This window comes from Colletotrichum spaethianum (genome assembly GCF_022836535.1).
Source record: "Colletotrichum spaethianum MAFF 239500 DNA, contig01, whole genome shotgun sequence".
Classification (NCBI taxonomy): Eukaryota; Fungi; Ascomycota; class Sordariomycetes; order Glomerellales; family Glomerellaceae; genus Colletotrichum; species Colletotrichum spaethianum.
Window position 1 is genome coordinate 1,411,684 of NW_026054771.1, and position 119,930 is coordinate 1,531,613.

Here is a 119,930-nt window from a genome sequence, read left to right on the forward strand (position 1 = left end):
ACTACCTAGTAAAGACGAGTAGCTTGCGAACTTTGAACGTCAAACGATGTCCGAGAAAGCAACGCTGAAGATATTGCTTTAGCAAACTCCTTTGTTCGGTTTGTTGTTTACTCGGCACATATCTTTCTGTGAAGACAAAGAAAGAGATTGTCTTTATCTTATTACCACGCCATATGATGACACGCTCCATCCATCTTTGTCCTGCTCTGCTATGAGAAGCTTCAGTAGTCAACGGATGGTCGAATCTCACAAATTTTCTGGCCGAATCTTTGATTCCAAGCAATTTCGAGACACGCTTTCTTCGGCGATAGAATCCGTTTTGTCTCGCCGACTTCCATAATTTGGCCGATGATGTTAGTTCTCGTCGTGGCTCAAGAGTAGGCTTGGGTAGTCCGGTATGTAGTCTCGCTAGACTGCTGCAGTGCATCTGACCGGGTATTGTTGTTCTATAAATTTTACAGATAATCAGCCAAATCAACTCTTTTATTCGCATCGTTCACACATTCCCTCCTCACATTGATTCCTCTTGCCGTCGTCATCTTTGTCTCGAACGCTTCCGAGGATGCACATATTTACCGTCCTAGCCGCCTTGGCGGTATCCGGCGCAGCTCAATTAATGACGTCTTCTGATCTGGCCCAAGTTCCCGCCCCAAACTTGCAGACTATTCCACTCGGTGTTGGTAATCAGACAGTCCCAGCTACAAATTTGAAGCGTGCTCTCAGAAAGCTGGCTGCTCGCGATTGCAACCCTCTGCCTTTAGGGAGTGGTCCGGTGCCTTCAGTCGACACAGACGAAGCTTTTCTGGCCTACTCTGACCTGTCTGACGCTGCATTGAACGCCAAGACTCCATCCGGATGGTACCAGACCTTCCAGAACCTTCAATCTGCCACTTCAGCTTCAGCTTATCAGGGATACAAGACCTATTCAGGCTACGATCCTGCGCGGTGCGCAGCGGATTGTGCCCAGATTTCTGGGTGCTCGTCTTTCAACATCTTCTTCGAGAGAGACCCGACTTTAAGTCCCGGCTCGACCTGCTCCAACCCGCCAAGCACAACTGTCATCAAGTGTAGCTTCTGGGGTGTCGCAATCGGTCCGTCCACTGCTACGAACAATGGCCAATATAGTAATGGCTTTCACGTTGTGATGGCTGGCTCAAACGGGTATCAGCTTTCAGCGCCTACCTACAACATTTCCGGCTATAATTCTACTTTTACCAATGCGGCCACCATCAACGCCCCCAATAGTTGCAATAGTTACATCACATACAAGGCCCATACCAATCAACCATACGATCCTGCCCTATGCGCTGATGATTGCGCTGCCCAGAGGCAAGAAACCAATCCATTCAACGGCCTTAGATGCCGCTTCTTCACCAGCTACTCACTAGTGAAGAACGGTGTCGTTCAGGCTCAAATTTGTGCTCTATACTCGCGCACCTGGGACCAAAGCTGCGCAACCAATACAGGATACTCGTCAGGCTTGGACGTCTACACCATTCAATATGGCTACTCCTATACCTTTTCCTCTGACATTGGCAATTTCGATTGTCCCCAAGGTGGTTCCATAACCAACCCTTCCACAACTGCCTCTGTCGCAACCACTTCTACAGCACCGATCACAACGTCCACCTCACTTCCGGGCACCACAACCACCATGGATGGCAAGCCTACTACATCGTCTACGTCCTCCGTGAAACCTACGGCTAGCAATACAGATGGACCGAGTGGGTCGCCTCTGACAAGCTGCCCAAGCCCAGTGAGCTATATCGTTGGCTCCCAGGGTGGCTTGTATGCTGTCTGTCTAAACACCGACTTTCAAGTTCCTAGCCCACAGATCTATTATGGCTATCAGTCTAACCAGGACTGTGTCTCAAAGTGCGAGGCCACCGTGGGCTGCACTAAGGCTGTGTTCAAACCGTCCACTCGGACTTGTTATCTGAAAGGCAGCCCTAGTGTACCCGCTTCAAATTGGGCTGTTAACAAAGGTTTCCAGACCCTTGTGAAGGTACCTGACGGCACTTCTCTCACCAAGTGCTTGGCAGCCACCTATCCAGTCATATCCGGCAACACTGTCTATCAAGTCTGCCCAAGCAGCGATTTCACGAACAACCCAGCTACAGATATCTGGTATGGCGTAGCTAGCGATGCCGCCTGCATCTCCCTCTGCCAATCGAGGCGAGGATGCACGAAGATAGTGTATAATTTCGTCACCAAGACCTGTTACAACAAGGGAAATCCTTCATTGGCCAGCACAGGATGGCACGTCAACACCCAGTTCCGTGCCATCTATATATCATGAATGAATGAAACCGATGTGTGGACCGACCTGGTCGGTACCGGCAAATATTGTAATTACGTCAAAAAGGAGGATGGCCACAATTCCTGCCAGTCAATTGAAAGTTGATATTATAGACCATTTGCTTTGGCACTTTACTGATGTGACCTCTGTGAATGAAAACAATGTATGATTACGGATTTGCTGTTGCCATTCTTGTACATAGGTGCATTTTAATAGAGTACTATAGCAGCATTCGCCGATCTTTTTCCACCCAAGTATTTAGATCACCCCTTGAACAACTCACTAATTGCATCAGTTCACCCCAACTGATCTACAACCGATAGACAATATGGAGGACCAGTAGGTAGGCCGTTCAGCGACACGGTGTAGACGGAACTCTGATAGTAGTAGGGTGTTTTGTATCCACAAACGGCTTGATTGGCCTGCAGGATGCATTCAATCATGCAGTCGTGGAGCAACCACCTTTCCTCTTGCAGACGTATCGCCGGGATGGCCCTCTTCATCCCATTTATGGGACCGGCGAGCGTGTGGATCCCTATGAGTCCCGCAGCTGCTTGCCTGTCAGAACCTTGTCTAACGAAGTCCCCTTGAGAACCGTTGAAACCTGATGGACCGGGGCTTGGGTTGAATGAACCAACGACAACTCCACACAAGGTTGTTGGGTTCGGATATACACTGCATAGCATCTGCATTTTGGAAGAGAATACCAAATCTTGGATTGTACTCTGGGTCTCTCTTGGATTACCACGTGAGGATAAAGAAGATTTGATCCGCACGAAACGAAATTACAGGTTGTACACTAGATCGAATGCACCCTTGGGATCACCAGGCAATGGCCTTGTTTGGCCATGGATGGCTATCACAAAACTGCCAAAAGCCTCATGTCTTTATCATTTCCCCGTTACCCCTGGACACTCCATACCGATTGCAACGGTTCGATTTGACAGCCGACGTAGACCGCTCTCCTGGATCGTACATGCCGCGTCATGCGGAATTCTGGAATGTCGAACAGGTCCAGCCAACGGGTAATACGAGAGCCGGCGGGTTCGGGTCGGTAGAGGGGCAAACAAAGGCCCAGGTTCTTCAACAGCTGAATCCTTCAAGAACACTCTAAGTAACCATACGATACCCGCATCGCGTTTGTCCTACAAATTGCTTGCATACTTCTTCAGTCCTTCCCGTGCGTCCTCACAACAAGAGCCGCAATACCACCAGAAAGATGCCATCAACAATCGCAGAAGTCGCCATAGTCGGCGATGCTCAAAGCTCTCTTGACAAGGCAGTCTCGACGACTGCCGTCAGAGAGCTTCCCGTCGTCTCACAATCCCAAGCTCTGTCTGCTCCTATCATCGCGCAGTCAGACCTGACCCCTCCTCTCCTTCCCGTCGAGCAGATTGGCCCCAAGGGATGGATTCGCGCTATTTATCACTTTGAGCTGCCCGACAATTATGATGTCGACCACCTTACCAGGCTGCTCAAGACCGCCTACAATGCGATGAAGGCGCGCACCCCCATCGCAGGCTGCGAAGTCGCTCCTTTGGAGGGTAAGCAGGGCGGCCTTCTGCAACTTCGTCAATACGGCGATGAGATTGAGGACTTCCTCGCGAAGGACCTCCGCGCTGACGAGACATTCCCCTCCTTCTCCGAGCTCAAGGCCCGTGGATTCCCAGCCTCTGCCCTTGACCCTGCCGTCGTCTGCCGGCGCGGTCTCGGTGGCGAGTGGCCCAAGGCGGGGGACCGTCTCAATGTCACTTGGATGCAGGCGAACTTCATCAAGGGCGGTCTGCTTCTCAACATGCTATTCCTTCACGCTTATGCCGACGGCACAACGGCGTACAAGTTCACTGAGCTCCTCGCGGAAGAACTTCGCCGCACCCAAGGTCTGCCCATCGAAAACCCCGCTGAGGTTCCGTTTGAGGACAGAGCGAAGATGATGAAGTCCACAGGCTTCAATGCTGGCCGCCCCGAGGACCACCCCGAGTATGTTGAGCTCCCCTTCTCGCCGCCTGGCCCGCCGCCGAAGCTGGCCTCTCCCATTCACCATGGCCACGTCTTCTACTTCTCTCCAGAGAGCCTTGCTGCCCTGAAAGAAGAGGCCTCGCCCGCAAACACAAAGCTTTTCAAGGGAAGGGAGGGTATACCTTCTTTCGTCTCCACCAACGACGCACTTACTGCTCTCATCTGGCGCGCAACCATGTCCGCCCAGCACGGGTCGAAGCTCCGTGCCGCCGAAGGAAACCCGGAACCCTCCCCCTCTGTGATGGGTGTTTCCCTCGACGCTCGCCGTCGGGCCGGCGTTCCCGTTCACAAGCACACAATCGGAAACATTCTTGGTTTCGCCGCTGCGGTGCTGGACATTCGCGAGGTTGTCTCTGAAGGCTCGCTTGCTGATCTGGCTGTTTGCGTGAGACGCGCCATCGCTAAGACGGAGGGCACCTACCTCGATGACTTGACGGCGTTGGTCGAGAGACTTGAGGATGTCTCACGGTTGGCGCCCACCATGTTCCTTGACATGCCGGGCAACCACATGTTGCAGTCTTCATGGCGCGAGTTCCCCTATTACGATATCGAATGGGGTACGGCGCTTGGTGGGCGGATGTTGGCACTCCGGCCCCCGTCTGTGGGTGTGTGCCACACGATGCAGATTGTCCTGCCGGACCCTCAGAGAGGCGGTATTGAAGTGTTTGTTGGTGTTGAGAATGACGCCATGGAGGCTCTTTTGAGTGATCCGTTGTGGAGGAAGTATGCTCAGGCACCCGAAGGCCTTTGACTTGTGCTCGAATGATGATTGTATGAAGCATATCTGGATTCTATGATACCTTGTTTTTAGATTAAGGTTTCATTCCGATTTAAAATAGAAAAGTATATATGTTGGACGCAAGTCTGGAGGTTGCTTAGGCAAACATGACTCACTTAGTAGATATTACGCTTAGACACCTTGTCATACCTTCAAACTACTTTCCTGCCTCGGTGTAATTGTACAAATGGTTGCGCCCTCAAAGAATTTGCTGTGGCTAATATCTTTTTCTGGAATACCACGGCACAAGCCAGCAATCCGAGCAATAGTACTAGTCCCAGAAGTAGTAGGCTGTCGAGACCATACTTTAGACGTAAAACACGTGCTTAACTCGAGCTGAATGGCAAGTCCAGTAGTCAAATACTGTAACCGAAGGGTTCAACAATTGAACAACGACGAGTACACGAATTACCCTTGAACTCGGAACCATAAAGCCCTCGAGACCTTTATGCCTAGGAGTACCATAGAGTCAAGCAGAGCAATCTCAGAATGGAGAGAGTAAGTATTCGCACAAACATGTTCCTCGCACATTCCTTACCCTGCGCAGTCCTCAGACTGGGCTTCAGTTCGAGACCAGGGCTAATCGAATCACAAAAAAGTCTCTAGTGTTAGATTCGATAAGGCTTCAAAAAATGAACGGCTTAAGAACCAAATTTAAATGCCGTACTCACCAGTTATGTCAAACAGCTTCAAGATTTAAGTCTAACACTTGTATTCAGTATGTATATCCATATTCATGTAGAAAACAGCAACCCAGCGAGCTATGTCGTTCGAAAGCCGAACCAGCTGACGCTCAAACCCAACCCCTTTGGAAGCTCTCTGTGTTGGCCCATGACATCAAGTCAGGCAGTCGGTCGGTTGATCTCCATCTGCAAGGGATGCAACCGGAAACCGAAAGGGAAATGCAGGAGTAATCATTTATTATTGAAACAAGCTTTAGGACCCAGCAGAGAGCAGTCGTGTTGCATACTCAAGTTAAACAAGTAAAATGTCCATAACCATCGTCCTAATAGTATTGCCTTTCGTCGATGGGTAGAAGGTGTTCCACATCCTCTTTTGTATCGAGCAGTTTCTTTCCCTGTCCGAGCTGCCGAAATGCAAAGAGGACTATCGGCCTCAAGAGCGGGAGCAACAAAGCGGCCGACGAGCGCACTATTAGCGCAGCAGCAAAACTGTTCTACATGGCTTTTGCTGCCCCGATGCATTTAATTACTCCTGCAAGATTCATCAGTTGATTTGGAAAATGATGTCTTGGGGGTCGTCCCGAGACGAAGGTTTGATTGTTATATGGACGGACTCAATCGATCAGGTACCCATAGTGTCACACACATGAATATGGTAAACATTACCCATAGGTCCAGAGGGCTAAAAAAGCAAGTGTCTTCGTTACCTATAATCTTGTCATTCTGTGTTCTGCCCTGGACAGGGTTTATGGCGTAAAAAAACCACCGAACTGTTCATTTCTCCTTCAGCCTTTTGACTACACTGAGATTTTGCAGCAGTCCAAACATCTCAGACAGCCTACCCAACACACAGTCACCCTAGCTAGTCTAACCCAACTCGAGCCAAATGTGACCAGTTGCTGCTATCATACAATTCGCGGCTGGCGCTGTGGATCAAGTCCATAGAGCTTCATGAATTAACCAGCTGATCCCCAAAACAGCAATACAGTTTCAGGTCGCTTGGTGTAGGCGACCCTTCTACCCTGATTGTGTATCATTCAGAAATACCGTCGATGTCTACGCAACTGCGCCACGAATACGAGTGGCACAAGGGCCAGTCAAGCTGTCCTGGGCTCGCGGCAGTTGTCATCTTGGAAAACTCGCAGCCCATCATAAAACTACCTCCCTTGACATTTTCTTCCATGCGCTCTTGTTGTGTAGACCGGTATCTCCAGGACTGGCGTTAACCAATGAGTGTTGGCGAATCATGGGCGTAGTGTCGATTTGACATGACAAACAAAGGCCAGTATTGGCTGACGTTTAGACAGCAATATCCCCTTTTGTCTCGGCCGAGTGACCGTCAAGGCATTTTCTCAATTACAAATTAGACTTCTGCCTCTTCTGTCTAAGACGTTAACAACAGAGCCAACTTCGAGCTCGCTTAAAGCATGGAACATCAGCAAGAAAAGAGTTCAAGATTTCCTCGCCGTGAAAGTCAATGAGGTAAGAGCAGTCGTTCAGTCAGAGACTAAGGACAAATACTGAGACGCCTGATTGCCAAGTCTACGCCCCGGCTTCTCTGATTCGGCCAAGAATTGACGTCCAATCCGCCAGTCGTTGTTTAACAGAGCCTCATATGCAGCCTTCGTCTGGGCAACCTTCCTCTAACCCGCATGAACAGAATCAGGGCTGCCCAACCTGCCAATCAGGCTACAATCTCATGACAGTCCGATCTAAGTCGCCTTGGAAAAGGACACAATAAGGTTCTGACAGAGCGGCGGGCAGTAGCCCCTCCGTGGTGCCCCCTCATGCTGCACGTCTCGTATGGCACCGATTGCATGTGCGGGGAAGCTCTCAGGGGAAACGAGCCATCCCAGCCAATCAATGTCCTAGTGTCCGAATGCGGATTTGGAGGAGAGCTCTCCACACAAGCAACATGAACCGCTGGCGGCTTCGTGGACCGCGCGCTGGTGTTAGTTTCGGGTCGCACCGGCCGAAAGTCTACGCGCCGAAAGAGCATAATGAATTCTCTTGAATGCTTTCCCTTTCTCCATGCCGTTGTTCTTGTTCGGGATATAAGATTGCGGCAATGGGGACTCTTAATGCCACCACCCTGATGCTTGTCTCACGCGAGTTGGAAACGCTGCTTGCTCAGAATACGAATAAGAGATACCCGGAGAGTTAATGAGGCCCGGTTGGCAATCTGACGTTACATTTTGGATATTTGGGGCTATTGGAACTCTCTCTTCTTTGGAGCCCGGCGGCCGTGTGGGCCTCGGCTACCCGCTTGCCTCACCGCTGGCGAGTTCAGCTTGGAGATTGATGAGCCTGACGCTCTAAATGGCACTCGGCGCAATGACCGGAGAAGTGGGGTTGCTCTAAGACTCCCCCCAAAAATGTGTTCTAGCGCATTGATCAGTCCAAATTCAAAATGCGACCCGCGAGTTGCTCAAGCTCGTCTTGCGCGGCATAAAAACGACCCGGTCGCCCCCTCCCCTCCTTCGCGTTGCGTCATGGAAAACAAGCTTCTTCTCCAATTGTACCCCCCGCTCCGCCTCTGTTGTCAATAGCGCCAGATTCAGCGGATTCCACGAGGGTAGTTGACGCCGGGAGCATCAAACGAGCGAGGCCGTAGTGGACGATATTGACCAACATGGCGCTGGATTCGTGGACCGTCAGGATCGCCCTCGGCTTGCTGACAACTTTGCTGGTGTACCTCTGGAAGATCAACCGCGCAATGTCAACCTCTTACCCCGAGGCTTTGCGGATTTCGCCGGATCGATGGACGCCAGAGCAGGTCAAGCGAACTTTTGAGCGAATAGAGAAACAGCCCATCGACTGGACGCCGTCTCTGCCGCCCAAACTGGACAGGCGTTACATCGTTGTCGGCGGCTCTGGTAGGCATCTCTTTGCTCATGCTGGTGGTAATGCAGCACCCAGTTAACCCTTGATATCGTGTAGGTTTGGTCGGAGGGCAGCTGGTTATTCAGCTCATCGCGCGTGGCCACCCACCAGAAGCCGTTCGTATCATTGACTTCCGTAAGCCTGGACGCGATGACATGAGCGAGGGTCCGGTGTCGAGGGTCGATTTTGCGCAGGCCGACATTTCCTCAGAGTCAGCAACCTCTGCCGCATTCGCAAAGCCGTGGGCCGAGTCTGTCCGCCATCTTCCGTTGACAGTGTTTCATACCGCCGCCGTCATACGCCCGTCTGAGCGCAGCCCGTTGGTCTACGACCGCTGCTCCAGCGTCAACACCACCGGAACAGCTCACGTTGTTGCTGCTGCCAAAACCGCCGGTGCCGATGTTCTCGTCTTCACTTCATCTTGCAGCGTGGCCTTGAAACCCGTGAAATTCTTCAATGCCCTCTGGAAGCAGTGGCCAACAGACTTTTTCCAGGTCCTGGACGAGAGGGACTTCCAGAAGCCGCTGCGAGCCCACGAAGAGTTCTTCGCCAACTATGCGAAATCGAAAGCCGAGGCGGAGCGTCTTGTCTGCAGCGCGAATGTCATACCGCAGGATCCCTTGCAGGCAGGCGGCTTCCGCACCGGAGCCATCAGACCAGGAAACGCCATCTACGGGCACAAGGACGACTACCTCGTCGGCGCAACGGTGCGTATGGCCAGCTTCCCAACCTTCACCGCACCCTTCATGCAGAACTGGGTGCATGGAGGCAACGTGGCTTTGGCACATCTGCAATACGAGGCGGCCCTCCTCGGGCCACACGCTCACAAGGTGGCCGCTCGGCCGTTCTTGGTCACGGATGGGGGCCCGCCTCCAGTCTTCAAGGACTTCTACACGCTCGTACAATCACTCAGCGTGACGCCCTTCCATGTGCAGTATCCGCCGCCGCTGCTTCTGCTGCTGGTAGCACACTGCATAGAAGCTTATTGTCTGTTGCTTTGGCGGGTGCCAGTATTGCAAAAAGTATTTCCGGAACCTCAAATGCCGTTATCCATGCTGCAACCAGCCAGCATAGCTGGCTCCATTAACGCCATAATCAATGACTCTGACGCACGCAGACGGGTAGAAGATGGCGGGTTGGGATACCAGGCCAAGTGTACAACCATGGAAGGGTTGTGTATGCAGTTGGGTGCGTGGAACCGATGGGTGAGGAGCGGAGGCGAGAAAGTGAGGAGCGAAAAGGGCGTGGTGAAAGACGTGCTCGAAGTCGGAGCAGAGCCTGTTGCAAGGAGAGCGTAGAAAGGCCCAAACTTCTGAGAACAGAGTCTAGCAGTCAGGCAGCTGCTGGAGACAATTGGAGTGTCTTGCGTATTGCGGCACTTTCTACAACTGGCGACGACAGCCATTGGGCTGACGTTTCATACTGATCGGGGTCTTGGTTGATAGAAGTAGAAGGCATTGTAGAGCAAATCACAGCCAATCCAACCATGTTGTTCCCATTCACGATAAGTGTGCGAAAGGGGGTCATCAGAGGCATTAAGTTTACTGCTGGCATGCGATGTGCCGTTACCACGATCACAGAGGACGTTTCGGTGCGGGCACGGAGATGCAGAACCTGGATCCTCGTCCGGCCCCCACAACCCGGCGTGCCAAGTTGGCGGCGTTGGGGGCGGGTTTTTTGTGTTCCGAAGATCCTTTCTTGTTCCATGGGCGATGGAAATCTCCAAAATCCCATATCAAGACGAGTTTGTGCATTGGCGGTCGAAAATTGTTGCGCCTCCGAAAGTACCTGCAAAGGTCGCCGCCTCGGTTCATTGACTTGTCCAGGGAAAGAAAAGAGGGATTGGCTGAGAAAGCCCATCGAGCCCGTCGAGCCCGTCGAGCCGAGCCACCCGATAGGATCCGAAGCCACCAAAAGGTGGTGGCAAGGTGCTAAGTGATGAGTTCGTAAGCTCGGTGGTGGGGTTTACCGGCGGTGCAGAAAAGCAGTTCGTATCGGCAGCTAGATGTTGCTCTCGGCTAGTTCTGCGTGCAGCATAAGGCAATAGGTACTGCCTACCTGCAGAGGTATGCACACGCATGGCTCGGGGTGGTTGGTGATGGAGGGTGTGATGGGACGGATGCAGCTGGAAGATGCGGAGAATCTGCGTGGTCCAATAGACGCCGCGGATGGTCCGATGTGATGTCGGCTCAGTAACCTCTAGGGCGACTTGGCCAATTGCTTGGATTGACGTTGGAGGAGCAGGCCAGTGGAAATTGAACAAAGAGATGCTTGATTGCCAACGGTCTCTCAGGCACAGAAACGCCAGTGACGCTTGTCGTGAGAAACCAGGCTGGGGAGTCGGCGATGAGTCCAGTCTCGGACGAATGCAAAGGATCAGCCCCTCCCGGCTGCGGCCCTGAGAGCGAGCAGCTGCTGATGACGATCACCAAAAAGCTGGGCATGCAATTGATCATGTTGATTGGACAGCAGGCTTGTGGCTAGCTCGGCGCCCAAAACCGTAGAAGCTCACTGTTGGGTGCCACCGATCCAGGTGGTACTTGAGGTCGGTACGGATACTACTGCCACAACACGCTTGGACTGGCCGCTTTGCCGATTTGAGAGATACCTGTGGTATTGGTGCCAGCCCCCAGCTTTGCCGAGCAAGGACTCGTCACTCTGCAGGGCGGCCTCTTTGCGCCGCAATTGTTCATTGGCGTCCAACGGTGTTGGAGCTTTGGGCATAAAGATCCGCTCACGCCGGGCTTGCTCCAGATAAGGTGGATATATTTGTAAGGCCAGCGGGACAGGGCTTTGAGTTGGAGCCGGATTCGACCGAAAGCCATTAGATGTCCATCTGGCGGCTTGTTAAGGCAAGCGGCATGTGCCATGCGATGATCGAATGCTGGGTACGTCTCCGCTGGAAAAGGACGTTTTGAACGCAAGGGGGTTCGCCAACAGAAACAGGCCATGGTACCAAGACTGCGGCAGGGAGCCAGTCAGCATGGCCAGTAATTCAGAGACGCCAAGAAGAGGGCGACGCGATGCGATGTGAGAAGGGGCAGGAGAGGTCATGTTCGTTTCGGAAGATGAGACGTCGTCAGAGACATAAATGAGCAATCCACCGAGGTACCAGAGGAGGGGGAGGTGGTGGTGGAGGTTGGCGTTGAGGATGAACACCGCTTGACCGGACTCGTGCAGGACATGAACAGCGCAGCCCTGCGAATAGAGACTGCGGAGAAGATGCCGTGAGATGGTCGCAGCCCGTTGGACACGTTAGGAATCATTGAGAACCCGAGAACCCAAGCCACCTGCAGGATTGATGGGAGAGGAGGACGCAAACGCTGCTGGAGCGAAATCGACTGCGTCCAATTGATTGGCAATAGATATCCATGTCCCCACAGAACCTGCGGGTACCTGGGTATTACCTACGCTAACTGCAAGTCTCCACGGACCACGGCAACAGCCAAGGTGCATATCTGTGGCTGATGTTCCTAAGAGGCTAGTCCCAGATAGGCATGGCGCACTCTCGCTGTAGACCGAGGAGCGGAGGAACTCGAGGAGTCAGAAAGAAAGAATTGCAGAAGGTGGAGCTGTGTTGGGTAGCGTTACCTAGTCCGAGATGAAAGCCCGGGCCTGCAAAACCGAAGGAGACGCCGGGAACGCGAGGTTTTCTCTTCGTTCTTTCTCTCGGGTATGAGACAGGAGCCGCGAGGAATGGAACTGTAATGGCACCTGGAGCTGCGACCATCGCCCGCTCAGGTCAATCGACACATGGCGTGCCGTCACCGTCCCATCTCATTGCGATTGGCAGCAGCTGTTTTCGTTAGTGCTTCTTGGGAACGGATGAAGAGCAGGATAAGAGAAGCAATCCGGTTCGGGAGCCTTGTATAGGCATTGACCGTCATAATGGAAGAAAAATCAACAACAACAAAGGGGAGTGGGGGGGCTGTTCAGTCTGGCATGATTAGACCTGGCGGCGCTGGCATCGGTGTGCGACTGCCGGGCCATGTCTGGAGTAATTTTGGAAGAAGACGGAAGAGATGCGACGACGCGGATGAGGCCATCACGAGGGACTGACGAAAGTTTCAGTCTCCCAGGTCTGAAGCGACCGGGGCCGGGTATAATGACCAGGGCGGCCAATGCCTGCTCATCAGCGGGCATCCACCACAGGGTCCCCCTCAGCAATTGACGGCGTTATGACATTGATTACAGTGTGTGAGTGTGAGAGATTGCTCTGCAAAATTTGCGATCGAAATCTAGCCACATCAAACTCGCGGGATGGCGCCGTCTTAGCTTTTTCTTGGGAAGCTTGGGACGAGAGGACGCCATGTCAAGCCGTGGCTTCACGTTATTTGCCCAAGCAGCGTTCCTATCTCGCGTGAGGCTATCGGGTACGTACCGCCCTAGCCAGCCGAGTCGGTCGACGGCCCCCTGCCGATAGCAGAAAATCGTGGACCGTCTGTGCGGTTTGGGCTGGCGCCTCGGTGTTGGGGTCGTTTTCATAGCGAGGCGAGGGAAGTCAACAACACTGATGGAAATTCTCGACGGAGATAGGCACAACGGCACACTGGAGAAGACGCGCCAATACGACGCTAGGAGGAGACCTTCCTGGTCGTTTTCCTATCCTCTCCTCCGCCATGCCCCGGTACAATGTGGATCCCAGCCACATGCACAGTTTGTGTGGGAAGGAGCCAAGACCGGCAACCTGCAACTGCCTCAGAGAGACACACACGCGCGCGCACACATATTGGACGGCGGGCATCGTGGGAAGGGAAGAAAAGCGAGGGAAGGAGCGAAAACACCGCGGCCGGCCGGACAGATGCCGCAATCAAACCATGCCTTGCCTGTCTTTCTGTTGTTCACAAGAGGCAAGGTGCGGTTTCTGTTGTTCCACCAGCCACCCTTGCAATTGTCCACTGGCACCTGCGCTTTAAACTACACCCTCACACTCCTTCCCCCCCCCCCCTCTCTCTCTCTCCCCATTGCGCTTACCGCATTCAAGGCAAGTGCGGACGGAGACACAGAGACGTGGGAACCACACCTGCCCGTTGCCGTTGCTGCATGCTTGCCTTACAATAAAACCACATCGTTGCCCGCGTCGCCCGTATGTTTTGACTGCCCTTCTTCTCTTTTCCCGCCCACCGTCCGTCGAACATCACCAGGAAGCAGATCAGACACAACATCCTCACGCTGCCGTCTACGATACTTTGGGACTTAATATTACTTGATTGATCGTTAGACACCTCCTTGTCTATCTCCGTCAACACAACAACAACAACCGCACATTCTACTATCTCTGTGCCGCATCACCACTCGCCAACATGCGTACTTCTTTCGCCGTCCTGGCCCTCTCGGCCGTCGCTGCTGTCTCTGCTCAGCGTAAGGTCTTCACTGCTGCCGACATTAACGTCGCAGCTCTCACGGTCAATCAGAAGGGTAAGTCAATCGGAGCTGCACAGCTTCTCCCGGCGCCACCAGCTTCGCCGTACGCCAGAGTCTCGGAGGATCAAGCTGACATTTACTCTCAGCCAACTGGTGTATCGCCGAGCGTAACACTTGCAAGGTCCTGTGCCAGCCTAACCCCACAACCAACGACTGCGACTCGGTAAGTTACCCTCTTTTTTCCTGACACGAGCGCCCCCCAAAACATGGTTTACGCGCTCTACACACCCGGTCTCTCCCCTAAGCCCCCAACTAAATAGAATGAAAGAGATATTGAGAGGAGGGAAAAAACCACACGACTTTTGTAGCTGTGCTAACTCTAGCCGACAGGGCACCCTTCAGTACTCTTGCCTCTGCTCGAACGGCTCTGCGCCTGGTCTCGAGTACTACGAGCAGACCATGCCCACATTCATTTGCAACCAAGCCTTCGAGGATTGCATCGCCGCCAATGTTGGCGACAAGAATGGCCAGGACAACTGCACCACCAGCATCAAGTCCCAGTGCGGTACTATCGACGCCCAGGCTAACGAGGCCTCTGGTACCACCACCTCGGCCGCGGCCGCGACCACCGCCGCTCCCACTGGAACCGGCAGCGCTGCTTCTGCCGCGACCACGGCTCCCAGCAGCTCCAGCTCATCTGCCTGGGCCGCTCCGACTGCGAACCCTGCCCGCTACGGAAACGCTGCTGCCGTTGCTGCCATTGGTCTCTTCGCCTACATGCTCTAGACATCTGCGCCTTTGAGCTGCGGCCACTTCGAGTTGTAATTGCTTTATGCGGCGACATTGATAGCAATGGCCGACTCGAGGCGGCCTTTCACTTCTTTGTATTCACCTTCCCTACTACCCGATCCCGCATGCCTACTGCGCGGCCCTAATTTTTGACGAGGAATACGTGGAATTACGCGATGGAGACGATGGATATTCCCAACCGTATGGCATTTTGAAGTTCGAGGAGGAGTCAGTGCGTTATAGGGGATGGGTGTGGTGTCACCCCATGTTGCTTTTGCTCTGCATTTTGCGCTTTAGGCATGATTGAGGACAGTCAAGACGACGTAAAAGAAATGAATTGATTCCCAACAACCCTTGCCCATCTTTGCTTTGGGTATCGGATCTGTGTCAGCATGGCTTGCCCGACAATAAGCTGAGACAGCCTCTTTGACCTTCATATTGATATGCCACATGCATTCAATCCGGTCGTTCTTTACTGGCAGATGCCTTTAACATTACAAACGGCTAAAGAAAGATAGAAAAATTGTCAAAGAACCATGGCACTAGCGCCATGGTTTCGCGCTTTTACTGTTCTTCGGGACATACAGATCCGTTGGAGACAACGCTCATTGTCTCTCAATGGCATAGAATACCTTCATGGCAATTGCTGACAGACGTTGTAGTACATATATCGCTTCCCATCTCGGACAAGCTGACTGCTCGACTGCTGACACATATTTCGGTAACTTATTCGATCTGCACTGTTCCAAACACTCAAAACTACATCACTCGGATCAACATCACCTCCACATTAACCATCCTCCTAATTCGTCATGAGTGGCCCCAAGAAACCTACCACGCCCCCGCGTGTGTCTTTCGGTGTTGAACTCGAATTCTTTGTCGCCTTCATCCTTGAAGGGGAGCCCGATCCCGATGCAGACATCAAGGATCAGTTGCAGACGCTGATCACGGTTCCAGTTGATTGGGAAAGAACTGCAGCATATGGCCGCAGGAGTGGTGTTCCGGCCAGGATATATAAGCCGAAAATGGGGTACGTGTATGATCAAATTGAACGTGCTCTGGTCGATGCGGGTCTGCCTGTGATGGGCAGCGAAGGAAAGTACGGTGAGCTCGGTTCCGCCCAAGCCGTCCATGGCGAAAACGCCATGTCATCATTCCGGATCGTAGAGGACATTTCTCTCAAAGCAGATCATGTCGACGGGTACCGCTGGCAGCGGGTCGAGCTGATTTCCCCGGCCATGTACGACATGGAACTGTCCTATGACATACTTCGGGTCGCGGTAAGTGTAGTCACAACCAGCTTTCGGTGCCGTGTGAACCCCAGCTGCGGCTTTCACGTCCATGTAGGCGCCGGACCGACGCAGAGGATCGATGCTAGGACGTTGCGGCAGTTTGCTGCGGTGTTGTGGGCGGCTGATCCTGTCATCAGTAGACTTCACCCTCCTTGGCGTTCTGCCACTGCATACAGTCAATCCGCTCGAGTAAACGAGATCACGAATCTCGGCAAGGGCCACGGCCCGGCAGATTCCATGGTTGAAAAGCTCACTGTCCAGAACAGCAACAGCGCTGAACGTGGGGAGTGGTATGAAACGTTGTCATACACGAGGAACACGGCTGAGATGGATCCGACAGAGTTCAAGAAGGCGAAGACACTCGGGAGAGATCGTCGGCTTGGTGAGTCAGTGAATGTAGATGTGACCCCAGAGGCGATGTCGCGCGAGATTGAGCTGGACCAAGAAGACGACCTGGCGCTCCTTCAGGCAGAGCCGTGGCAGCACCAGCAAGACGTACCCAAGGCCAGAGGCACTAGACCCAACGACGGTGACGCCAGCGAACAGTTTGGATTCCCCCCTTTTACCTACAAAGCCCCGGTACCGATGCCGAAAAGTTATCGCAACCTGACATCAGACGTCTACGCCCCTCCCCGGCCCCGCCCTCCACCCATCGCACGCCGTTACCCCCGCGTTCCTGGCAAGATGCGAAGGGACATCCGCGACGATGTGAGCTTCCTCGACGGATATCTTATGAGTTCCGGAGTCAACATCGAAGATCCCGGCCGTAGGGTCCCGCCGGCCCGATGGGACGTGATGTCCGGCGTCCGAGACCTTCTGGGCGCCGACTTGACTGTCGCCCAGGTTGGAGAGCTCATGAGGCACAAGTCGTTCCCCAAGAACATCAACTACAAGTTCGACGCGTACAGTCTCTATAATGTCAATGCCCAGGGCCTGAGGAGGGATGATATATCCAAGGGGACTAACGAACGGCACACGACCAAGATGAACACGGTCGAATTCCGCGAGGCGGCGGGGTCGCTCGACATGGAGTGGATCGCGACGTGGGCGCGGATCTGCTGCCGGCTGCTCGAGTGGAGCAGGGACGCGGCGCCGGCGGAGTTCCTATGTGTGATCCGTCTGTTGGCGTGGGCTCAAGAGGAAGAGGGCGCACAGTACGACGTTGTTGACTTTTTGATTGACCTGGGGCTTTTGAAGGAGGCGCGATTCTGCGAGGAGAGGCTGCAGAAGGGAGAGGCTGCGTGGTGGGAATGTTTGAACCTTGGCCGGCCCGAAGGGGCTGGCGAGAACTGGTCCTCGTGGCCGGAGTCAGAAGACGAGGATGACTTGGCTTGGTCTGAACGCGCTCACAATGGGAGTACGTGTCAGGGTGCTGCGGGAGGCAGATGGACTGGGAATGAGACATTTGGCGTTGATGGTGGATCGAACCAGGGCCTGTACCAGGGGATTGCTGGAGGTGAGTATCAGGGCGGCGAGGGGTGGGATGACAACGAGGAAGAAGAGTTGCAGCCCCCTTACGACATGCACAAGCTGCGGGAGCCTTTTGAGCTGGATGCTCTCGAGACTCAGATCCCCCGACATGACAGCATCACTTCCGGTGGAGCTGTTGCGAACCGCGGTGGTGACGGTCGTGTGGAGCAAGGTGAGTCGGCGGCAACGGCGGCGGGAGCCTCACTTATGACGGGGACGAGGCGGTTCACAATTGAGTGATTGAATGGTGTAACTGATGTGGAAGGTAGGTTTCGTCGAGGGGCGGGACACAGGATTGAAGCTGGAATCGGATTTGGAATCGGAACCAGGGTATTATTGGATTGACCAGGGGCCTCCGGCGAAGCAGGCCGTGACCGACGAGCACGGGTTCGAGATAGTGAATGCTGAGGAATAAGTGCGTCTTGAGCAGTCAACGAGATATGGCTGGTTTGGGTGGCATATTGAATTCAAAGTCATGTCTTGATGCTGTTTCGCAGCAAGGAATGACCGTTTCTGCGACTGTGGTGTCCTTTAAACCAAGGTTGCTAGGTTGAGATTTGTGGTAGGCCGTTGGTCAATCAAAGGCCGCAGGGCCACCTGGGCCGATGATTCCTTCTTACTATTTGAAGCGGCATCGCCAATGGTGCGGAGTACCTTTCGATGCGATGATGGCAAGGAACTAAATGGTCTGTCAAGGTTCAGCCATGTCAACACGGCCTCTTCCGGCCAGGGATGCAGATGAAAATGGTGGAAACTTGATCACTCTCATATCCTACCAGCTTATTGGTGTTCAATGTAGATTCAGAGACGAGGCGGGACAGCCACAGGCCACGGTAGAGTGCTAATTTGGTCTTGACGGTTGAGCGCGAGGGTTTTCCTTGGCAGGCTAATTTGATCCCTCGTTACCAAATAGATCAATATCAAGAATCAATGTGCCTGTGTAGGCTCTGCATCTGAAGTGATAAGAAGATCGGGATATATTGTGTACTTCAGCAACTTTCTTGTTATAAACTATCATGAGGTCGTATTCTGTGGTTTTAGGCCGTTATACCCGTGGTGGGAGGGCTGTGTGGGAGGAAAGTCCTACTATGGCGAATCATCAGAGATCAGTAACATCGTCAGATCCGTGGTGAAGGGGGTGACAGGCACCGGCGACATGTCGCACGAGTGCTTCCGCTTAGGAGGGATCTTCTATGTTTCCTCCAAGTCTTTGGTTCGAAGCGCTTCCACAATGTTTGAGGCTTCTAGGATTAAGAACCGGGTTTCAATGGCATTGTTCGCTGCCCGAGCCTGGACCACATATTGTTTTTGAGGATTGCTGAACAAAGAGATAGACCGGGCTGCGGGCCACCGCCAAAGATTACCGAGGCTCTATTAAAGGTTGGTATCGTACGTTGGAAGAGTCGCTCTCCATCAATCTGTCTCAAGCTTCAACACTCCAGACCGCAACCTATTTGGCAGAGCAGACCCTAACATATCCTAGGCTTCGTGACACCCCACCCCGGCATGGGCTCCTCCGCGGTACTCCCTTCGGACCTAGGCATCCTCGATCGCCTTGCCTCTCTCCCTGTCGAGCTTCAACATCAGGTCTTGTTCGGGTTTCTAACGGTAAGCAGCCCCTGTGCCCTCTCGCTCTTCGTTCCGGACTGGGGCGTCTGCAAACATACCGCGAGCACTATCAACGCTATATACGACCTGCAACGGGTCGACGTTTACATCAGAGGCGCCGGCGCCGTGAGGGGTAAGTTCGAGACCGGGATGAGGCACGATGACGGCCGCCACGTGATTTTCCCTCTGATGAAGCAGATGACGCCGGACGACTCGAGTGAGCTGATGGAGGAGCTTGTACGAAGGTTCCCTGCAGCGATGGAGGGGGCTCTACGAGACATCAAACAGCATGTCCTGCAGCGTTTCGAGCAGCTCTGGCCGAGGGGTCCGGATGACGAGTTAGGTAAGTGCATGGCTGGCGGGTCGTTGGTGTTTCGCGAATGTGGTGAGACCACTCGCGGAGGAAGTGCCGACGGTCTTGACACTGGACCAAACCCGGCAAAGGCGGCGCTACCACGACACTTGATGCTCAACGGCCTGCTAAGAGACTCCTGGCGTGAACTCCGCCTGCGGCGCAACGCACTCACTAGCTTCAGGCTTGAGATGAAGCTCTTTGTCAAACGGGGTCCAGAGTTACTCGCAGTTGAATGGAGCGCCATGACGCAGCTCGAAAGCCTCTATCTCGACCTGCGCGCCTACAGGCGAGGACGGGCGACCGAAGATAGCATCCGTCTTGGCGCTGCGGAGATGGCTTGTCTCCGCCTCGAGTCTCTCGTGATCGCCGGGCTGAAGAGCGGAGACAGGTACGTAAGACCCCCGGCTGGCAGCTGTGTGACTGGGAGACGGACGAGAAAGAGACCGACGGCGGGGTGAATTGGGTCAAGGTGTTTTGCGGGGCCGTCAGAGAGGGCGGGAAGCTGATGTTTATTGACCAGCGGATGTTGGACATCAACTGGGAGGGGTGGAGGATGAGGGCGCAGAAGGAGAGGTTGTTGCCTAACGTCGAAGAGGCGGTGGTCGGGGAGTCGGGGAACGCGACGTATCTGAGGCACGTTGATAATGTATTGAGTGAAGGCAGGTAGATCCAGTTGCCTTCTTAAAGACTCCGCTAGGCTCCGAGGTCGACCTAGGGTTCAAATCTTAATGGCAAGGCGCCGCTCATTTGACGATCATCGGACATCCTCCCGTAGGAGACGAACAACTCATTCTATTCATGTCTGTCGAGAACTAACCCGCTTCCCCTTTCGTTCTTCCTCGCCGACGAAGGGATCATGCCATTGCCAGGAGGATTCGCCTCGCGGCGATGTAGCTGTTGATCTGGCGCTCCTCCCCAAAGCAACAGAATGAGGGCGACATCCAGCTCGTGTGGCGCCTCTTGAATCTGTAAGAGCGGCACACAAAGACGTTCATGGTAAGTTGTCGAGGCCTCCACTGCTATGCACAACTACTGTAGCAATCGGCCTCGCGACACCGTTACATCCTCCAAAACCGCAACGGTTCTGCAATCGACCCAATGGCGATTCTCTCCTCCGCGAATCCTATTAATGGGGAACCGAATCCTTGGCCCACGCTTTCTGTGGCCTGCGATCAGCTCTTTGCCAGGTTTCACCCAAAGATGGCGGGTCTCACAGGCAATTTGTCCTGTTGGGACGTATAAATGGTGTTTGCAAGCCTGCAAACGGGTCGTTTCATTGAACAACTCATCCCAGGCTCGACGTTCTTGAGTTCCTCCGCAGTCGCGCGCGGGGTTCTCGTTCACTCGTCTTCGTTCTCAGCCTCGTCCGCCAAGACGCGCATCCGCGAGGCCTCCTCCTCAGAGTCGCCTGGGGGCGGCTTGTTGGGCTTGATACCCTCCATCTGGAGATACCGCACGAGCGTTTTGGTCGCGCAGGTGACGCCGGCCTCGCGCTTGAGCTCGGCGTAGGACACGGCGGGCTTCTCCTTGAGGACGCGCAGGAGGTTCTTGACGTCCCTGTCGGACAGGATGCGGGGGCGGCCCGGGCGCGGGCGGTCGCGACCGGCCTGCTGGAGGCGGTAGCGCGTGACGATGCCCTTGATGGAGGAGACGGGGACCTCCTCCTTGAGCGAGATCTCCTTCAGGGACATGCCGAGCTCCGAGAGCACCGCGATGCGGGCGCGCTTCTCCGGAGAGTACTGCGGCTTGCGGGGTTTGGGCTCCAGGGCGGCGCGGCGAGGCATGTTGGGCTGTGCTGGCGTGGGAATGAGCGGTGCGAGGGGAGTGTTGGCACAGGGTAGAGGCAGAGCGGTGTCGCTGAAAGAGAGGGATGAGTGACTTGAAGAGGACGCTGGCGAGATGAGTTTGGGAGATGAGAGGATGAGAGCGGAAGTTCAAATTTTCGTTTTTTTTTTCACTCTCACGGTCCCGGTGGCTGACCCGCTTTCTCGGGGTGGATCAGGGGTGTTGGATTCGGGGTAGTGGATACGAGGGCTCTCGGGCGGGTCGCGCTTGTCTGGGGAGGCCACAGAGTGGTGTCGTGTCTGGTGTCGAGCGAATAAGCAAGTTGAGCAATAAACCCGTGGTCAAAAGCAGTTCTCTGTAGGGTTTGGAGCGTCCTTCACAACTCTGACCTCTCCTCACTCGCCTAGCACATGATCCTGCCAGTGTACCCTCGACTTTCGCGGTCAGACGCGGCCTCAGACCGGTTCGGGAATGCTCGGCTAAACTCCGTATCAAATCTCGGTCTTCCCGCGATAACTCTAATCCCCGTCGCGTCAACGCGCCAGCCTTCCCCCCCCCAATGTCTGTCAATAAGGAAGGACCCATAAATCCTGAGCCTCTTCCAGCAAATCAACCATTGCTTGGAGTCCAGACGCGTTGCTTGACTAAGTTAATATCAGACCACCTTCCATTTGTTCGCAAGGCAGCAGGAAGGTTGGAAACAGGGTGTTTTGCCCTTCTTCTTAGTTATACATCCACCAGTTAGAAAGCGCGTTTTTGACTGCATTCAGCTTCTCTAGGCCCGGTGCAGCTGTGTCATCATCTCGTCGACTGTTTCTCCCTGTATGCGTGAGACATTGCACGAGAAAAAAATGCTTTGTTTTCAACACGCGCAGAAATCCTTGGCCAGCGTCGGTAGATAGTCATGACGAACGGTGTCGAATCAGTGACCACCCGCAACTACAAATGAGTTACCTAGTCTCACTGGTGTGGGTCAGATTCACCTTGCTTCTTCACCAGGCTCCATTGCCCGCTCGTCCAGTCCACAATGATTGCTTTTCTGACCTGATCCCCCTGAGATGATACAACGCCTGGTGGTTTATGAACCTCCAGTCAATAAGGAACGACTGCCGGCGGAGGCTGAGGTCTTGATGCCGCGCTGTGCAGTCCGTGATCACATGACATTCCTGGTTCGAACGCGCGCTAGGCGACAATGTGATGACAAGCCATAGTAACTCCAAGAGAGAACGGCAATGAAAATAGAGTAATTTTGTGATTCCTGCAGGCCAACTGTCCCAAGAGATCCCACCCTTGATTGTGCCGGAAGTCTACTTGAATGTTTGAAAGGCAAAAAGTGTCATGTTTCTCTTCTTCATTTTTTCCCTGTTTGCTCTTTTCTTTTATGGCCGCAGCATGACCCCCACTCGGGCCTGGCTTTGCTTACTGCAGGAGTTTCAATCTCATCACTGATTTTCTTTCATGGCAGGTTGGTTTGAGAAGCTTGGCCTCAGTCGAAAGCGATCCAATGGAATTACGCATCCACTTCAGACCACTTTAGTCGAGTGCTTACTGACTTGAAGTGGGGGGCAAAGGCTGTTAAAAATAGCTCATTGACCCTTGAGTAGATCATGTGGTGGAATTCAGAGCGACTCTGAACGAAGGATAGGAGAGACGACGGTCGGCCTGGAGTTGCTACATTTTGAGCAGAAGGGTGTGAAAGATCTCGCAATATGTTACATGGAATTTCCATTCATTTGAACAATGCTTTATCCTTCGACGACAGATACTCGGCTCTGGTATGAGTCCACTATTACGAGTTGTTGCGATTCATAGCATATTACCTGCTATGCGTCGATAGCTTCAAGTCCTCTTATCTTGTGGACTCAAGCCATCATATGGGTCAGAGTGGACGATGAGGGGAACTATAGGCCACTTCCTCCCCTGGGCACCTACATTTTCCGGAAAATGGCGTCTCACAAATCAACAGGTCAATGTTCAAAGTTCCTTCATGGACAAGAGCTGAATTAGAGTATCAAGATATTCGGAATCATCTACAAATGCTCCCGCTTGCTGTTGATTCAATTCCTCGGCGACGTTGCTGATCATCAAGCCAGCCTTCAAGCACCTTCAAGCACCTTCAATATACTTATAAACCTCCACTGTTCTTTATCACCTGTGTTCATTTCTCCATAAAGCCATTAAAACGCGTGCCACTCTCTGGTTATCTGTGATTGCCGTCATCGGCGCTCTGGCTGCTTTACTGAAGAGCTTGTAACTGACAAAACTCTGGGGCGACGCAGTGAACAGGAATCAATCAAAATGTAGTTCGCCGGTTCGATACGGTCACTACCAACGATACCATTGGACGGGCCTTCAAGCTTTCCCCGCCGCTTCTCCTGTCCCCCGACACCAGCCGCTATTCTTACCCTGGTGTCGACCCTAATGGCGACCACAGCGATGGCTTCGCATCTAGCGATTCTCGGACCGGCTAATACTGTGACTGCGCGGGCCAGACCCATGTGCTCGGCCGTTGGTAGAATGACGACTATGCCATCAGGTATACGTAGTACATCCCCAAGGACCAGAACCTCGGTCAGATCAAGAACCACAGACATGACTGGAAACACATAGTTGTCTGGACCAACAACCTCGACGACACGAAAGCCAAACCCGAGCTGCAGCGCACCTTGACCTCGGCTCACGCCGCTACAAAAAGTTCGAACCCGTCCCTGGTTACGACGTCAAAGTCTGGGCCAATCCTCGGTCTAAATACTCTGTGAGCCCCGCGGTCTTTGGCACCCACGCGCTGGAGTTGACCGGCGATGACGGTGGGATGCCGTGACTCATCCAGTGGGAGCTATGGCGTCTGAAGTCCGTGGCAGCTTCAGTAATGTCAACTGAGGAGATGCCGACTTTCCATGGGAAACAGCTTTGAGGTTTATCTCAGACAGGCCTGACCCTCTTAAACTCCGTTTCACTCTTGAGATTGAGGTGTTGACCCATCTCCTTACCGAGGTGGCAGATGATCGAGGAGAATGGAAGGCCCATGGGTACCCAAATGGGCTTATACCCATTAGATCCGTGGGCAGATATGGGTAGCCCACGGGTAGCCCATGGGTAGATGGGTAAGTGATGGGTATGGGTATCTAATATGGGGCCAACCTGTGGGTAGTGTGGATTTGCCCATATTACCCAAGAGCAAGTTTATATTCAGTATGTATCTACCCATAATACCCATAGGGGTTTCGCTACAAAGCAATAAATTGTAGAGAAAGCGTATTAGGATGAAGATTGTTATGTTTACTAAACTGAGCAGCATAAAATACCAATCAAACCCGAGACCAAGTCCTCTTTATCTCTGCCCCTCCTTATCGCTCTTCAGCTTTTCGTCTGGCCTACCCAGAACACCCAGCAAATTTTGAAATCTACCCATGGGTTTGGTTCATTAGGCATGGACTCTTTGGGTAATTGAAGTCTCTATATGGCAGCCCATACCCAGCCCATTTTCATGGGTACCCATGGGTATCCAATTCCCATTCCCGAAATGGGAATGAGGAAAGATGCGTTTCCTCTGCAGCTTTACTCTACGTTGTGTTCATGTCTTTGGGGCCGAACCAAATAGTACAGTATGCTCAGAGGTCTTAGTAGCAAAAGATAAGCAAAGTGCTTGCAGTGGCAGCGTCGGTTCAGAGAGAAAATGTTGACTCTGCGTCTCTTTAACACATTCACCACCGTGTAAGTTGCTGATCGTCCAGGGAGGGAGCATAGCCACACCGGAATGCTTATTTGTGTAGTAATAGCGCCGCTGTGCGCTCGGCGCCTTGGGACATGACGGGAAGATGTATATGCAATGTCGAGATAAAGCGCCCGCATTCTTTGTCTGTTGTGTAGTAGTACGCATGAGTGCTTTTATCAATACCTTTCTCTCTCTCAAGCAATAGGGCCGTGACATAAATATCATGAGTCTGTGAAACACTCGCAGCATGCCATGGTTCATGGGTCGTTATTCTAGCCTGGCCCGTATGGACAGAGTGCTTGTCCCCCACGTTGTACAATTTAGCAACCAGCAATCACTCCAACCAAGCCAAGGGCGAACAAACGGGTTTTGGTGTATATATATATTTTTAGTTTTCTTGAGGTTCAGCAAGGCCTCATGTATGTCGTCAGTCCCAGATGAACTCAGTTGGCCGACTGAATCAACACAGACCCGGCGACGGTTCACATCTCACTAACTTTGAAGTATCTAGCTATGAGCGAGCGAAAGGCTATAACAACTTCATTCAGCAGACGACACAAAAGTTCTTCCTCTGAAGAACTTGTCCCTCTGGCCTGCTCTAGTCACGACCTCACAACGTCCACCAAATACGCGTCTCGTCATGTGCCTGGTCTGGAGAAGGGCCCATGGTATCCCCGTGGAAACCCCGGATCCCTCATTCACATCTTCGCCGCCTTCTTCATCGCCTGCTCGGCCTTGAACTTCTCAAAATCCGCCTGCCTTTCCGGTGACAGCTTGATAAACGGAATGTCATCCTCCATAACCTGGCCGGCAACCTTGACCGGCTCCGCCGGTTGCAGGCAGAACACAACCCGCGCCCACTTATCCGTCGCGTTCTTCCACCCGTGCATCGTGCCCCGCTGGATCATGATCTCGCCCTCGCTCAACTTCCTCACATTGCCATCGTCGAGGTGGCACTCGACCTCGCCCTTGAGCACGATGCCGTAGTCGCACGACTCGGTGCGGTGCATCATGGGCTCCGTGTTCGGGCCAAAGTCTACAACGCGCAGCACGGAACCCGAGGGCAGGTGCAGCGTCGGCATGCGCGGGTGGTGCGGGGCGTAGGCGGCCAGATCCTTGTCGTCCCCCATGCTGACGGGCGACTCAGAGGTCGTGTAGCAGGTGTGGAAGAACATATTGGGCAGAGCATCCGCCGTCACTTCGACGGGGAAGGCGTCCGAGAATACGGCGCGGCCGTTGGCATCATGGGTGGTAATGTGCCGCCGGACGGGGCCCAAGGGGAGGTCCCCGGCGGCGGGTGAAGATCCGGAGGATGGCATAATGTGTGTGGTGTACGGGTGATTGGCAAGGTTTGGTGATGGGACAGACAGGATAGACTGGTCAACGGATCAGGTTGAACGGCGGAGAAATGCGGCAGTGGGAGAAGCTCAGTGATGCGCGTCCGTTTTAAAGGCTAATCTTGGTTCTTTGACACAATCTCGTCGTCGGGGACTCGTCCGAGTGGGGGTGTCTGTACAGGTCAAGGCACTGCTCACTTCCAAGAAGCTCAAGGAGATGCGATTGGGGCGAAAGAGGGGACAAAAGGGTCCCTTTTATGAAGGTGTGCTGTCAACCGGCCGTAGGCTTCGGCGCACAGACTTCGGGATGTCTCGCCAAGAGAGCTTTCTTGGGAGTTTGAGGAGCAGAAAGCCAACCTCTCCAGCCAGCTGGCATTGGATTAAGAACCCGAGCGAGTTGTCAGGTTGCCCCCTCAGCTGACGTGGGAAAGTCTGTGCATGCATCCGTCCGGCAAGGCTTTTGGCAAAGCTTCCCTCGGGTGTTAGACGCGAGTTCGGGCGGATACCACATTAGGCGGGCGCGGCTGCATCGACTGTGCGCATTTCGTGTCCTCGCTTCATCCCCAGTGGTCGGGGAGATATGATGGTGGCTGGGCGATCAGGCCGGAAAGATTCACCTGCCAATGCAAACGCCACATGTCCCGCATATCCTATTACACTTTTGCGTACGTGAGGTGGATCCCCGAGACGTGCAGGAATCATTACGCACACAACTTCCGGTCAGAAAAAGGGCGACAATATACCGGCTTTTTGCAGTAGTGAATCTGTATCTCAACACGAGCATCGGGCAGGGGTGAGCTCGCCAATGATGAGGGGGAGCTCGTAGTGAAACAAGGCTTGGCTTTCAAACGGCATAAGACATCTTGACTGGGCAGCTTGGGGCTTGGTGAAGATCAATCATAAGGCGCAGCGGTAGTTCTCGGGAAAGGGTAACCGCCAGCGCCGGCTTCGCTGGCTCTTCCTGCCCGTAGTATGGGCATTTGTTGAGAATCACTCTGAATTGAGTTTGGATATATTGGCTGCGCTTCGCGGTGGGGACGCAACACAAGTACAACGCCTGCTCTGCCCGACCAATTTCGCATTGTCAATAGCAAAGTTCGATTCATGGCAGCAGCGTGTCAAAAGTCAAATACAGTAGGCCGAAGCTGGGCCCCGCTTGCTGGCGCTACATCTTCAGACCGCTACCGACCCTGGAGCAAGCTGCAGGTCTATCGAAGCGCAATATCCGAGGTTGGTCAGTGTCTCGTTTCCTCTTTCGCGTCGCTGATGCGGGCGTTTCAAGACTTGCGGCCAGCCGCCGGTCTGACGCCGGTCTGAAGAACGGGGAGGAATCTGCTTTATCGCTTCGGGTTCTGGAAGGATTTTGGCAGAGCTATCCGCCGGTCCACCGCAAGCTACGAAGCTCAAACCTGGTGATGTCCCCGAACGGCCACTCAGCAGCGGCTGCTCCTCGTATATCGCATCGTCAGCTTTATCTCTAATTTACAGCGGGTCCGGGGAGGTTCCAGTAGGCTATCTCAATGTTTTGTTCTTCCATCGCGGACAAGACCGCCGGGGGTGGTCTCTTGAAATAGCCAAGGATTGCACAGTTGGAATTTTCGTCGGTTCTCCAAAGGTAGACAACTGGCGGCATGACTAGCATAGTTGCCGGTTAAGACGCCGTCACAACAACGGGAACACGTCCGAATGAACTGTAAAACAACTAACGTCGAAGTCTGGCGGGGAGACGGACCGTCGGGGACTGCTCCTTGTATGATTGACGTTCGTGAAGTCTTCAGCTGACGCAGAACTAGGATTCCTTCCATATACGCAGCAATGAGTGACAGCAGGGGGCGTAATCTGCGACATGCTGATATGCCTGCCCGGTCTAGATGCTTATGGAAAAGCCAACCATTGGTGAAGCTGTACGGAGGTGAGCTGCACGACAGCTGGAACACTCCCGAGGTGTTGGATAAAACCAACCCTGACGCGGAAGAATCCGCCGGGGAGATTTCATAAGACCTATTTGGTAACTTTTCAACAATATATCATAGACGGGGACCTGCCGCCGGGCCAGCTTGCCGATGATGGTGTGTTTGCCGCTAGGCTTGATCGCATTGAATCAAGCTTCTGTCGACGAACAAACTTTAGCCAACGACGGGTCGGGGTCTATCAAATGCGCTGAAAACTGGGGGACAACGGTGCTCGGGCACAATCAAATTACAAGACCAGGTGACATACAAGATCAACGCTACAACGCTCTGAATACCAGACGGATGTGACTTGATGGCAACGTCGACCAGCACTGGACCGCAAGGTACATGCCATGCCGGCTAGCATCCCCGCCAAGTCGTTCGTTCGTTGACAGGAACATGCATAGTTGACAACAGACTTGGCTGACGTTCATGAACATGGTAAGCTCGGGGAGATCCCGTCGGGTTTGAGTCCCCGAGCTGACGACGAGATATCGGTATTGGCATCCCCCCTGCGAGGTGTCTGAGTGAGCGGGAAGACTTCCCGGTGACCAGGTTTGATGTCTTACACCTTGATCTTTTGGAGTCCAATCCTTTGCTCAAGACCACGATCAAGAACGCTGCGGCTTGGACCTTCTTCCCATCACTGGATAACGCGTCGGCGATGTGTACGTTGCTCTCACCCACTGCCGTTGTTTGTAACCTTCCTCGACCACCATTCTTCCCAATCGACAACCTTCTTCCCGGTTCTCGCCTCTTCCGCCGCGAATACCATAGCATGCGAGCGAATGACCTCTTCGAGGGAGCACCCAATGAACTCGTTTTGAGCTCTCTCTGCTGTCCAGCCGTGGTTCTTGACTCGGTCTACCGCCAGTATGAACTGCCGCGCAAGGCCCTTGTCACCACCACCATGGCCGGCATCTTCAATAGTCGGATGATATGAGTGAGTGGCGCCCGTGTTGAAGTCATCGATGGTGATTGTACGAGAGTCGGCGTAGACTTCGCCGTCGACGCCATAAATATGCGTATACCTCTCACATATCTTCTTCGTGTGCGCGACCATGTGCAGTGTGGCTGATTTGGATTGCTTGGGTGCTTCTGCAGTTCCCGTCGTGGCATCTTCCCAAGTGATGGTTACAGTTTGATGGTCGCAGACGTTATTATCCGCATCGAACACACAGCGTCCGAACCAATTGCGCGAAGCTACTACGTCCTTGGGGGTTTTCTCATCGTAGTCTTCGGCAAGCTTGGCCGCCAGGACTTTGTTCCGTTCGGATGTGGTGGGAAAATCCTCGATCTCTGGAAGCACGATGCTGATCGGCCAGTCAGTATTCCCAGAACCAAGACCCTTGAGGTCTGGACCCAGGTAAACATTCCTGGCTGAGTACTTGCACCCTTCCTCGCCCAGCGGACAGGTCAAACAGTTCGTTGCGTTGCCTGCCGCGGCGGGCTTGCGGCCTTTCCTGAACAGTTGCAGAGAACCGGTCGACGAAACAGTGGATGGAAGATGGGGACTACCCTGTCCGGCTCTGACGGGAGCACTGAGAAGCCAGAGAAGCAGATCAATGTCGTGGCAGCTCTTGGTCAGAAGACTTGGTGCTGTCGTCTTTTCGTTTCGCCAGTTGCCGCGCACGTACGAGTGTGTAAAGTGCCACCATCCTACTGGCTCAGTGTGCACAATGTTGATAATGTCGCCAATGACACGATCCTCGAGAAGAAGTTTGCGAAGGAGCATATTGTGTGGACTATAACGGAGAACATGACCAATCGAGAAGACGTTCCTAGGCTCTTGGCCGGCAGGCGGCTTGAGGGCGTCAAACATGTCGAGACAATCGGCGAGGGATGTCGCCAGGGGTTTCTCACACATAACGTGCAGACCCAGAGGTGCAAGGCTAACGACAACATCGCGGTGCATTTCGTCAAGAACACATATGAAGGCGGCATCGACGCCAGGGGGCACATCTTCACCAGCAGCCTCTCTCTCGCGACGGCGAGTCTCGTATGCGAGAAACTCGGTCCAGTCGGCGAACTGCTGTCCTTCCTGCGGAGTGTCCAAGCCCCAGATGTAGGTTCGGCCGAATGTCTGTCGCTTGTAGGCAATGGGTTCAGCTACAGCGACCACGACACCGTTGCTGGAGGTCTCGGTCGCGCGAGCGTAGGCCTGGCCGCGAGAACCAGCTCCAATGATCAGTATGCGAGGTGGTGAGGCGGACATGGCAGGTTTCTCCGGTGGCACTGGAGTTGAATGCTGATCATGAGAGACCGCAACGGGCGAACCCGACTTCTTGACGGACGACATGACGAGGTCGTTGTCGATGAAGCACCCACTGCTGAATCCAGGACCGTTCACCGGTCGTTGTTGGGTGCTCAAAGACGAGAGTTTCCGATTACGGCGAGTAAACAATGTCGTTTGCAACAGCAGGATGTAGTAGAGGCAAGGCACAGATAACACACGATGGGAGCATTGAGGAACGAAGATGAGCAGGAGCTTGGGTGGCTTATCACAACGGCATTGAGGTCGGCCAAGAGGGGTCTCTGGGGTCTCGGCCAATGATAAGGGTGTTATTTGAAGGCCAGTCTGGGGTGGTACGGTAGTCGCAGTTGCGGTAGGTACTACCGGTACCTATGTTATCTTATCAGTGCTGGCAGGTACGTACCGCGCGATTGTTTGTTCTTAGGTACTCGAGGGGGTCGGTTTCCGGCACAGAACCTTTGGCGGTGAGACAACATGGAAAATGAGCGGGAGCAAGCTATTGCTCGGATCGCCAGATGCCTCGTGCGCCACGTACCTGTTAATGTAACAAAAGGAGCAAGCCACAGTCGGGCTTTGCTGCTCACATCAAATCCCCACCTTCACGCCAGGTACCGCCACATCCTTATACTTGTGACGACTCGGCCAAGCCAACGTAGAAACGGGACAGAATCTGCATGTTGCGAATGCCTTCATTCCATTAGTTCGCAAACACGACAACGCCCAAAGCCGGATCAAATTGTCGAGAACTAGGACACACCGGTCACCATGGACTTTCTTACCCCTCTCAAACCCACGACGTCTGCGCCCAAGATGCAGTCTGCGTCGGACGGCCCTCTTGTGTGGATTGACTGTGAGGTATGCCTCTTGTTTCAAGAAATCCCGTCGTCTCAAGGAGTAGCCTCGACTAACGCATTCATAGATGACGGGATTGGATCCGGACAAGGAAGAAATCATAGAGATTTTTTGCATAATCACCACCGGAAACCTGGAAGTCATTGACCCAGAGGGTTGGGGATGCGTAGTGCACCAGACCGAAGAGCGCATGGCACAGATGGACGCCTGGTGCACCCGAACGCACCGGGACAGCGGCCTAACAGCGGCGGTCATCAAGTCGACGACAACGCCGGAGCAGGCGGCGGATGAGCTGCTCGCCTATATTAAGAAGTATGTCCCGGAGCAGAAGACGGCACTGCTGGCAGGCAACAGCGTGCACGCGGACCGGTCGTTCCTCAACAAACCGCCGTACCGCAAGGTGATTGACCATCTCCATCACCGCATTCTCGATGTCAGCTCGCTCAAGGAGGCGGCGAGACGGTGGTGCCCATCACAGGTTGTGGATGGCGCTCCTGTCAAGCAGGGGCTCCACCAGGCCAAGGAGGACATTCTCGAGAGTATCGACGAGGCCAAGTACTACAGAGAGGCCATTTTCGGATTAACATGGAGACGGGGAGATGCCAGCGTGCAGGAGACGCCCGTCAGCGAGCGGGATGAGGAGGAAGCGTGGGCGGACAACTTGCTGTAGACGGAGCCGAACAAGCATCAAAGTCTTTGGCCAAACCCTCCTAGAGCAGTTGACATGGGAAAAATACCCAGTGAGATGATTGGGGATTGATGAAGTGCTGACTACCGAGTCGGGTGTCAGAAGTTGACCATTCACGAGGTACTCTGTACGGTGCGCTGAAAGATGCACACGCTCTAGAAAGACGGTAACAATACGTCGACTCACTGTGCGAATGGCGAAGACTGCTCCCCTGCAACATCCCCCTGGCGAGTGAGGGGTTCTATCGAAGCTGCCCCTCCTTTGCTGTAAGGTGACCCCGCCCACGTCCAGCCTCAGGATGATATCACTGGTCCAGACACCGTCAAGCAACCCCCACCATGGCGAGCTCTGCTCAGTGAAGTGGCCTATCGTATCGCCTCGTTGATTCACTGAGGCGTCCCACGCCGTCGTGTTCTGCCCACAGCTGCTACAGTATTCTAGGATGTGCTCTCACCGCACCAAGCTTTCCCTGGTCCAACTGCCCCTCCTTGTTCTCCCCCCCGCCAGTCCTGTTGCCGCACCTACGCCAGCTCGCATGAGGAGACGGGAGACACTAATAGTCAACAGCTCCCATCGAATATTCTCCTTTTCCCTCTTGCATCCTTAGATCCTCCCTTTTGATACCATCACAACTCCGCATTGCACGGCATCATGGACGTCAAGACTGTTGAATTCAAGCCTTTCCAGGACCAGAAGCCCGGAACGTAAGCTATGCCCCTTTCAAAAATCCCTCTCTCTGATGCTATTCCCAATTCCTGCCAATTCCGTCTCCCCCGACTTTTCGCGACCCCGCCATAGCTCCCTCTCTGTCCTGTACCACAACACACCCGCTCCATCGACCGCGCATCGCTAACAACTCTGCAGTTCTGGTCTTCGCAAGAAGGTCACCGTCTTCCAGCAGCCTCACTACAGCGAGTCCTTCGTCACGAGCATTCTCCTGTCCATCCCCGAGGGCGTTGAGGGTAACAATCCCGGATCCACCATCACACAAAGCCCCAAACTTTGTCATCGGCTCCCAAAACTGACCGCCCGTCTCTGCAGGTTCTTTCCTCGTCATTGGTGGTGATGGTCGCTACTGGAACCCCGAGGTTGTCCAATTGATTGCCAAGATTGGTGCCGCCTACGGCGTCAAGAAGCTGCTCATCGGCCAGAACGGCATCCTGTCCACGCCCGCTGCCAGCCATGTGATCCGCAAGCGCAAGGCCACTGGTGGTATTCTCCTGACTGCCAGCCACAACCCCGGCGGTAAGCACCCTTGTTACCCCCCGCTAAGCCTTGCGCAAGCTAATGATCATTTCCCAACAGGTCCCAAGAACGATTTCGGCATCAAGTACAACCTTGCCAACGGTGGCCCTGCCCCTGAGTCCGTCACCAACAAGATCTACGAGGCCTCCAAGACCCTTACCTCCTACAAGATCGCCGACATCCCCGATGTCGACATCTCCACCATCGGCACCAAGACCTACGGCTCCCTCGAGGTCGAGGTCGTCGACAGCACCACCGACTACGTCGACATGCTCAAGGACATCTTCGACTTCGACCTCATCAAGAAGTTCTTCCAGTCCCACCCCGACTTCAAGGTTCTCTTCGACGGTCTGCACGGCGTCACTGGCCCCTACGGAACCGCCATCTTCGAGAAGGAGCTTGGCCTCAAGGGCGCCACCCAGAACTGCGTGCCCAGCCCCGACTTCAATGGCGGCCACCCCGACCCCAACCTCACCTACGCCCACTCCCTCGTCGAGGTTGTTGACAAGAACAACATCCCCTTTGGTGCCGCCTCTGACGGCGACGGCGACCGTAACATGATTTACGGCGCCAACGCCTTCGTCTCCCCCGGTGACTCCCTTGCCATCATCGCTCACCACGCCAACCTGATCCCCTACTTCAAGAAGCAGGGCGTCTACGGACTGGCCCGCTCCATGCCCACCTCCGGCGCCGTCGACCTGGTCGCCAAGAAGCAGGGCCTGAACTGCTACGAGGTCCCCACCGGCTGGAAGTTCTTCTGCGCCCTCTTCGACGCCGACAAGCTCTCCATTTGTGGTGAAGAGTCTTTCGGCACCGGCAGCAACCACATCCGTGAGAAGGATGGTCTGTGGGCGGTCATCGCCTGGTTGAACATCATCGCCGGTATCGGTGTGCAGAACCCCGACGTCACCCCCTCCATCAAGAAGATCCAGCACGACTTCTGGAACGAGTACGGCCGCACTTTCTTCACTCGCTACGACTACGAGGATGTCGACAGCGAGGGCGCCAACAAGGTAGTCGGTGTTCTCAAGGACCTCGTCGCCGACCCCAACTTCATCGGCAGCAAGGTCGGAGGTAAGCTGTCTCTCAACTCGCAGTCTTCGGACCAAAAACTAACTTGCATAGACCGCACCGTCACCGGCGCCGGCAACTTCTCTTACACCGACCTTGACGGCTCCGTCTCGTCCAACCAGGGCCTGTACGCCACCTTCTCTTCTGGCAGCCGCATCATCGTCCGTCTGTCCGGCACAGGCTCCTCCGGCGCCACGATCCGTCTCTACCTCGAGCAGCACAGCAGCGACCCCAAGACGTACGACCAGGATGCCCAGGACTTCCTCAAGCCCGAGATCCAGATGGCAACCGAGCTGCTCAAGTTCAAGGAGTTCATCGGTCGCGACGAGCCCGACGTCAAGACCTAAGCGCATTCCTGTATGACACGAGAGGAGAGGGGTGTTTAAAACGGTACGCTTCAGTATAGAGAAGCCCGGCATTAGGGTTGCCGTGGACGATGTTACGATGGTACACGATTGCATAAATTGAATCAATTCACCTAATCAACCCAACGGGCAATGTGCAAAACGTCCCATTCCGGCTGTGTGTTAAGCCAATTGTAGTTAGCCACGGCTAAGTCGTGCCATCCGCTGCATTGGTGGTGTTCGTGAAACGGTCGCCATCTCTCATTATCCACCCTGAGACTAAAAACTACTTTTAACACTTCGTAAACGTCATCAAGTCGTAAATCGTTAAAGCAGGAGGGTGCGTGATGTGAGAAAACAAAACAAAGGGCAGCCTCAAGCCAAGGAGACGCTGTGAAGACGCTGTGAAAAAAAGAAAAGAACAGGAAAAAAATTGAAAGGAGAAAGGACACTGCAAACTGACTACAATGCTGCCAGTGCATTCTGCTCGCTACGAAACCCTCCTCAACTACTCTTTTGGACCCCACTCGTGCAAGGACATGATCCTCGGAAGCACCCTCCTGGAGCAAGTTGCCGTCGTAACGCTGGAATAGGAAGAGCGCGGATGGACGTAGAAATACAAAGAAGCTGCCTGTTGCTGGCGTGGATTCGTTACGAGGTCCTGGGTGAGGGAGGGGGGAGCGTGGAGTCGGCGAGTGAAAGAGAAGGGCGGGAACGAGGTGGGTTCATCCCAGCACGTCGATATTCGGACCACAACCGAGACTCTCCACAGGAACGGGCGGTGAAGCCGGGCAAAGGACGGCGAAAGCTGGGACCACAGCCGGAGGTAGAGTGGGGATGGGTAAACCCCAGGTCCTCCGGCGGATCGTCCGTGTGCGAAAGGAGGGGATGCGCACTACTTGGCATCCTCGATGGCCTCCGGCGAACCGGTGGACGGTTCCGAGGGCGTGGAGCAAAACGCCTCGTGGAAGTGCGCCGCGCCGCCCTCCGAGACGAAGTTGATCTCGAAGGCGCCGGCTTCGCCCTTTCGCTGGTTCTGCTGGCGGTACCTCTTGCAGAAAACGTAGAGCTGGATATCCGTGAGCCAGACGCGGTGGCGGCTTTTGCGTCGGAGCCAGGTCGGCGAGGCGGACTGGTGCGTGACTGCGAAGTGCACCTTGTTAGTGGTGATGATGATGATGGTGGACACGGCGGGGAGCGGGCTCGGGATTGGGAAGCAAAGACGTACCGAAGGCAGTCCAGACGGGACATAGACGGAGTTCGCCGTCCCATACCGCGGCGTGGAGGCGGAAGCCTTGCGTCGCGACGTCTTGGTAAACCATGAGAGAGTGCTTGAAACCGTCGTCAATGATTTGTCTATTATCTTACGGGTTAGCGAGCGACGGCCGCCGGTAGGAACCCGTCTGAGGAGGCGCCTACGCTTGAAAGGTCTTCTTTTCCCCAGCGAGTCTAAACTCCTTGGCGTTCATGTTGATAGTCATAATGTTTCGGGCTTTCAAGGAGACGAAGGTGCAGTGGAATAAGGTCAATTCTGCGTGCGTGTCAGTGGCAATGAACGTGGCTATCCAGCTGCCCCGAATGTGGCGTACCCTCCCATGTCTTGAAGTAGAGAGACGCCCAAATCTTCGGCTTCCTCTCGGAAACACTCCAACGTTTGAGCTGCAGGCAGCTGTCTTCGCGTTGGATGACGAGCTCGTGGGTTCCGCGAAGAGAAAACCACGGAGCCCCCAGGTGATATGTTCTGAGCAAGATATAAGGCGTGTGGTTGACCAAGTTGAGATACATCATCAGTGCAAGGCGATCTTCGTCAAAGGGCCTGGTATCAATGTTAGCGGGCGCGTTACCGAGTGGAAAGACCATCACCCATGCCTTCTAAAGAGCATCTTGGTTTCCTTTGGGATGTTGAGTTGGCCCCATGCTTGGAAAGGGCCATAGGCTCTCGATGTTTTGTTGTGCTTGAGGGCCGTTCGAGAGGGCAATGGCAGAGAGAATATCTGCTCTGCCCAGTGGACCGTCTAGACAGTCCATGTTAGTACAACCTCTTCGTCTTGGCTCAAGGCACGTACGGGATCTTGAATCATCGGCATCAACATAGTCTCTGGCCGGAGAACAGGTCCAACTTGGGTGGGCGTGGCTGAGTGGCGTGTCAATAGTAGATTCACTCAGAGGTCTGAGGCACCTTACGCAGTCCTCTTGCTTCTCGCATCTCGAGTATCCTTGCTCGTAATGACTCCAAGCCATTGAGGTCGAACTGGGGCGACCTATATGGTTGCTAGCACCCTACGTCTCTCGGTTCACGGAGTGAAATGCAACCTACATGGTTAGGAGCAGTCTCAAACAGTCCAGAAAGTGGTTGTAGAGCGTGAAACGCTGTGGAAGCGGCAGACCTCCAACCTCCTGCGACATCTTGTGATACATCCTCCGCCATCGGATATCCTTGCTCACGGTACGATCCTCGTAGTAGTCGTTGATGTCGCGGAGTGTCCTGGACAGGCAAGGGAGAATGATCTGAAGGTAGTTGAGCAGAACAGGCACCCGGTTGAAATGCATTTGCGATAGATCGGTCAAATCCCTCAGTAAACTTGCACACCTCCGCATCTCCGTAACCAGGGCGTTGATGGGGCCGCCGTAGGACTCGGCGAGGGTCATTCGAAGCCCTTCCAGGCTCACCGACGCGATTTTTGCCCGCTCGGCCTCGAGACAACAGCCCTGAAGCAGGCGGTAGTCAATCTTTTGAAGACTCTGTTCCATATTGACGTGCAGTTCAGGACAAGGCCTAAATGGCGACGCTCTCCTCTCACGGTTTCATCGTCTCACGAACCAAGCAAGCCAGTGTGACGGTCTTGTGGCTGCAACCCCCGCTGTTTCGTGCGGGACCTCACCGTGGGTTTCGCGTATGATTTCGATATCACCGCCTGATCAGAGCAGTGTCCTTAAAAAAAAGTAGTTGAATAACGCCGTTGGTGGCTCACACAGTTGTGGCGGTATACTGACCGGCTCCAGTGGGAGGAGAAATGCCGGCTGGAGGAAGAAGGGAAAGGAAGAGAGAAAGCCCTCCTTCTGTGCTCGATCTGGTCTTGTATGCAGTAATAACGCAGCGACCCTAGTTGTGGCCGCCTTTGATGGGCGGGAAGCAGCTGCAACTGCGATTCGGAGCTGCAGGTCTCGATTTTGACGGCCAGCTAGGGAGTTCACACCACCACGACGTCAAACCTCAGATATAACTCTCTGTGCTGGCCATACGGACCCAAATTACGGTTGTCCACGTCTGACGTGTACAGCGTCCCGTGGTCTTTGTACAGTGGCTACTGGTATTTGTCTGATGCACCGAGAGTCTGCATTTTGTTGTGCGTTGTTGGGTAACTTCCCCCTTTGCTTCTTCGGGCTGATGTGACTGAGAGTGTAGCCCTGGAAGAAGTCGAAGTTCAATTTCATGGTTCGCTTTCAGCGGAACTCGAGCGCGCTCGCCGGATACTTAGAGGGAACAGTTCGCGCCATCCGTCTGAGTGACCGGCGCATGTGTCGTTAAGATCAGGCCGAATAGCGCAAGCTGTGCATATCCAAAGGCCGCCAACAAGTACTCGCAAGGTTGTCTAGGGAAGTCTGGAAAAGAGGAGCAGCGCATGTAGGCCGGACTACTGGCGAAGCAAGATGTGTGGGCTCAAGACAGATTGATCCGACAACCGACTAGCCAGAGCATGCCACGACTGCTGGGGATGGCCCCATGGGCCTGTACGGTTCCTCATCTGCATGCATTAGGAACGTTTAAGTTGGAACGGTGGACGAATGAGGCCGGGCCGGAGCCGGCGGGGGTAACGTAACGCCTGGGTAGTTAGCACCTGCATAAACAATGCAGTCAAACACCTACTTCTAGCAGCGACCTCCGGGGCAACCCAAGGGAACATCGGTGTCTGGTTACAGGTGGATAAAACTGGCTGGCTATCTCTGCGAGAATAGATAAAGTCGTGTGAGGAGGTAAAGCAGCACTCCTCCTTGACTCAGAAAACGGTCCAGTGCACCGACTAGCTGCACGGATCGAGAATGCAACAGGTGGCTTGGGGTATAGAGTTAGTGTCGAAGCCGATTGAGGGGCAGATCTTGGCGGGCATGGAGTGAGGATGGGTAGATTGTGTACTGAGAATCGAACAGTGGCTGACGCATATCGATATGCGATATGGTGTGATGAAATACGATGTTTTGATGCTGGGTGCTCTCGTATTGGTTGAGCAGATGATGCAACTTGAATAATCGTCTCGTCTTCGCAACGCAAGTGAGATGTCGACCGTCTCCAGATTGTCATGCTCTGTTGGCCAATGATGCACATCGCAGAGCCTCCCAGCAAGATGAAGTATCAAGTCTACAGACATACCTAGCCTAGCCTTCAACAGATCATTCACCTACCCATCCGACAGAGGGAAAGGGTCCACTAGACCGGAATGCGATCAGTCATTGACGTCAATTGTTAGCGGACCGGCCGACTCATCCAGGGATTCTTGGAGGCAACTACGGTTGTTGTACGGCACCCACTCACTGCGTACGTATCGTGCGATGGTCGAAATACACCGTCGCAAGTCGCACTCTCGAGCATAGTCGAGTTTTGAATATAAGGTGGAAGTGATGGGAATGGTCATAAGCTCTGTGACTGCATGTCAGCAGACTGGGCGAGTCGACGGATGGAAATTAATAAGCGAAGAGAGCAACACCAGAGAAATAGCGTTTGGGGAAGGACCGCTGCAACAACGGGCTCTTTATGAACCTGAAGGCCAGAGTCGAGCCATCGGACCGGTTTGAGGCCACAGAGGCAACCTGTTTCAACTAAGGCATCCACATCCCCCCATCTTGCATCGCCTGCATCGCCTGCATGCCATGTCTGCCCATGGGATACCTAGAAGGCAAGGCAGGCAGCCTCATTTCGCTCGATTCCTGCCTCACAAGAACCATGTCATTCAGGAGCATGGATTATATCGGAAGCTACAGCCACCAACCACGCCGCAGCAGGTGCTCCCCCCACCAAACGGCCCGGAGGCGGCCCCAGATGGAGATCAGCCACAAACGTCCCCACCCTCTTCGCCGGCTAGCGAACTGGTGACCGAGGAGGCTCACCTTGGCTGGCTCACATCGCAAATCCAATCGCGGAACGGCGGGAAGGGGAACGCTCAAGATAACCAAACACAGGCCACGCAAACCAGTCCATCCATCTCCGGCCGTCGCTTCGGCACCACCCTCGACTGGCCTGCAGACACTTTTCATTTGTTGAGTAGTTCCGTTTCAAATGAACACCATGTCTCTGAGCCAATCCATCACATGACGAATGAGCCAACCATAGGGACCCTTATATGGCAGATGAAAATAAGGTCCTTGGTACCCAGATCCCTGGACCCGGATCAAGGACCCTTATGACAAGGGCATAGATCACGCATAGCATTGGGATTGACGCGTCACGGTCACTTTGCTCCACGAATGCAGGTACACACTTGGATAGAGCATAAGGGAATAGTCATACAAGTTTGTCAACGTGAGCCGTCAAATGTCATTTAGTCCCAATCGTGGACAGTTCCGTTCCGCGACTGGCGGCATGACCAGCTCTCCTATGGATGCGGGGCGGCTTAGAAGCGTCGCCTACCTCGTATCGCCCATCCTGCCGATCCTGAATAACGAGAAAAGCAACCCATTTCAATCCCATCATACACCGCCGAGCCCAAAGTTACAAGGAAAGTCCGAGAGATGTGCGGGAAAGTAACTCAACGCCACCCATTCGGACAGAGAAGCAACAGAAATACAGCAATCAAGAGGACTCATCCTCCTCTTGTTCGGCCTTCAGATGGACTAATTAGCTTCAGCACTACACAACCATGGTTACAAGGGGGCGAGGGCATCTTACGTTGTAGGCCTGCTTCTCGTCCTCGTAGCGCTTCTTGTCGGTGGCAGCCTTAGCCTCATAGGGGGCACGCTGCTTGTCGTTGAGGGCCTTCCAGCGCTCACCGAGGATCTTGCCGACCTGGCCGAACGAGATGCCGGGGTTCTCCTCACGAACGTTCTCGCGCTGCTCGTTGGCGAAGAACATGTACGCAGACAGACCACGCTTAGGGGCGTTGGGGTCTAGACGAGTGTTAGCCAACTGGGTATGTAAATAGTTTGGCGTCGGAACGCGCGACACGGTGTAGACAGGCCAGCATGCAGCCCAGGGTCAAACGCAGATAGTGACGCATGGATTATGATTAACCCATGCTCAACCTGATTGACATCTGGACAACCGAGCATCCGATATACCGCCCGTGTCGCTCGCTTCTAGACAGGAACGGTGACAACTTACCCTTCTTGGCGCGCTTCTTGTCGACCTTGCCGGCCGCGCCTCGCTTAGTAGCAGCCTTGGGCATTTTGAGTACCTGGAAGACGAAGGGTTAATCACTCTGCTCCATGGTGTAGATGAAGCGAAATGATTGGAGGAAGAGGACGGGAATGGGGTTGGTCTCTTGCGTCTCGACGACTGGACATGGTCGCAGTGTCGTGGCGCGAGGGTACGGGCGATGATGTAAATGGGCCGCTACGGAGCGGGACCCAATGTGTGTGGTGTTGAGGCGCAAACGCAATTGGACTCCGCAACGCGAAGTAATTGCGTTTTGAAGCTCAAAGTCGTCGAAGAGGGATCGTAAAGCATACCTGAAGGTGGTTTTTGTAAGGTAAAGAGGGTGTTGTGGTTGGGGTGTTCTGGACGCGTCAAGCTCTTGTTAGCTGGGAAGCTGTTTGGACGATGCTTGCTGTAGATGATGGGTGCTCGATAAGATGAAGAGCTCAAGAGGTGCACGCCAGGTTAGAAGCTCCTCGCTCGACTGCACTCACGATACCGACTTTGTAAAAAAAAGCAGTTTCCGAGTGTTGAGAGTCGAAGCGACGAGTCCAAAATAGCAGCGGCGTTGAGAAAAAGAAAGTCAAGTGTTGCGCAGGTGTTTGCGGTGTTGATGGGGTTGGGCGATATGGGAGAACGGTACTCACAGGTTGAGTGCGCGTAGGCTGCAATGTGTGGTATTGTGAGAGTGCGGATTGTATGAGAGGAGGATTTGGGTGGGAGATTTGTATGGGAGAAGAAGAGGGAGGGAGAATGTATGGGGGGAGGGCCAAGCAGCCTTTTTACTATGGGGGAGTGATTGTGCGGGAGCAACGCGCCTGGGTGCACTTGTTTTTGCTGGGAAGTCTGGGACTGGCAAAGACTGGCAAGGAGACTGGGGGGGGCGTCTAGGTGGGAGGGGGGTCACCTTGGTCCTTCCTCCTCTTTCGCCTTGGATCACCTCCCACTCTGGCCGGCCTTGTCACTTCTTGTCTGGGTGTCTGTCTGGAGTGCGGGCGTGCTGGCTGGCTGCTGCCCGCTGGTGCTCCAGCTGGCTGCTGAATGGCTGTGGGTGTCTGGGTAGGTATCCGTACCAAAAATTGGTCTGCGCACTGGCACTCGTACTGGCACCGGCAACACTGGGCACACGCACGCGAATCAAAAAAAAAAAAAGAGGAGAGGCAAGGAGAGGGGAAGGCGCAACTGGAAGGGGGAAGAGGAAGGTGGGCGCGCCTCCCCTCCCTGACTGTCGAGGAGTGCCGCCCCCTTCCCTCTGCTCCAGCGTCCCTTCCCTTTCCCCATCCTAATCCTCCCATCACCCTCCAAGTCCAAGTCTACGTCCGCGCCCACCCTCAAAGTAAAGGTACCTCGCTAGGAACACAACCAGGGAAAATACCTTGCCTTTTCCTTCCTTCACCATACCCCCCCTTCTTGCCGTCTGTTCTTTTTCCCAGGGGGAATACTTCGGCCCAAGTACCTCAGTACCTTGGCTAGGGCGAAGTGGTACTTGCCTAGTCCGCAGCGTTTGCTCGTACGCAACCAATCCTTACACCTTACATACTACCAAGCTCCTCCTCCTGCGCCAGACCACGGTCGACCATAACCAGTCCGGGTCAGGCGTGGGCAATGTGCGGACACGAAGCGGAAGTGTGAGGGTAGGAGCAGCAGTAGCGACTCCAACAACAATCGCGGGAGCGGCAAGAGGAAGCAGAGAGAAAGGAGCCCTGCTACCCTCCGTGCCTTCTCCATCCGTCTTCCTTCCTTCCCTCTGTTCGGTGTCTTGCCCATTTCTCTTCCTTCACACTTCCTCCTGCCACTGGGCAGCACCACATCTTCCTCGGTCCTTGCTACCTTGCTTCACTCTATATGGTTTGCCGCTGTCGATATTGTGTGGTACTGTACAGGTACATACCGCGCGCAAAACTCCGCACAGAAGTACTGTACATACCCTTCGTACTTCTGTTTTATATCCGCATTTCGCACTGTGTACTTTGGTGCATCTCTCTTCCACTCCGTTTGCTGCGTACGTGCCGGTCGTTTTCGCCCGTTCGAGATGAGAGGTGTGGTTTGCTCTTGGAAGCATCTTGCGTCTTCCGCCGACCCCACCTTCTTTACTCTGCCTCTTGTCCAAGTTGTCCTCTTGTTTCTGTCACTGCCACTGCTCACACGGACCACCCTTCGCGCCATTTTTTCCAAGTCGTGCCATCCCCGGACCCCAAGTGGTCTACTGCAGCCGCTGCTGAATGTCAATGATTCGGCACTGCCTGGTGTTTTCGCCATTTCCACCTTCGACGTCGAGCGTTGCCGGCCGTCCACTTACACCGACTGAGAGCTGTCTATCTATACATATCTTGTCACTTCATCTATTTCCCACAGCACCACCATTTCAGACTTCACCGTGAGCAATTGTTCGTGTATTGCAGCCACCCTACATTACCCACACCCTCCTCTGCTCATCGTCCTTGATGCAATGCCATCAAACATTGGCAGCATGAATATGGAGTGCGGATACATCCAGGTCACGGAAAGGACGCAAAGTGACAAGCCTGCTGCGACCGGCTGGACTTGGTCTGACCCAGGCAATTCCTTCATCACACTCACCGGCGCTAAGGGATCCCCTACCGTCTGTAGGCCGTCTGGCAAGGCCCCAACCTACCAGTCGACATACCTCAACCTCGGGTAGTGTACCTACTTGCGTACCTCACCCTCGTCCTCAAAGAAAGCTCCGCGGCGCACGGGGTCAACGGAACCCGTCCTGGCCGCCAGCTTCGCCTCAGCCTCTCGCATCTGGATACCGTTCGCTCGGCTACCCTTTATCCAAGGTAGTCATCTCATCTTACTGCGGCAGATACAATGGCTGATCAGAGCTGTGTCCTGAGCTAGCGTCCATTGCCTGCGCGATATCTGCAACTCCTGAATTGAATTCTTGGAACGGCATCATTGCCTACACCACCCAGAGTAAACTTTCTCTGTGGCAGACACCAGCCTGTACTCTGTACACACTAAGACGCTCATCACTTGCGCTTTGCTGGGGCTGTGGGTGTTGGTGACCTCATGTGGAAGATGTCGCCCTCCTAGTGCATCGTACTGACAAGCTTCTCAATATTTTGAGTATGCCCACGAAACAACCAGGCTCGGGGCCGGTTGGACATGAGAGATCAATGGGGCACCAGTGGGCAGCTGAGGAGTCGATGAGGGATGTAATGCACAACATCTCTTACGCCCCAGCACACTGTGCGAGCGAGTGCCCACGCTTCCTGGACGTCGCTACGCAGTTTCGCCCACACTAAAACACTACTCGACACACTTTGCGGCATTCCCCCTCTTCAGAAGTGGCTTGTCCATCATCATTACACCCAAAGGGATTGCCTCCCAAGCACACCAAGCCGACATGTACCATCCGCACAGAGTTCGTTCTCGACAAACGCACCATGTCTGGCTCGCCCTGGGTTGCCAGTCCACGCGGTTAGACGGGATACACACGGCTAAGCCAATGTTGGCTTTCCAATGCGGCCTAGATTGCAACACCATTAGGTAGCTGAGTTCCGGCGCGAAGCCCACCCACCAGCTCCGACACGGCTTGGACAGCTTCTTGAAAGCTTCCGAGAGCAGCCGCAGCAGCAGCATCATCGTGCAACCCCATTTGTGGACTCATGCGTCGAGGGACCAGCTCATCAGGACCACGACGCTTGGTACAGAGTGTACTGCACGACTTCAATTCCATAGGGGAATGGACACATCCGCCGTCTAGTGGCACCCAAGTTCCGTCGGCTGTTTGACGAGCAGTACTCAAGGCAGCAAGCTACCGGGCGAGCGGGCAGCATTCGTTGCTCAGGGAGATGCAACAATGGAACGACAGCCGGCAGTCACGACGACTGATGGGGATTCGGGATAGCATTCAAAGTGGCCGCTGGCCCAAACGGATCCTAGGTACTTGATTCATGCATACGCCCCATGTACCGTCATACGAGATTGCCATGTATCGCTACTTGGCCCGATGTACCGCCAATTTGGTCCACACATACCCGGAATCAGCTTGGGCGTGTGCGCCCAATCACTCCCACGCGCAGCTTACGGTACACTCTGGACTCCCCAACCTCCCTTCACAGATCGACTTCTTCATCCTCTCGTCCCTTCTCGCTCTCATCAGAGAGAAGTAGCACGTGCGGGACTGCTTCGAATCACTTACTCACAATAGATGATACAGATTTTCTGCTTCGACAAAGCCTCTTATTCATTGAGTGGGAGCCGAAGCACTGGCGGTCGAATTTCGGTTGGTAGCTACTGAAGATGCCAGCATCAGCATGATCGCGACTTGCCTAAGTAGAGCTTCTCTGAGGGCCCTGATGGGTGACTGCGTCAGCAACTAACAGCTGATGGCAGGCGCTCTTGAATCGTTCTTCCTACATAATACCGTACGCAGTACAATATCCATCGTCTAGTACGTGCAACGGCATTCAGGCAGTGCAACGCTCTCGGCATCGAGGAAGAGTGGGAATACTTCGTCACGCGCACAAAATGTGCGCGTGTGTCCTGTACCTTGAGACGTCAGACTAGGTGATGCCTGCAAGACAGTCGGAGACGGCCCCCCGCACCAATGCACCCAATGCGCACCCAAGACAACCAATGCAGGTCTCCTTCTCACATTCACGAGCCGTCACAGCTTTTTGCCATGGGCCAGACGACCAGACCACACGGTGTCTGCCAGCTTGTGCCAGCAGGAGGGCGTTTCCGCACCATTCCAGACAGGCCACCGGGCCCAGCCATTTTGCTTTTGCCCGCTTGTTCCCTGTTTGGCTGGGCTTGCGCTGGGAAGGCAGTGGTAACGGACCGGCGAAGAAAGTGCGCAAAGTACCCACGACTTGCGGCGGATACACGGAGCCTGGCAATTTGGCCGGTCAAGTCGCCTTTGTCTTGCTGATACTGTGCTGTACCTGATGCTCCCCCGGCAATTCTGGCCCTCCCTGACCGCAGCCTCTCGCACTCTCACTCACACACACCCCCTCCCAAGCCAAACATTCAAGTCGCTCACACCAGACGACCTGCACGCGAATGTACATGGAGAGTGTAGCTCAGCGCCAGCCAGCCAGCCAGCTCCACTCCCTCCTGGGTCTCCTGGCTGATCCGGTGCAGCAGACACAGAGCTCGACTGTCGGGGAGCTTTGCACTCCCCCAACTTTCAGTCCCATTTTCCCTCCTCCTCTCCTCTTCTTGACAGACCCAGACCGATGCTGATTATCTAATCCAGAAGAGCGTGTTTCTTCCGTCGTTGCGCGAATGGCTTGGACACGCGTATTGCCTGACCACTTTGACGCGTGAGATGGCTCATATTATGGGAACTCACAAAATCGGTAAATGAACCTCGAAAGCTCTTCTCTCTCTGTGAGTGCTCCATGCCCCATATCACCTCTCACCAGGGGATTGAAACGCGTTTCATCAAACAAAATACCCTTTCTGCATTTCAGAGTTTCTACAGATATCACCTAGTGCCGGCAGACGATTACAGAGCTCAAGCATTGCCCGCAGAAGCAGATCTCGGAGCCAAAGTTCCTCCACGTGATTGCTGTTCGGCATCGCGGTGGCCATAGCGCCCGGGTCGCACTAAGCCCTGTCAAGCTTCATGAGAGCTTTTGAGTGGCGAGGATCTTGTGGAGAACGGCAGGGGCCGAAGGCACCGCGAGCTTGGTGACCAGACGTGACCCTTCCAGTGCCGGTGCAGTGCCTGTGTGCTGTGCAAAAGGCGATGATTGATCGATCGTGCGCAGGGCAGAGCAAGCACCGTGATCTAGTGATTCACGCCTGGCCCTGCCGGCCGGCCCGTAACGCGGTCACCGCATGCCGGAGAGGAGCCGTACCTGCATACGTACTGTGCATCGTGGGCTGAGGTGAATGCTGCTCCCTGTTGACAAGTACTGATGGCTCAACCACGGTCCACTCATTCTGACGAACCGTTCAAGCTGTGTGTGTGGTTACCACTGTCGTTTGCCGTTCTGGGCAGCCTAGGTTCTCGATTTGATGCAAGGTGAAGTTGTTCGTCGACAACGTGTCGACGGCAAAACCATGCCCTTTCGACTTGTACTCACCGATCTCATGCCCTCGCCCTAGTAAACTCGATCCGGAATATGTCCGAATGTCATTTCGACTCAAGGTCATCGTCACCATTCATCCTCGGGATCCAATACGATGTCCGACAGCGCCTCATCTTTGGTCCAATCGATGCCGCTGCCGACGATTACGGCGCTGGCTGTGCCTTTCATGACCTTCCACCGCTGCCTGCTGGCTTTAACCTCGGTCTGCAGCCTAGCCATATCCGCCTGGACGGCGGCGTCGTCCGTCTCCCCCGCCCGCCTCGTCTCTGCCTCCTCGGTCAGTCGGAGGATCTGGGCCGTGAGCCCAATGTTCCGCCGGCCCACCCGCAGGTTCTCGGCTTCAATGTCTGTAAGCTCGTTGACAGCGGCACGAATGTCAGAGGAGATTTCCGAGAGCGCGACTGAAGCGGTGTCGCGGGCGCGAACGTGCGGAAGGAGGTCACTAAGTGGTATTAGCCGTCGCCTTGAGTGTGCTTGCAGATCCGCAAGTGAGATGTGGAGGACAGAACCAACGTTTCTATGGGCGTGGATTGCGTGCTGCTATGGATGGCTTTGAGGATTGGGTTGGCCGTGATGACGCTATCCGTGATGTCGTTCCTCAACAGCCATCCAGCACGCGCCTTTGCCGCGTCTTGTTGTGCCTGTCGCACGTTCTTTTCGTTGTTTTGTATTGAAGAATCTATTGAAAATGGTCAGAATATACCGAGAGATGAGGTTTCTCACGTGGTAAACCACCTGGTGTGTGCCTCTGCTGTGCTTTGATGAGTGCAACCTTCACCTCGAGGTCGCGGAGTTCATCGTAGAGCGCCAGGACGCGATGTTCATCCTTCGACAGTAGTAAAATGGGCGCGTTGGTGGCATGCTCGGCCGTGCTGTAGTCTTGCGGTTCATCCATGGCCGAGATCGGGGTTCAGAATCAGATGGCAGAGTTAAATTGACTGAGTCCGGTGCCCGACTCTCAACGCCCCGCCTTCGGAACACGATGCACGACTCAAAGCAGAGTTTCCCGCCCGAGTTGTGGGATCCGGCGGCGCTGGTTTCGGTTCCGGACGTAGAGCCGGAAGGCAAGTTTGAGCTGTGGCTAGTGACCTCATTGTCAGCCTCTTTTCCGATGACATTATCTTATCTGTGGCTTATAACCGACATTCGACCCAATCAGATGACAGCAGGGATCACGAGGAGACATCACGCTATGCCTTCCCAAGGTTTTAGCGGGTTTACAGCCTGCACGAGCTCCCGGAGGCGCCTCAGCGGTCATCTTTGGAAACCGGCGAACGAACCCTCGTTCGCGCCTTGCAACAACAGCCGTTCCTGCATGCGTTTATTCGTCCGGCGCCTGGCGAAGACAACAGCGACGACGAAAAAACGAACGAGGCGGACATTTCTCGCCCACTCTCGCCTCTACCTGCACGACGTGATCAACATTATCGCATAGCTACGACAACCCTCAGTAATCTTGCTGCAAAGGCCGAACGGCGGGCTAGCTATCGCAGCTTCCGCTTGGAGATGTTCCGGTGATGGCAACGCAGGTGTTGATAGCCCATACGGGCCAGCGCCTGCAGGTGGACACGACGCAGTTCTCAGCGTATGCTACTGTTGCCTCCAGTTTCGAGACGGGGTGTCAGGAGAGGCTGACTTTTCGTTGTAGGCTCGATGATTTCAAGACCTGGATCGCAAGGCAGACGTCGATTCCGGCGCATCAGGTTGTCGCTTTGACTGCCCAGGGACGAAGCGTCAAACTGCAGACTCTTCACCAGGAAGTATGTCACGTCTTTTTAAGAGTATGAGGGCCTTGCTGACTGCTGTGCAGACAGAGATTTACATCTATGACATCCGGTTATCGCAACCCAGCTCCCCCGGCGCCGCCTCGTCTCCCAAGTCCGAACTGCCCCTCCCCAAGCGGTACTCCGTCCCGAACGCCCCCAACTACATCGGAAATATCCGCGTGCTGTCAGAATGGCAAGCTCTTTACAAAGAGCGCCAGGTATGGGCCCTCGGCATCGTCGAGGACTCGGCGCGTATGGCGACCGAGATCCAGGAGCGATACGGCGAGATGGACGTCATCATTAAGTGCCTCGATGCGGCGGTGGCCAATCTGGAGATTAGTGTGAAGCAGATTGAGCCCAAGTATGCCGAGCTGAAGAAGTGGGTGCAGCCTGCGCTGGACGAGTACGAGCAGCTCGCCGAGAACTGGGAGCACTACCTCACCGTTGCGCGCAGTGTGCCGATTTCTGCCGCCATGGTGCGCTTCATGACCTCCCGGGACCTCAAAAAGAAGCAGACGACGCTCGAAGACCTGATAGAGCAGGACACGGCAAAGAAATCAGGACGTTTGGCACCGACGTCGTTGAAAAAGTTTAGCACCAAGGCTGCGGATCTAGACAAGGCTGCGGACAAGATGTACGGTGCGCTGGAGCAGTTGATCGGGGACTTTGACAACCTTGTTGGTCGATCTGCTCTATCACATAGTGGCGAGGCGGCCCAGTTACTCCTGGACCTCGAAGCCGTGGCCAAAAAGATTGAGACAGACTACCACATCGTATTGGAGTACACTGACACGCAACCTAATGTCCTCCAGGCATCGCGGACGGCAGAGAACCACACGTCGCGTTTGATACCCAGCTTGAAGAAACGTGCCGCGGAGATGGACGAGATGCTGCACTACGTCACGCAGGCGCGAAATGCGATTGCCTCTGATTGCATCGATTTTATGCGCAACATTACTGAGATTACCACGTTACACAGCAGCGTTAGGAACCAGATCAGCGTCCTGAACCAGGCTGAAGACGACATGACGACGTTTGACTATTTGCGCCTTATTCACCAGCTCCCGTACATGTACGCCTCCTTCGTTTCCGAAGCAGTACGCCGCCGTGAGTGGTCCGACAAGATCAAGACGGATTCGTCAACGCTGGCCAACGAGATGGCGTTGTTCCAAGATGAGGAGTCGAAGAGGCGGAGGAAATGGCACAAGATGGTCGGCAGCATGTATGGCCCCGACAAGGTTGAAGCCAATATTCTGGGTCTCGAGGTCAACTTGCTTGGCGAAGAGGAGGCATGGCCAAGCATGGCCAAGCGTGACTTGGAGGAGTTTTTGGAGCATCTTCAAAGACAACAGGCCGAAGTCGACATCATTGACGACGTGACAAAGCTGGTCAACGAGTTGAGCAGCCCCACGAAACAGCAGTCGAAGAGGTTGAAGGCCTTCAAGAATGGCAGTGTCCATGAGGCAGCCCTTGGCCGAAGTGGCTTGATGATCCGCGGCGATGACGATCTGCTCCGCAGTCTTCAAGACGACAAGTCGAAGCTCGAAAACAAGCTAAAGACCGCAGAGAGCCGGGTGCGGAGGTTGGAAGACTTGCTCCACAGGCAAAGCGCGGCGTCTCGACCCGGCATCGGTGGTCTGTTTGGTCACGAAAGAAACGATTCGACGAACTCGATCAAGTCGACGGCACCCTCGGAGGATACTCGTCGTTCGACAGGCAATTCGGAGGCCTTGCTGCAGAGGATCCAACAGCTGGAAAGTGAATTGAGCAGCCGTCGATCATCCGATAACTCGGAAGCCTTGACCCAGAGAATACAGCAGCTCGAGTCTGAACTCAGTAATCGTCCGACATCTGATAAATCGGAGGCTCAGTTGCAAAGAATACAACAGCTTGAAAGTGAACTCAATGCGGAGAAGGAAAAATGCGCAGCTTTCGAAAGAGACCTTAACGTCCGGGCCACTGCCCACGACGATGTCAAGGGGCGGATGGAGGAGGCCAACTCTACCAAGAAGGAACTCCTCGAGAATATGGAGGCCTTGCAAAGGGAATTTGTCGAAGAACGCAAGTCACTCGAGAACGAAATCAAAGGACTCAAGGCCCGTATCGAGGACACCGAAGATGAGATCGAAAACTTTGGCGAATCGAGAGAGAACGAAAAGGCTACCTACATCGAGAGGATGCATGACCTGGAGGCAGAGATCGATAGGATGCAGAAGGAGCAGAAGGATGAGGCGCTCAAGACCCAAGGCCAAGTTGAATTCTTACGCAACGAGTCACGTCTCCAGAGAGAGCAAAACGAGTCGCTCGATAGACAGCTCCAGACGGCGAATGACGAGGCGAAGAAGCTAGCCAAGACTTTGAGTTCTACTCAGGAGACCGCCGATGCACAATTGAAGGCACTCCGCGACGTTCATGACCAGCTGTCTCCGAACGACGATACAACCGAAGACCTCAACGATCTCATCGATGCACTTGTCTACCGAGCTACAGATGTCGCAGCCAAGTTGAAGACTCTGGAGAGCGACAGATCAATACTCAAGACCAATCTTGAGCAAGCCGAGGAGCACATCAAGACGTTGAAGGCTGAGATCTTTGAAACGAAGGGCAGGCTTGTCTCCGAGGAGGATAGCTCCAGACATTTAAGAGAGAACTTGGATGAAGAGAAGGCCAAGGTTGCTGTCCTTGAGCAAGAAGCCGCCGAAAATCGAGAGCAGCTGGATCAACTCCGCGCCAAGATTGCCGATGGCGAAACGGGCTCGGAAAGCCTTCGAAAGAAGTTAGACGAGGGAGAAGAGCGGATCAGCTCCATCACCGAGCAACTCGCATCCCGACAATCCCAAGTCGGTAGTCTGGAAGAGGAGCTTCGGCTTTACAAGGAGAAGATGGAGAAGTCCCAAGTCAAGCTCACGGCTGTCCTTGGCCACTTTGAATCTAGATCTGAGAAGACGAAGGACTTGACGCAGCGTCTCTACTCTCAGAATGACAGACTTTGCCGACTTTTGGAACGATTGGGCTTCGCGGTTACCCGCCAAGACTCGACGATGATGATACAGAAGGTCCCGAGGTCTGAGAGAGGCACCATGAGCCAGATCCACAATGCTAACGACTCTTCGGACCCTGGCCAGTCCATGATCCGTCGCTCCGGCATGCTCACTAGTCGCACCTTGGCCGACAGCACCGACCTGGAGCTGTTGTACTGGATGAATGGCACTGAAGACACTGACGCGGAGACGGACAAGTACGAAGCCTTCATGACACGTTTGGGCAGCTTCGACATGGACCTGTTTGCCGAGACGGTCTACAGGCGTGTCAAGGATGTAGAGCATCTTGCTCGGAAACTTCAGCGGGATGCGCGCGCTTATAGGGAGAAGGCGCATACGCTGCAGAGGGACTCGCATGAGAAGATTGCCTTCAAGCATTTCAAGGAAGGAGATCTTGCTCTATTCCTCCCCACAAGAAACCAAACAGCCGGTGCCTGGGCTGCGTTCAACGTAGGCTTTCCTCACTACTTTCTGCGAGAGACTGACGCTCACCGTCTTCGCTCTCGTGAATGGCTTGTCGCTCGCATCACTCGGATACAAGAGCGAGTGGTGGACCTCTCGAAGAGCTTGCACAAGCAACTACCCGACAACGACTCTGTCAATGGCGAGGAGGATGATAATCCGTTCCAGCTTTCTGATGGCCTGCGATGGTACCTCATTGATGCACACGAAGATAAGCCGGGCGCCCCCGCCACACCTGGACTGGGCAAGTCAACGATCGCAGCAAACACTGTCGAGGCCATGGCGGATATGCACACCCATGCGCAGGCAAACGGCAAGGACAAGCAGCGGGCGAACCCTCATAGCATCGAAGGTGTCAGCAAAGCTCTGAGCAAGAGTCTCGAGAGCCGCCGGAGCAGCTCCAACTCGAAGAAGGCTCTCCCCTTCGCCGTCGGTGGAGGTGCGGCACTGCTCAAGGGCAACGCGTTGGGCAGCGAAACCAATTCACTTCGCGCAGCTGCGCCGGACACCCCGACGGAAACTAGCCCGCCTGAAGAAGGAGCGCCTGGATCATCGGCCAATGGACACGAGCATTCGGGACAGCCTGGGCAGGCTTCGAGCCCGCTTGCGGAAGAGGGTCATCCCGCGCAGGCGGGTGATGAGAGGTCCAGATCGCCCGAGGTACGAAGCACGATCGATTCCCTAATCGGTCCCTAGACTCTCCTACTTCTGTGTTCTCTCTCCTGAGCTACACTCACTGATTCCGATCAGAAAGCTCGATCGCCCTTAAGACTACAGCGTCAGAAGAGCGGGGCCAGCGTCGAGAGTCCGACAAAGAAGAGCGTCGTGTGGGACTCTCTGTGGAGCGTTGACTTGAGCTTCGAGAGCAGCGGCGGTGGCGGGGCGAAGAGAAAGTGGGAGGGGCATGAGAGGAAGTGAGACCCTGTGAGGTATAGGTGCCCTGCATATTATGCGCATTACACATAACATCCGAAGCCCGTTGAACAAGGATAGCTTGGAGTTTTTATGCTTTCTCTGCTTTAAGCATGCTGGAATCATTACCAGCCCCAAGCCGAAAGCTCCTGGGAGGCTTGAGCTTGCGTAATGTTGTTGTTGTACGACGTTTGTATTGGTATTTTGAGCTATTTTGGGCAAAGCCTGTAGGGGTTAACCGGTTCATCCCTGCGGCTGTAGCATCTCTCGGTACATGAGCTATCTACTTTGACGAGGTCTGGTAACGGCAGCGGCAGCGGGTGGGCTCTATTGGGACACAGAATTACGGAGTATTTGGGGTGATGGGTCTGTTGGAGGAACAGGAAAGCGAGCAGAATGCGATTTTTTCGGTCATTTATTGGAATGTTACGAAAGGAGGAAATGGATGTGCGTGGGGGAGATTACATGGCATGTGCTTAGATAGATGACCTTAGAGGTATCCCTTTGAATTGAATCAGTATGGTGCGTTTGCTCAGTGATTAAGGTAGCAAGGTGTCTCGACGACTTAGTGACATGGGTCGGTAGGCTCAACGTGGATATTCGCTGGTTTGGTGAATCCGATGGAGTGACACGGGTTTTCCTGTGAGTTTTGTGAAGTAGGAGCGTTGCATTGCGTTTGTTGCAAAAGTTGTTGTGAAAGGCTCCTTGTTCAAGCCAAATAATGCCTACCACTTCGGCATTCTTCTCTTTCCCTTTGTCCTTGAACGGCTGTTTTAACGTGTGAACTGTAGATATTTCGTTCAGCTCTATCAGCTGGGCTGGCCCTTCGACACAGGCTCATTTCTATTGAGCTTAATCGAGAACCCGAAAATCGTTGGTGTCACTTCAATCTTTGCAACAACGTAGTAACCAGCTGACGGCCCAAGAGAGATTGAAGCACTTCACAATGGCTTTCTCGTTCATCTTACTACTCTATTCTTGTTGCTGTCTTTCCTTACTTTCTCCTCCACTTGCGTTGAGGTTTTGTCTCACCAAAGAGATCAATAAAAAGGGGTTGCAATATTTCTAAGCGACATCGTACGTTCAGACTGCTGCTATCAAATATACACGAGTGGATATAATACAAACTGGCATGTACATGTGTGCCAAATCCAGCACGTCAATCCCGAACCAAACCCGCCGCGACAATTCTGGGTGTTCTATCCCAAACCTCCCACCACCGCCTACTGGAAGCAAACCAGAAGGGCCAATAACCTGGTTAACAAACACCAAAATCCTCCCGCCATTGGGTCCAGCCTTAAGCCGTACCATCAATCCCCGAAATTCTCGGGTGTTGCCCGAACTATGGAGACCCCCAGCTGGCATATAAGATCCTAGGTTTGCATTCAACGCAACACATACCTACAGCTCACAGACCAGATCCAACGGACTTTACAACATGGTGTAATACGGTGGCTCAGTCGATATACGACTCGGCTCAGGTCTCAAAACCGGGTTCCGTGCAGTACCGATGCTTCCTCGAGGCGAACAGAAGGTTTCTGTCGGCGATCCACAGTCTTGCGGGCATACGGCGGCCTGAACATGAGGACTGGAGACCGGACAGGAGAATCCAGATTGCCCCTTGGAGCATCACTGGCAGATGCAATAATGCCCCGGTCGATATGGAAGCGACCAATTGGGATCAGATGGTTGTGGTGCCGCTACCGTACGTTGATTTCCAGCGGACCTACGGATCCATTAAAGTAACGAAAAGAGAACAGATGGCGCGAGACGAGGGAAAAGAACGAAGAGCATGGCTGGCCACGCCGCATATTATCCACGATGCAGAAGTCCGAGAGCTGGATGAACTAAAAGAAGTTTTCTCTTGTTATGGCTTCTGCGCCAAACCTTTCTTCAGATTCCCTCAAGACAAGCTGGCTAGTCAGAAAAAGGTCATCGAACACACGTTCTTCGCTAGTCCGGTCCCAAAAGACGAGAATAGCTTGTGGTACTCTCTTGCGTAAGCATTTTCCCGCCCCCTCTGCATAAACTAGACTGATCGGGTTTGCCTAGAATTCTCGTCGAGAACGATCCTACGGATGCGAAATGGATCAAGGGCCAAGTAGCAGAGTGGTTTTACAAGAATCTAAGAGACACAGCGTCAGACCGATTTCGAATGTATCATCATTTACTCGCAGAGTCTGGCGACTGTGTGGACCCGGACCACGTACAAGACTGGGGCGCGCTGGATCTCCTCCGGTGTTTGAGCAGGAACGACGTGATGGCAGGGATGCCAAGGGAAGCCGGGTTTCACGAGATGCTCCATCTCGTGGCGGACTTTTTTGATACAGAAGTCATCACATTCACCCGCCCCCGATATCCAGGTGCATACAATGCTAACAACCAGGATATGAAACAATGGCTGCAAACGAACCCGTACGACATGAGGGTGTACGGAAAACAATCGTCTCAGAAGAACTACCGGTTGTGGAGATTCCAGGACCGAAAACAAATACTTCTCGTGACAGCCCCTGAGCTACGGTACTTCCAGCCCGTCGCTCGCGTGAATCCCGAGCTGCCCCGTTATGAAGCTGGCGACAGGTCGACCCATGGGCATTACATCAGTACCGTGACCTTCGAGGTGTGGGACCGCCATACGCCGATGCCGTGGTGGCCCGGGTTCCGTTGGGACGCACCGAACAGCCAGTGGATGGGAGACTGGGAGGACGACAACCTGCGCAGTGCCATTTCTGTGCATCAGAAGCTGGGAATGAAGCCGAACGACGTTACGACTGGTCTGATCATGCACTCAGTGAACAACAGCCAACTGATGGGGCCTTGTTTCAAGGATGAGACGAGCCAAGTGACTCCCGCCCTCAAAGCAGTGTACGATCTGAGGGCATCGTACGTCGGCGACGCAGACTCGGACAGGAAGGCGCTGCTGAGGTGGAGTAGACAATCTCGGCTCACGTGTACTGCTTCGAAGCCCGGAGTTGGCCAGCCGCTGGATCCTCCGCCGGTCGTCTGGGACTTCGATGCTCGAATAGGATCTGCCCGGCTTTCTCCCCGCTTCTCGTCAAAAAGACAGTGGAGTGCAATGACGAGCGGAGTTCAGAACTACCTGCACCAGGACTGTATCGGACGCCGGGAGAGCTGCGGATGGTTAAGGTTAGAGGCAACGGAGGTGGAGAACAAACGTCCAGATTGGCATGAAAACAAGAAGAGGAGGAGGGTGGCGGGTGCCACATAGCTGACTCAAGGAACCAGAAGAGAACAGAAAACATGCATGCATCTTCATCAAGAGACTTATGTGATGTTTCATGGATACATGATGGCACAGATGTGATAAGTCTATGTATGTGTGTTGCGCACAGTCACTTCATACAGAGCCTGGATGTAAGGTTGGACAAGCAGCACAACCGAACCAAAACCGGTTCTCGGCCAAGCTACGGGTTGTGTGATACATTTTACTAATAGAGTCCCGTTACAGTACGATAAAACCCAATCGACAGTAAACTGCATAAAGCAGCATGTACTGCGGTGGATCATGTTTGTGAACCACATGATTCAGCGGGAAAACGGGATTTGGCCGTATCTCAAGGAGCATATCGGCATCGGCATCGGCATAATGGCAATATGCTATCTAAAGCTCCAAAATGAAAGGTGACCACCTCAGATATTCCGAATGGCCATTTTGAAGTTGGTTGAAACCTCTTAGCCCCTGGTTACCGACAAACAACTATTGGTTGGGAGCCGAGCAAAGCCAAAAGGGGTGTTCGCTCTTCAGGTATCGAACGAGCAAAAGGCGGGACCAGCTAGACATTTTTGATCTGGCGCGGCAACGTCAACGTTTTACCGTGCGACACCGGAGCTTAGATGCGTCATGAGTAGGATGGAAAGACCAAGGTTATAAGATGAGAGAGCCCTGGCTAAAGTACGCATGCTACTAGGAGAGATTGGTAGGCAAGAGAGTTGGTCCTTTCATAAGATTGAATCAATGTGATATTCGCTTCTACACTACATCATATCCTGCAACTTTCATCATTACCCAATATATCCTTATCCAAAGATTTAGACACGCTCGTCATTTTGGTTCTGGCTGAATTCCCGAACGACCTCCTCCGAGCCATCATCAGGGTCAGTAATGCCGGTCATCTTGGTGACGATGACGGCGGCGAAAAGATCACCACTGACGTTGGTAGCAGTACGGAACCGGTCAATGAACCAATCGATAGCAACGACGACGCCGTACATTCCACTGGGCGGAATGCCGACGCTCGATGAAATCATGACGGTCAAAACAAGAGAGGAACTCGGGATGGGCGTAGTTCCGATAGAAGCCAGGGTTGACAGCAACAAAATGATGATGTAGTCCGCCGCGTTGAGGACATGGCCCTGCGTCTGAGCGAGAAACACGACAACAATGGGGAAGTAAATGGCGGTTCCGTCCATGTTCACCAGACAACCCAGGGGGACGGCGAACTTGTTGACGGTCTCGGGGATCTTGAGTGTCTCACGGCAGCAGCGCATGGTGACGGAGAGAGTAGCGGCTGATGAAGCAGTACCCCAAGCCGTCAGCCAGGCGGGTGAGCAGCTGAACCACAAAGTGTAAGGGTTTTGGCGAGTGAAGGCGAAGAAGATGAGGGGCAGGATGACGAAAAGGTGCAAGAACATTGAGCTGATGGCGCCACCCATCAGGATGCCTAGGTTGACACCAATGTCGTTGATGTCCAGCTTGAACATGTTCGGCAGGATGAGGAAGAAAACGCCGATGGGGGCAAGCTTGATGAGAAAGGTGATGATGATCATGATGAGGGTCTCGATCTCACGCGCCGCCTTGATCAGAGAGGAGCGACCGCCGCGGTCATCGATGAGGTAGCCCACCACGACAGCAGTGACGAGAACGGCGAGGAGGTGGTCCGAGGCGAGAGCATCGACGACGTTGGCTGGGATCAAGGAGTTGAAGAGCTCAGTGACGGTGGCCGGGATGTCTTGGTCCTTGCGCTCCTCGTACGACTCTTGGTCCTTCTCGGACATGCTGTCCGTGGCGATGGACTCAGCAGAGGCGACGGTCATGAGACGGGCCCATACTTGGGATGTCATGATGATGGAATGGACAATGGCTACAATGGTGGTAATGACATAATAGCCGATGGTCCATTTGGCGAGTTTGGCGCCGCCATTGGAGATTTCCTTGAGCTTCTGAACAGCGAGAACCATAGCCGTCACGATGAGGGGCAAAACTAGATGTCGCGTCAGTTTCTGATTCTTTGGAGGGTATACCCTGACGACGATCTCTGCGGAAACGTAGAGAAGAAAAACATACCGACAGCCTTGAGGGACCGCAGCCAAAGATTGCCGGGGATGATGAGGATGGTCGTCGCTGCATCGGGGATATCTGGGTGGACGCTCTTGACCCCCAGACCGATGGCAACCGCGATAGCGGCGGCGATGATGATCTGCACGGCGGAACCGGGCTCGATGACTGGGTGCCACCACGGCTTCTTCTCGTGGACAGACTCCCCAGAGGTGACGGATGGCTGCTGCTGGACCTGCTCCATTGAGGAGTTCTCCTGAACGGCCTTGTCAGCGGTACCGTATTCCGACTTCTCCATTGTATGCTGGTTTATCGAGCCGAAGCAAACACAACGTTGGCGGAACTGGAAAAAGCGTCTGGAGATGAGGGTTGAGAAGAGGTGGTTATATGAGCCCGCAACAAGATCGCTGCCACGCTGAGAAGGAAAGGGAGAAGGGGGAGGAAAGTTTGACCTGGATCGACGTCTTTGAGAGAGGGATATATACGTGAAGTCTGTCGGACTCGTGGGTTAGGCTAATTCCATGGCTTCCACCGGGATTTCTTGTCTATCTATCAGCCTGTGGCGACCCGGGACCGGCTGTCTGCGGTGTAAAGACCAGATTCAGCTCCATCTTGGAGGTGAAGGGGGCGAACCGGAGGCTGCTCGCGTGGGCGATTTACCGGTTCGGCTGGGACATGCCACCTAGGGATATTTCACCGAGATAGGGCACGGCACGCATATCTCCCTCGCCAAGGAGAGAATCGGAGCTGGGAGAGGGTACAGCAGTTGGCATCTTTCACGCGAAAGGAAGGTGTAAGAGGATTCATTCCATCCCCGCGTTACCCACCAGTCGCGTTCGATTAGAACCGGGCGACTTGGATTGACTTGGTCGATCCGCGGTTCTGGATTGGCAATGCCTGGCCTGCCTGGTCTGCCTTGGATGCATGCATGCATTCATGCGAGAGAGCGAGACACTGGGAGGGCCGCAAACCGGCGTGGGGCTCGAGAGACGAGAAACAAAGTCAGACGGCGTGGACGCGGGCGTGCGTGCGCGACAGGGGTGCAATTCCAAGGTGACATTGATAAAGACAAGTCTGAAGAAAGAGTGAACTTTGACCGGAGTCTTCACTGAACCTGAGGAGTCTGGAAGGGAATGGGAGGGGGCACACACCCACGCACACCTCAACACCATAAGACAAAGATAGGACGATGGACACTGACTGGCCGAGTCGGTTTAATGCGTCAGGATGTTCGCCTGGGTATTGGTCTTGGCTTGAATTACAACTTGGCGGTGACGACGAGGCTATGATAGCGGAATGCCACTAACGGGCGATAAAAGTTGTTTCCTAATGGCATACCGCCGCCGTCCGCCCGCCGCCATCATCGGGAAATTGCATGGTGTTGTGGGATAAGCGCGAAGAGCCTCATCTCTGGCTTCACAACGCTGCAGTCTTGACAGAGCACTTCTCATGTTGTCGACAACGACATCGACAACAGTCTCGGTTGGTCAGGCGATTCCGAAAGAGTTGTCTGTCGAAGAAACTTCGCTGCCTAGGTCCAACCCCTCGCGCGCAAGACACCCGTGCATTTCGTCGTCTCCTTATGGTGACAGAAGAAAATGACAAGACAATGGCTGTTCAAAGCTCAATTCTTGATCGTATTGTCAGCCAGCCAGAAGACCCATCGGTGAAAGGATTTGAGGTCCCAAGACCTACCAAGGCTCGTTACCAAGAAGCCAGAGGATGAGATGCCCATTTGGCAGCGTCAGACATGACTCTCGGACGACGTTGGCGCGACCTCGCCAGCCGCCCATTGGTCCGCCACGGCAGATGCCGCGCCGCGCCGAGAATTGCCGAGAGGCTCGGCGGGAGCTACGAAGACGAGGGTCGGGGATGGGCTCCGAATTTTGAACATGGGGGTGGAGTGGAAGAGGGAGAAAAATTAGGAGAAAAAGTCTTGGCCGCCACGGCCAAGAGCGTTCCATGCTTTCGACTTTCCACCCGTCGCTCCGCCCAAGACGCTAGAAGTTCCGCTTGCAGCCATTCATAGCCGCGGGAAAGCGTTGCATCTCGCACCGGTGGTCAGGTGGTCGACTAACAAACTGTCAAATGCTCTTTCCTGCCACAGGGCGCCGGATGTTGACCGTTCCACGGCCCGTCGCCGGCCTGGTAAGGCACACCCACCCCGGTCAACATTCCTCGATTATTACGTACAGTTCAATATGGTGCAGGGGACTTGTGTGGATAACCGAGCGCCGAGAGCTGCCAGGGTCCAGGAAGTCATGGTATATGCTAACTTGGGTGTGGCCAAGGGATTGAGGACGTCCGAGTCCGTTAACCTTAGTCGTCATGTTTTCTGGGGATCCTAGCAAATAAGATATTTTCTTGGGATTTCTATTGCCTGTTTTTGATTAATTTTTACGGCACAAAAGTCTATGTGTCATTAATCATTCTGTAAATGAAGCTGTGAACAGACCCTGATTCTAGTGTATGCAGCTTTTTTGCTGGGAGAGCAAATCTGGGGAGTGGACTTTGTGGCCAGCCCTTCCTTTGGTCTCCTATGACTTGTCTGCGCTGCAGGGAGGCCGCCTCCACGTTGCTCAGTCTTCTGTTCTGGTGGTCTCGAAGAGTCGACGCTTTGCCTCTCGCTCCGCGGACTCCACAGAACAAAGGTGAAATTGCAGGCAGGTTTCGTAATTCGGATGCCTGGAAGCGGTGACATCCTCGGAAGGTAAGTGGAATGGGCCCACTACCAGATAATCAACGACCTTAAAAGAATCCTTCACTACTAGATAGACTTCGTCCCGACTGGAGTAAGGCAGGCTGGGGGGGCGACGATTCGTATTGATACGTGATGCACCGCTCATTGTGGAGTCCACGGATGTTTATCCTGGCCTAAGGACACTGCAGAAGGTCGAGGACAAGGCGCTTGTCATGGATATTCGGCGGTTTTGACCGTGATTCTGGAATTCAAGTCATGCTTCCTTTTTTGAAACACAACGTAGCATGTCGATCGCGAACGTCCGGATGATGCAGGCAAAGACACTGAGCGGAACTGCCATAGTGCCAAGATGGGCACCAAGGCCGGTACTGTAAATGGAGGTGGTTGATCGCTAATCTTTAGCCATGGCATTTGAACCAACAGCTTCTTGCATGATTCTAGAAGTCTCTCTTCCTTCTATTCTTCGTAAAGGATTACCAGAAGAGCCAAGGTCCAATCTATTCGTCTATCCTGTATTGCGTGAAATGCACTAGAAAACTCAGTACCGCGGTTACGTCTAAGAACAAGCAACCTCAGAGGCAAAACATAAACCAACACTGCGCCAGCAATTTCTAGTTCGTACAAGCTGGGTTAAAAGTCCCACAGAAGAGCAAGCAGCTGCAATAATGAGAGCACTGTTAGGTTCTTCTAGGAACCCTCTTAGCAAAACATGCCGGATTAAGCTAAGCTGAGAAACTCTGTAGGCCACGAAGACTGTCACGAAGTCCCTGAGCTGCAACAGCAAGCTTCTGGCGCCGGACAATCTCTGTTTCCGGCTCAGAACCAATGCGAAGTAAGTCTTCATCAGAAAACTGAGAGACTGTGGTAGGGTAGAAACCCTCTGGCAACGGCGCCAAGATGTGTCGCTCGACAACCTGCCTGCAGACGTTGTCTACGAAAGTCTTCATTGCAACCTATTGAAAATGTCAGAGACGCAATTCGAAGAGTGCTAGAGCAATTACCTTATAATATGCGTTCAAACCAGCCAGAGCTTCTTCACAAGCTTGCTGGTCCATATTGACACAAATTTTAGGCTGCAACGCGTCAACAAGTCGGTCTCGGTTCTCTGGGCAGGACGTGAAGTCCAATCTTGTGGAAAACAGAGGATCAATAGCGGCCCTTAGAACCAATTTTTGGGAGTCATTGCGGGCTTTCTGAACGTTGTCGAGTAGCAATGATTGTAAGTAATGGGATGTCTCTTCTCAGCGAGCAGGATCTTGTGTAGTTCTTCAAAAGCGTGGACTCTGCATTTATCCAACCGCTCCTGACAAAGCATGGTGAGATCTCGTCGCAAGCGATCTTTCGAGAAGAGTCGGAAAAAAGCCTGAAGAACCCATTTGCAGACGCAGTCTATAACTTTTGAGACGTGGTCCTCTGCAATCTTGCGCCACGGGCTGGACTGCTCATAGAAGAGCTCAGTAAGTAAAACATGGTTGTAGTTGCCAGGGAGCTCGCGACCCCTTATCTGCAAATAAGTCTGCAAATTTTAGTCTTCTTACAATATCATAGAGAATATAGAAGGACCTACATGCTGAATCCACGTAATCATCTCGTCTTTTGTGACCATGAGCTGTGCATTCATATCGTTACTGGTGCCGTTGGTCTCTGAATGCGGATCATCCACCACCTTCCGTTTGTGGCCACGGCTACGCATCACTTCGGCGAACTGACCGTTTTGTTGATGAACCAAGGAACGGAGACGAGTGCCGTTCTTCTTTTCAAAAAATTGTACATCTGAACTGTGATAATTCACTTCGAGGGCGGCTTGAGCGAGCGTGTAGTAGCGCATGCTCAAGTTGGTCATAAACGAACGGATGTCCCCGAGGGACCGGCGTTCAGGTCCTATCGCTTCGAGCTCCTCTTCTTTCAAGGCTAGAAGACGTCTGATCTCAACCGTAACCTTGGGCAACTCTCTCTCGAGATGCTCATCCAAGACTTCCCGCAGAAAGACCTTGAGGTTCTCAATACCGACACGGGTCGTGTCAAGGTCTTGGGCTTTCCAAGCAGGCGACGAGAAAAAGTTCATCTCCAGCTCAGCGCGGCTCAGCTTCGCTCCCAGGCCTTTTATCTCAGCAGGGCTTGGATTCTTGAGTAAGAAGAAACCAAGTTTCAACTTAATCGAGTCTTGATTCTTCGCAATTTTAGCGAGCCTATCTTCGGTGCCCGTGTTGATGAGGTCGGGCTTGGTGATGATTCCGATAGTACGCTGGCCGTCTTGGTCGTACTCGCGGGCGATTTTGATGATGCCTTGGTTCGCAACATCGTTACTAGCCTGAACGACACCAAGGATAATGGCCCTGGTGCTTTGCAAATAACTCCTGACCATGGCGTGAACAGCTTCAACACCTGCTTCGGACTGTTCCTCGTTGGAGACGGAGATTAGGCCAGGAAGATCGACAACACTGAGCTGCAGTCCGGTAGGACCGGTGACCTCGATACGGAGCGCATCTGAAGCAAAGGCTGCATCGCTCAAGGAACCGGTGAAGCCTCGAATCCCCATAAGCTTGGAGACCTCCTCGATGGCAGCTGGGAGATCCGAGAGGTCTTCTTGCATCTCACGCTTATAGCTGCGAAGGGTATGTGCCACCTCAGGAGAACGACCAGGGTGAGGACGAATAGAGGCCTTGGTTCTCAACGGTTCAGTAGAGTGGCGCAAGATAATCTCTGTAGGAAACCGAGTGCAAAGTCCCTCATGTCGAGGAAACGGTATACCGGTGATGCCCTCGAGAACGGAGCTCTTGCCGGCAGACTGATCGCCGCACACAACTAGCTGAGGAAGTTCGACTAGATCGCCAATGCCATTGGCTCGGATCTTTTCAATCTGATTGAGGCGGTGTGTTGATCTTTGACAAAGCAGGCCCAAAGTTGGGGCCTTGGGTCTGATGGGCCTGATATTGCCATTGTGGGGGGGATAATTGGCCTCTGGAAACGCGGGGAGTGTTGGTACAACAGGAGAATGATTCTAAGTGAAAGCTAAAGTCAATGAGGAATTTCCTGTCAATGGCATGGCGTAAAGAGGGTTTGCACACAGCTATTTATCGACAAGAAGTTCGGCATCTGGAGCTGCTCTCATGTGAAGACACATGTGAAAGGCATATCGGGAAGGTCTAATTCACGTTTAGACGACCGTGTGCGTGACACGTCTAGAAGGTAGAGTATTCGACCAATAGTAAGTTAAGGTTCCGATGCGATCAGATACATGCAGATGCAAGGCGAAATTGACTATACAAATCTTATCAGTAGGGCATAAAGCATGGTTCTCTGAAAATGGGTTGGATGCATACATCGGCGCGTCTTTGAAGTCAATTCTGTAATTTTATTGTTTTTACATCTCAAATTGCAAGTTTGAAATGAAACATCCCAAAGGGTTTCGATTATTTCTCATGTGATTTCATGCTATTTGATGCTGGAGTCTATCACTAATGAACTCAATTTGGGTGGTGGTGGAAGCTTTCGTTTTGTTGCTGTTATTATAAGGCCCTGGAAGAAAAAGTTGGCGTCTCTCTGAAAAATGCGCGTCTCATCTCGAAAGTACAAGGCTCTTCGGAAGTTTCAGAAAACCGAACAGTTGATAGACTAGAGAAACCCAACGACGCTTATGCTGAGCAATTTATAGACCAAAATTTGCGGCTTGTGATTCCATGAAGGGTCCTCCTCAACAAACTGAATATAAATGTGCTGAATACCAGTTCACTTAGGAAGGAAAGCAGGAAGCGGATTTATGTCTGTTCTGTATATATCGCCATAATCTTATACCTTGATCTTCACCGTCATCATCGGGCCTTTTCTCCTGTCTCGGCATGTACTGGAGGAAAAATCGACAGGCCGCCTGGTGATTGACAAAATGTCGAATTTATTGAGTTTCTAAGCCCGCGTTGCTGCACATAAACCTTGCGAACAATGTTCTCGACCAGCGCCTCAACATCATGAACATTTGCCTAGCCCATCGGCTCATTAGCTTTCGTGACCAACCGACGGACCCGCTTCTTACTCTTCTCACCGGCGTGCCTGACCCGGGATAATGGTTTCAAGCTTCTTGTTCTCCCCGAGGCGCATTAAACACAAAAATGGATACCTATTCGAGGACATCACATGTGCCAGGAATCTGCTCCAACAGTCCGAGCTGCTTCTCAGCAAGGTTCAAAGCTCGCGGGTGCAATCAGCCAGAATCATAACCTTGTTGTTTGTGCGGCGCTACGTAATAGCCATGGTGCTAACCAGTTTTACTGACTGCTTCGTTGCGGTAATTTCAGAAATTTCTGCTCACCAACTCATTCACCAACCTATTCAAACATGTCCAAAGGGGGCTCAAGGCTTTGAAGTTTATCTACTTCAGACGCCTCGCTACCAGCCAAGACAGTAGCATTGCATTACTTCTCCCGCTAACAACAAGTCTCTATGGCAGCACAGTCGATCAAACCTTTTGGCAATTAATGCTTTTCTCTCGCATCCAAGAGACATCGAAGACGAAGATCTAGCGCACTGACGAGGTTGCGTGGATTCGGTGGAACCGTAGGCAGTAAGTTGCTGATAAGGCCGGCTAAGCTCTCTGAAATCATATCTGATAAAATTGCGCTGAGCAGCCAAGAAGGGCAGTATTGGGGAGGATGGGCAAGTGGGATTCGCTGGCTGGCTGATAAGATGTCGGGGATCAGCAGCAAACCCAGTAACCCTGCCTATAGATTGACTACACCCCTGTGAATTAGTGGTGCAGAGGCGCCGCGGACGACCCAACTTCATCGCCAAAGACGCGACTTTTGTCGGTTTGAATCCAGTTAGGTGTCGGTTGAGAAGCTCTGTTTGGTTGCTGATATGTTCATTTAAATAACGGGATAGCTTTCGTCGAGCCGACCGGGAATCCGCCTTTATCCGTCTTGGTAGCAATCACATCCCAAACAACCTTGCCTCCTGCTCGATCGTCGAACCTCAGCTTGTCCAGAGCAAATCGGAGTCTCCAGTTGACTCACTGAAGCATCGCCACAAACACATCCCGAATCCCTTTTGACCTGCAAAGAAGCATTCTCTTTCTTTCCTCAGTCAGAGCCCCTTTTTGTGCAACATCCGCCAAGTCATGTTCGCCAGTACCACCCCAGTCCTGACGCAGCCGCAGAAGCTGGAGCATAAGCCCATTAAGTTCTCCAACCTGCTTCTCGGCGCGGGCCTCAACCTGTTCGAGGTCACTACCCTCGGACAGCCCTTAGAGGTCTTCAAGACCACCATGGTCGCCAATCGCGGTAACGGGTTCGGGAACGCCTTGGGACGTATTTGGAGCTGTGGTGGTGTCCTGGGCTGTACGTGTCTTCTCTCCCACATCGCCGCCTGCTGAACTAAAAATCCGTCCAGTCTACCAGGGTCTGATTCCGTGGGCCTGGATCAAGGTTTTGACCAAGGGCACAGTGCTGCTCTTTGTTGTCTCTAAGACCAAGTACTATGCGCATAGTGTAAGCGCTAGCGAGTTTAGTAGTAGTATTGTCGGTAAAGTAGTAAGCAGTATATTATAGGTATATATTTAAGGAAAGGGGCATGGTTTTGAGTTTTCCTTTTTCCTTTTATCAGTCTGCAGATGCATCCATAGGCCTGATCAGGCATAAATCAGCAGGACCCCTCTAAGTATAAACGGGCACTTTAGTTAGATACCGTTAAGGAAGTCAGAGAGGGGGGCCCGATCATTAAGCAAGCGGACGAGCTTGATATCTTTAGACAGGTACTTAGATAGACACGGACGAGTTTATCACTTTGATATCCAAATAAGACGTGTATAAGTGACTGTTGCTTTTGTCCCTTAGGCCTAAGTAGACCTTGAGGGTCTAGGAAGGTATCTTCCTCTTCTTAAGATAACGGTACACATATGCATACCACTTAGCAACAAGGGCAACTCTGGCTAGCCTGCTAGAAGTAGGGTTAAAAATCCCCATGGGTACCCATATGGGTTATGGGTTGAAATGGGTTATGGGGTTTTCTTGAGATTATGGGTATGGGTTTTTGGGTTACACCCAAATGGGGATTTCTGTTCGCTGGATATGGGTATTATGGGTATCTATCACGTAATAAGCAGAAAACCCAGCAAATATTCTTAACCCATAAACCCATCCTTATCTTACCATTTGGGTATGGGGATTTTTTATACCCATACCCAAAAAAAGGAATACCCAAATACCCAAATCCCAAAAAACCCATTTCATGGGTTGACCCGTTGACCCAACCCATTTATCTGGGTCCCCATGGGTTGGGGATTCTTAGCCCTAGCTAGAAGCGTGAAGAAGCCTCATCTAAGCTTGCCCGTGACCCTGATAAGGCCAAGGCGCGTCTAGAAAGGGCATCTTCTTGCTTTCTAGACCCCGTGTTAGTCACCTTTGGTAATCGGTCACTTCAGGTTCACTCGTGACGATACTGGGACCATAGTATTTAGTGTGGTTTATATGCTAACCGCCTACTCGCTGGCTTCCTTCATCCCACGTAGTTTTAATAACTATAGGCTTTTATACTTATGTAAAAACGATTAAGATTACTAAATAAAAGATAACTACGTTAAAGTAAAAGGTCATTAGTATTGAGGTTAACGTTACTCTTAAATTATTTTTTAATGTAAAGGTATTAGGGGTGTTCAAAAAAGTATTTGTGCTACTACTGCATCATATAATAGGGCCAATGCGTATACTAAAACGCTAACCGGCGAAATAATCATGGCAAAACATTAAGCGATAGCGTTTAGGATACAAGGGAGGGGGGGTTGCTTCCACTATGTTTAGACGCGCTACAAAGAATAATACAGGAAGCGGAGTTTGAAGTCACCAACAAGATATCACTAACAGTCGTGTCGTATTCTATCAGGCTAGCATGCAGAAAGAAGGGTTTGTATCGTGGAGTTCCGTCCAAACCGCGCGGAGTGGTTTCTTCATGTCAGCTTGCCTCTATTTGCAAAACTGTGAGATTAGCTCCCAGCTTCTCAGACGGTAACAGTTGTGTGCGCACAATGAAGGGCCTTTCTTTGTCTTCCCAATTTTCTTGCTCGTTGCAGATCGTCATAGTTGTCACTCGATGCTATTTTCCTAACGGAAACTACGTCTCGGGTGACCTTTCGTGCGACCAAGATGCCAATGACAGTTTGTGTTGTATTGGTACTCTAGGATCGGCATGTCTGTCCAAAAGTTTATGTCGAGGGCTAGATGGAAATACCGTCAGAGGATCTTGTATAGATGAAAGCTGGAACTCCCAAGATTGTGCTCACTATTGCATAGAGTAAGAGCCCCGGAGCCGAACTGGCAGCATCAACGGACTGGCAAGCAGACACTTGTTCCCAGTACGCTGATACTGACTTGCGAGTTTGCATAGACGCGGATAGAGGAGGGACGGACCACATCTCTTGCTAAAACTTCACCGGAAACACCACTCTTACTGCTATGACTGCGCTGTCCATTGCTGTAATAGCGGTGTCGGCCGATTTGACGTCCTTCCGGCTGAACCAAAGATCTGGGCAATACGGAATCGCGAACCAAGCTGGTTCGAAATACTTCAAACATCTTTCGAGAGTTTGAATTCGACGTCAATTCTTCTTTCCACAACATCAAGTATCGCAACATTCACGGCAGCGAGGTTGGCCCGGACGGCCACTCTTCCAGTAACACCACTACCGGCCGGAGGTCAGTCTCAGACTTCTAAGACGCTGGTTCCTAAGCCAGTACCAACCAACAAGAAGATATTAGGGAGGGCTCTGGATTCTCGACCGCGGCCAAGGCAGGTATTGGTGCTAGTGCTGGTGCGGATGCTCTCTTCCTTGCAGTCATAGTATTCCTACTGCTGAAGTTGCGAAACAACAAGAAAGCACTACAAGCCTAACAAGCACAGCAAAAGGGCAATAATTGGCCAGGAATGCACGAGGAGTCACCGACACAGTATTTCCACTACACTAATGGTTCATTAGAGGGCTGGGCCCCACCACGAACGACAGTGTACAAGACGTCGCCGGTTCTCTACGGGAGCTATGAGATGGATGCCCAACCGGCCGAACGACACTGGGCCAGGGTTGAGCTCCCGGCTAGTACTTGACATTTTGAACACATTGAAGTTGCAAGAGCTTTCGTTCCTCAAAGCATCTCGCAAATGATTTCTTGTATCCAATCTCATCAGTCGGGGCAACGCCTGTTTGGCAGTCTCTTCGCAACCTATATCCAGCTTCTGCTTATTTTTTTCTTTAGAATTCGTTCGATTTAATCCATTAATACCCGGTGCTTTGTGTTGCCCATGATCGAATCGCGATGCAGCTAACAACTATTCAACAGTGGTAGTCTGCCGTGTCTAATTTATTCCAAAACCGACTAACAGGACTCTGAAGAACCCGTTGGCGAAGGATGAGATCTACAAATAGTCGACGGAGTCTCGCTAATGGATCATAACCTGAGATAACTTTGAAGCAGCAGGTGGCTTTGCCAGTTCTAATCCAGCTTAATTCCCTTGACAGCGTCATCCTTCCTGGTGTTTTCAGATCCCCAACAGTTTGGTCAGAGACAGACAACGACTGGGAAACCCAGACAGAGATCCAGGACTATATGTTCGATGATAAGGATGGTGACATGAAAGTCTTCGCGGGTATAGGAGTCCAAAACAATGGTGTCTCATCACGTAAGCATCCCGAGCCTTTAGGTATCGAGAGGATCTCGTCCTATTCTGATGTTAGAGCGAACAACAAGAGTTGATCTTATATTCAAAGAATGCAAAAGTGAGTAGAGTGTCAGAATTTTTGAAGGAGAAACTTCAAAACCACACTAAGGGATTAGCGCCAGAAGAATGATGGAATCTACCGCTCTTATCTTGAGGAAGTATGCTACCGCCTCAGACCCTTGATCAGATTGTCGAAGACGAGCAATGTATCAGTAAGGACTCAAAGGCCCCACTTAATGACTCGAGCTCACAGTAGGAACACCATGCTCGCACTAAACTAAAGTAGCCAAACAGTGACGATAGTACCAACTACCACACCCTTCACCTCGATATTGCATATTCAACGTCCCCCCTTAGCCCTCCTCCCTCTTCAATATGATAATAAACAATCCCTATGGAAGGATGCCTTCCACCGTATGTAAGTTGTCACGAAAGGTAAAACTTGGTGCAGCCACTCATTTCTCGCTGATCGCAGTTGTTCATTCGCCTCCTCGCAGCTAAGAGCAAAGCTGCAATTGGGTTTGATAAATGTAGCATCGATGAACCATTGACAGAAAATACTGAAAACCCTGGTCACCATATCAAACTGCGGAAGACGGATGGACGCAACGCGCATGGTTCCCACTATTGCAAGTTCACCGCCAGTCGACTTGGATAGACGTTTTCTTTTCAGTTCAGATTATCTAAGAGGTGGGCTGTATTGTGTGCTGCCAACATCCAAAGCTTTCTTGAGGCTCACCCACACTCGCTACTTTGAAGGTTTGGGTGAGGATAAGCTAGGACGAAGGCGCCTCACTCAAGAGGGGTGGGAAACTAGGGTTATCGAAGTTGGAATTGTCAGATAGTCCGGTCTCGAGGTGGTACCGCCGGGATCCGGCCAAGCGATTTGAGCCCATCAGCGGTCCAATTGCAGACAGAGTCAGATTCGCACTGAATATCGGAGTGATGATGCGAGCAGACGATCCGATTTAACCGGTTACTCTGACTGGGGCCAGCCCGGCCTACGGCACAATAAGCCATGTTTGAGCGACTGCTGTGGCCCAATGACTAGGCTTCTGAACAGGTCTTGTTGCAGGATATGGTTCAAATTTGCCATCACAAGTTGATGAATACTCATATGTGATGAAACGGAGGATGCTGTCATCCGGAGTTTCAGGATATGACACCGAATCCTTTTGCTACTAAGCAAGAGTCGGTGGGGAGAAATTTATTATTTAAAGGCTTCGCTAGAACCGTTGAGTTCCTGCTGTCGTTCTTCAGTGCCTTAGTACCAGTCTCCTTTAGTCTATTACATTCTCTAACCATTACATTCGTTCCGTGCTGCGCGCGGCTGTCTTTGGTCTTCCTATCTTTTTTTCTACGACCTGGAGTCACTCTCTACTTGCCTAAAGACTAGTCAACATGAGATTCTACACTGCTACACTCATTACCCTCAGCCTCCTGGCTGGTAATGTCGTTTCTGGTTTGTTGAAATCATCTCAAGGCGTCGCGCTATAAAGCTGCTTGCGGATAGTTATGGCGAGTGACTAACAAGCGCATCAGCTCCCACTTCGCAGGCTAACGATGTTGCCATACCACTTGAGGCTCGTACCGCCGACTTTGAGGCAGACGACGGGGCCCACCTTGAAGTCCGAGCAAAGAAGAAGAAGGGCAAGAAGGCTAAGGCTGCCGCAGCCGTAAGGGCAGTGGCCGACGATGTTGCCACTATCGAAGTTCGCTCCGAGGACTTTGTGGCTGACGATGCCGCTCATCTCGAGACCCGAGCCAAGAAGAAGAAGAAGGGCAAGAAGGCTAAGAAAGCCAAAGCTGCTGCGAGGGATGTAGTTGAAGGCAGGGAGGATTCTCTTGAGGCTCGCGACGTTGACGTTGATGCCGAGGACTTTGTGGCTGACGATGCCACTCATCTCGAGACACGAGCCAAGAAAAAGAAGGGCAAGAAGGCGAAGAAGGCCAAGGCTGCCGCGGCGGTGTAAACTGTGGTCAAAGTGGTGAGGGACGCATGGGAGCGGCCGCCACCGCCGCCACCGCTGCCTAGGGCAATTCAGCCCCAAAATGCACCAGCGTCGCTTGTGTCAGTGGAAAGAGTGCTGGCATTTGCAGCGCCAAAGATCAATGCACCATCAGTGATTACATTTGATAGATAGATCGCATACTAAATTCGTTGCATTGCAAATGCCTCGACAGCGTATATCTTTACTAACAATAAAATACACCGTCAGGTCGTTTGATCCATAACTATTGGCCTATACTGACCTCTCATATTGAGGAGTCATATTGAAGATTATCATTGCGAGATACAACAGTCGTCAAAATTTGCCGCGTAATGTATGCTTCAATATATTAGTGCAATGGGTATCTTGGAGAAATGGGTTTGAAGCCTGATGCATGAAAGCGCCTGCGGCCAGTGTGCTTGCTGAAAATTTATTGCCAAGAAAACACGATTTGCGTTTCCGTTTATACCAGCCAAAGCCAAGATCAGAATAGGCATGAAGAGATTGACATAAAATCTGAGTGACCCTAAACTGGCGAGTCATGGACCACTGACCTGTCAGTTGAACATTGCTTCGCCCATGAAATGCATGCTCAGGCCGCGCTCCGTTATTTGTGGACAGTACTGTACGTATATGATCTTGGTGTAATTGCAAGAAGTCACAAGCCCCAGATTAAATCAATTACCGTTCGAATTCAATCTGCCCGTAATTTGATTATGGAAACTACCTAAGAGGTAACTCATCGCTGCCATTTCATAGGCCAGATGTATCCTCCTGTTCCTCAACCCGCTTCCGCAGCGCCAAAAGATTCAAAGCACTTCCCGCCTTGAAGTATTCAATCTGCTCAAGTGTCATCGTATGGCTCGCCTGAAGACTCCAAGTCTCTCTATTGTTTTCTCTGGGAGCCACCTTGACTTCGACCTTCTTCCCCGGTTCCAACCTCTTCAGGCCTACTATACTAACCCGATCCGATGATTTAATGTGGTTGTAGTCACTCTCGTCAACAAACTTCAAAGCTAAAAGCCCTTGCTTCTTCAAGTTTGTCTCGTGAATTCTGGCAAAGCTCTTTGCCAGGATAGCCACAGCACCAAGGTAACGTGGCTGGAGCGCTGCATGCTCGCGCGAAGACCCCTCACCGTAATTATGATCACCGATAACCACCCACGGCTGCGAGGCTGCTTTATACGCCCTCGCAGTTCCTGGGACGTCTCCTTCCTGTCCTGTAATCCAGTTGCGCACGGTATTAATCTTGCCGTTCTCCGCATTGACGGCACCGATGAGAGTATTGTTGGAGATATTCTCGAGGTGGCCACGGTAGGCAAACCAAGGCCCCGCAGGTGTGATATGGTCCGTCGTACACTTCCCCTGAACTTTGATAAGAATTTACAATTTTGAAAGTCTCTACCGTGCCAATGGCTAAACGGAACGAGACGTTGCAGGCGCTTGGATGTATCAGGAATTTGTACACTTATTGCTTCGCGGCCGGTAGTTGGCGGATGGCTGTAGACATAATCCGTATTTACGTAAACCCCAGCCGGCAGAGCCTCTACACGCGGCGGTTGGAATCGAAATTCTGTTCCTTTTGGGGCGATCAGAGGATCCGATGCGGGGTCGAATACGAGGTCTTTTGAGAAAATCTTCGCCATGACAATCTCTGGTGAAGCGAGGAAGGTATGTGTTGCTGGGTTTCCGTCTAGTCGTCCGGTGAAGTTATGGTTGTATGAAGTGATAATAGAATTCTTAGTCCCCTGGATTCCAAATTAGTATCATCAATCCTGAAAACATGGGATGCGTAGATGAATAACATACCTTCTCTATATCCTGGCGATCCCAAGAGCCACAGCATGGGCCACATGCGTTGCTGAGTAGCTTACTTCCCAGTACTTCAAATACCTTCAACACACCATTCTCCTCAAGAGTATTTCTATTCAGTTCGCTACCAGGAGACACTAATAGCGGCATTTTTGGCACTAGTCCAGCCTTTATAGCCTGACTCGCAAGCTCTGCTGCCCTTGCCATGTCTTGAAACGAAGAATTGGTACAAGAGCCGATAAGCCCCGCCGTTAATTCCTTCGGCCAGCCTTCTTTGGTGGCATCCTTAAACAGTTTGGAAATAGGTGTTGATAGATCCGGAGTGAATGGTCCATTGATAACCGGCTCTAATTCTGATAAATCGATTTCGAGAACTTTGTCGTCCTGGGCGTCCGAGTCCGCCCGGAGTTCAGCAGAGACAAAGCGTAAGGCTTCAGCGACGTCGTTTCGGTGGGTTGCTTTCAAAAAGGTGTTCATGGCGTCTGAGTATGGAAAGATAGACGTTGTTGCGCCTGTCTCGGCACCCATGTTGCAAATCGTGGCCATGCCCGTTGCCGAAAGGGTCTCGGTACTAGGTCCGAAGAACTCGATGATGGAACCTGTACCGCCCTTGACATTTAGGATACTGACAAGCTTGCTAACGACATCTGATTAAACCTGTTCAGTACTCCAAGCAGTATTGTGTAGCATTTTGCAAGAGACTGATTCTTACCTTTGGCGTTGCCCAGCCAGAAAGCTTTCCCGTAAGCCTGACGCCAATGATATTAGGCGCGGTCAACTCAGCCGGCAAACCTGACATCACGTCCACTGCATCCGCGCCTCCCACACCGATAGCAATCATACCCATTCCGCCGGCATTGGGCGTGTGCGAATCAGTGCCAACGATCATACCGCCGGGAAACGCATAGTTCTCTAACACAGTCTGATGGATAATTCCAGCGCCAGGCTTCCAGAAGCCCATGTTGTACTTTTTCGCCGCACTTGACAAAAATCGTACACCTCCCTGTGCTGGTTCAGCGCCTGCGATAGATCCTCCTCCTGTCTGTTTCTGCTGACGATGAGGTGATCACAGTGGAGTGTGGTCGGTACCGCTGTAGACTCAAAACCCGTAGACATGAATTGAATGATTGCCATTTGTGCCGTGGCATCTTAACATGCGATCCGACAAGGCCAGAGTCTGAGCTGTGTTTTTCCGCGTTCAAACTTTTCGTCGCCAAAATTATCAGTGTGAGCGAAGAATATCTTTTCTGCGTATGTCAATGGTCTCCCTATACTTCAAGATCTGTTAATTGTCGTAAGCAGTACAGCTAGATAGGTTGAAGCCCGACTCACACGTCTCGACATTTCTGAATTTGCAAAGCCAGGTCGTCATAATCGATGGTGTGTTCTGGTTCAAACCGACTTAGCCTGCAATTTTTCTTAGTTGGGCTCACAGTCACCAGTAATCGTGGTCGACACGCATGTATCCACGACAATGCGCCCAATATATAACGAGAAGGATGTCTGAGAGTCCGAAACATTTTGGGCAGGCGTATTGCTCATTTATGAGTAGTGATTGGGATCATAGTTGACGATAAGGAATAAGTTTGTACTTTTCAAAAGGGAATTCCTTTTGTAATCAGAAGAATAACAAAATAATTAAAGTCGTCTCAACCAGTGGTGTGCGGTGGCACTACTCGTGGCGCCAATGCCTTACTGGTCACCGGGCAGATCCGAGATCTTCAATTTCGGTTCGATCCGAAAGCCAGATGCAGCCAGAACTTTATATGTCGATGATCTTTAGGATTGAATTCATTTCGCTACCTTAGAGACGAGGACATTTCATGAAAAACCATCCGCTCTTCGACCGACGGTCTCGTTTGACATACCTCAAAACATGCTCAGCACACAAACGACCGCTTTTGCAGGTAATTAGTCGGGCTCTTCCTCCAGAACCGGCAGCTTGGAGTTTTGAGCTTGCTACCCCTTGTTTTAGATTGTATCGCAGCGGCTCAAGTGAGGCATAGTCTCCTGCGAGATGCTAAGTTGAATGATTGTTTGTCCTGCCAGCTGATAGGCCTGCTCTTTGTCGCCCTTTTGGACCTTCTTGGACAGCGGCCGCCGCGTCTTGCTATAGGCGTCTTGTACCACACTGAAAACAACTGGCGTCAGCGGATTGATACAAGAAATGCCACATCCGAGTGATTCTCGATTGAGGACCTCGATGACCTGGGTACTGCGTAGTTCAAGCCATTCAAGCTATTCTTGTCGAGCGAAACACCTATTGGCTTGCGCAGTCTGATCGAAGGTGCCTTGCAACAGACTTCCAAAACCATGGGAACGGACGGAAGTAACATATGCTTGTAACTTCTGCGGTCCCCGGGATCGAAGACTTTGCCAATACGCTCTTTAATCTTGAGGGTCCACCATTCATTGGTCGACTTTCGTCCTGATCTCTGTATTGATCCTTTGCATCGCCCTTGCCAGCGGAAGAAAGTCGCTCTCCTCCTGAGCGGCGGTCTCGATGCCCTGCGCGACACGGTCCAGCAACTGCAGATCTTCCGTCATCTCCCCAGGCGTGGGCGAGTTGATGACATTGCTAGCGAGGTGAGAGTAAGCAATGTGCGCTCGATAAGCGCCCAATATATAGGATATTGCTTCAGCTGCGGGAAACCTCCAGACATGCAGCATATTGTATGTTAATCCCAGTATGCGGCGCGATGCTCTGGTTGCGTAGTCCGTTCTTGGAATGTTGACGTCAGATGTGGTTGGATTGGGAGAATTCGACTTGAGGAGAGTTGCCTTGCGCAACATAAAGATGATGGAGGTATAGCCAGTGAGGACAAGCTCAGCTAGAATCCATAGATCTATCTGGTCATGGATAGAACGCTGCATCCAGTTGTCCTGCCAAAGTGTCAGCGAACTAATTATTTGATCAGGGTCATTCTACCGACGATTTCCCATTCATCGAACAATTGTTCGACTTCATGGCAAAGGGGTTCGATTGCTTCAACTGCCTCAGATTCATTTTCAAGCTTCTCCAGAGTGTGAAAGAAATGGATCAAAATGAAAGCAAGCCGACTGCGGACAAGAAATGAGATTGTCGTTACTTTCTCACCATTGTCTGGGGGTGAGTCGAACGACAACCATGGCAGATTGACTTGCCACTTGTCAAGGCTCGAATAAAGGGTCGCCGGTTTGTTATAGATCAGGTGGTAGAACAGATCCTGTTGAATCAGTTCCCACATGCCCTTACGATCATCATCAGTGCGTGTTGAACCTGTAGCGGCGAAGTAGTCGTTCCCGTCGAGACCGTGCAAGTGAAGCCCTTTGGCGTATCCGCAAGCCAAGTGATGCATTTCCAGACTCATTTCAAAGTCAAAACACTCAGTTGCTACACCTGTCTGATATTCTTCAGTATTCCACAGGGTCGGACTTGGGAGATTGGAATTTCCTGACGTACCATGAATATAGCGGCTATAAAATCTGTGATGGAACCAGTTGCCTCCTTCTGCCAGCTTGGTATGGTTCGTAGACAGCACATGTACAGTTGCCTGGAATATTTTCTGTCTGGGCTGTGGAACGACCTCGTATTGAGAATATAACATCCTCTCCATAGAATGACGTAGTAGATAATAAGGATGCATGGATCAAGCGTAACGTGACGCATCAGTAGCATATCTGGTATGAGCTCGATGGTCTTCCTGTCCACGAGACTGAGGAAGGTTTCTGTTGGAGTGTAGGTGAAATAATCTGATGTTATCGTCAGTCTAGATGAGCCCGTCTTGTCTGGATTCGGTAATGTCAATTGTTCGAGCTCTCTTACTGTAAATCCATGCTCTTGCTTTTTCGGGAGAAATGTCTATGCCTTCGGTGGCAATTGCGTTCACTCCCACAGACCGTCTGAGCCTCTGGTCTCTGACACAGTCAAAGGTGTCGCTCAAAGTTGAAGCTACGTCAAGCGAGACGGGGTGATGGGAAGTAGCTTCCACGCTCGTTGGCCTTGATACCAAGAGAACTCTTTCTATGGTAGGTGAGGCCACATTGAGTCCCGTGGATGATGAAGGACTTGATGTTGTGACTGAGTATCTAACGCCATCATTGATCGACAATGACCTCGATCCCGCAATGTCTCTGTCAGCATTGCCTGGCCGTTGTGAAACCGAGTCGGCAGACGCTGAAGAGGTTCTGGAGCCTGACGATTGACTCTTCTCGATGCGTTGTAGCCGATCGAGAATGAACGACAAAGTGCTGTTGTCGGTGCTATTTTGCGGTTTCGAAGGTCAGTGCCGGCTTTACCACGACATGAGCCATCACGATTCCGAAAGATCTACCTTTGATGACCTGCATCCCTCTTTTTACTTGTTCGAGGCCTCCGTTGAGGGTACTGGCAGGAAAGACCCTGCATGCTGCACCGCTCGCATACAGGTGTTTCACGGCTACATCTAAGCTGGATAAAATGAGTTGAAGGGCGAGAAAGTGTATGAAGTCAGACGAAGACGTACCTTTTTGCCACGACAACTTGTGCACTATGAAGGCGGATTCAACTTCAGTAACTTTTCAAAGACTGTGTTGCTGCTGCTTGGGAGCCGTACAGCTCTCAAGGGTCTCAAGCCTAGAGACTTTGGGACAAGGTGCGTAGGGAGTGCGGGCTTACCGAGAGACCGTTGACTACCACAACCCGTTGCTGATCCATACGAAGCCAGGGCCCGGAGCTCAAGTGGATAGGATGACAACAGTATTGGTGTAAAAGGGTGCACGTAATAAACTCGAAGGAATGTAGAGAGCCCAGCGTGATACGGGAAAATCTCTAACGGGGTAAAGAAGCACGACGGGGCTGGCGCTGAGGAGTTGTTAAAAATATGGGGATTGGATGATGAACAGGCCTGGTATGGTAAAGTCGTATGAAGTTCTCGTCTGCAGCGTCCCCAAAGATCGGGCTTTAGAGTCGTGTACAATGTGGGACTGACGAATGGGAGAGAGTCTGGTTTTGGGGAATAAGTGACAGGCAAACCATGGTGCCGCGAGCTTAGCTCATCAACCCTTTCCCAATTTGTATAGGATTATGAGCAATAAGATCCGCATTCTTGGCGTGATGCGCTCGCTGCTGAGTTTTAATTGATTGACAATCGCAGCCGGCCCCGCTTCGACACCAATGCACCCCACTGATCCGGCCCTTCGCACTCTCCGAAATTGCGGCTCGGGCTTTGCTCCTTTCCTCAACCAATAACGCGCTATGCCGGTAACTCGGCTTTTGCGATCTAAGAAGCGTATTTCGCACTTTCCGAGAAGACGACATCAAAATACTCCACTGCAACACAATGGTCGAACAAATCCATGTAATCCTTTGCATTCAAGCTCTCTTCGTCATGATGGACGCCGACATAAGTATCTCAGCCATCACTATGACCTTTGTACGGTTCGGTCTCTACTCAGCAACGCTGCAAACGACTCGACTTTTCGGACCACTTCTCCCCCCCAGATATTCCTGTGTCGTTTCCCACTTTTCTAACGATTGTCTCCTTTGGCTCGAGGACGACCTCGACTGTTTGGTTTCCGCCGCATGCTGTATTGTTCGCTGGCATCCTCATTGTTGGAAGATACCTTGAGCTAAGCATAAGCTCATACATTCTATCCAGTAACTATGCCCGCTCCCGGTTTCTTGGGTACGGATGCGACCGCATCCCAGCCTCATGTCGCCAATCGCGATTTCGACACGACTCAAAATATCCCGTCAGATGCTCAGGAAAACGCCGAAGAAAAGATCCATGATTTAGCCAGACGTCTGACTTCTGTCTCCCATGGCCATGGCTCCTCGTTGTTTCCTGAACCCTCCGACCCCACAATCGATCCCAAGAACCCGGACTTCGACGCTCGAAAGTGGGCTGCGGCATTCTACAGGCTCCAGACCAAAGCCCTTCTTGGAAATGTACCAAACACGATTGGCCTGGCTTTCAAGGATTTGCAGGTCTATGGCCTGGGAACTACAATGGATTACCAGAAAACCGTTGGAAATTTCTTTCTGGAAGCTGCAGCGCTCGCATCGTGGATCATACCATCAAGGAAAAAGCAACGAATTGATATCTTGCATGACTTGGAGGGCGTCATCCAAAGCGGAGAAATGCTCGCTGTACTAGGACCTCCGGGATCTGGCTGCACGACTCTACTCAAAACCATTGCTGGCGAAACCCACGGCTTTTACATAGCTGACGGTGCAACACTCAACTACCAAGGAATATCACCTGAGGAAATGCAGACCCATTTCAAGGGCGAGGCCATTTACACGGCAGAGTTCGACCACCACTTCCCCTTCCTGACCGTTGGTGAGACTCTTTACTTTGCTGCCCGGGCTCGCTGCCCCCAAAACATGGATCTTCCGGATGGTATCTCGAAACACCAGTATGCTGAGCATCTTCGTGACGTTGTCATGGCACTTCTCGGGATCTCTCACACAAAGGACACCCGAGTTGGAGATGATTTTGTGCGCGGCGTAAGTGGAGGAGAGAGGAAGCGAGTCAGTATTGCCGAGGCAGTACTGAGCTATGCTCCTCTTCAGTGCTGGGACAACAGTACTCGAGGCCTTGATTCAGCCAATGCTATCGAGTTTTGCCGCACTCTTCGCATGCAAGCAGATGTTTTTGGATGTAGCTCGACCGTGGCCATTTACCAGGCACCACAGGAAGCATATGATGTGAGTTCTCAATGACCAGACCCTTTGTTATACTTCTTCCCACCAGTTGAGGCCCAAGATGGATCATTAACCCCCAACGTTGTGAACAGCTCTTCGACAAAGTCATTGTACTCTATGAGGGACGTCAAATCTTCTTCGGGAAGTCCACCGATGCCAAGGTGTATTTCGAGAGTCTTGGCTTCCAGTGTCCCGAACAGAAGACTACCGCCGACTTCTTAACTTCAATGACGAGCTCTTCCGAAAGGGTTGTGCAACCCGAATGGAAGGGTCAAACGCCACCGCGGAGCCCCGACGAATTTGCCCAGGCCTGGAAAGACAGCCAGCACCGGCGGCGCCTGCTGGCCGATATTGATAGTTTTGAGCGCCAGTTCCCCCTTGGCGGTGAGACCCATATGCAATTTTCTGCCACTCGAAGAGCGCATCAATCGAAACGACAGAGATCTTCTTCACCCTACACCATGTCTTTTCTGCAGCAAATCAGTCTGAACCTATGGCGTAGCGTCAAGCTCTTGATAAGCGAGCCCTGGATGACTGTCACCATGTTGACAACAAACTTCTTCGAATCTCTCATCATCTCAAGTATTTTCTATAACCTGCCCCCCACCTCCTCTAGTCTATACCAACGACTTCTGCTTATTTTTTACACTATACTGATCAACGCCATGGGAAGCATTCTGGAAATTCTCACTCTCTACGGAAAGCGAAAGATCGTTGAGAAGCATGCTCGATATGCCCTCTACCATCCAAGTGCCGAAGCTGTCGCCGCGATGCTTGTTGATCTTCCTTACAAACTCCTTAATTCTCTTTTCATCAACATCCCGATTTACTTCATGACCAACTTGCGTCGCGACTCTGCTGGGCCATTCTTCTTTTTCCTTCTCATCTCCTTCAGCATCACAGTCTCCATGTCAATGATATTCCGATTCCTCGGCTCTGTCACCAAGACGACATCGCAAGCGCTGGCGCCTTCCGCTGTCATTCTTCTAGCTTTGATGCTGTTTAGTGGATTTGCTATTCCGCAATCATATCTAAGAGACTGGATAGGCTGGATTCGCTGGGTCAACCCTGTGTTCTACGCACAAGAGAGTCTTGCGCTGAACGAATTTGTTGGCCGCAACTTCAGCTGCTCCGTATTCGTCCCCGGTGGCTCCGGGTACGACACATCGTCTGTTGGAACCAACGAGCGGGTTTGTGACATAGGTGGGGCAATCCCAGGTGCCAACTATATCAGCGGCGAAGACCATCTTGGGGTGGTTTACGACTTTGCCAATGGCCATCGCTGGCGCAACTTTGGCATATTAGTTGCCATTACCGTCTTTTTTATGCTGTCGTATCTCGTTGCCGTTGAGCTGGTGTCTTCAGAAAGGTCCAAGGGCGAGGTTCTTGTTTTCAAGCGTCGAGCGTTGAATAAGGTGAAGAGGGGGTCCGACGATGGTGAAGCACTCAAGGGAAGTCAACCTCGTCCGGCTGTTCAGAAGGCCGACGACAGTGACAGCACCGACCTTGCGAAACAAACTTCGGTGTTCCATTGGAAGGATGTCTGCTACGATGTGCAGGTCAAAGGAGAGACTCGCAGGATTCTCGATCACGTTGATGGATGGGTGAAGCCTGGAACCCTGACTGCGCTTATGGTAAGTCCGCGCCTCATCGTCGATCGTTGTTGATTACCTTCTGACAAAGTTACCTTCAGGGCGTTTCTGGAGCTGGTAAAACGAGTCTTCTCGATGTTTTGGCAAGCCGCGTAACGATGGGCGTTGTCAGTGGAGAAATGCTCGTTGATGGTCACCTTCGAGATTCTTCTTTCCAACGCAAGACCGGATACGTGACGCAACAAGACCTCCACCTCCACACGGCGACCGTCAGAGAAGCCTTGAGCTTCAGCGCACTTTTACGTCAGCCTCAGCGATACAGCCGAGAGGACAAGCTGGCGTACGTTGATACTGTCATCGACCTTCTCGGCATGGAGGAGTATGCTGAAGCTGTGATAGGGGAGTTGGGCGAGGGTCTCAATGTCGAACAGCGCAAACGTCTGACAATTGGTGTCGAGCTGGTGGCTCGGCCGCAATTGCTTCTCTTCTTGGATGAACCGACGTCCGGCCTCGACAGCCAGACATCGTGGTCCATTTGCGATTTGATGGAAAAGCTGACGAAGAGCGGCCAGGCAATTCTTTGCACTATCCACCAGCCATCTGCATCGCTTTTCCAGAGATTTGATCGGCTGCTGCTGCTTGCTAAAGGTGGCCGGACCGTTTATTTTGGTGACATTGGCAAGAACTCACATGTTCTTCTCGATTACCTCAGTCGACATGGTGCTCCAAAATATCACCCCGGAGCGAACCCCGCCGAGTACATGCTCGAGGTCATCGGAGCAGCCCCGAAAGCTCACACTGACATCGACTGGCCGACTGTATGGCGGGAAAGTGGGGAGTACCAGACTGTTCAGTGCGAACTTGGAAGGCTGTCCGAGCACGCGAATGAGAAAGACATCAGGACAGCAACAGAAGACAATGACCCTTCTGCATATGCGGAGTTTGCTGCGGATTTCCGAGTCCAAATCCACCAAGTGACGAAACGGGTGTTCCAACAATACTGGCGTAGCCCATCGTACATTTTTTCGAAATCCGTTCTCACTTTCGGCTCGGTGAGCGGAGCGTCTTCCCAGAACTTCTACAGATTCTAATGGTCTGAAACAACAGGCACTTTTCATCGGACTGACGCTCATGGGAGGGAACAACACAGAGCGCGGCTTACAGAACCAGATGTTCGGAGTTTACATCTTTCTTTTCATTTTCAGCCAGATCGTCCAGCAGATCATGCCTGTTTTCGTATCCCAGCGTACCATGTACGAAGCTCGCGAGCGTCCCGCCAAATCGTACTCTTGGAAGGCCTTCATGGCCGCCAATGTTATTGTCGAAATGTTTTGGAACTCTGTAAGCCTTCATTCACGTCTTTTATCTGCTCCAAAATGAGAGCCTAACATCTGGTGACTAGGTCATGGCTGTCTTTTCCTTCTTATTCTGGTTCTATCCTATGAGACTTGACCGGAACGCGGAGTGGACGGACGCTGTTCATTCTCGTGCCGTTAGCTTGTTTTTGATTTGTTGGGTGTTTTTTCTGTTCTCGAGTACGTTTGCGCATCTCATGATTGCTGGACTAGGCAGCGCTGAGGTCGCGGGCGGCATTATGAACTTACTCTTCATCTTGATGTTTGCTTTCTGTGGGTATGTTCATACCATCACTTCCTTAGCAGGATCAACAGTTCAACTGACAATGCAACAGTGTGCTGGCTGGCCCGGATGAGCTCCCTGGGTTCTGGGTTTTCATGTACCGCGTCAACCCCTTTACATACATCGTGGAAGGGTTCCTCAGTATCGGCCTAGCCAACGCACCCGTAACGTGCAGTCCAACCGAGCTGCTCACATTTGATGCTCCAAGTGGGATTACTTGTGGCGAGTACTTGGCTGGGTACATCCAGAATGAAGGCGGGTATCTGGTCGATGACAACGCCAGTGAGTGTCGATTCTGTGGTATGGCGGATACAAATGCGTTTTTATCGGACATGAACATGAGCTTCGACAACAGGTGGCGCGACTTCGGTTTGGTATGGGGGTTTTGCATATTCAACATCGTTGCGGCGGCGGGTTTGTATTGGGTTGCGCGGGTACCCAAGAACGATTTCAAGAAACGCTAGCCACCGGGCTTTCTGTTTCGATCGAGACACACATATAAAATAGATGGACAGACGAAAACAACAAGGCAAGCTTAGGTCTTGCTAAAAGCTTGGAAGCCATACTTAAGATGATTTGGACTGATCGGTAGTTGGCAGAGCTAAGGTTGTTATTAACCAGTTTGTCTCAACACCCAGCCTACTACCTCAGGCCAACAGGAACAAACTGTCATAAGCAGCTGTAAGAACATGCCTTGTATCATTGAGTCATGATTTCCATATGTCAGAAATACCAGTAGTGTGTTTTCGGTCATGGTTCTAGTTTGAGAGCTAAAGCTCATATCGGGTAGGTCCGAAGTGACACAGCTGTTGACTACATGCCAAACTGGGTCCATCGGCCCCATCCGAGACCGTCGTTTGCCGGTTGAGTACACTGCAATGTGCCGGGACACACATAAAAGAGAATAAGCGCTCAAGTATCATGTTGGCATTGAAAACATTCTCGATTGGACGGCCTTGTTTCTTCCGTCTAGTTTCTTTGAAGGAACCAATTGTCATATAGTCAATAAAACCCGGATGAATATGGCAACGATAACGATTCATGCCCCTGGGCTGACGACGGTAGAGAAACGCAAGGCCCCATGGAGGAATCTTCTTGTAGGGGCTTGCATGAATGTTATGCAAGGTAAGTGATATTGAAGGACCCTAGACGAGATCGTTAGTCTTTTGTATTCATGGGTTACTGCGCTGACCCGGGGCTCACTCAGTCACGACGTTGGGGCAGCCAATGGAAGTTATCAAAACACACGCAAGTCGACGATAACTGGTAGTATCTTGACGAGCTTTGGTGAAATAACAAGATTCTTCTGCAGGCTAGTGCGCACAGAAGCGATAGTCTGAAAGATGCCTTCAAGAAGACTTGGGCAAGGGCTGGTTTCCGGGGGTTTTACCAGGGTCTCATCCCATGGGTATGGATTAACGGCCGTGCAGCTACGCCGTTTCTTCGGTGGGCAATTACTGAGACAATTACAGGCATGGATAGAGGCCTCTACAAAGGGGGCCATTTTGATTTTGGCATCTACTGAGGTCGAGTACTATGCCAGAAGCCACGGCTTGGGACACGGTATTTCTGGGGTACTCGGGGGGATCGTAGGGGGTGCTTCTCAGGCATACCTAACAATGGGTAGGGCACTGTCTCCTCCTAGCCCTTCCTGCAATTTCGAGAAAGGCATTGACTCGGTGGGCTAGGTGTTACGACGTGCATGAAAACTGTCGAAGTAACTCGCCAAAAGGCACCGTTATCGGCTGGCAAGATGCTCGGCACCATGGAGATCTTCCTCCAGATCCTGCGAACCGAGGGCATCCGAGGCGTCAATCGTGGCGTCAACGCCGTGGCACTCAGGCAGATCACAGGATGGTCCTCTAGAATCGGCATCTCGAGGGTTGCCGAAGGACAGATCCGGTCGCTTGGGGGGAAATCGACGGCAGAGAAGTTGTCGCCCAGTGAGAAGGTTTGCGCATCGATTGTGGGTGGTGCTTTGAGCTGTTGGAACCAGCCGTTCGAGGTAGGAACCGCCGCCGGCACTGCTTTAGTGACCTAGAACGTGATGCTCATGAATGTGTAACTTAGGTCATTAGAGTTGAGATGCAGTCGCTCAAGGCTGACCCTACGCGTCCGAAGGCGCTCACGATGGCGTCTACGGCGTGGCACATCTATGCGAATTCTGGGATCTCTGGGTTCTTCAGGGGCGTTATACCTCGGATTGGGGTTGCGGCATGGGCTACTGTCTGTATGGTTGGGTTTGGCGATATAGTGAAGGAGGCGGTTGGTTCCACGGCCTACACTGCCGTATGGCAACTTAGTTAACGTCGCAAGGTGGCGGAATGACCTGCTGCTACCAATAATGTTTATAGATATACGGAGTCATCCAATTTCATCTGCGTATATGCATGTAGCTGCTAGAATACGTCCAGTAGTGGTTTTTTGTTCATCCACCGTTTGAACAATAGTGGCTTCGAGATGATCGGCGAGCACAGACCATGGGAAGCACTAGTCGGGATTGAGGGTTGGAGTCTATGCATTTTGGCTGTAGTGTGTGAGAGGGACGTCGCGATTCGAAACTCGTAGAATAGTCAGAGGCGTCTAGAATCTTAATCATATGAACTGGCTCGGCCGTTGATGCAGGGAAGCCTGCTAGTCTGCGGTGTCACGCCCCGAGTCGCTTTTGAACCGTTTGATCCACGCTCTGCTGAATGCAAGATTAGTCTCGCGGGCTCAGGGCGAAACAGTAACTTCTCATGCAATATCAACCAACATATATTAGTGGCTATGCGGCGATAATGAACAAGACTACTCGTCCGCTTCTGCAGACATCTAGGACTGGTCAACTGGCCTCCAATATCACGTCCGTTTCCCTGCTCTCGCTGGTCCTTCCACATCACCAATCAGGGATACCCCCTGGCTTAATATGGCTGACTCAGCGTTCTGGACTCTGGAAAGATCGCCGCACAGTTGCATCCCGCAGGACTGATGTCATTTTGATTGCAGATGCGGGGCCGCCGCTGTGGCCCCCAAAGCCCCAATGGTTTCCAGCGTAGCAAGCCGTGGTGGCCCGTAAGGTGGAAGCTCTCTTCCCCCGCGCTGTGTGCAATGAAACCCTGTTTGAGCTCTTGACTGTGCGGTGCGGCCACGACACTGACGTCACCTTCGGTCAGGCAAAGCAGGAATTCAAGATTCGGTCGGCAGTGAGCAGAAACTCTGGGACATGGACGTCAATTTGCGCGCAAGGGCCGCGTGACTGGAGACATCATACGACATAATTGTCCCTGTTCCTCGCCTTCTTGAGCCCCCATTTAGTGTGTTCTCGCCCCGTCTTCTCTGCCGGCGCACTAGAACGATACACCAACTTGACTTGCAACCCCGATCGATTTTTGGACGACCGTAACGACGATAACGAACCACTACGGAGCGTCTTGCTAGTATATACTGTTAGCGGATCACAGCATAGCGAAGATAAGAAAGAACAAAAACAAGCCAAAATGCCTTCCATCCTCGGTCTCACCACCGACCCCTCCCCTCATGGCCCCGGCGCCGAGGAACGCCAGAAGAAGAAGAAGCCTCAGTTCCAGGGCGGCGAAGAAGATGTCGACAACAAGCAACTAGCTCGTCGCGAAAAGCCCAACGGCGAACGCAAAGCCTCATCGTCGCAGTCTCCCCCGGCCCCCGAAGAGAAGAAGAAGAAGAAGAAGACAAAGAAGGAAAAGAAGGAGAAGGCCGGCAAGCAGATGCGCCACTACTCAACCGACGAGGAAGAGGACTCGGAGGAGGAGGGACCCCTCAACACCATTAAGCTGCGCAACCACGCGAAGGCCATCGAAATGGAGACACTCCTTTGGGGTGCCCTCTGTCACAAGCCCAAGAGCGCCCTCAAGTACATCGGCAAGGGCGCCATCATGTGCAACCCCATCATCTTTGGCGACACCGAGGTCTACTCGGAGCGCTCCGAGCCCACCCTCAAGGAGATGCTCAAAGAGCACGCCGACCCACCCCTGAGCTTCAAGATGCACAAGCCCCATGTCTGCGAGGTTGGCCTGATGGCCATGTCTATCTGCTGCGACGTTACCTTCTTCCGCATGGGTGAGGACAACACGCTTGAAGCCGAGGAGTGTAGGATCTCTTCCAGTTGGAGACAGTGTGCGAGCGGAGATTGGGAGATGGGCAGCTGCATGGCGGGATGGCAGGATTAGATCGGGCGTTGTGGTTTTGTAATGCATGGTTGTGGTGTATGAGTTTCGTTATGTGTTTGTGGCGTTGATGAGTTATTATTTGTATGGTCTCTTTTGCAAATTTAATGTACCACGGCCTGCCATGAATCCAAAACTTACGCCTCTCGATTTCCAACGGCAAACCAGCGCGCTCTCTCCTTCAATCTTGACTTTTGTTATGAAGTAACCTTTACTCTGACCGGTATGACAAAATATCGTGTGATCATAGCTAACCGTTGTGTTTTTGGCTTTTGTATATTGTCACGAGCTAGAGCACACAGCAGAGCACACAAGAAGAGGGGTGAAAGATGCTTGCTTTTAAGGAATGATGAAGAGCCGTATAGAGCCTATACGTGTACCCAATCCATGAGCTGAAACACATGAGTAGGGCACGTGATAAAAAATACTGTTGTACGTCGTCTGAGTGAGGCAGATGATGCGGCTGAGAGCCTCCTGGAAGTGAGGTTCTCGTGAGATATTATATCGATATGTTTGCGTTCAGTTATGTGCTTTATTACGGTGCGTGTAGTCATATCGGCCGACAAGATCCAAATACAAGCCAAAATGTAGCCCCTGAAGATTTCCTAGCAAGCCATGTAACTGCACCCATGCTTGTATAGCTGTTGACAAATCGGAGAACCTTGGAATTGAGGCCATTATCAAGGTGCAATATTATAAACCAACTTCTCTGCGCTGACTGGTTTCATGTAGGGCTCCTCCCTGTGCTGCTCGCGATCTTGCATGGAGCCTGAACCGAGCAAGGCGAATCCATCAGGCACAATCCGCTCTAAGCTGCCCGGCATACGACGGACTGGATTCGAGACTAGTCTAGGACCGCCCGACAACCAAGTCTAAAAGGCGCCTGCGAATTCTCGTGCCTCATGTGATGCTGGCACAATCAAGTTCTGATATTGGATCTCGACTCCAAAAGCTTCCCATACCGCACCGTACATGGGGTCGACCTTTAGGCCATCGGAACGAAACGCCCCGCCCTCCCTCGAGCGGACGATGGCCATCTTCCCACTCTCGCGGAGCGTGCTGCTTGCCAACCTGACAGTTGCTCCCTCTGATATGCAGTCATATACGAAATCGACACCACCTGCCGCCCCAGTAAATGTCCGTACTTGTGCCGGCCAATCTGGATCGCGATAGTCGACAAGGGCATCGTAGACGTAGGGCTCGGCCTGGAGAAACGGAAACCTGGGCTTGCTCACGGCCCCGATGAGCTTGACCGCCACTCCACTCGCTTCGGCGCTTCGGCGCACAAGTTGCGCTGCATACATCCCGACAGACGTGGATGCACCGTAGATGAAGATTGAAAATGGTGTTATAAGTCCGTCATCACGGGATTTGTTGCTAAGCGAAGCGCGGCTTTGGTCTGTCCAGCTAAATGGCGGCCTTATACCGAGCCGGTAGAAGAGGCCCTGGGCGGCAGTCAAGGCGCATAGGCTTATTGCCGCGGCTTCTTCCAGTATCATGGAGTCAGGGACCCGCCATGTGAGGTCCGCGGGGCACACAAGGTAGTCGGCGAATGCACCGGGGCGATCGTTGATGCTACAGGCGCCCTGGAGGAAGCCTGCGACGCGCTGCCCTGCTTGGTGCGTGGTTGAATTTGACTCGATGACGGTACCCGCAAAATCGCTGCCTACAGTTCGTCCCGTCTTGCCGAGAGGATTCAAGACGTAGAGCGAGTCCACTGGGTTCAACGCGACAGCTTCCACACGAATGAGCAGCTCCCCGTCACAGGGAGTAGGGCGGTGTGTTTCTTGCACAGTGGCTGATTTGTCCTCCGCATTCAGCAGAAGTGCTCTCATGTTGATGTGGGTTTAACCGGCGTCTGTGTGTTTGATATTGGATTCAGCTTTGCCAATGCTATTCTTAAACGGGGGTATGATGAATTTATCGAAAATAGTTATTCGAGCCGGTTCTTAAACATTTGAGTTATTGAGATTGAAGAACTCGAGCAACAGTCAGCCTGCTGAGTAATGACCGCCAACAACAACGATATCTGTCTCCAAGGATTTGCGCTAGCGTTGCGGTCTTATCCATACCACACGCGCCGATAATGCTATCTTACTTCGTGAGTCGTATGTGATGATCTTCGGGTTTGTCGGAACAGTGCTTATGTCCTACTGAGCATCCCGCTATGCTATATTAGGCACGTATTGCCTGTTTTGAGAACAATGTACATTCGATGTCACAAAATAGCGCCTGGTGCATGGACACAGCAGCCTAAACTGCAAGGCAAGCTCACCAAAGGTGAGTTGTCGACTGGCAACAACGTTATGAAAATGATCACAATTGCCATGACTAAGTTCATTGTCGTATGGAATACCAGATTAATTCTTAAAGTATTACATAGGTTGCACTATTGTTTTATGGGTATTGAGATGAAATTAAGTCAATGCTCATGATCCGGCACTCCGTTACATGAGTTCACGACCTCTGCATCTCCCAGCGTCCATGTCGTGCTTAGCTGAAAAGCGGGTCGCTGAACATGTCTCTTATTTCAAAACACAAACTACATAGTAAGTTTATTTTTTCAATCACTCCTCAATTACATGAAGTTATTTTCTCCGCAAAATATAGGTGTATCATCATCGCAAGAAGTGGAATAGGTACAGGTATGCCATGAGACCGACCAAAACACGTCTGGACGAACGAATGTTTGCGCCGTTCCAGCCCGACAGCCACAAACCTACCCCTGGAACAAAACTGTCCACACAAACTAGGTTGCTTCATGTATTCACATATTCTAAGTTCTCGTCGCCGTCACTGCCCTCTCTTTACGCCTCCTATTTGGGAGACTGGGTATCTTCATGTACTTTCTGACTCGGCCGTGGCGGGTGTTTGGGGACAGACCCAGCACCCATACCCCATCCACCGTATCCATCCGCCGTAGCTAGCCCACCAAAGCCGGAGGCGGGGCCCGCCGCCAGAGTTCCTGCAGCCCGGTTCCCTGCAACGCCGGGACGGTCTTTCGCCCAGTCGTTAATCTCGTCTTTGCGCTTGCCGGTGTACTTCAGGAGATCCTCGTCCGAGATGACTGTGTTACGGCCGGTCTTTTTGTCTTGGTAGCGTTGGTAGAGCGACTTCTTCGGCTGCTCTTCGCCAGTCTTCGTGGTGGGAGTTGATTCTTTTCCGAAGAGTCCCATGTTGATGCGCGTCTGCGTGTCTGGGTATTCGATAGCTAATAGTAATTGAGTTTGGGGGATTTGGTGCGAAAGCACGAGACAATCATAAGTGTTTTTCGATCTTAATCTTTCAGCTTGTGTGTTGATGAATGTGATCGTTCGTTGATGGAATGAGACTTGACTCTTTGGAATCTTGTGCAGAGGAAATATGAGCTTATTTAAACAGCCGTGATGCCCGGCCGTCGTTAGATAGCATCTAATATCAGCGCGGGTCACGCCTATCCATTTAGACCCGAGCACTATTACTTTTAGCGCGAAATCAGGCACAGGGATGTGAAGGCAATAACGTGATAGAGCTGCTTATATCAGCTAAGGGACTTAGTGGTGACCTCGGGCCTAAATGGTCATATGGCTTCGCCGAAGATGCCTTAGCGATAATGGAGGAATCTGCCTAACAGATCCACTAGCACCCGTGTCTTGGGTAAGGTCTCGAATGAGCTCTCTGTAGGTGAGCCACCAACGTCACCAACTAATCCGCCTGACGCCAATGCATCACCCAGGTCTTACCATCAACAAGAGGCAAACCCGCCTAAAAAGCTTTCAGACGATGCGCTAGTTAAGCAAGTGCTTCATGATAGCATCGAAGATTTCGTTGTCCTCTTGCAGCTTCTTGGTCAGACAACCATACCTACCGATGAAAACCCTAACGAAAGTACCTATTCCAATTTCACGGTAAACAGCTGGACGGCCTGTCTTCCGTCATATAATTATTTCCACTCCTGGCCGGCTTGTGTGCCGGGAATCTGGTTCAACTGCGCCCCAATCCTACAACAATCGTCGAGAATGCTTGCCTCAGGTTGATCTCTCAGGAACATGAACTCGGCGTCGGTTACTTGATAGGTTAACTCGGCCGCCCCACTTACCGCGCAACCCAGTGTCCCGCGCATCCCGAATTCCCGCATCACCACCAACAACCCTCATTTCTAACCACCACAACATTTACCATTCTACTCCAAACAACGTCATCTTTTCAGGATATCCTATCTATCGTACGGTGAAGCAGTATAACGAGTTTGAGCTCCAACAGGCCCTTCAGGCTATCGCAGGTGGGTATGGGATCCGGCAGGCTGGCCGCGAATGGGGGGTTCCTGAGATCGTCTCAATGGCGCGCAATCTAGAGATACTGCCTTTGCCAGGCTGTAGCGGCTTTCTAGTACCTATGAAGACTTACTTGCTGGATGGATAAGTACCTAGTCTGCCCTAGGATTAGCGTTTAATACCCATCAGCAAGTTAAAGGGCTGGCTGAGCGTATGCTGGGCGATGGGCAATAACTACTTGGGAGGAAGTGGATGCGGCGATTCCTACGCAGAAACCTATCTATCTAGACCTAGAGAAGCAGGGCAATTGATGCGAGGCGTATCAATGGGGCATCTGCTGACATTATCCAGGATTGGTTCTATCGCCTAGAGCTGCTAGCAGTCAAGGCCATTAAGCCAGCCAATTGATGGAACATGGATGAGATTGGTATCCTAGAGGGCAAAGGGAGAAATGGGCTAGTGCTGGGATCTGTAGAGGCCAGATATATCTAGAAAAAATAGCCTAGATTGTGGGCATGGATATCGCTAATCGAGTGCGTCTTAACTGCTGGTAGCTTGTTGTATCCCCTTGTTATCTATAAGGGCAAGTCAGTCTAGTAGTAGTGGTTCCCTCTGAATCTCTAGCCTTATGCTAGATAGTAGTTTATAGCTATAGATATTGGCTGGACGACTAATCAGATTGCCCTTGAGTGGCTGAATAAGGTCTTTATCCCTTAGACCGCCCCTGGCTAGCCTGGCGAGGCTAGACTGTTGGTTCTAGATGCCTATTATAGCTATATAATAATAGACTTTATGTGGCGATGCTTTTAGAACCATATTAACCTCTTGTTTTTGCTGCTGTATATGTTGTATGTCCTTTAACCTTTAGACTAGTTAGTCTTTAGACCTCTAAAGTCTGCTTATAGGAAATATCTAGGGTATCTAGATCTATATAGCAATTTAAGTGTTACTAGTAAAAAGGGCCTTTTTAGACTGCTATAGAAAGGCGTGTCTAGATGCCTTGACTAACTAGATCATATAAAGTGGCTGGAATTTAACTGGGCTGTGGCTAGTTAACGTGATAAGGGCCTTATCTAGTCCCTTTGTATCTAAGGCATCTAGTCAGCTAGCTAGACAGACAGACAGCTAGCTAGCCAGCTAGACAGCTAGCTAGCCAGCTAGACAGCTAGATAGCTAGGAAGTCAATAGTGGGATGAAGCTGTATCTGTAGTCCCATGGGCAGCCCCGCGCAAGCCTGCTGATCTGCAGGATCAGATACACTTATACAGCCAACTAGGGCAAGATGCCTATGATATCTACACTAGCTGCTATTTACTTAGAAAGGTCTAAAAGGGCTATAGTGAAATGGCCTATAGACTAGTAGTCCTAGAGCATGAAAAACAGGAACTGCGATCCCAGCTGAATACGCGGCGGCAAAGCAAGAGGAAGAAAGTCTAACTAAGTCCTAACTCGAAGTTCGCTAATATTGAGGATATCCGATGCGCGCAAATCAAGGCTGGCGAAGCAGTGGATAGCACAGATGAATCCAGCGGATCTGAACTATCTAGTGAAGCAGAAAGTTGCATCTGGGCGGGTGGTAGGGATGAGGAATAATGGATGATGTTGATAGGTATGGTGGTGTTGATGGGTTGGATGGGGTGCGGGGGATGTGGGGTTGCGCGGTAAGCAGGGTGGCCGAGTTAACTACCAACAAGCTTTAGTGACAGGATCAGGTCGCAAGGGGCGACTGATTTTAAACTGTGATTTTCAATAGATTTCAGGGCTGAAGGCATAAGCTTTATATCCGTTGAACCTCGTCTTGTACTGTTCTGACATTCAAGGTGTACCTTTGTTGAGGATACCTAACATGCTCTAGGGCCACTGACAGCAACAAGGTATCTTCTGGTTAAGTTCATCTGGTCCCATCATCTTTTGCGCACTTTACAGAAGTAGAACGCTGTATTGTTACTCACTTTGAACGTCCAAGAGAGAGCCATGTTGAGCTAGTCGAGCAAGAAAACAAGTCGAAGAGACCGGGTCGTGTTCATTTCCCGTCCAGTAAAAGCCTCTGCGTCCTTGAGATGACTAGATTGATTTCTCCCGGCAGAACAAATGGGTTGGTCGGCTACTTCAAGAAAACATGGGATGTATAAATTTACACTTGCCGCTATATATCATCGACTGTGGAAAACCGTCAAAAACACCTGCTATGCGGAAAAGCAAACAAGGGCATACGAAGTTATTGCATTTTTCCAATTACTTGCTAGAAATTTCGGTACCTCTACTCCTTGTATAATGTGGCGTAAACACAAGCATCAGCATCATCTTCAGTATATAGAGGAGGGTCATTCTCCTGGCACGACATCTATACCAATTAAGGTGCGGAGTATATGCGGGGATTAAAATAGGGGATGGGTTTTTTGCCATTTTTCCGCAGCTGATGTGGTGGGGACACAATGTATTATTTAAAACGACTTGTCAGCAATATGGAACAATGGACGCCCAAGGATATCCCTCGGCCGGAAGTGAGTGGAGAACAAAGCTGAATCGGAGAAGTGAATCGTTTGACAGCTGTAAACATTCTTGCCGGTGCTGAGTAGGGAGTTCGTCATAGGGATCTATCTTATGCACACCAAAGCATTATCGACTAGACCTAGTCATTACCGAGTGAGGACATTACCAGGACATACCCTCGAATTGCGCAAATCCGCACTGAGTCATCTTTCCCCATATGGAACTGCAGAAAAATGCTGTCTGATCAACTTTACTATTGCGGAGAGAGTGACAAACTGTTAGTCTAAGGAATGGAAATACGGTGCAGCGGAACTGCGACATTCCGATTAAGGACAAGAGATGATTCAAAATCAATACCGCCAGTGGACGTGCGAGGAAGTCGAAGCGCGGTTTAGTGATCTTATCATCTCTGGGGTGCAGTTGGGATGCAGAAAGCTGGGATTACCTTGATCAGATGCGTCGAACAACTACTTGAAGCAACCTTTTCCCACGAGCCAAGGCTAGCCACACAGGACGTGCACACCGGTTTCCCCCTCAGCCGCGACACGGCTGTGACAGTGGTGATAACTCAAACAGTCCGTTCGCTGAGCCAGCAAACAGTCCGAGGTGAACCAAGATGATGAAGTGAAGATTTCACTCTCTGTATCGCAGTGGCCGTGGATAACGGCAAAGACTGGACGAAGGAGGTCAAAGAGCTCTTTTCGCCCTGGAAAGATTTATTTTGGAGTATGGAAAGCCGAGAGAGATGCCGTCCTATGAGGCTGAAGCTTGTGGTCGTGCTTTCTGCGAATCCTCCCGCGCACGGAACATCAAAAGTTCTCAAGTACCTAGCAGAAAGTAGACCAAATTCTGCCCTGTTTTCCCTCCGCACCCTCTTCAAGCCCTCGGTATCTACTGGATCTTGATCGGACGTGGCCGTGTCATATTCTGATGCGAAGAGGTTGGGATCAAGGCTTCAACAGTCATCAACATCCCAGCTGTTGTTTGCTACGTAGTAGTCCTCCGTCTGGCCCACCGTTCTCCACGTGGATACGTCTACATAATGAAACGGCGCCACTTGCCGGTGCTTTCCAAGGATGTTGCGAAGGTCCTCCCTTGCTGATTAGCCTCGCTCTCATATTTCGTCAACCCTATAAAGTCTCATCGCTGGCACCGGCAAGAAACGTTGCTTTGTCTTGTCATGAAGGTGGTGCTTTCACTTCATCAACTGCTAATTCCCATCGGAAGCCGAATATGGCCGTAGTGCCCCCACCGGGATGTGAGCATTGTTCAAGAAGCCGGATACAGGAGTTGGGCTCCTTGGCAAGAGCCGTCAACCAAACCTATTTAACGGCGAACGAGTTGGATACGACCCTGTTAGCACTCAACGCACGTGCAGACGACGATCCGGTTGCCGAGGGTATACAAACGGTTCTATGGGTCCTTGTTGCCATATCAGCTCTGTTCTTGGGGTTAAGGATATACTGCAAGGTATCTTATTCGTACACGAAGATCAGATTTGAGGATATACTTCTCTTAGCGTCTTGGGTAAGAGTCTTGAGGCCGCCAATATTCCATCATGCTGTTGCTGATATAGACATTTTAGGTCGTTCTTGCAACAGATGCTTCTCTGAACGAATTTATCATCAAGTCCCGATTTGGCCGCCCTGGATTCCCCATCACCGTCGACAATATATCAGTCCTTGCGGTTATCGGTCTGGCCTCCATCACTTGCTCCTTTGTCGGCCAAGTTTGGAGCAAGACCGCATTCGCCATTTCGCTCCTTCGAATGTGTGATGGCTGGAAGAAAGCCTTCGTATGGTTCTCAATTATTTCCATGAACATTTTATTCGCATTCTCCGCTCTATCCTTCTGGATAGGGTGCGTTCCTCTCGAGAAGAGATGGAAACCATTCAGTGATGGAACTTGCTATGACCTGAAATGGGTCGTTTCATTCGGCATCTTCGTCAGCGGTAAGCTTCCGTTTCGCCGGATTACAAGGTAGTGTACTAATAGTTCCACAAGTTTACTCTGGTCTGCTCGATATCGCCTTGGCGATCATTCCATGGCTAATCCTCATGCGACCTACGCCAGCCGAAGAGTCATCGGGTCTTAAACTGAGTAAAAAGGAGAAGATTGGTGTGTCGGTAGCATTGAGTATGGGAGTTCTGTCAGTTCTATCCACGGCCCGAATTAATGAGCAACAGCTAACAAGGAACAGGGCTGGAATTGCAGCGTTTGTTAAAGCTTCATACATGCGTTCGGTGAACGACACCACTGGCGACTTTTCCCGTGAGTTGCATAACTGATCATGTTATGCAAAGCCTATACTGACATAACACTCAGACGGAGGAGCGGAGCTGACCGTTTGGGCGGCAGCTGAAACGGCAATCACCATCATGGCGGCAACTATTCCAGTATTACGTGTTTTGCTGCGTGACACTGCAATCAAAACACGATGTCTTCCCGAAGCCATCAAGCTGAGAGTTCGAAACACAGTTAGAAGGTCCGAAAGAGTCTCGAGAGAGCCCGTCCCGCAAGCAGAGGAAGAGAAGTTACCTATCGTCTCTTCGGGGGTTTCTATGTCTACTGCAGGGGCCTCCTCGTCCTCGTCCGGTTCAACGGTTGACTCCCAGAAAACACTTGTTAGCAAACAAGGAGATACTCGACCGAAATGAAATGGATGAGAAGAAGTGAGGCTAGTAATTACCCAGCGGAGCTTATGACATGATGACCAAACTTTACGAACTCAAAAATCAGACAGTAATTTTAATGAAGATCCCATTTCAAATTAATCGCATTGAGAGTTCAGTTATAGTTGCCCTTTCCCTTTTATTTAAGAGAACCTTCCCTTCCACCATCCTTCACTCCTGCCCAATGGGCTTGCCTTGGGGTTGCCAAGCCATCGCAGCGGAAGCAGCCACCAGAGGTGCCGTTGGGCCACCTTCCCTTGGGTCATCCAGGATGAAATCCATGGGGAAGCCAATCTCGAATGTTTTGACGTTCTCAATCCTTTGGATCTGTTCCTCCGTAAGGCGGATGCTCAATGCCTTTATGTTGTCCTCCAGGTGTTCAACTTTGCGGCCGCCGACGATGGGGAAAACGTAACGGGCCTTCTGCATTACGTATGCAAGCGCAATCTGTTGGATACTCTCAGTTCCGTGTTCTTCGGCAACCTGCTCGAGAACTTCGCTAGCCTTGCGCTGATCATCCGACTGATCGGGGCCGAACATGGATCGCAGGCCTTCGCCGGCCTTTCTGCGTTCCTCAAGCTGCTTCTTGGACTGCAACTTGCCGCCTCCAAGGACATCCCATGGGCACAAAGCCATGCCGAAATGCCGGGCCATGGGAATGATATCTCGCTCAACGTCGCGGATCAAAACGTTCCAGCGACCCTGGTAGACGGAGAATGGGGTCTTCCCGTGCGCTTTGGCGTAGGTGTTCGCAGCGGATACGACCCAAGCGGGTGTATCAGAAACGCCAAGGTACAGGACCTTACCCTGCTCGACAAGGATATGGAGAGAATCCATCAGCTCCTCGATCGAGGTGGTCCAGTCCCACCAGTGAATGTACAGTAGGTCAATGTAGTCTGTTTGCAGCTTCTGAAGGGAGTCTCGGACCGAGAGATGCAGCGACTTCTTGTGGTTTCCAGAGTAGTTGATGCATTTGCCAGGCCCGAGCTCATGTTTCCGGTACTGGGTGGTGAACTTGGTCGCAATGAACATGATGTCGCGGTTCTCCCTGGCAGCCATCCACTCTCCCAGAATCTTCTCGGATTCTTCGTTCTGGTAGTTGTTGGCGGTGTCAATGAAGTTGCCACCAGCGTCGACGAAGGCATCGAGAAGCTGGAAAGATTGGTCCTTCTCCATAGAGCCCATGAAGGACGACCATGCCGAGCCAATGGACATTGCGCCCAAGCAGAGCGGGGAAACCCTGACACCGGCGGTAGTGGACAGAACGCGATACCGACCGAGCTCGGTTTTGGGCTCTGGAGCCGGTGCGAAGAGAGTTTGTAGGCCGGACATTCTGTCGAGTCTAGAATTACTGATGGGAATTTCGGAAACAATTTCGGGATCTGAAAATGGTAAAGTGAGTACAGGACCCTTGAGTGGAATGTCAGAACCCAACATTAGACAGTGTTCGACAACATCACCTTTATATCAACTCTGTTGATGCGCCGCTATCCAAAGAGAAGGTGTTGGCGGTGCGTAGGGAGTGATTGCCACTCGGCCATAGACTAAAGTCCGGGAACTCATGCAGGGTTTCACTGTCAAGCAGCCCGGATGATGCCATCAAACCCGGGACTGTCTGTGCTCCGCCCCCTCTCATGATAAACAAATGGACTTTAGGTTAATATCAGTGTGATCGAACTCGGTCTCAGGGTGTGGTGGATGCAATCTCTACCCATCCATAGCTTCAACGGACCACAAGTGGGACGCAGGCCCGTCCATGCGGATTCCATCGCGGGTCCCTGTATCATATGGCCCGATCGGCACTATCGAACATTGCAGAAGTGAAGTACCAAAACGGGTCTTCCTCCCCAGAGAAGAGCTTACTCATAAACGAAACCGAGACAGTGACCTTTTGATGAGGGCGGGCAATAACCTTTAATGTAGTGTAACGATGGCCGGTTTCTTCTACAAGACACTATTACAAAGACAGCGTGTAGGCCCGTCAGTTGGTGTTGCAGTTAGACAATCATATGGGAATTGAAAGAAAGACCAAGTTGTTGAAAATGTAGTGGCATGGTCCATCCTGGTTAGGTCGAAATGTCTTCAAATGGCAGCAGGGGTCACAACACCCAATGCGTTCGAGATTAAACTGCCGGAATTATCGGCCTTAAGAATTGACATTCGGTTGTGACGGTTCTATCTTGCATCGACAATCTGGATATTACCGAATTCGAGAGCCTCAACAAGCATGCTGTTGGTCTCACAGGTGGTGATACTCGTACGAGTGGTAACAACGATCACGTCAAAGTGGTGATATTGCTGGTGGTTGTATTGGGTATGAAGATGGGAGATCTAACTGCGCGACCAGCAGTAAGGTGAAGTGGGATATGCCCTTTGTCGTGGCTGTGAGGTTGGCCCCATCTTCCAAGGTGTGGCTGACCGGGCTGTGCTCCCTATCTATCTGATGCCTTCCAACACATGCTAATTAGTAAATCAACAACATATACACTAATTGGTGTGTATTGTCAGGAAATCAACGATGAGTGTATGACTCCTGTTCATCAAAGACTGAGAGACAAATGATGACTAAATGTACGACAAGTACATGTTGAGATGCATTCAGACAGGGTGCGAGCGCTCACGAAGTAATTAGACTAGATGGAGTAAACCGACGTAGGTGACTCAACATCAAGTGGCCCTCTCGATTATGCTCAATTCAAGCTGTTGTTGACGATGCAATATGCTGACGTTTGGCAACGGGATCAACGGGATCAACGGACTTAACGCTCACCAGCCGCGCATACGACTAAAACTAGCCCCGTAACGGTGGGAACTGCGGAAGTATTAAAGCTATTACATGATATGATATTGAGACGGACATCAGGGAGCGGAGTTTGTGTCTAAACCAGAAAAGCTGCGTTTGAAGGGCTCCTATCCTTGCAGTGGCAAGCGTTGTGATTTCATCTGCGACTGCTAGAAACGATAAGACTCGGCCCGACAAAGACGTCGTCTTCCAGTGCTGATAAACTAAAACCTTTTGTATTGCTTTTTCGAATACAATGTAACAAAATTTCTTTCAGGGAATCGTCTAATTGATGTGTCAAACAGAGCTATGCTACAGAGTCGATCGCGTCACTCTTGACACTCAATGACACTTCAAGAGCGATTGTTTTACAACTGCGATCAAAATAAAAGTAAGAGGAGAGTATTTGGGGCATGATTACTGGAGAATTTATGAAACATTAAGAAACTAGCTAATCAATTTTGCTCATAAATAACAGTCTACCGCTATTCAATGGCAAGGAGAAGTCCATACATGGTCCATGACTGAGGTTGTATGTACGCTGAGGTTAGCAGTGAGTAAAGAATTTAGCGTCAATATCAGGTTCGAAGCGAGTCCACTGCTAGTCTTGGATATAAGCAATCACCTGAAAAACGATTATTTCCAGAAAACCTTTCCTTCCATAAGTCTGCGAGCAGTTCTGTAAACGGTGGCAGACTGAAGCGCACCTTCGCTATCGTAGTCTGCGGCAACATCCAAGGTTCCGCTAGCATGGCGAATTGTAATGTCGCCATTAGTATCAGACCCCATCTTCACACACTCGGAGACGATCGTGCCACTTGCAGTAGCCGCTGCCGCTGCCGCCAACGCGACAGTGACAGGTATGGCCTTGTGTGGTTGACCCACTGACATTGCTCGCGCCACCAGCGTGTTATCCTTTGAGTCGTCTGGCGCTGACACTATAGCAATCTTGGGTACGCTTCCTGGAATGTTCTCCTCCGAATCTGCAAGGCCCATTTTCAATCCGGCAACGCGGCGAATCTTGTCGAGCGTCTGTCCCAAAGTAGGATGATTCTCGATTTCCTGTGGGCTGATGGCGCCGTCGACGCCCAGCTCATCCGAACTGACGAAGCAGCAGGGGTTGCCGGCATCGATACAAGTAACACTCAATCCTTCGATTCGATCGACTTTGGAGCCGGTTGGGAAAAGTGTTCCAGTGCGAGATCCGGCTGGGTTGAGGAACTTGAGCTGCACCCTCGCCGCCGTCCCTGCCACACCATCGATGGGAAAATGACCATGGTCCGCAGCTTCTTTGCCATCGAGGGGAAAGGTGGATTCAATGACCTTTTTAGTGTTGGTATTGAACACGCGTACTGTTGCCTCCTTGGCTCCCTGGGATACGTCGACGAGACCAGAGTTCACAGCATAGGGTCCAACAGCCGCGCTCATGTTGCCGCAGTTACTGGAGTAATCAACATTGGTGTTTTTGATTCCGAGCGAGACGAAAGTGTAGTCGACATCGGCGTTTGGTCGCGAGCTCTTCCCGATTACGCAGACTTTTGACAGGCTAGAGATGCCTCCGCCCATCCCACCCAGTTGCGGCCATATGGATCGGGGCTACCGATGCTTCCAAGAAAAATCTCATTCCACTTTGAATGGTCTGAGGGCAGATCGTCTTGATGAAAGATTATCGCACGAGACGTGCCACCTCTGTAATATGCCGCCGGGAGACCGCTCTGGAGCCTCAGTTGCACTGTATGCTTGACATGTGAAAGCCCAGTCGGCCGGGAGTAAGTTGTGAACGCGGTCGATGTAGAGGGCGTAAGCTGCCGGGCAAACTTGCAACCAAAACCGTGAGACGATGCCATATTCACTCAAATGGATTTCTAGAATTTGAGCGCGCTGTCCTTGGAGCTGTTCCCAACTTCACCGAGGTTTAAGTGGTTGAAACGGCGGAGCTTGGCCGGCTCGGACCAATTCCGACAAAATCCTCCCTTGAAAGAAACAGCGCCGGATAATCCCGAAGACAGCAAAGAGCCTCAATTTAGTTCCTCGTGACAACACAGGCAAAGTTGAATGAACTGGGCTCGCCTATATTCCGAGCACGGAGAGGGGTACTTCAAGCTTGACTGGTGCTTGTATCTGTATCACTTTCCAAGCAGATTGTCGTCAAATGTGTCATCATTGCCCATAAAACCGCTTCGGATTCGTAACAAATGTCCTCGTCCAAATGTCTTCAGCCCTCATCCATTTTCGAACGATTTCGACAAGCCGGCCATCGTCGATGTCTCTAAAGCTTTCAACCGCATAGATGCCCCGAATTATTCGGTCTTTCCCCTCGCCAGTGTGAGGCCAGTCACTGCCCCAGACCAGGCGATCAGGGACAGTCTCCGCCAAAGTCCTGATGATCGGCTCCAAGTCACCGTACCCAGACTCCTGCAAGTTTGAAAGTCGATAAAACCCGGACAGTTTGATGATGATTTTCGATGCTTTTGCGAGTTTGATTAAAGACTCAAAGCCCGCTTGGTCTCTGGGATCGATAGTACTCTGGGTGGCTGGATCTAAGTGAAGTTTAGAAAGGCCACGTATTCCGCCTATGTGGTCGGCAATGACTTCAACTGGCAGGGTAGATATTGTCTCATACAGATCTGACTGAGTCATCAGCGAATCTCGTGCGCCATGTCTTCGTACTTTGAGCTCACCATCCCATGTTGATCCTGCGCAGAACAACTGAATCCTCCAGCCGGGAAGATATCGGATCCGGGCAGCAGTCTTCACAATTGCCCTTCGAAGGTCGTCAACATCAATGCTGTGACCATCCGCCTGCTTGTTGATTCTAAGACCCCTAATGCCACATTCATGCAATGCACGGAGCTTCTCGTCTTTAACATTGTCAATGTTCACAACCGCGATGCCGCGGACCATTTGACTCCCGCTTTCGCGCAGTCGCTTCATTGACTGCAGCAAAACAGTATTGTCAGTGCCGTATGGTGACGGCTGGACGAGGACGATGTTTAAAGTATGTCCTTGTGCGAGGTCCGAACTGAACCCTAACAGTTGCTGTAATGTTGCCTGGGCTGGCGTGTACGACCTTGAGGACGAGAAGGGTCCGATTGTTGAGTCGAACACGTGAACATGAGTGTCCCAGCCGTCCGGCGAGAGCGTCATCCTTAGGAATTCGGCAACGAAACGCTGGGGCGACGAGAGACGCAGCTATCAAATGTAAGCGCCTAGTTCCATGCTCGGTTTACTGCTGACTCAACAAGTTGCTGTGTGCGTTCGGGTGAGCGACGTCCAAAGTCTGGAGGATGGGCATTCAATGGTGAACAGTGATTTTTCACGTTCTGTATGCTTCAAACAGTGCCTCTGCTTGATCTTGTCGCAATCATGCTGCGGCGAAGCGTCTCCTCTTCAGACTGTGGATGACTGATGGGACTACCAGAGAGCCCGAACAGAAAGGACCCACACGAGCAAAGTCCATTGCGCCATCGGGATTTCTCCGGAACCGTGCTCCACACCCTCCGATCGGATGCATCCGACGGCTAGAGTCCGAATTTCTCTTCAATCTCATCGCTCGCGAAGACCTTCAGTGCAGACTCCGGTAAGTCGCAACGATCAGTTTCAACTCCACTGGGGTTATCAAACTCAACAAGGAGGAAGGTGAATGGGCTAAAAATAACAATAGTTTCCATAAACATGGCCGAAGCCACCTGCGGGGAGGGTGTCTCCCCGGCGTCGTCTCCGACCCATGTCGACCAATCCTCGACGCTGCGGCCCGGGACCCATTCAAGGCCGAATCACCGACGGGGCCTCAAGAGAGGCATCGCCGCTTGCGAGAGGTGTCGGAAAAGAAAGCAAAAGGTACGCATCCCATGCCCGATGTTGACACCGTCCCACTGACAGGGGTTCCGGCTACAGTGCGATGGCCAGCTGCCGATCTGCGGACAGTGCTCCGCGATAGGCACGTCATGCGTGCCCTCGGAGCGTTATCTTGTACGGATTGCGAACCCGGACTGCGAGTGTGATCGCCTCCGGAACCAGGTGGAGAGTCTTATCAAACAGCTCGAGGCGTTGACGGCTTCGGCCGCTGGCGGGCCTGTCGATTCCGATCTTCTGCGGGCGCCCCTATCGGAGAATGGCAGAAGCTCAACTGCTGCGCCGGCCGGCGAATCTCGGCAACTCCCTTTTACGAGGAATGCGACGTGCAACGCACACATCGACCGTCTACTTCGTCCCACATTTCCCGGGGGTCGGGCGTCGAGGAGTGGCGAAGATAACCTCCTGAACAGTCCATCACGGCTATGGGATGGTGTATCAACCGTGACGACCCCCGAATGCACAACCAATAATGTAGATCCGGGCCTGGAGTATAAGAGTAACCTGGTTGGGGAGTTTTTCAGTCGCCGGTGGCCACAGTTTCCGGTACTGCATAAGCCGACGTTCTTCGAGCAGCACTTCCTACCATTCTCCCGAGGCGAGACACTCAGTCAGCTATGTTTATTTCAGGTCAACATTGTACTGGCCATCGCAGCGTCGGAAAAGGGCCGCAATAATGAGCGGCACCGCAGGCTCCAGGAAGAGTTCTTTCAATCTGCCGCAGGCGCGCTTGGAGGTGTTCTGGCCGCTGAGGACTTTGACTGCGTCCAAAGCCTCCTCCTCCTCTGCATTTACGGCAGTAACGAGCCGCAGTCCGTAAACCTGTGGTGCGCCACCGGGCTAGCTCTTCGGCTCGCTATCGGCATGAACTTGCACCGCCGTGAGGCGATCGCCGCAAAGGAGCCTCTGGAGGCAGAAATGCACAAGCGACTCTTCTGGTGCGTCTACACAATGGACAGGAGCATCTCAATGTCCCTCGGCCTGCCGCTCGGGATCCAAGACGCCGACATCACAATGCCGCTTCCCCTCCCCCTCTCAGACGACATCCTGGCCAACCCGGACCAAAACACCCAGCTCATTCTCGGACTCACCGTCAACGACCTCTCGACATTCCTCCACATTATCGAGCTGCGCCGCATCAACGCCGATATCTACAGATATCTCCATTCAGCGGGTGACACGAACCTAGCCGGGACCAATATCGACGTCATCCGCGTCCAACACCACACCAGACTGAACCAGTGGCTCGTCTCCGCACCGCGCTATCTTGTCCCGGCTTCGATGCACCAGACGCCGGAGTGGTTCCAAATCGCGTACCATCAGGCAATCATGAATCTCTACCGGCCATCGCATGCCTCGCCAATCAGCACGGTGGACGCTCTGCGCCACTGCGCGGACTCGTCGATCAGTCTAATAAGCTGCTATGGCGCATTGTACGCCAAAAACAAGGTCACCTACACATTCGTCGCCCTCACCTCTCTGTTCATGGCCGGGGTTACGATGCTTTACTCGTTACGGGCCAGCGCTGCTCTACGGCAGGAGCTAACGCGAGGGGTCGTGGAGTCCAACATCAGGTCCTGCACGACTCTCCTCCACAACATCTCTCATGGCGGAGCCGTCGTCGAGCGCAGCGTGGAGATCATCGAAAGGTTAGGGAGAGCGACGCTGGTCTTCTTCGACTGCGTGCCAGATCCTGCGAACAACCAGGTTGACACGGAGTTCATGTCCTGGTTTGGGTTGAAAGGCCATGGGCATCATCTGCTGGACCAGAGTCCAGCGCAGCCCACGCCGAGCGCTGACATACCGTGGAATGACTTGTTCGAGCATGGGTTTGATCTTGGGAGCATTTACTGTGGTGATATGCTTGTATGAACTGCGTGAGGTAATAAGGCGATCCAACGGAGTGTTCCAGAGAACCCTTGCCACTTGTAAGAAAGATGAATACAATGTCATCATCAAGGATTGTAAAATAAAATGCTTTTGAATTCCGAATGATCAATGCCGCTATTTATGCATGTGTGTCCACTACACATCAACTCGACTACGTGGGTGGCGTGGTATCATGTGTTCATCTCGTCTCCGTCTTAACATTCGATTCTCCTCGATTCGGCCGAGTCCAAAATTAAGATTACCCAAAATATTACAAGAATGTTACGTTTCCACCCCAGTATGGGGTGTTTGGCGTGTGACTCGGACTTGAGGCGGTCAAATCATCATGGCCCATGCCAGAACACCAGCGAGAGCACCACCGGCAGACAAGATGGCACGGCCGGCGGCATTGACCTCGACGATAGTGTTGGTGCTGGTGGGTCTCGGAGTAGCGGTCGTACCGGTAGGTGTCACGGGGATGCCGATGTTGGCGCCGCCGTCGACGGTCCGGGTGGCGGTAGGAGGGCTGGCGCCGGTCGAGGTGGGACTCTCAGTCTCCGTCTCAGGCTCCTCGGTCTCGGAAGCGGTCTTGCCAGTCACAGAAGGCTTCGCTGTTTCCGATTCAGTCGTCGAGGCCGTGGCCTGGGTCTCCGTGGTGGATGTGGTCTCCTTGGTAGATGTAGTGGCGGGGGCCACAGACTTGCTGGTCGTTGTGGGCTTAGGCTCCTCCTTGCCACTCCAGGGCTCACCGCTTTTGGGGTCGCGGTACCAGTTGGAAACTGGGTCACCAAGACACTCGCCTATTGTAGTGAACTCGAAGCCCTTCTCCTTAGCAACGTCGATCATGTATTGAACGAAGCCGTTGACGGTGAAGGTGTGGATATCGTGGGACAGCGCAATGAAGGAGGAGCTAGCGGGGGTTGCCGAGTTGATAGCACTGGAGTAGGTCTGCTTGGAGTTGGCGCCGTCGTCAACCCAATCCTTCGTGTCGAGATTATAGTCGGTCTGTCATGAAATATCAGTGCGTGGACGACGGGGCGAGGTAGTAGCACAACATACAACGTGGTAGGACAGATCATTGAGAGTAGAGGTACACTTGTCATCACAGTGAGTGTAGGGCGGGCGGAAGTAGGTGGGCACCATGCCGAGAGTCTTGGCGAAGATCTCTTCGTTCTTGAGAAGCTCCTCAACCTGCTGATCACGGGAGATTGTGTTGAAATCCTTGTGGCTCCACGAGTGGCTGCCGAGCTGGTGGCCGGCGCCTAGCATGCGCTTGAGAAGAGGGGTGTAAGCCGAGTTGGCGATGCCGTTGTTGCCGTTCGTGCCGACTAGGAAGAATGTAGCCTTAATGTTGCCGTTCTTCTCAAGGGTATCAAGAACCTTCTCAGTGTACTCTCCGGGGCCATCATCGAACGTCAAGGCAACCTTGCCGTTGACGGTGCAGTGGGTGATGTCGACGCCATACGGGACGTTCCCAAATCGAGGACGATCCATGTCTCTGGTGGTGAAGGCGGACGATGACTCCAAGGGAACGGCCGTTGCCAGTTCGCCAGAGGCCACCATGGCCATGAGGATAGGAAGTGAGTGTACTCTGATAAGCATCTTGACTGGTAGTGCGGTGTGAAAGCGAGTGACTTGAGGTGGACGGACGAGCTATCGTGGGATCGGGTTTAAGGTTATGGGAGAGGGATACACTTATATCCAGCCAGCAACGCCAAGTCGAAACCCACAAGCCTTCTGGGGGGCATAAAAAGCCCCGGAGAAAAGATGAAATGAGAGTCTGAGGCTAACCCGCCGAGCGGTGCGGGGGGAGGGCTGGGGAGGAGGTGGTCGCAGGCGCCGCGCCCTGCCCATGTGCCGCGTCCGACGGCGGCGGCCGGGTTCTCGGGCGACATGGGGTGGCAGGCATCTCATTAGCACTGACCTTTTCTCGATGGCTCCGTAAATAGGGGGACCAAAAGCAAGGAGGATCGTGCTGTACGAGTAGCCTGTCTTGCAACTCGCAAGGTTGAGTGCCAATGGCTTGATGTCGCAAGAAAGAGGCGGCAATGTGTCGATCCACCAGGGCCAGCACGGGACGTCCACAAGAGTAGAGCCTTTTGCGGGGATGCTGTCACCAACAAGCAGAGAGCGTACGGCTGCGGTCGCTGCTCGACTGGCAATGGGATCGTCACATAGGACTCAGACAAAGAAGAAATGAGAGCCAAGAAGGTTATGTTAGTTGTTAGTCAGAGTTTATGGCCTTGGTCTCCGAAATCCTCGCGTGGTGCCCCTGACTTGAACAGGTGAAGGGGACAATACGAGCATTGGCAATCCCAAGTGACTGGACGTCAAGATTGCAGTCCCGATGGTGTGCGCCCGAAGCACTTGGCAAGCAGGAGTTTGGGTTCCTTTTCCTGAACCCATAATAGCATATGGACTTGTACCGTTTGGGAGAGTCGTGGGCAGACATTTTGGCCCGGGTGGGGGAGGGACTTTGATGTACGACCAACGACAATGGCCTCTCTCGTACATGGGGGGCGCGGCGGGTGCGGCGTAGGTCACAACAGAGAGAGATGGTTGGATATCCTGCGTGCTCCAACCCCCTGCACAAGCATAGAGCAGGCAGGACCAGCTGGCTTTGACCTTTGGGGTTCTGGCGATGTCATCCGGCAATGGTTTGTTCCCCTCCTTCCGAGGGGGTGTGCCGGGGGCCGATCTTGGTTGCATTAGGGCCGTATGAAAGGGGACTGATGCAAGGGACGCGGCGCCTTTGATTGGCCGTCAGCATCAGCCATCTCTGCGAAGCACTGCCTCTCGTTGCGCACCGTTGTCTTAGGGAAGGGTGGCGCTCCCTTTGCGACCTAGACAGCTTGGTGTTAAGTAGGCTAGAAGAGCAGCGTGGTTTCTCGACGCTGTGCTTCCTGCGCGTTCGGACAATCAAGGAGGAAAATGGGAGATTGACTAGGAGACTGATTCGGATGGGCAAAAGCTTAGAGGAGCACGGGGCGGCGTCGGCGTGGCTGGTGCCCGTCTCAGTCTCATCTCGTTTGGGCTCTTGACGGCGCCGTTGGTTTTTGGCTCGGATTGAGTTGAGACGAACGATTAATTAGCGCCTTTGTTCCATTGCTTCGTTTTCTCACGAGAGTTTGTTTTTGTCACTGTCGGTCGGTCGGTTGCTCCTTGGATCGGATGGCGCGCTGATCTCTCGTCAGTTTCTGCCTCGTCTATTCCTCATCTCCGACGCGCATTCCCTGCTGCAATGCTGCTGCAACCAATGCTGTGCCATACGAACTGGGCCCCTCAGTGGACGAACTGCAACAAATTGCACGAGTCCTGCGTGATGCATGTCCATTGCTGCCCCAGGAATCGGCCCCGCCGTTTGGTCTCTGGTGTCGTGTCGAGCATACGCCCCGGCCTCTTTGCTCTTGTCGCGGTCTCGAATGGACAAGTGGGTGGGTATAATGGCCGAGTCTTGCCAATTGCATGTTGTTTTCAGGTCTTGTCCCACGTCAGATTGATTGGGGTGGATGGGACTGCGCTCGCATTGGCCGCCTCGGCGACGACCATCCAGATCCAACAAGGAGAAAGATGACCAGACTGAGCTTTTCCGGCACCGAGGGTAGGCAGACATTCAGAGGCAGTGTCGCATTTCCACCTCCACGGATCCGACTGGTTTCATCAGCCTTACGCGAATGAGCGCACCAATACCAGGGGAGGGAAGTAGAAAGGAAGGAAGGGAGGAAGGAATGCGGCTGCCTGGCAGCTGTTTCCTCTTTCCCTGCGCCGCGCAATGGAGGAAGGTGATGCGCTACTCGCTCTTTTCGCTCCTTCCTCGCCCTCACACAGGTTCTGTCCTCCTACCATCGAACTACAAACTACCTACACCGTGATTATCCAATAGCGCGCAGCACATGCATATTGGTGTTCAGTTCGAGGCAGGCGCCACCACAGTCCCTTTTACTCAGTCTTCCCACCTTCCCCCTCCCTACCCTACAAATGTAAATCGATGAAACTCAGTGCGAGCTGGCGATGCGCCGCACTGGCTTGTGTTTACACATTCTCCGGCCTCGAGGATGCATGCAGCCAACGCTGCGCTGCGCTTTGCTGCACTCTCTCTTCCGAGCCAAGACTCTCGTTTTTCACAGACCTCTGACCCTCGACAAGGGGACCAAGGCAGTCTAACGAGCCCTGTATGGCCTTAGCAGCGCGGTCACGGCGCTTGGCGAAAGACAGGGGATTCGGCTGACTGCAGCGACAATAAATACATGTCTGGCCTGTTTTCCGACTGTGCGCCCGTAACAAAAGTCTAAAAGGTAAGGCCATATTTCAGGAACATGGGAACACGGTTCCGCTGAGGAGGCAAGGCTAAGGCCCGCTTATTGCTTATTCTTGTCTTATGTTCGATTCGTTTCCCGTGCGCCAGACTCAGTGCATCTTCTTCGGATGCGTCCCGAGGCACAGCCGTGGCAACCGCACTGAGCTGATGAAAACAAGGCCGTTCGGCTTGTCTGTCCTCAGCCTATCCCTCCCTTTCCCCTGTCCTTGTTTGTTTAGGACTTTCAAAGCGATCTATGTAACACCCGCAACCAGACGAAGCGCGCCTATGGGCTCCATCGCGAAAAGTCCCAATACTCACCAAGGCTGTATCATCTCATCCATCAGGGCATTCGCCTCTCAGCTCTCAAAACTGCGCCTCACTGCAGATCACTATCCCCACGACTTGACCTGAGAAGGTAGCCAGAAACCTCGTAGCCTTAGATGGTAACAAATTTGTTCCGTCGGCATTGATTCACTTCTGTGCCGCTGGTACGGAGGAGCCCGTCAAAAGCTTTGGCCCAGAATGCCAAGACCAACCCCTGCCACCACCAGGGGGGTGTTGCAGGGGGTCACTAGGGCCCCTGCTGAAGCCACTTTTAGTCATCATCGCGAGCATCAAAAAGCATCAATTTGAGGCTGTATTTTCGTTGCTTCGGGGCAATATAGGTGCCTCACAGCGATATCTGCCAGCTTGCCGACCCTCCTTATACTCGTTTCCTCCTTCAAGGGCAATGATAGCTTCAATATGAGCCGGTATCCGCTCTATCCAAGCCTGGATTTGCTCTTGCGATAATGCTGCCCAGCAGTCTTGCCATGCCTTCACTGCTGCTGCCCGATTTCTTGGTGCGCCTTTTCTTGTTGTGAATCGCTTCATCCAGGGCCAGCAAGGCTCGATAGGGTTAAGATCTGGGCTGTTGCCACACCAGAAGAGCTTCTCGATTGAATAGGCCGAATAGGTATAGTGGATATAGTGGTGATCGTGCGAAGGGGCCTTATCCTCTTGGACGATAGTGCTAGGCGGGCACTCTTTAGCAACAAACGGGAAGAGCTTTGGAAGCAGAATTTCCTTCTGGTAGCGATACCAGTCGATTCCCCCTTTGCCCCCACGGCTCAACTTCCCATTATGGGCATTCTAGCGCCAAGCAGGTTTGTGGCCTGGGATTTGCTGGAGACGAAGCCGATTCATCCCATTTGCTAGCTCCTATTCGAGACGCTTGACTGGCTCTAGCTCCCTGTTGAGACGCTCAACCTCTTCAGCAGCAGCCTTCTTCTCAGTAGCAGACTCAGTTGCCTAGCAATGGCAAGGGCCCTTCTTGTCGTACGTAAAACAGGCCCAGAACATGAACTCAGAGTATCCCTTCCATCGCCCACGAATACAAGACTTCGTATAGGCCTCATATGCCCGTCGCCATAAGCGGTAACTGCCACGGCGGTGGTTTAGTACAACAGATGTCTCATCAGACTAGACGACCTTCTTCCAATCCTCTAGTGTCCAGTGGCGATGAGCAAGACACCAGTTTAGCCTTTGTTGCTTTATCTGGGCTGTAAGGCCAGGCTTCCTTGTTGGTTTGGTTTTTCGAAAGCCAGCATGGCAAAGGATCCGATAGACAGTTGAGGCCGAGATATCGATGCCTTGCTCACTTTGAATTTCGCTAGTAATATCAGTACACGTTTTTTCCCTGCCGTAACGGTCTCGGTAAACCTTGCTGACGACGATATCGGTAACAGTCTTTGTTGCCTTTTTAGGCCGGCCAGGCTGAGGGGCATCGTTGATATACTCGGGTCGTAGGGTAAAGGTAGCTGCCGTAGGGTCAAACCTATGCTTTTTGGCGCGTAGCAGGATATTATTGACTGTACGCTTAGGGATTCCTAGTCCTTGGGCTACCTCGTTAGTAGTCTTGCCACCTAGCCGGCTTCGCAGGGCCAGAATTACTGCCCTTGTTGGGGGATCTGTTCGAGCCATAATAGAGGAAAAAGGTAGGTACGGCGATAGTCAGAAGATCGTTGTTTTTATCGTTGTTAATAGCAAGTTAGCGGTGAAGTTGTTAGCAAAGTGCCGGCGGTGAAATTGGCCAGGGCCCGAGGCAGGAAGAAAGTGAAAAGGACGCTAGCAGAAATGGCCTATTTCTATTGGCCAGATTGGAACTATAGTGGGGCAAGTGGTCTTGGCATTCTGGGCCAAACTTTTTGACGGGCTCCTCCGTACACGTTGGGGCAAATTGCTCCATCTCGCCTGTGGAAAAACAAGCAAGCTAGCAACCGCACGTCTCCGCTGGATCATTGACTTCTCAAGGAGCACAGCAAAAAAGCTTGTCTGACTTTTACCCATGACTTCTGCCGCGCCAGTGTACGCGTTACCTCGGGGCGAAATTGAGACAGCTCGCCGAGGATACAGTGGTAGGTGCATGGGTATGAAATGAGTGATGTCCTTGTCTCCCTCGCTGGGCGATCCTGCATCTTATCTGAACTGCCCTGATGATACGAGACGCAATGGCGCAGTTGCTCCGCACAGACGAGTGAAGCCTATCGCGGGAGCCTATGCCAAAATGACATGATCCAGGACTTGCAGTTGGATGAATCCACGAGCCGGTGGCGGCTGCGCGTCTACGGAATCATGCATGAATGCGTTCCGGTCCAACGTCTCCGAGGCGCCGACACAGCCTCATCTCACCACTTCCTTCGGGCCAATACTATACCACTCCCAACCTTGCGTCGTAATTCCCCACGAAACTGCCAAGTTCTGCAGACTTTCAGCCATCACACTCACCCTTCATCACGCGGCAACCGTTGGCCAATTTGTTCTGGTTCAGACGACAGCCTGCTGAACGTTGGATCCTAGTTGCTATTTATGGCAAGTTACTGCTTACTTGATATTAGCTGCGACTGCCGAGGCCGTACAGGTCGTCACCGAGGCGGCGTCATGCTTCCTCAGACTGATTGAAACAGCCGCTCCGATACGCATGCGCCCCGGGAAACCTGTCCGAGTAAAAGATGTTGGCTTGCTTGGCTGCATAAGCCGCCACTCATTCTCTTGACTTTATTGAGGCGATCCTGCTGCCGAAATGTTAGAGCGAATTGTTTACTAATCATACAATGACAATGTTCATGCCGCCGAGGTCGGTCCGGGGAACGAAGCACATGGTAATCAGATGGTATGGAACTTGCAGATGAGCGATGATCGGTCTCTTGTTTACTGTCAACTCTTGTGGCCTGATCCTCTAAAGCCTTGACCAATGCAGCGGAATCTGCCTCCTCAAGGTCCAACACGAAGTTAGAGATACTGGTGGTGGATTTCTCCGTTCACGAATCCCGAGTCCAAGACACTGATGTCGAAGCCTTGCGGTAAGTGGAGTGTACATAATTGCCTGAAGAATATAGGGTTGGCAATCCCCCCCCGAACCAAGCATATGGGACGTCATGTCTGTCAAACAGAGTCTCGGTGAGAAGATTCCCAGGCTGCTTTCCCACATAGCGCAGCTTTGGCTGGAGAGGGTCTACTCACACAATGGCGATTTAATCAAGCTCCTACCAAAGACTTCAAGTTCCTTGCGCAGATGGCGTTGTCAGGTCAAATACACGGTTGTGGATCCAGTAACACTTTCCCCCGTTGTAACGCATGAGAATTGTGAAAAGGGGCTCATGAGATCTTGGCTGGCTCTTGGGTAAACAATACTGCAATTATGTAATTGAAGATAAAAAAACGAAGGTATGGGGTATACCCTCCACCAACTGCTACACACCGTCAACCTGACTAAGATTTTGCGCAATTCCCCTGACCGTCAGTAGTGTTTGTCATTCCTGCCGGCGCTGAGAGTAAATATAAGGCATCCTGCTTGCGTACTCCCGCCGATCCCACCGTTGTCACCTGCACCAAGGTTGATGAGCACGACCCAGCCCGTCGGAAAACACGAAAATATGACGTGCCAAACTTACAATGTTTAAAGTTGTTGGTCATGATCTCGACGCACGACGGCCCATCCGGGCCCAGCGGGAACCCAATGTCTTGGAAATCCTGCTCCGTGCGGCAGTCAGCGCGCCAGTGGACCTTGTAGTCCTGGAACACGCGCATGTGGTCCTTGTAGCGCCAGCGCCAGGCGTGCCTAGGGTGGTCTTCGACGTCGTCGACGATCGTGAGGGTGTCGCGCGCGACGTCCGACTCGCAGAAGCGCTCGGCGCCCTTTTCGACCGCGTCGCGGTGGACGTCCGGGTGATCCTTGAACTTTGGGTTGTCTGGATAATGGCAGTCTATGGAAAACAGCTCGAAGGCTGCTTTTTCATGGGGGTATAGGGCAGGTGAAGATGGAGGGTGACGGGAGAGCGAGATGCGGCTGGATCGTGGGCCGACAGAAAGGTCTCCTACTGATCTCGTTCTGCCGGAATGGTTGTGATAGGGTCGAGGGCCGAGGCTGTGGTCTTCAATCATGTTGGTTTTACCACGAAGGTTGTCGGTAGAACTCGGAGCGAGGATGAGAGGTCCACGCTCAAGGTTGACGCCGACGCTTTCCCTCACGGCGAGGGCTGCGAGAACGAATATTGCCAGCGAAAGACTGGGTGAGAAATAAAACATGATGTCACTTCTACAGTACGATGGAAACGATACCAAACGAAAGCCTTCAGGGCGAGATGAACATTCCGCGGTAAAATACTTGGTTTTTCTGTCTAGTTTGGGCGGTGTTCTTTGTTGTGCGAAGAAGTGCGCCCAAGGGGTCAAGGGTTTGCTCTATGTCTTTATGTGGAAGCATACGGCCGATGCGGATGCCCCCTTAAGTTATACGGTGACAAGTCCCGCATATGATCAGGCCATTCATTTGACCTGTTCCTCTCACCCTCGTTGTTCGACTGACAATGCCACCGCATAATCACCCAAGATAAAATTAACTCCTTAAGGCTATTGCACGACCTGCCCACCCCCTACAGCATGGAGGCGAAGTTCAAGATACTGTTGGACAATGAAATTTGACTGTCAATAGCCCGCCATTTGACATGTTGACCCGTTCTGTCTTACTTTTACGGATTTTTCACTTGCAAAGCTGACACTAGGTTAAGACTTCAGTCACAGTTGTAGTCCCGTGGTACAGGGCGGTAACAAACCAAGAGCTAAATGCTTGGAGAGCTTTCTATGTCGTTGATGTGCAGTATCTTCCGGCAGCCGAGTCCGCTTTCTCTAGATGTACCCGAAAACTATTCTTATGTAACTCTTTTACTAACCGCCTGAATGGCTTTCGTATCGTTAGGTCCTGTACATGATCGCCTTCACTTGGAAAGGCGATCGGGCCGATACTCATGCTTGTTCGCCCAATGGGTAATGACACGGAAGGAGCACGTCCGGTGTTGGCAGAGAAGGACTGTATTTGAGAAAGAGGGAAAACAGCAGTATCCTCTGGACGGAGAGGTTGTCGTACTACCCTTTCACCACAAAGATGCCGGAAAGGGTCCACATGATGCAGCACAAAGGGCAGCAGCCTTTCGGAATGCGGAGGTACATACCTACGCGGCTCTATATGCCTGCGATTTGGTTATCCGATCTTTGCAAGCAAATGTAGTCAAGAGTAGATAAGCTAAGCCAATTGCTTTTACAAATCGGGTTGACGTCGTTGTTAAAGAGAACGAGTAAGTGGCGTAAAGCGAATGCCAGTCGTAACATTATCGAGGGGGTATTCCCTGAATCCATCTCAACAAGTCCTAAAGCATCACCCATAGATCCTACCCTCTCTTCCTGACGCCCGTTGTCCCCAGGCTCTCTGAACTTGGCGGCCAGCTTACCATTGCTGTTATCCCCCTTTCCCGCCGATGACCCAGCCAGCTGCCCGGTCCTAATGATAGATTATGTCGTTTGGACCCGCTCTGTTCGAGAGTAGGAGGTACTTGAGGCCTCGAGCTTTGCGGCCGTCGTCAGGCCGGCCCCGTGCATTTATCCTGTGGTCCTGCCTTCACATTTTCAACCTTTCGGGTGTAGGTTATCGACTAGTGGTACGACCAGTGTGTGTCATGTATTCCAAAAGGGAGTTTTCGTGTTATGGAGACATTATGCGTACTCCGAGAAGCCCGATTGATTGTTACGTCACCGGTTATTGATATGATATGGTCGCGAGAAGCCCGGGACTGCCTGTGATCCTTGCGCAAACTGACAAAACTCGGCCACTTGCCTTCAGCAAATGATGCCTGGCCGTCAGTTGTCTTTTTCAGGTGATTTGAGAAGGGTGACTGTGCTTCACGCTGGGCCAATAAAAAGGCAATGCAAAAAGCCGTTTACTGGCTGACAGATCAAGATGCATCGCGTTGCGTTTCGTAAGCTAGTGAACCATCAGCAACCAGTGGCCACGATGAAGGGAAATTTTACGTCTGTTTGGGACACGAAGTTCTTTGCCATTTTTGTATTATACTAGTAACAAGTTACTTGGTACGCAGGACTGGCACAAATTTAGCTTAAGGCTCGCTGTTAACGATTAATATAGATAGTCATATCAGGGGGCATTTCCGTGTATTTCCGAGATCACGGCTCGCGATATCACGCTGTAGCATTGGTAAAAAGTCACAGACAGTTTGTGGGAACTAGCCTTGACGAAGTAAACGAAACTATCGGGTATAACTAACACAGATGACCTCCCATATGCTCGCTGTCGATCAGCATAAAAACGATGCCTTTGTTTGGTAATAGAGAGACAAATGAAAAGCTGTAAACAAAGGCTGGCTATTAGCAGTCTCAACCAACATTCGTGATCTCGCCTCTTTGTGACCTCAAGTTCTACTTGACTTCCGGTCGCCCAATCCTTGCGGTTAAATTATGGAACGTCACATGCTTCCGACACTCTGCGCCCGTTCTTTCCCAATGGTATCGATTGAGTGTGGCCTGTCAGTGGCTTTCCTGCCCCCAGGTTGACTCTCAACCTCAACGACAACCGTGGTCACCGTCTCCATTTGGATGCCTTCCATATTCCCGCCGCGTCTTCTTAAAGACTCCTGACTGATACTTCGATGGGCGCCGCTGCGGCGACGGTCTCGCTTCGTGTCAGCTCCACGGCGTCCCTTGCGGAACAACTTCCAAAGCCAACCACCAGTGCCCTCGTCAGAGGTCAAGTTCTGTGGGGTGCTCCCAGCGCCCTGGACCCAGACCATGTTTCCATATCGGCGGTTAGCGGGCGTGCGCATGAAGGCAAACGTCTCAAGACCCGTCTCTTCGTAGTCCGGTGATGCGTTGAAGATAATGACGTGACGTGTGGTGGAAAAGAGAAGCACATCAAGCCAGCCGTTGGAGGCAATCATGGCGCCGGCAAGGCAGAAGTATTCCAACGGAATCTGTTTTCCAGCCATCGTGATGACACGACCCAGCGCCAAGGGCGCAGTGCAGAGAATATAAATTATGGGGTAAATCAGGAAGGCCGGATGGTGCCCAGCGTTGCTCGGGGTTTCTGCTGGTGCGTCTCCGTAAGAGCTCTGTGTGGGTTCTGACTGAGAGAGGTGATGTTTGTGGCTGAGTTTACGACCACGATTGCTCTTGGAATCAGATGATGTAGTGTTATTGGAGGAGGATGGGAGTTGAAGAGAAGAGTCGGTGCGGCGAATATGGTTAAAGATGAGGATGTAGAGGACGGCGGTGACAAAGAAGGACACAAACATCCACAGATAGTGGAGGTAGAGACGCATTGCCTCGTAGCGTACATTGACCCAGCACTGCCCAGATATTAGTTTACATCTACGTTGACATCGACAAGAAATGACTTACCCAGGCAGCGGCCCGGACATACAGACCGCCATCAGCCGCCCCGTTATTTGTGATGATGATGCCAACCACCGCTAGGGCGTATATGAAGAACCACACTGAGCCGACCATGGTCCAGAAAGCCCATGTAGGCAATTTGTAGTCTCGGACAACTGATAGGTACGTGTGCACAGCAATTGTGGTAATGAAGGCGCTGGACGCCAAATCACCCGTTGAGATGAACCAGCCCTGCGCCCAGCACGTCGTACTCCCAACGACTATGGCGTTCTTGCTCAACCAGGATGCGTTGAGAAGGAAAGCAAGAGACTGCTGGATATCGGCCAGAAGCAGGTTGTAGATGAGCATGAGAAACTGATTCGGTGCGTCTCTCTTTGCGCTGTTTTCTTTGCCGCCCGCGGGGTACAATGTCTCTGGAAGACCCATCTCCTCGGCCAGAACGGTGTCAGCGTTCAGCTCGTCCGTCATACGCTGCGGCCGTCCGGGCGCCGGCGCAAAGTACCATTTGATCAGCCTGTACGTTAGGACGAAGAACAGAGCCGTTGTTGAGATAAAGGAGAGGAAGCCGAAGAAGGAGACGGCTGTGAGACCCCGATGGAGGACGTCGGGGAGTGGCGCAAGGGTCTGGCTTTGGGGGTCCATGGTGGGCGTTCGGCGGCGACAAAGCGCCGGGTGGCGTTCGGGTGTGGAACGGGTTGGATTATAAGGTTCGCCGTCGAACGACGTGTGGTTACCGAGTTGTCATTCAATCCCCTTGCCAACGAGCTTCCTTTGGAAAGCTGGGTTTCTGGTTGCAACGGAAGACAAAGTTTGGGTAACTTGTCCCAGGGACGATGCAGACAGTGGCTACAGGCGAGATGATAAATGGCCGACGATTGCTTTTGATTTCTGAGGCGGACCAGACCAAACTATGGAGCCAAGGCGACGATTGTCAAGACCCTGCCCCTGGCAAGCACTTAGTTTAGTGTACACCAAATGTTGTCAACAACCCCAACTCACAGGGGGAGCTGTTCTGCAACAGACTGACTAAGGGCAAGGGCTATGTCGCCAAAGATCTCTTCCAGATGAATTCGAGGAACATGGGCAATGTCAGAATGGCCATAGGTTCCACCTACCGCAAAGAGCGATTACGACCGGGGACCCGGATATTTCTCCCATCAGGGGATGGTTCCATTGCGCTGGAGGAGAAGGGGAAGTGAGGGGCGATTTCCCGACTATTTTATCTGGGGAAGGAGCTGCAGTGTGGGTGATGTTTACTCAAATAAGATGCTAAGTTCAATGGCCAATTGCCCAGCTGTGGCAAACTTTCCATGGCATCCGTACAGACCGCAACAAGAGCCAGCATCACAAATACTGACGTCAAAAGATTGACGTGTTCTAGAATAAGCTTCTACGAATCTAGCAAAGATTTGTGTTCCGGTGTAGCACATCAGGCGCAGCAGCCTAGACTCTTCCTGTCCTTCATTTCACTAGGGGCTGCAAACCTGTGAAGGTGAACTTGAACAGGGGCGCCAGGGCAAGCAGAGAAGGTGGCTGCCACGAGGGCTGGCTGAGCTAGAGCTTAACGAACCGGTGCTAAACGACTAGGCCAAACCTTAGCTGTGCCAAGGAGACATCATGATTGGTGCGTTCGGAGTCGTCTGCCAGGGGAATAAACCATCATGGCCGCCCGGCATTGATCACCGAGATGGTCATAATGGGCTACTAGCATCAGCTCAGGGATTTCTTCGCTGAGACGAGCGAGGCTGGGTCGTTCCAATGGTGCGATGCCGACGAGCTGGCACTTCTCATACGGAGTTGCACATTGCTATTTTACGACCCCTGCTGTTTGCAATGTGGTGCCTGTCTCCAAGCTCGTCGCACTTGTTCAGCTCAGTTCCCACATCCCACGTTGTGGATACATGCGCTAGGCTCAAGCTGGTCACCTTTAACGAGAATCGAACGCACTAGGCCTCGACGGCGGCATCTGACTGTTCTTGGCTTTCACACGGATGCTCCTCTGGATCGTTTCGACAGCTGTTCTCACCTTCTTAG

At 52.3% G+C, this 119,930-nt stretch overlaps 29 protein-coding genes across 29 annotated transcripts; 12 read left to right on the plus strand and 17 right to left on the minus strand.

Annotated features, from left to right (window-relative positions):
• Positions 1 to 3,518: 3,518 nt before the first annotated feature.
• On the plus strand, positions 3,519 to 5,069 carry ColSpa_00369 (trichothecene 3-O-acetyltransferase TRI101; the record flags this gene model as incomplete). The annotated part of the gene is made up of 1 exon (XM_049266581.1): positions 3,519 to 5,069. One exon carries the CDS (start codon positions 3,519 to 3,521, stop codon positions 5,067 to 5,069), a length of 1,551 nt encoding a protein of 516 aa, XP_049122538.1.
• A 3,342-nt stretch (positions 5,070 to 8,411) lies between these two features.
• On the plus strand, positions 8,412 to 9,960 carry ColSpa_00370 (sterol-4-alpha-carboxylate 3-dehydrogenase, decarboxylating; the record flags this gene model as incomplete). The annotated part of the gene is made up of 2 exons (XM_049266582.1): positions 8,412 to 8,655; positions 8,720 to 9,960. 2 exons carry the CDS (start codon positions 8,412 to 8,414, stop codon positions 9,958 to 9,960), a joined length of 1,485 nt encoding a protein of 494 aa, XP_049122539.1.
• A 4,005-nt stretch (positions 9,961 to 13,965) lies between these two features.
• On the plus strand, positions 13,966 to 14,812 carry ColSpa_00371 (uncharacterized protein; the record flags this gene model as incomplete). Its single annotated transcript, XM_049266583.1, has 3 exons — positions 13,966 to 14,080; positions 14,173 to 14,249; positions 14,417 to 14,812. The coding sequence occupies 3 exons, from the start codon at positions 13,966 to 13,968 to the stop codon at positions 14,810 to 14,812; spliced, it is 588 nt and encodes a 195-aa protein (XP_049122540.1).
• Positions 14,813 to 15,627: 815 nt separating this feature from the next.
• Positions 15,628 to 17,817, plus strand: ColSpa_00372 (uncharacterized protein; the record flags this gene model as incomplete). Its single annotated transcript, XM_049266584.1, has 2 exons — positions 15,628 to 16,095; positions 16,180 to 17,817. 2 exons carry the CDS (start codon positions 15,628 to 15,630, stop codon positions 17,815 to 17,817), a joined length of 2,106 nt encoding a protein of 701 aa, XP_049122541.1.
• Positions 17,818 to 19,083: 1,266 nt separating this feature from the next.
• ColSpa_00373 (uncharacterized protein) lies at positions 19,084 to 20,207 on the plus strand (the record flags this gene model as incomplete). Its single annotated transcript, XM_049266585.1, has 2 exons — positions 19,084 to 19,932; positions 19,953 to 20,207. The coding sequence occupies 2 exons, from the start codon at positions 19,084 to 19,086 to the stop codon at positions 20,205 to 20,207; spliced, it is 1,104 nt and encodes a 367-aa protein (XP_049122542.1).
• A 673-nt stretch (positions 20,208 to 20,880) lies between these two features.
• Positions 20,881 to 21,324, minus strand: ColSpa_00374 (uncharacterized protein; the record flags this gene model as incomplete). The annotated part of the gene is made up of 1 exon (XM_049266586.1): positions 20,881 to 21,324. One exon carries the CDS (start codon positions 21,322 to 21,324, stop codon positions 20,881 to 20,883), a length of 444 nt encoding a protein of 147 aa, XP_049122543.1.
• Positions 21,325 to 25,738: 4,414 nt separating this feature from the next.
• Positions 25,739 to 26,359, minus strand: ColSpa_00375 (uncharacterized protein; the record flags this gene model as incomplete). The annotated part of the gene is made up of 1 exon (XM_049266587.1): positions 25,739 to 26,359. The coding sequence occupies one exon, from the start codon at positions 26,357 to 26,359 to the stop codon at positions 25,739 to 25,741; it is 621 nt and encodes a 206-aa protein (XP_049122544.1).
• Positions 26,360 to 29,008: 2,649 nt separating this feature from the next.
• Positions 29,009 to 30,628, minus strand: ColSpa_00376 (putative oxidoreductase YjmC; the record flags this gene model as incomplete). The annotated part of the gene is made up of 1 exon (XM_049266588.1): positions 29,009 to 30,628. One exon carries the CDS (start codon positions 30,626 to 30,628, stop codon positions 29,009 to 29,011), a length of 1,620 nt encoding a protein of 539 aa, XP_049122545.1.
• Positions 30,629 to 31,348: 720 nt separating this feature from the next.
• ColSpa_00377 (putative oxalate decarboxylase) lies at positions 31,349 to 32,105 on the plus strand (the record flags this gene model as incomplete). Its single annotated transcript, XM_049266589.1, has 2 exons — positions 31,349 to 31,438; positions 31,503 to 32,105. The coding sequence occupies 2 exons, from the start codon at positions 31,349 to 31,351 to the stop codon at positions 32,103 to 32,105; spliced, it is 693 nt and encodes a 230-aa protein (XP_049122546.1).
• Positions 32,106 to 32,774: 669 nt separating this feature from the next.
• On the plus strand, positions 32,775 to 34,786 carry ColSpa_00378 (phosphoglucomutase; the record flags this gene model as incomplete). The annotated part of the gene is made up of 5 exons (XM_049266590.1): positions 32,775 to 32,827; positions 32,988 to 33,085; positions 33,165 to 33,368; positions 33,429 to 34,442; positions 34,494 to 34,786. 5 exons carry the CDS (start codon positions 32,775 to 32,777, stop codon positions 34,784 to 34,786), a joined length of 1,662 nt encoding a protein of 553 aa, XP_049122547.1.
• An 892-nt stretch (positions 34,787 to 35,678) lies between these two features.
• Positions 35,679 to 36,252, minus strand: ColSpa_00379 (uncharacterized protein; the record flags this gene model as incomplete). The annotated part of the gene is made up of 3 exons (XM_049266591.1): positions 35,679 to 35,926; positions 36,012 to 36,139; positions 36,203 to 36,252. 3 exons carry the CDS (start codon positions 36,250 to 36,252, stop codon positions 35,679 to 35,681), a joined length of 426 nt encoding a protein of 141 aa, XP_049122548.1.
• An 844-nt stretch (positions 36,253 to 37,096) lies between these two features.
• On the minus strand, positions 37,097 to 37,534 carry ColSpa_00380 (uncharacterized protein; the record flags this gene model as incomplete). The annotated part of the gene is made up of 1 exon (XM_049266592.1): positions 37,097 to 37,534. One exon carries the CDS (start codon positions 37,532 to 37,534, stop codon positions 37,097 to 37,099), a length of 438 nt encoding a protein of 145 aa, XP_049122549.1.
• A 3,034-nt stretch (positions 37,535 to 40,568) lies between these two features.
• ColSpa_00381 (non-histone chromosomal protein 6) lies at positions 40,569 to 41,160 on the minus strand (the record flags this gene model as incomplete). The annotated part of the gene is made up of 3 exons (XM_049266593.1): positions 40,569 to 40,598; positions 40,665 to 40,882; positions 41,097 to 41,160. 3 exons carry the CDS (start codon positions 41,158 to 41,160, stop codon positions 40,569 to 40,571), a joined length of 312 nt encoding a protein of 103 aa, XP_049122550.1.
• Positions 41,161 to 43,599: 2,439 nt separating this feature from the next.
• Positions 43,600 to 43,791, plus strand: ColSpa_00382 (uncharacterized protein; the record flags this gene model as incomplete). The annotated part of the gene is made up of 1 exon (XM_049266594.1): positions 43,600 to 43,791. The coding sequence occupies one exon, from the start codon at positions 43,600 to 43,602 to the stop codon at positions 43,789 to 43,791; it is 192 nt and encodes a 63-aa protein (XP_049122551.1).
• A 3,472-nt stretch (positions 43,792 to 47,263) lies between these two features.
• On the minus strand, positions 47,264 to 48,092 carry ColSpa_00383 (uncharacterized protein; the record flags this gene model as incomplete). The annotated part of the gene is made up of 3 exons (XM_049266595.1): positions 47,264 to 47,639; positions 47,711 to 47,876; positions 47,921 to 48,092. The coding sequence occupies 3 exons, from the start codon at positions 48,090 to 48,092 to the stop codon at positions 47,264 to 47,266; spliced, it is 714 nt and encodes a 237-aa protein (XP_049122552.1).
• A 622-nt stretch (positions 48,093 to 48,714) lies between these two features.
• ColSpa_00384 (autophagy-related protein 11) lies at positions 48,715 to 53,384 on the plus strand (the record flags this gene model as incomplete). The annotated part of the gene is made up of 4 exons (XM_049266596.1): positions 48,715 to 48,782; positions 48,846 to 48,957; positions 49,008 to 53,126; positions 53,244 to 53,384. 4 exons carry the CDS (start codon positions 48,715 to 48,717, stop codon positions 53,382 to 53,384), a joined length of 4,440 nt encoding a protein of 1,479 aa, XP_049122553.1.
• A 1,655-nt stretch (positions 53,385 to 55,039) lies between these two features.
• Positions 55,040 to 56,607, plus strand: ColSpa_00385 (uncharacterized protein; the record flags this gene model as incomplete). The annotated part of the gene is made up of 2 exons (XM_049266597.1): positions 55,040 to 55,377; positions 55,431 to 56,607. 2 exons carry the CDS (start codon positions 55,040 to 55,042, stop codon positions 56,605 to 56,607), a joined length of 1,515 nt encoding a protein of 504 aa, XP_049122554.1.
• Positions 56,608 to 57,428: 821 nt separating this feature from the next.
• On the minus strand, positions 57,429 to 58,972 carry ColSpa_00386 (excitatory amino acid transporter 3; the record flags this gene model as incomplete). Its single annotated transcript, XM_049266598.1, has 2 exons — positions 57,429 to 58,600; positions 58,684 to 58,972. The coding sequence occupies 2 exons, from the start codon at positions 58,970 to 58,972 to the stop codon at positions 57,429 to 57,431; spliced, it is 1,461 nt and encodes a 486-aa protein (XP_049122555.1).
• A 3,562-nt stretch (positions 58,973 to 62,534) lies between these two features.
• ColSpa_00387 (interferon-induced GTP-binding protein Mx3) lies at positions 62,535 to 63,968 on the minus strand (the record flags this gene model as incomplete). The annotated part of the gene is made up of 2 exons (XM_049266599.1): positions 62,535 to 62,879; positions 62,943 to 63,968. The coding sequence occupies 2 exons, from the start codon at positions 63,966 to 63,968 to the stop codon at positions 62,535 to 62,537; spliced, it is 1,371 nt and encodes a 456-aa protein (XP_049122556.1).
• Positions 63,969 to 74,536: 10,568 nt separating this feature from the next.
• ColSpa_00388 (putative aconitate hydratase, mitochondrial) lies at positions 74,537 to 74,836 on the minus strand (the record flags this gene model as incomplete). Its single annotated transcript, XM_049266600.1, has 1 exon — positions 74,537 to 74,836. One exon carries the CDS (start codon positions 74,834 to 74,836, stop codon positions 74,537 to 74,539), a length of 300 nt encoding a protein of 99 aa, XP_049122557.1.
• A 1,448-nt stretch (positions 74,837 to 76,284) lies between these two features.
• On the minus strand, positions 76,285 to 76,545 carry ColSpa_00389 (uncharacterized protein; the record flags this gene model as incomplete). The annotated part of the gene is made up of 1 exon (XM_049266601.1): positions 76,285 to 76,545. The coding sequence occupies one exon, from the start codon at positions 76,543 to 76,545 to the stop codon at positions 76,285 to 76,287; it is 261 nt and encodes an 86-aa protein (XP_049122558.1).
• Positions 76,546 to 87,251: 10,706 nt separating this feature from the next.
• On the plus strand, positions 87,252 to 87,959 carry ColSpa_00390 (uncharacterized protein; the record flags this gene model as incomplete). The annotated part of the gene is made up of 1 exon (XM_049266602.1): positions 87,252 to 87,959. One exon carries the CDS (start codon positions 87,252 to 87,254, stop codon positions 87,957 to 87,959), a length of 708 nt encoding a protein of 235 aa, XP_049122559.1.
• Positions 87,960 to 88,828: 869 nt separating this feature from the next.
• ColSpa_00391 (trans-enoyl reductase FFUJ_12240) lies at positions 88,829 to 89,791 on the minus strand (the record flags this gene model as incomplete). The annotated part of the gene is made up of 1 exon (XM_049266603.1): positions 88,829 to 89,791. The coding sequence occupies one exon, from the start codon at positions 89,789 to 89,791 to the stop codon at positions 88,829 to 88,831; it is 963 nt and encodes a 320-aa protein (XP_049122560.1).
• Positions 89,792 to 90,772: 981 nt separating this feature from the next.
• Positions 90,773 to 91,132, minus strand: ColSpa_00392 (uncharacterized protein; the record flags this gene model as incomplete). The annotated part of the gene is made up of 1 exon (XM_049266604.1): positions 90,773 to 91,132. One exon carries the CDS (start codon positions 91,130 to 91,132, stop codon positions 90,773 to 90,775), a length of 360 nt encoding a protein of 119 aa, XP_049122561.1.
• A 6,413-nt stretch (positions 91,133 to 97,545) lies between these two features.
• On the minus strand, positions 97,546 to 98,706 carry ColSpa_00393 (putative aryl-alcohol dehydrogenase AAD14; the record flags this gene model as incomplete). Its single annotated transcript, XM_049266605.1, has 1 exon — positions 97,546 to 98,706. One exon carries the CDS (start codon positions 98,704 to 98,706, stop codon positions 97,546 to 97,548), a length of 1,161 nt encoding a protein of 386 aa, XP_049122562.1.
• A 2,086-nt stretch (positions 98,707 to 100,792) lies between these two features.
• Positions 100,793 to 101,584, minus strand: ColSpa_00394 (putative isomerase YraM; the record flags this gene model as incomplete). Its single annotated transcript, XM_049266606.1, has 1 exon — positions 100,793 to 101,584. The coding sequence occupies one exon, from the start codon at positions 101,582 to 101,584 to the stop codon at positions 100,793 to 100,795; it is 792 nt and encodes a 263-aa protein (XP_049122563.1).
• A 2,247-nt stretch (positions 101,585 to 103,831) lies between these two features.
• ColSpa_00395 (pyrimidine pathway regulatory protein 1) lies at positions 103,832 to 105,883 on the plus strand (the record flags this gene model as incomplete). The annotated part of the gene is made up of 2 exons (XM_049266607.1): positions 103,832 to 103,996; positions 104,039 to 105,883. 2 exons carry the CDS (start codon positions 103,832 to 103,834, stop codon positions 105,881 to 105,883), a joined length of 2,010 nt encoding a protein of 669 aa, XP_049122564.1.
• Positions 105,884 to 106,216: 333 nt separating this feature from the next.
• On the minus strand, positions 106,217 to 107,449 carry ColSpa_00396 (chitin deacetylase ARB_04768; the record flags this gene model as incomplete). Its single annotated transcript, XM_049266608.1, has 2 exons — positions 106,217 to 106,885; positions 106,940 to 107,449. 2 exons carry the CDS (start codon positions 107,447 to 107,449, stop codon positions 106,217 to 106,219), a joined length of 1,179 nt encoding a protein of 392 aa, XP_049122565.1.
• Positions 107,450 to 116,971: 9,522 nt separating this feature from the next.
• ColSpa_00397 (uncharacterized protein) lies at positions 116,972 to 118,538 on the minus strand (the record flags this gene model as incomplete). The annotated part of the gene is made up of 2 exons (XM_049266609.1): positions 116,972 to 117,850; positions 117,903 to 118,538. 2 exons carry the CDS (start codon positions 118,536 to 118,538, stop codon positions 116,972 to 116,974), a joined length of 1,515 nt encoding a protein of 504 aa, XP_049122566.1.
• Positions 118,539 to 119,930: the final 1,392 nt, after the last annotated feature.